Source organism: Ceratotherium simum, chromosome 17 (assembly GCF_057802395.1).
Source record: "Ceratotherium simum simum isolate JZ-2026a chromosome 17, ASM5780239v1, whole genome shotgun sequence".
NCBI classification, from domain to species: Eukaryota; Metazoa; Chordata; class Mammalia; order Perissodactyla; family Rhinocerotidae; genus Ceratotherium; species Ceratotherium simum.
In genome coordinates this window covers 29,261,160-29,381,831 of record NC_141916.1, presented here as the reverse complement: position 1 = coordinate 29,381,831, position 120,672 = coordinate 29,261,160, and the positions used below count along the sequence as shown (strand labels likewise).

The following is a 120,672-nucleotide window of genomic DNA, read 5'->3' as shown; positions in this document are numbered from 1 at the left end:
AAATAGAAAGGAGAGAGAGGAGAGGAAGAGAAAGAAAGAAAGAGAAAGAAATATTCTTTCAAAGCAAATACCCAGCATTTTCATCGTACTTTGGTGAGTAGCAAATTCTCCCATGGAAACCAATTGTTGGAAACTTAATGTTTAAGTAAAGATTAAGAAATTTTCTTTATGAAGAATAAGGCACTAAAGCAACAAGCAGATATCCTGGTGGAAACTGTATAAACAGTTGAGGAGCAGCAACTTGGGTGAAGAAAAATTAAATGTTGACTTGAACTGTACTAAAGGATGCCACAAATTTTTTACTGAGTAGAAACTGAAAGTTTCTACAATTTAATAAAAACTGTACTATTTAATATCATGATTTTTTCATAAATATTGGTGTATAGATTGATAACTTGGAAAAATGTATAAGCACGCAATTCTCCTGCCAGAGACTGGATTTGAACAAAAACCTTTTCGTTATTGTAAAGACCTAAGATGAAGAATCATTTTAAGACTTAACGGTGGTTCTCAAACTTTCACATGCATCAGAATCACCCAGAGGGCTTGTCAAAATACAGATAACTTGTCTTCTCCCCCAGCATTTTTGATTCAGTAGGTCTGGCGTGGGGGCTGAGAATTTTCATTTCTAACAAGTTCCTGGGCAATGCTGATGCAGCGGATCTGATGTGTGGTGTTGTGTCGCTGTATAGATTTGAGCTGGGGAACCACAGTTTTGACATGGTCACTGCGATCCTGAGCCACTTTCTCTTCTACTACATCAAGGAACAAAACATCATAGAAAAGGCACTCAACTTGACATCAAAAGACAAAAATCTGCGTCCTGGTTTGACTGTCTGCAGAATGCAAAACAAAATCCCTTAGTACTTTGAATTCATCTTTCCATATCTATATTAATTGGAGTAATAACATCTACTGTATTTATCTTTTAGGGTTGTTATAAAGATAAACTAAGAAAATATACATTAAAAGGGCTTTATAATCAGTTAATTGCTTTGGAAATATAAATTTGTATCATATGCCTCAATTTCAATGATTATAAAATGATGGAATTGAACCACATTAAGTTCCTAACCTTAGGTCAAACTCCCATTATGGTTCTTGAGAGTCTAGAGAAGGCTGAGGAAAGATGATCAGATAAAAGCCATGCTTTACAACTTCTTGGCTAAATAAGACTGAAGATGTGGGTATGAGCAGGAGTAGAGGTGGAGTGGTCCTTTGCTAAAGACGAGATATGAGACGTGAGACCAGCTTCTCAATGAGCATAGCGTCATCCATGACGGTGGTACCTTCTGTGCATTCCTCTCAGCAGCAGTAATTCCAGACACTAGGCTCTGGAAACAGTCCTTTTAGAATTCACGTATGCCATGAAAATTTATCTGCATCTAAATTGAGTGGTATATATCTTAACTTTTGAACACTATAGCTTGCCCTACTTGCATCTAATAAATCTTGCTCTATTAATCTGGCATTCCACCCTGGTCGTATCCTGACTTTAATTTTACTGCAAAGACTGGGTTCTGGTGCTCCTGGCATCGAACTCCAGCTCACACTGCTGATTTGGGTTTTATTATATGGCCCAGAACTAATCACGGGCAGTGACTTCTGTCACTGCATGTCACGGTATGGCTAAAAAGGACCAACACCAAACTGGTACTATCTTATTTTCCACTGCAAAAGGCAGCTGCAATATCTCCAATATTATATTCTGACTGCATTCTCAGAGAGCTCAGGGTAATAAGGAAAAATGAAAACTAAAATTGAATATATAGCCTGAGATACAACAATAAAATAATGTAAATATAGAATAATCATTTTCTAGGTCATTGGTGGGGTATTAGATGTTGGTAAATACTGTGTTACTCTCACAAAGATCTCCATGATTTATTGGTATCTTATGATAAACTATCTTAATGGTTCTAATGTGTTTGAAGCTATGATGGTCATGTTTCCATAGCGATATCCTGAAAACTGAGCGGTTTTCTAAAATCCCTGTATGTTGGCTTGAGAATTCTGCTTCTATCATCACCAGCAGTCCCCTCATTGTCTCCCATCACCTTCTCTGTCACCATGATCATGGTAAATTTTTGAGTCTCCAGCTTAACTAAAATTCCTTGTAAGAATTAGATTTCCATTCATATATGTAATAATGCAATACTGATAATCTTTATTTTTTCCTCCCTCCCTTCCAAGTGTTAGGTGAGCATCAGCTTCCCAAATGTCCACCCACCCTTGAAAGGCAGGGAGCTTTTCACACTTTTCACTGTCTGCTACAACATCCCTGTCCAGACAGTTCTACTGTTGTCAGGGGGACCTCTAATAGAAATGAATACTAGAGATTCTTGGGCATAGCCTTAGGGTCAGGCACCAAATCCCATCAATGATGGTGTCTTTAAGCAGTGGGACAGTTCAGTTTTTATTCTCTCCTTCAAATTTACTGCGCGATTCAAAGAATATATCTTATTGCCTCCAAATTTAAACCAAAATTATTGGACCTCTTGACTGCCTACTTTACTAGCAGAAAATCATTATTCAGTTTCAGGAGGTACTCATACAAACAGCAGTGTTACAGATCAGCATTAACCTAAAGCTCTCATCAATGTTAACTTAATGTAATAAAAACATTTTCAGATTCCTGTGATTTGAATTAGAGAAGAAAGTATTAAGCCTCTAATTGCTTTAGACACTTTCTTCTGGGTCTTGAGGCGTGGATTCCCCTTAGATCAGAAGGATTTTTCACGCACGCTAGGTATGCAGATTGAGGGGTTGCACTGAGCAGCACTCACTTCCCTTCTGGTTTGTCAATGCCTGAAATGAGGAATTAGATTTGTATTAGCAGAATGGTGGGACAGCTGAGTATAGGTTTGCAACTTGACGAGCATCAGTTCAGATGCATCAGACTAAAATTTATAAGATATTTGTTATGTGGCAAGTTGCTTGATTTCGTTGAGCTTCCATTTCCATTTCTTCGTCTGTAAAAGATGGATCATAACACCTGACGACAAAATGAGGCAGATTATGGAAAGGGCTCAGCAAAGTGACTTGCATGTATTAAGCATTCAATGAGTGCTAGCTACTTTTAAGAACTCCTAATTCTTATTTGTGTGTTCAGGACTCACCTCCCCTTCCCTGGCACACAAGGAAAGATAGGAAAGCACACAGAGTCCCAGACACAAACCAGGATACTCCATAGTGAAAGCCAAGATAAGCGAAACATCAATAATGTCTTTGGGTTATACCAACAACCTGTCACACTGAGAAAGTGTCTCGAAACAAAAAAATAATAATGATATTTGATTTCAAAAAGTTCATGGGTCAAGAGATTTTTATAAGAAATCTCTTATCTATAAAATGGCGTTATCTAAATGACAACATTTGTGAAATAGCTTTTAGTTTCTGCCTCTGCAACTGCAATCTTGCTTTGGTTTATTTACATTTTTATTAATATATGCTTTAGTACATTTACATGGCCCCAAACCATGAGCAATAAATGAATTTTTAATCATGTGGTTGCTGCACTCTTATAACTAAATGGATTCAAACAGTATTTTACTTTTGTTTCTAACTCAGATGCTCTGGTTTGCACAAATCCTGGGTCTTGTGGGCCATGATTTCCAAAACCACATCTTCATTCCTTGCCAACTACTTTAACATCTCTAACACTTAGGAGATGCCCTTATTATAAATAGTATTTTGTGAGTTGTTAAAAAGAAACAAACGCACAAACAAAATCTTCTAATAGAATCCAAATAGTATAAGGGAACTAAACACATAGTGCCTGTACAACGTGCTCTTTAACTCTATCATTTAGATCGCCAACAAAATATTCATTTATCAGGGCACAGAACTAGGTACAGCAAACATACCGAGGCATGATGTTGGCCATGCATTCAAGGAAAATGTGTGACTTAGAAGACTGATTACTCAAAGACCCATTTCTCTCTATTCACCCACCCCCAGAAAACTAGTTCAACTATAAGACTTAAGAAAAGATGGGTATACCTGACAAGCAAGACTATGCCACAGAGAATACAATTTGGCTGTAAACTCCCCACAGGTGATTAAATACATCCTAAGCTGAAAAGATGAAAGGTAAAGGTATTTAATTGCTTAGATCCTCTTCCTTTGATTAATCAAGTTAACTAACATTTTGAATATTTAGTAGGTTATTTAATAACAATTTCAGCTCACCTCATGCCTAAAGTCCTCAGAAATGTCAACAAATTTGATGCATAAACATTGTGGGTGCAGATGTAAAACAAACTTATGTAAATTTAGATGGTGTTAATACTTAACATCCTTTAAAAATTAATGTGCATATTCATGAGCAATACATGAGGTTAATATATTTCTTTCTAATAAGGTTTCCTCACTGCACAGCTGGCTAGAGTCTATAACATTTTTTTAAGTTATATTCTGGTATGTGAAAGTTTTGCACCCAGCAGAGTATTGTTTTCTAGAATCCATATTTAAAAAATATTATCAGAGTACTTATAAATGGTTTTGGAGGAAAATGAGACATGAAAAAGAATAATTATAATTATTGATGATAAACAATATGCTTCCCTGCTAATTCAATGAGAAAAGAATCAGACAACCAGATTTTTCAGCCCCTTTTAAAACCTTTTGTAATCCTGCGGTTAGCTTAGGCTTGTGTATTTTTACAAGCACAGACAATTTGGAGAAACAGTGTTTTATTATTTCATCCATGACCTTAACTCTCTGATGATGCAGAAGGAGACCAGGTTCCTTGAACTCTCTCGAGGAAGACCCTCCAGTTTCCACAGGATTCACAAGAACTAACACAACCTCCACTGACAAAGTGGAGAGGCTCTTGGCCAAGCCTGTACTGGAGTGGAGGAGGCTGTTCAACCCATCCGTAGGCATTCTCTCAAGATTATGATCATGACCCCAGATCATGACCCCAGAGGACAGGCTGTTCCTCTCTATTATAACACCTCAAGTAGCCACAGAAAATTACGTGTTGTAGCTACAAGTGTACCTACAATAATTTATATCTCACTGAGTGTTTGTGGTGACAGATGGGGCAGTGTTTTATAAAAGAAAGTGATGTTGAGTTTGTTTCCTCTTATAAAACAGGAGAAAGAACTATTAAATCCTGACCAGGACGAAAAAAAATAGAGAAGCACTATTCCTTTTAAAATAAACTTTCTTTTGATCTTTCAAATTCTATTCTGTTTTTCTCTAGGTGTATCTTTATTAAACTTTCACTATCACTAAAAAAATGCCTTCCTGGAACCTACCTGTTGAGAAGTAATTACGGTTGTCCTTTATTTCTCGCCATGGCAAGTAGCAGTGAAAGGAGGTGACAATGGGCCCTGGCTGGTCCGAATATTGCCTGACACCAGGGCTCCGCCATCCTAACAAGGCCAGCTGGGTTACAGTGACTGCATGGACTCCCTGGGGATATACCACAGGTAAGGAAGTTATTTACAAGGAACAAACGTCTTATTACAAAGAGAAAACAGAAGCAAGAAAAATGAAGTGAATTTCTCAATCAGAAACTCTCAGCCGCTTTCTAAAAGCCTCTTATCAAGTTTATAAATGTACTTGTTAAACGTCTGGTAAGAGTGGTGAACAAAATGCCAATGACCAGGATCAAAGAATACTTTCTGAAAAAAAAAAAAAAACAATAGAATCATTTTTAGGTGCCAAGCCAAGGGGGTGAAAACAAGTTATTTCTCCCTTGGGAATCCATTTTAGTAAGTTTTCCTCCTACAGCCATAATTAGCTAACAATATTAAAAACAGTGATGTGTGCCTTTGTTACATGGGAAGGTGTGTTAGTATGCGCGAACACCAGTGAATTTTAATTTACTTGTTGTGAGAAGTTGGAATCCATTTGTTGTGTGGAGGTTGGCTACAACTCCAATTCCAGGTGAGCGCATTTATTCATACTGATTTTTACCCATGATGCCCTATTTCAGGATAATACTAAAATTAAATGAACAATTCTAATTTATAACTAATTACTTTCAGCTTCCTTTACAATTAATTGTTGTTCTAGAACTCACAACCTAACCTTTGGAAGTTAGTTGCACAACTCTTCCTGAAGGTCTGACTTTTACACTACTAGAATAATTTACATTTTTACTAGCTAATAAGGAAAACAATTCTTGTTTTAACTAAAGAATGTCAGACAGGCTGTGTGCTGGATATCCATATATTAGTAACAACCCAGATTGCAGGCATTATCCACTGTATCTTTCCCTCCCACAGGCATCATGGAGGGGGAGAATCTAATAGGGGACTAGTAGATGTATCAATGAGACTGGACTCATATCTATGTTTTAAATTTCTATTTTAATGAAAGTGTTACACTATTCACTCTTGCAAACAAAAAGCTAATTTCTATTTTCATCATACTTCAGGTGTGTTCACCACATTTCATGTAGTCCCTTTCTCTTTCCCTTAGAGATATTGGGGCACATTATTGTGATGATGTGAAAAATCATATGTTCCCTTCAGTTTCTCCAAATTATGGTACTGCTTTGACTTATTTTCCAGGTCAGGCAACATGTTCTGTTACTCTTTTACAATGTTTTCATGCTCACAAAACATAGTGCTTGACTATGCATAGCACAGTGACCGATGGATTCTCAGAGAGGGGGAAAGAGTTTAACACAGTTTTCTTTTCCTAAGGGCTGGGAAAAAAAAAAGCAGATGCTAATATATTATGTGAGGGCATAAACACTACCCTTTTTTCAGGGAAACAAGAACATTATTAATGAGAACAGTTAACATTTCAGAACTGACTTGAGGCCCTTAACCATATAGACAAAATTTCTATTGCAATTCAGAATTCATTTATTTTTAGTAATTGTAACAGGTAAATTTGTCATCTAGATTTTTATTGCTAATTATTTGCAAATACTCTAGAGAAGTAGGATTTTAATGTTACTTTATGGTTCCATGTTGTGGATTTTTTAAATTAAGTTAGAGGCACAAGTGAGCAGAAAATGTGTTTTATATTGGCGAGGAAAAGTATTAAGAATATAAAAATACTTTCTCTCCTTCATGACTTAAGTAAACCTGATCAGAAAATAAAATATTCCTTCCTTAAAACCTCAGCTCCCATGTATAATATGATTAAAATTGTAAATTTGTAAATTGTCAATAGGATGGGCCCTAATCCAATATGACTGATATCTTTATTAAAAAGGGAAATTTGGACATAGAAACACGCATGGAAGGAAGACTATGTGAAGAGATGTATGGAGAAGACGGCCATCTATAAGCCAAGAAGAGAGACATGGAATTGATCCTTCCCTCACAGTCCTTAGAAGGAACCAAGCCTGCAAACACCTTGATTTTGAACTTCTAGCCTCCAGAACTGTGAGATAATATATTTCTGTTGTTTAAGCCAACCAATTTGTGATACTTTGTTATGGCAGTCTTGGTAAACTAATACATTGCCTAAAAACCTTTCTGGTTGGCAGAATAATGGCCCCAAAAAATGCCACATCCTAATCCTCAGAATCTGTGAATTTGTAAGATTGTGTGCCAAATTACAACAAGAATTAAAGTTGCGGATGGAATTGTTTGCTAATCAGACGACCTTACAATAGGGGGGTTATCATGGATTATCCAAATGGTCACAATGTAAACACGAAGTCCTTACATGTGGAAGGAGGGTGATGTAAAAGTAATGGACAGTCATGCATCACTTAACGACGGGGATACATTCTGAGAAATGCATCTTTAGGCAATTTCATAGTTGTGCAAACATCACAGTGCACTTACACTAACCTAGATGATATAGCCTACTACACACCTAGGCTATGTAGTATAGCCTATTGCTCCTAGACTATAAACCTGTACAGCATGTTACTGTACTGAATACTGTAGGCAATTATGACACAATGATAAGTATTTATGTATCTAAATATAGAAAGTTACAGTAAAAATACAGTATAAAAGATTTAAAAAATGGTACACCTGTATAGGGCACTTAGCATGGATGGAGATCGCAGGACTAGAAATTACTTTGGGTGAGTCAGTGAGTGAGTGGTGAGTGAATGCGGAGGTCTAGGACGTTACTGTACACGACGGTGGACTTTATAAACATTGTACACTTAGGCCAATTTATAAAAAATATTTTTCTTTCTTCAATAGTAAATTAACCTCAGCTTACTGTAAATTTTTTTTCTTTATAAACTTTTTACTTTTTTTAACTTTTTGACTCTTTTCTAATAACACTTAGCTTAAAACATAAATACATTATACAGCTATACAAATATATTTTCTTTCTTTATATCTTTACTCTATAAGCTTTTTTCTATTTTAAAAATTTTTTATTTTGTCTTTACTTTTTGAACTTGTTTGTTAAAAACTAAAACACAAACACACACATCAGCCGAGGCCTACACAGGGTCAGGGCCATCAAAATCACTGTCTTTCACCTCCACATCTTGTCCCATTGGAAGGTCTTCAGGGGCAATAACATGCATGGAGCTGTCATCTCCTGTGATAACAACGCTTTCTTCTGGAACACCTCCTGAAGGACCTGCCCGAGGCTCTTCTTGAGAAAGTGTTCCCCAGGACACATTCATTCAGAAACACGTCCATGGTGGTTTGCTTGGTTTGTTTCTTTTATTATCATAGATTTGCTTATAAGCAGATAATGCAACATAAACATTTATCTCTATTAATGAAAACCTTCTGGTGTTGGAGTCCTTGTTTTCCAAATTTTTAAGGGGCTTGTTGAGGTCTGCAAAAGTTTCTGTTAAACCCTTCACTGTGAATTTTCTTGGGGGTTCTTCTTTTTCTTCTCCTGCAGTTTCCTTTTCTCTTGGCTCTTCTTCAGCTATGCGTTCCTGCTCCAGTTCCAACAATGCCTCATTAGTCAATTCCTCAGCAACCACCTTTAGGAGCTCCTCAATGTCATCCCCATCCACACCCAGGTTAAAGTTGTTTGCCTTCTCAACCACCGCCTTGTTGAATTTTGCAACCTCCTAATCCTTGGCAAATCCTTTGAAGTCATGGATGAACCTCTTGAATGTCTTCTTCCAAATGCCATTCATACACTCCGTGGTGATATCACCCCAAGCCCAAGCAAGGTTCTTGATGCAGTCATAGATGCTGTAATCTTTCCAGAATTGCTTCAGTGTCTTCTCAGTGTCTTCCTCAGTTGAAGCAATAGCCTGGGCAAAGGTCCTCCTCAGGTAGTAGGACTTCAAAGCTGCTATAACTCCTTGACCCATTGGTTGTATCAAAGAAAAGATGTTTGGAGGGAGAAACACTGCTTTGATCTTGGGATAAGATCACCAGTGAAAGGCGGATGTCTGGGAGCATTATCAACAATAAGCAAAATCTGAAAGGTATATTATTATCCAAACAGTACTTCTCCATTTCATTGGCATAGCAATTCAGAAGGGCATCTTGGAAGAGGAGCTGGGCCACCCATGACTTCTTATTGCTCCTGTAATTCACTGGCAATGTGTGCTTATTCATATGCTTGAAGGCCCTGGGCTTGTCACAGTGCCAAATCACAAAGGGTTTCAATTGTAGCCTGCAACATTGCACCCAAAGAAGACTGTTACCCCATCCTTAAAAGCCTTGAAACTTGGCATTGACTTGGCCTCCTGATGAATGAAAGTCCTTTCAGGCATTTGTTTAGGGAATAGGGAGGTTGGATTCATATTGAATATTTGCTCTGGCAAGTGATTTTCCTCCACAATCAGCTTATCTAGACTTTCCAAAATTTCTTCAGCTGCCTTCATAGCAGCACGAGCAGACTCACCATTCACTTTCATATTATGTAGTGAATAAAGATTTTTGAATCACTTAAACCACTCAGAGCTAGCAGCAAATTCAACATCATATTTGGGTCCAGACTTTTCTTTCAACATTGCAAGCAATGTTTTTGCTTTAGCCGTGACCAACATGGTACTGAAAAGGATACACTTTTGTGTCTGGTCTTTAATCCAGGTCATTAGACGTTTCTCCACGTCTGACATAGTCCCTTCTCGAATTTTAGTGAGTCTTATTGCCTTCAGTGAGGCAGACCCTTTCACAGCTTCCATCACTTTGTTCTCGTTCTTCGAGATTGTAGCTATGGTGAAATGGGACGTGCCTAACTGGCGAGGAATATCCATCACTGATTTTCCACCTTCGTAGTCCTTAGTCACTTTTAATTTTGTTTCCAGGTCAATCATTCCATGTGACCTCTTACTGGCAACATTAGCAGTAGACTTTGTATGCTTAGGGGCCATGCTGAACAAAACAACATGAGATTACATCAAGCACAAGGGAAAAGGATGCCATCAAGAGATGCAGTAAACACGAGTTCTATGAGGCTGTTGCCAGCATAACACAGCATACTGTTTTACAGTAAACCTTCTTCTATAAGTAGAAAGAATACATTCTAAAATGATGATAAAAAGTATAGCATAGTAAATACATAAACCAGTAACATAGTCTTTTATTATCATTATCAAGTATTATGTACTGTAAATAACTATATGTGCTATACTTTTATATGACTGGCAGTACAGGTTTGTTTACACCAGCACCACCACAACCATGTGAGTCATGCATTGCACTATGATGTTATGATAGCTGGGACATCACTAGGCAATAGGAATTTTTCGGCTTCATTATAATCTTATGGGATCACTGTTGTATACGCAGTCCATTGTTGATCAAAATGTTGTTATGTGGTGCATGACTGTAGTGTGATAAAGGCTTGATTCGCTGTTTCTGACTTTGAAGATGGAGGAAGGAGGCCAAGAGCCAAGGAATGTGAGCGGTCTCTAGAAGTGAATTCTCCTCTAGAACCTCCAGAGGGAGCACAGCCCTGTTGACACCTTGACTTTAGCCCAGTGAAACTGATTTCCAACCCCTGACCTCCAGAACTGCAAGAGAATAAATGTGGGTTGTTTTAAGCCACCAAGTTTGTGGTAATTTGTTAAAGAAGCAACAGGAAGCTAATACAAACTTTATCTTTCCCAGGTTGATCTCATGCCAGAAATTCAACTTCGTGGTCTACCACCCTAGTCATATCATTGTTTAGATGGTTCATTTGCTAGAAAATTTTATGGTAGACTGACTGAAAAAGAGCCTCAGAACTAAAATGTTCATATTGAGTTTGCAAAGCTTTTTTCCAAATTATCTGGAGACATTCCTAGGGATCTGTAAAAATCCAACTTCTGGACCAATTTCCATGTGACTACATCAAGCCAAAATTAAATTTATCCTCAAGTAATTTTCCCCCAGGCCATGATTAAGACCATGAAACAATTAGCAGCCACTTTCTTTACAATCAAATATAAGCAGGTTTGGTAACTTAACATTTTCCTTGTTTTCAAGTCTTACCTATACCTGTTTTTAAGGAAATAATAACAATAACTTTGGTCTTCCAAAAAATAATAAATAAACAGAATAAGCAAAATCACATCATTAGTGATAAAGTATATGTTCTTTAAATCAAGTTCTATTCCTGGAGAAGTTCAGTAATGGCTTGGACCTCATTAGAGTACATTTAAACATTGGATGGGTGATTGGACTTGACCCTTATGGTCCCTTTCCAACAGGTGGTTCTAAAACCCTGTGATTCTCTGTTGATGTAGATTAAAGCAGTAGCACAGAATCCATCTGGTTTTTTATAATAAAATTTCTGACAAAAAATCGTAAAGGAAAGCTTTCTTTATTGCATTTGAAGATTTGAAGTTAGGCTCAATAGCACCTCATTTACCTGGCATGCTTGCAAACTTATTTTAAGGATAAAATGAGGAAACGTTTTTCAGAGTCGGGCATAATAACTAACACAAAGAAGCCCTTAAGCTTTTTAAAATACCTAGTTACTCCTTTAATTGCAAAATCTTTTTATCTCAAACATAATTTACAACAAAATTCCTCAGAATAGGAATTTGGTAAATATGAATTAATAATTCCTTCATGATTCAGAGATAGTATTGTGACCACTTGCTCATAAAAACAGTACTGCTTGACTCTCCATGGTGTTGTAACAAGGATGCCTTTTGGAAGATAAATTATTTAACCAAAGGATGAAGGTCATTAATTGAAGTTGTTTCTTGCCCTCAATAAAATCATTTTTTTTCTTCTCAGCAATGTCTATTGACTTTTTTAAAAACACTCAATATGCACTCTTTTTTTTTTTTTTTTTGTGAGGAAGATCAGCCCTGAGCTAACATCCATGCCAATCCTCCTCTTTTTACTGAGGAAGACCGGCCCTGAGCTAACATCAATTCCAATCCTCCTCCTTTTTTCCCCAAGCCCCAGTAGATAGTTGTATTTTATAGTTGCACATCCTTCTAGTTGCTGTATGTGGGATGCGGCCTCAGCATGGCCAGACAAGCAGTACGCCACTGTGCGCCTGGGGTCCGAACCCGGGCCGCCAGTAGCAGAGTGCGCGCACTTAACTGCTAAGCCACCGGGCCGGCCCCAAATATGCACTCTTTATTCACGTCAACAACCATTTACAACCATAAAGTAGTGTTTTACATACTGATCCACAAAGTTTTAGGAGTCTCAGGCTCTTTTGTGAGATTGGTTTAATGGGGGCAGGGGCATATGAGTGACACAGGGGGCATTCTTGTGCCCACCGTTTTAATCAGACAGTTAAGCTTTTTCCAGTTCATGCATTGGCTTTCATATTTAGTTGGAAAAAAGATGTGGGTATCACCGTCTTAGTGAACTTCACCCCAATAAAATTTACATTCACATAGAATATATTAATAAAAACATTTCAACTATGTCATAGACCGATGGCTGTTCCCAGGCACATGGCTAACCAGAATAAAGACTTCATTTCCCGGCCTCCTTTGCAAATAGATGTGGTCACATGACTAAGCTGTCACCAAAAGAAGGTAAATGTAAGTGGTATGTAACATTAATGGTCCATATCCCTACCAGGAGGGGGCGTGCCCCCGGACACTCAAGTTTTATCCTGCTGTTTAGAACAGGGATGTGATTCCAGGAATTCTCTCTACTTTGAACCTTTAGGACGAAGGCCACAGCACCGAGAGAATCTGGAAGTAGTCTGGGTACCCAATCCCTCTTAGACCACCATAACAGCCTTGAATTATCTAAATTCAGACTTTTATGAGAGACAGAAATAAACTTTCATCATGTCTGAGCCACTGTCTTTTTGGGTTTCTGTTACTTGCATCCAAACCTAAATGAAATACCATCTTATGGGCTTTTATGATATTACTACTAAAGACTATTAAACCTAATTGAATTTTCATAACTAGATACATAATTCATATCTTGTATCTTTTGCCATTTATTCATTTATGGGTTTAGCAAAGACAGCAATTGTGTAAAAAAACCTAGACATCTGCGGTTCCAATAATTATTTTCCTACCAATGCAAATAGATTGTGAGAATGTTGTGGCTTTCAAAATTTGTTATATTTGGTAAAATTGAGAGCTATCATCTCAGCTTACCAAAAAAGAGTGTATGCTCTGTAATACTATTTCCAATTTAACCGCAGTCATGAGAATACTCAGAGGTAAAACAAAATCAACTACCTTAAAGAAAAATATCTGAAGAATAAGCATATTTACAGCCCAAGGTTACAGCCAGTCTTTTAAGTAACAGTAAACAAATGTTTCTAAAAGCTTTTGAAGTGAATAGCATTTTATTCGAGTCAAAAAACACCATTACCCTGAAGAACCAGTTGGAATTCATACACAATAATAAAGTGAATTGTTTTGCTAGATCAGTCCAAGAATAGGAATGTTCATGATTCACTACTCAAAGGGAAACTAAAACCAAAATAATTTTAAAAGAAATGGGGCTTTGAGGAGTCAGAAGAATGGAATGTTAGTGCTGTCATTTAAGAAGGAATATTGAAGAAATTCGAAGATTAAATATAACAATATAATAGATATCTGTACTGAGGGCTGAAAATTGATAAGACATGCTAGAGAACGAAAGGAGAGGGGGACTCTAAACAAGTCAACAAAGATAGGGTTTTGTTAGAGATGAATCTAAGGAAACTATGAACAAAGACCCTCAGGGAATAGTAATATAAGAGATCTGGACAAGCTGCCTACACACGTGGAGATAGGGCACATAGTGACCAAAAGTCCAGGGAGTTGGAAATCAGCATAGGTGGCTGGATAACCATTATCAGAGTTATAGCAGCAGGAGTAGGTGGGCAGGGATGGAGAATGAGGCTATTTGAGGTGAAGGCTACTAGGAAGATATAAGATAGCAGGCAGAAAATGTTGTTAACGGGAGCAAGAAGAATGAGGCAAACTCTAGGTCATTATGAATTTGGGATACAGGAAAAGACCCAAGTTTACCAAGACAGTCTCTGGGATACCAAAATCAAAGATAGGTGAGCTACAAGTGGAGCGCTCAGTGCTTAGCCATGACCTACTATTTGTAAATATCTCTTAGCCTAGGACTAGTTGACCTTGGGGAAAGAGGGAAGCAGGCTCAGCCTAAAGAGATTTAGGTGGGAAACTGTTGAGAGCACACAAAATGGAAGCACTCATGCTAAGGACTGGGCACTAGAAAATGGAGTTATGGGTGTAACTGACAACGCCTTAAAGAAACACCCATGGAGCGGTCAAAACCACAAAACCCACAGACACACCCAGAGATAACCAGACAGCACGACAGCAGACTTGGATAAGACGTGGAAGCAGCATAAAAGGGAGAGACCAAAGGAACACCGAGGCCAGCGAGCCATTCCAGAGAGAGGACGACAGGCTGCTGGTCGCCTTGCTGATTTCCAGGCCTCTCGCAGCGCCCTCGGGCTGGACCGATTTCCCGATCCGACTCGTTGGATTGTGCCAAGGACTTTGTGGACTTTAGTTCGTAACCCCTTGCATATTGAATGCTGTGTTTGGTGTTATTTAATATGTTCTTATGATACTCATGTGATTTAACTTATGATGTTTGATTGAGCCTCTATAAAGGGACGCTACTCCCTACCGCCATTCCCTACCACCATTCCCGGACCTCAGTGGCTTGCAACCAGATCCCTTGAATTTACCCTAATAAATTCTGGTACTGTGGAAAGACACAAAAGTGAGTGGACAATCCGTTGTTAACCTTTATTACAGAAACCAAACAATAATTGTTTTCTTCTAAATTCCTATAGTGCCGTAGAAAGTAATATGGCCTTATAAGATGCAGAAAGAAGTGTAGGTCAGGGTGTAACCAAGAGTAACTAGAGAGCACAGGTGAGGTGACAATGGGATTCAAATAAATCTAAACAAGAAGAGGAGAATAAGGATGGAGTGATGGTGATGGCGGTGGCTAGGTGTCATACTGGGTTGTGGACAAAATAAATCAAGGGAAGCAGAACAGATCTGGAATCAAGAAAGCATGTCTTAAAAAGAACACTAGAGTTTGAAGCACCTAAGGAGACAAAATGCAAAAATGCAAGATGGTGACATGGAAACAATCAAATTCAGCATATACATTTTTAAAATTTTTAATATTTTTTCAATATTTAAATGTAAAAGAAAAATTTTTGTTTAAAATCAAGTTGTTATTGGTTAAGACCATAACTCACATCAGCAGGGAAATAAATCTCTAGTCCTCAGTTCGGTTTCCAGAAAAAGATTGAGGAGAAAAGGCAAGATCTAGAGAAGATGGTCTATTGTTTAGGCTTTCGGCATGCAAACGAGGATGCTGAGACAAGTTTTGAGGTAAAAGGTAGAGAAAATTGGGGTACACTGCTAATTAAAAGAGGAACAATATGTATGTATTTACCATCATCATCATCATTACTTCAGTATCTGGGAGTCCACAATAGAGAGAAGACATAGTTCCGCCGGCCTCCTTGCTTTTGAACATACCAGGAACACTCCAGCTTCTAGGTATTTGCTCTTGCTGTCTCCTTTATGAGGAATGCTCAGGCAAACCTATCAACCCACACAGTCTATTTTTTATCCCCTTCAGTTCTTTAAACAAATATTACCTTCTTATTGAGGCCTCTGTAACTCTATTTAAAATTGATCCCTCCATATACACACCCTTTTGCCCCCCTGTAATGGGTTAAATGGTAGCCCCTCAAAAGATATGCCTACCTGGAACCTGTGAATGTGACCTTCTTTGGGAAGAGGGACTTTGCAAATGTAATTAAGTTAAGGATGTTGAGATGAGATCATTCTGGATCTAAGGTGGGCCCTAAATCCAGTGCTAGTTGTCCTCATAAGAGAAAGGCAGAAGGAGATTTGAGACATAGAATAGTGGAGGAGGCCATGTGAAGAGGGAGGCTGAGATAGGGGTTATGCTGCCACAAACAGAGGAACACCCGGAGTCAGAAGAAGCTGGAAGAAGCCGGAAGGATTCTCTCCTAGAGCCTTCTGAGGCAGCATTGATTTCGAACTTCTGGCCTCCAGAACCGTAGAGAATAAATTTCTGTTGTCTTAAGCCACAAAGTTTGTGGTAATTTGTTATGACAGCCCTAAAAACTGAGACATAGTCCTTATCAGCATCTGATACAATATGTTTTACTTATTGTCTGTTATACTGTCTGTCTTTCCCCACTAGAATGTAAGCTACAATTGAGGTGGTTTTTTTGTCTGTTTTGCTAATGGCCAGATCCCTAGCACCTAGAACCACTGTTACCACATGTTAGGCACTCAATAAATATGGGCTGGATAAGTAAATGAGTGATTGAATATTTAAATAGATGAAAAACGGGACGAGTTCCACATTTGGATCTTTGTGGAACAGAGAAGACAGAACATCCTAGAAGTGAATCATGAGTGAGATTGAGAAGCTCAGGCAGGTGGGAACTTAGATTTAGAAATGACCAAGAGAGTATAAACCTCCTGCACCTCCATATCCTAAAGAAGTTATGGGTGTGAGCATCATGAGCTGAATTCTGAATTGCACAAACTTTGCCCACACAAATTGTTGTGAAGTGTTTAACAGCACATTCTCTAGATTGTGGCATCTGGTGTTAACAGAATCCTTGCTCTACCCAGAGGATAATATTTTAAATAAGCTTCACTCTTGCCAGCCAAAAAGACAGAAGCTTATAAAACTCTCCGCACTGCAGTGCAAGAGAAGAATGCCATGGCTGTGATCAGAATACTTAGATTAAGAACTTTCACATATTCAAAAAGAGGCAGTTATAGGTGCTAATGAAAAATAGTAGCAGGCATTGTTTTTAAACTACAGCTGACAATAGAGTAATGCCTGCGAAAAGTCTTAAAATATGTTTTCGTTTTCATCCAGCAAATCCATTTCTCGAAAATCATTAAGTATGTGCCCAAATATTTAATTGCAAAGATAATTACCACAGTGTTGTTTATAATAGGCAACAAATGGAAGCAAATTAAATGTCCAAACATAGTGGTTATTTAAATACCCATTCAAGATGTCATAGAAATATGTTTATTGAAAATGAGAGAGATTCATGATACAATAAGTAGAAAACAGAATATACAGGGGCTTTGGGGTGTTTTTGTACATAAAGATGCATTAAAAATCTGAAAGGATATATACAGTGTAGTAGACTAATGGATGATTATTATCTTCTCTTTGTTTTTCTAAATTTTAATAATGAAAATGTGCTACTTTCAAACTGAGGGAAAAACTAGTTATTTTAAAAATAAATCCACTTTATGAAATTCTGTGTTAAAATTTTACATTTAAACATCTGAGCAAGTTCTGATGAATAGACTGATAACTTTTTAACTGATAGTATTAAAGAAGTGACCATCCCTAATATCACCAGCAAATGATTAAGGTAAATCACATATAAAACAAAAAGCAGAACTTGAATGTTTAAAAAAAAAAGAAAAAGGAAAATTAAAGTAGATCAGAGTAGAAACACTTTCTTTAGTTAGTCCTTGGCAAAGAAGTTTCACAATTTCTAATGAAGAGAAATTACCATTAATACCAGACCCCCACATAATAATTATGGAGTTTGTTGTATATAATTATGTTCCAGTTAACTGTACAATAATGTAGATTTAGTCACCCTTAAGTTTGTTCTCTACTGTCTTCATAAAGTCCTTAATTATAAAACCCTTTCTTGTTTGGTTTCAGCTAGATGACTAAATCAAATAAACTCTAACCAGCTTTGTAATCAAGATTCTGTGGTCCAGAGAGGAAAATCAAGGTAAACAGTTTTCCATACAGAATAGGAACCTGTTAAATTAGTCATAACCCAGGCTGGGATGGAGGCTTAATATAAGAACAAGCACTAAGTGAGACAACTGCAGGAACATTTCCAAGTTGGTTATTAACCAGAAAAAAAATTTCAAATTTCAGGAAGATTTTTCCCAAACCCAACAGCCTACAATTTCCACTCTCTTTATTAAATGGCAATAGTAACCAAAGGACAGGAAAGCCTACTTGTAAAGAAATTGAATGTTGACTTGTAAAGAAATTGAATGTTGATTAATTAATTATTAATAATGTGCACAGGAGAAAATGCAATCCTTTCATTGAGAAAGTTCCCTGACAGCTAAAGAAAATGCCTATAAAAATAGGAGCACCCTTGTTTTGCCCTGTGAAGCACTGTAAATCCATAACGTTATCATCCTCCCTATGTCCTCCATGCAGCAGTCCAAGTTCAAGATGTTTGTAGCCCCATTAAAAACTACCTTCTTGGGTAAGATGCTTTCTTTTATTTAAGATGCTATTCTTTTATTTTAAGATGCTGTTCTTTGATAAACTGAGATAGCTGATCAACCAGTCCACACCAAGTTATAAAAGTTCTAGGGGCCAGCCCGGTGGCACAAGCGGTTGGGTGCACGCGCTCCCCTGCGGAGGCCCGGGGTTCGCCGGTTCGGATCCCGGGTGCGCACAGACGCACGGTTTGTCAGGCCATGCTGTGGCAGTGTCCCATATGAAGTGGAGGAGGATGGGCGCAGATGTTGGCGCAGGGCTGGTCTTCCTCAGCAACAAGAGGAGAATTGGCGGATGTTAGCTCAGGGCTGATCTTCCTCACAAAAAAAAAAAAAAAGTTCTAATGGGCTGCCTCTCAGGTTATAGTGTTGCCTTCTAAGGCTCAAAATTCCTTGATGGTAAGAAACTAAATTATTGATGAGTGACCCAGGCACTGATAGATCAGAATTATTACCATTTCTATGGGGAGAAAACTTTTGTTCGACCTCAAAATACTCCATGAACCCATGAATTTACGCCACTTCACCTAGGGTTGGCCGTGTTTATGGGTCAGTCATTGTCCTCATGAGAGATCCTCTTACTTCAGGTTTTCTCTAAAGCAAAACCATTCAGGTTTTGCTTTAGAGAAAACACGTGTAAACAGGCTTTCTTGTAATAGGTAAGTATAAACCCTGTTTACCTTCCCCGTAAATTAATTGGGGGAAATGAAAAATATATATGTTTTTCAGATATATTTCTAAGTTCTGATTTTTTTCAATAAATGTTCAGTCTTACCAATACAACTTGAAAAGATTAGGAAAGAGAAAAAGAGCATATATACTTGGAAAGCTTCAAATCATGGGGATAAAATCGCTAAACAGCTCTAAGGACATTTGAGGTAGAAAAGGCATTCAATCAGTTCTCATCATGCCACCAAAAGTGACTTTGCATTTAAGCAGTGACTTTTTACGCTCACCCTTTTAAACTTAGATCTAGATTTTTTGAGAGGAAGGCTTTGGTTTATTTCTCAATAGAAGGCTGTGATGCATGATGTGCTTGGTTTTTTTTTTTCAAAGTCTTCTGTAGCTACTGCTAAAAAAATGACACTTTATATTTTTATTTACAAGATTAAATGTTAAACTAGTTAACAGCAAATGAGTCTGTCTTTCTTCCACGAAAGCTAATTCTTTTCACTCTCTTACTATACTTGTTACAGTTTATCTTGTGAATTAGGTTTACTGCCAAACTAGAATACAAAGCTGGAAATAATGGGGTTATTGACTGGTCCAGTGATCAGAACCCAGCTTAGCTAATTAAGAGCCAATTAGCTGACTTCTGGTTCTATTATTAACTTTCTAATGGAAGCCATTGCTCTCGCCCCCTTTGACCTGTGTGAACTGCAACGTTTCTAACATATGGAGTATGTTGACACGTTCCCTACCTCTGAGAATGAGGATAACAGGGATATCGATCCCTTAGGATCATTTTGAGGATTAAATAAGAATAAATATAAAAAGCATGTGGCCCAAGTAAAATCTCCTTAAATGTTAGTTATTATTATCGTTATTATGTAAAAGTAAATGTGGAAGAAGGGATGAGCTATTGATTGATGAATATGACATAATATTAACAGGCTACAGAAAAAAGACACAGTCCCAAATGCATCTTCTGTAACAGTTAGGATAGGTTTAGAATTGGAAAGAGAAAAAAAGCAGTGGGAAAAAGCAATATCAGTTCATTACAGAAAATAATATAATAAGAAGGACTAGACAGTTTTAATGTGTTCAAGTATCCCAGTTCTGGTTAATTTTATGACAGATTGGAAAAAGAACCTGTACGTACCATCCAGGAACATTTATATTCAAAGCAATCACATACGTTGGGAAAAGAACTGCAGATTGGTGACTGGAAAAGTTTCCAATTTCCAAAAGCAAGGAACAAATAATTCCTGGAAATGACAGACTAGATGATGATTTTTAGTAAAATTAGAGAGTCCATTATTAAATAAATGGTTTATTAGTATGAGAAAAATGAAGTGACCTTCAAGAGGCATCATTGCTTATTCAAAGCAAATCATAGTAAAATAATTTTTTGGACAGTATTACCTTATTCACTGTTTAGAGAAAGGTCAGAGAGAAATATATCATTACTGCAACAAAATAGTAATTAAAAATTTCATAGAAGTCTTTGATTTAAAATGGTACCAAACACCAAAGTTGTTTATTAATGGCTATATGCCAAACTTAACGAGATATTCAGTGACCTGTTTATAAGATTTGCTGCTATCTTTGACCAGCTAGCTATATAACAGTTTTATCAATGCCCTGATGAAATTGTTAAATGCACCCAAACATTCAATTAATTTAGTTAAAGTATTTATCCAATATATATAAGTGTCAGGCATTGTCAGAAGTGCTGAGCAGTAGATCAGTGAAGAAAATAAAGACTCTGTTCTCGTGGAGCACACATTCTGTTTGAGAGAGACAGACAATAAGCAAATAAGCAAATTGCATATAGAATTTATCATGCACATAGAACGCCAAAGGGTAATTTTTAAGGTAATAGAGTGTGATGGTGGGAGGGTGCAAGTTTATAAAGCATGATCAAAGATGGAATCTCTGATAAAAAAGATACTAAGCAGAGACCTATATGCCATAAAGCCAAAAGGATACCTAATAGATAACAGATCCTAGATTCTAAATTATCCTGGCATGCAGGGATGGTTCAACATTCGCAAATCAACGTAATACACCACATTAATAAAATGAAGAATCAAAATCACATGATCATCTCAATAGATGCACAGAAAGCATTTGACAAGATACAGCATTCATTTATGATAAAAACTCTGAATAAAATGGGGATAGAAGGAAAGTACCTCAACATAATAAAGGCCATATATGAGAAACCCACAGCTAATATCATCCTCAATGGTGAAAAACTGAAAGCTATCCCTCTAAGAACAGGAACCAGACAAGGATGCCCACTCTCACCACTCCTATTTAACATAGTACTGGAAGTCCTAGCCAGAGCAATCAGGCAAGAAAAAGAAATAAAAGGGATCCAAATTGGAAAGGAAAAAGTGAAACTGTCACTATATGCAGATGACATGATTTTATATATAGAAAACCCTAAAGAATCCACCAAAAAACTTTTAGAAGTAATAAATGAATATGGTAAAGTTGCAGGATACAAAATCAACATACAAAAATCAGTTGCATTTCTACACACTAACAAAGAAGTAGCAAAAAGAGAAATTAAGAATACAATCCCATTTACAATTGCAACAAAAAGAATAAAATACCTAATAATAAACAACCAAAGAGGTGAAAGAGCTGTACGCTGAAAACTGTAAAACAGGGGCCAGCCCGGTGGTGTAGCAGTTCAGCTCACATGCTCCATTGCAGTGGCCCGGGGTTTGGATCCCGGGCGCACATCAACGCACCGTTTGTCAAGCCATGCTGTGGCAGCGTCCCATATAAAGTGGAGGAAGATGGGCACAGATGTTAGCCCAGGGCCAGTCTTCCTCAGCAAAAAAGAGGAGGATTGGCGACAGATGTTAGCTCAGGGCTAATTTTCCTCACAAAACGAAAGAAAAAACATTGCTGAAAGAAATTGAAGAAGACACAAAGAAATGGAAAGATATTCTGTGCTCTTGGATTGGAAGAATTAACATAGTTAAGATGTCCGTACTTCCTAAAGCAATCTATAGATTCAATGCAATCCCTATCAAAGTTCCAAAAACGTTTTTCACAGAAATGGAACAAAGAATCCTAAAATTTATATGGAACAACAAAAGATGCTGAATAGCCAAAGGAATCCTGAGAAAAAAGAACAAAGCTGGAGGTATCACACTCCCTGATTTCAAAATATACTACAAAGCTACAGTAACCAAAACTGCATGGTACTGGCACAAAAAGAGACACACAGATCAATGGAATAGAATTGAAAGCCCAGAAATAAGCCCACACATCTAAAGACAGCTAATTTTCGACAAAGGAGCCAAGAAAATACAGTTGAGAAAGGAAAGTCTCTTCAACAGATTGTTTTGGGAAAACTGGACACCCACATGCAAAAAAATGATAGTAGACCATTATCTTACACCATACGCAAAAATTAACTCAAAATGAATTAAAGACTTGAATGTGAGACCTGAAATCATGAAATTTCTCGAAGAAAACCTAAGCAGTACGTTCTTTGACATTGGTCTTAGCAACATATTTTCAAGCACCATGTCTGATTGGGCAAGAGAAACAATAGAAAAAATAAACAAATGGGTCTACATCAAGCTAAAAATCTTCTGCACAGCAATGGAAACTATCAACAAAACAAAAAGACAACCTAACAATTGGGAGAAGATATTTGCAAACCATACATCTGATAAGGGCTTAATCTCCAAAATATATAAAGAACTCATGCATCTCAACACAAAAAAATCTAACAACCCAATTAAAAAATGGGCAAAAGACCTGAACAGACATTTCTCCAAAGAAGATATACAGATGGCCAACAGACACATGAAAAGATGTTCAACCTCATTAACTATCAGGGAAATGCAAATCAAAACTACAATGAGATATCACCTCACACCCGTCAGAATGGCTATAATTAAGAAGACAGGAAACAACATGTGTTGGAGAGGATATGGAGAGAAGGGAACTCTCATACACTGCTGGTGGGAGTGCAAACTGGTGCAGCCACTATGGAAAACAGTATGGAGATTCCTCAAAAAATTAAGGATAGAACTACCATACCATCCAGCTATTCCACCTTTGAGTATTTATCCAAAGAACATGAAAACATGAATTTGTAAAGATACATATACCCCTGTGTTCATTGCAGCATTATTCACAATAGCCAAGACTTGGAAACAACCTGAGTGCCCACCAAGGAATGAATGGATGAAGAAGATATGGTATATATACACAATGGAATACTACTCAGCCATAAGAAACGATGAAATCCAGGCATTTGTGACAACATGGATGGACATTGAGGGTATTATGCAAAGTGAAATAAGTCAGAGTGAGAAGGTCAAATATCATATGATCTCACTCATAAGTAGTAGATAAAAACAACAACAAACAAACACATAGAGACGGAGATTGGATTGGCCGTTACCAGAGGGGAAGAAGGGAAGGAGGAGGGCAAAAGGGATGATTAGGCACATGTGTGTGGTGATGGGTTGTAATTAGTCTTTGGGTGGTGAACATGATGTAGTCTATGGAGAAATAGAAGTATAATGATGTACATCTGAAATTTATACCATGTTATAGACCAATGTAACTGCAATAAAAAAATTAAAATTAAAATAAAAAAAATTATCCTGGCAGAGTTAAAAACTGCTAAATATCACTACAATAAATATATAATACTAGATTTTGGTTTTTAAAAAATTCATTTTCTTAAGTAAATGATGACGAAAATTATGCTCATTAGCAGCTCACATGATAAAGACATACAAGCATTAGTTAACCACAGACATAATGCAAGTCAATAGCAGAATATAGGTATATATAAAGCTAGCACGTGCATTAGTTTCCAACAATATAAGAATGATGTTTTTATCATGGGAATATGTATCCCACTGTACTCCACTCTAAAAGCCAAATCAGCTTACAGACTTCTCTTCTTGTTAATATATTTTTTAAAAGAACATTAATAAAAACATGGTACTTGCCAGGAGGACGTTTAGACTTGTTATGGAAAGGAAAGAACGTAATATATAAATGAACTGGGAGTGTTTAGATAAACAAAGGGAAAAATAAAGGAAAATGGTAAGAACCATCCTTAAATATTTGAAATACTGTCATTTAGGAGTGGATTTATTATCTGTTGCTTCTAAAGGCAAAACTACGAAGAATGAATAGAGGTATGGATAAGTAGATCTCATCTCAACATTAGAAAGAACAATGAGTTCTTGTGAGGTAGTGGATTACATATTATTAAAGGAATTCATTCATAGGGACACAGAATAAAAACTTATTGCACTGCTGAGGAAGGAAAAGCATCTTCTCTTTATCTTCCAACCTCAAAGGATGATGGTAGGTCACAGAGGTTGAAAGATTCTAGAGCCAGACTGTCTGGATTCAATTTCTAGCCTTCTAGTATGATTTTGGAGAAGCTACTTAATAACTCTATACCTCCATTTCTTCATCTGAAAAATGTGGGTCACCAATCCCTTATGCACAATTATAAAACCCCAAATTTTTCAAAACTAAAAACTAAGTTTGGAGCAAATTCATCTGGCAACAAGAACAAATCTGAGCTACTATGGGTTGTTCATAGCCATATTTTCTCAGGTAATGGGAGCATTTATAAATATTTCTATTGAAATGTTAATGTGTTTGATTATTAAGTGTTGCCTCAGACCCTTCTGAGGGTGTTATGTAATCTACAATATATGCAGTGTATTATCTTTGTGAAACTTGAAAATATCTAATTTTCAAAACACATCTGGCCCCGAGGATTTCAGATAAGGACTGTGCACCTATAGTACCTATTACTCCATAGGGTTAAATGAATTTATGAATGAAGTACATAGAACAATGCTTGGCACATAGTAAGTACAAAACATATGTTAGCTACTATCACTACAAAGATTCTTTGGTTCTGAGTCTCTTATATTCAGAGCAAAGTAGTGAAAAAAAGTTATTATTCCTTTAGCACAAAAAATGTGATACCTTACACATTGGCACGTTTAAACTGTTTTATAATCAAGAGTTTTCAGTAGTGTTCTTATAAAAAAATCCAACTTATTAAAGATACTATAATTCTTAATTTATAATAGTTGAGAGGTATTAAAAAATTATTTTCATACAGAAAGTCTAAGCCATCTTCTGTGTATGGACAGAATCAAATATTAAGAGTATAGATTTAAAATGGGTAAATTTTGAAGTACAATTTCATCCAAGATAAGCAGTAAAATAAATGACAAAATCTAGGGCATTTCTGTGAAATATGTTGTTGTGTTCTTTGCAATTCTAAGAATTATAGTTCCTAGAGAACATGATTTTTTTGTGTGTAAGGAGGTCATATTAATTTTAGTTTTCAGTCTACAACAAGAACCTGGCATTTAAAGTAGGACTGATGCTTGCAAATCTTCTCCTCCTTGTATAGGTCTATATATCATCCATCTATTTTACAAGTTTCAAAGAAATGTATGCATTCTAAACATACTTTAGAGCATTCCTGCATATTATAAACTATTTGATATGAAAAGGTTATTATTGGTCAGATGGAGAAATGGAATTCTAAAAAATAGCCAGCCAGGAATGAGACTGTAGGATTTATTAGAGGCACAAGCATCAGATATCACAATGCAAATTCATGACTAGCCTCAACATCAAATGATGGATGAAAGCCACACTGTTCAACTAGCATCGTGAAATAGTAGAGGATCAGTTATAAAAGGGATATTGGTGCCAAGAAGAATGTACATTTTTCCCTTTCTACTTTTAATACTCCTTGGAAGATATGTAGGAAAAATAGGAATTTCATATTTCTGTCTCTTCTTCATTCTCAGTTGCATAATTAGAAGGTGATTGTGTTCACTGAGTCAGTGAAACCAGGATGAGAAACAAGCTGAGGTGAGATGGTAAATGGAAAGCTGTGGTTTTGTCTGTTGAATTTGAAGTTCCTTTAGAACATCCAATTGGGGACTGCTGGTGGAAACCTAATTTTCCTTTGTGTTTTCCTGAGAGAGAGATTAGTATCAGAACAATATCGTTCTGTTTCCTCCCTTCTGCTTCCTCAAACATCCCTCTCTGTGTATGAGGAAACAACTTATCTGTCTGCCACATTAGAGAGGGTTTGACATCCAATAGGTCAAATTAACAGAGTGGGGCAAATTTAGTGAAGATTCATCTTTTTTCTCTCTGCTTCTCTGCATCATTCAGTATGAGAAAAGTCATGGTTTTCCATTCCAGCCTAAAGACAGGAAGTTTGTGTGTGTGTGTGTGTGTGTGTGTGTGTGTAAGAGGTAAGGTTGGCAGGAGATTGAAAAAAGAAATGGGAGCTTTGCCACATTCTCCAGTTTAGAAATTACCAGAAAGCTCTAATCTAACACCAGTGTTTCATTTTCATCTCCACATGGATCCTTAAGCTTTTCCCTCCTCCCCCCATCCACTTCCAGGAGAAAGAATAAAAGGAGAAAAGACAATTATTAAATTACTCCAACCTCAAAGAAATATATCCAATAGGGAGCTGGAGACATAAGTGTGAAACCTATATGTAATATATGTTTGGGACTAGCAAATAAATGGTCATTGAAGCCACAGGAATAAGTAGATCACCTAGGGAGTGTAGGTTAAGGAAGAGAAGACTTCTGAGGATAGAACCTTGGAAACCACAGATGACAAAGGAAAGAACAAAGACTGGGCAATCTGTTCATGTTGATGAAATGAAACAGATACCCAAGAGGAAAGCCGAAAAGATGTGTTTATTCTAGAAATCAGAGTCAAAGTGCTTCAAGAAAGAGAGAGTTGTCAAAGGCATCAAATGTTGCACAGCCCAGGTGAGCACTCACGCTGTGATTGTCAGTGACAAAGGCAGAATAATTCCATTTCATTCACACTGACTTGGTCATGAATATTTTATTTATATACAGCACAGGTTCCAGCTTCAGAAGAAAACAGAATCCATACCTTCTTGGATTTGGCCAACAACTTTTTAGAAATCTTTTTAAAATAGGAAACAAAGAGTTTCCTGTAGAAAGAAAGAACCAGGCAGGGAAAGCTTGACCCAGTAAAAAAAAATGGCCTTGAGTTTGGGGGGAGGGATAGTTAAAAATGGCACCAAGCAGGAACTTCTAGGTAATTGATCTAACATTAAAACACCTAGAGAGCAACGACAAATACTTCACAGGAGTATGAGGACAGGAGCCAATTAAACAAGCATTGCTGCTACTCGCATGATCCTGTTATGTCTGTAAGTGTTTAGGCCTGGGAAAATTGGGGGATAGTGTGTAAAGTAGTTTTGTTTTTCTCATTTACAACTGCTTGAATATTGAATATGTTCAACATGTTTATAGTAAATAAAAGCTGTTTGTAGTCTTCAATAATGGACTTGTATAGGAAAAAAGATCTCTTTTGCATTTAGTATTATCCTCAAGCATTTAGTATTATCCTTGCAAATGAGAGACTGAATATACAAATGGACAATGGCCAAACCACATATAAAAATAGAACTCCGACTCACAATCTGTGGTAACCAGCCCAGGAAATCAACCTACTATCTGCATGTCAGACTTGTAGGAAGTCAGACCACTGTCTCTAGCAAACAGTCCAAGAAACCACACAATAGTCCCTGTAACAACTGGTGCAAAGAACCAGGACTTGGTTAATAACTAATAGCTTCCCCAATTTTTGCCCCTGCTTCCAATTAAGGGCCAACCAGAAAAGGTCAAATATGTTCACTAAACCAATCACATAGGATGCTTTGCTTCTAGAGACGCCGCCATAAACAGGGTCCCATGCCAACATCTTCCCCACACCAACACTCTCAAGTCAGAGCACACCGGAAGCCTTCCTTTTTTCCCACTGCAAAGCTTCCCCTCTCCTCTGTCTGCCTTTGAGTCTCTGCCAAACACAAGCATTGGTGGTTGACTCCCTTGCTACAGCAAGCTCAGAATAAATAGCCTTTGTTTGTTCTCATTTGGGTGGTCTGCATTCATTTCCACAGATAAGGCTAAAATACAAATCTTTGACCTGATAATTCACTGAATATCATTTATTAGTAAACTTTTCCTGTAAAAGGGGCTGTATAAAAGACACCATGTTCTAGGCAAAGAGGAAAACAAAGTGATACAACTTTTAGCTTCCTAACTACATATTTATTATTTCCTTTTATTCTCTACTGTACTTTTATTCCCCTCTCCCATTCCAGAAGCAATCATTTTAATGTATCTTTTTACTTGAATGTCTTCTTGTAAAATACGTTGCAAAAAACAACAAAATGTTGTTGTTTCATTGCAAGCTTTTAAAATTTATACTAATTATATTTTTCACCATACTTCTTATTCATTCCTTCTATAGATTCTAAATAACCACAAAATTTTGTTGAATCCCACTTTACACTTCCATGTATACATCTTACTATTTTCCTACTTTCACAATTTCACTCGTGTTTTTCTCAGGGCTAGAAATGCCTTCCTCTTAAATTCTCTACCTGGCAAAATCTACCTATCTTTCCAAGTACAGGTCAAATGCTGCCCCCTTCACGAAAACCTTTCAATCACTCATATCAAAAAATGATCTCTAGTTCCCATGAACTCCTATAATGCTTGTTTCTCTCTTCAAATATTTCCTTGTGTCTAAATTGGTATTGTTCTTGGTTTTCCTCCATTATATAGAGCTCCTTGAGAGCTATACCACTATTAAGTGACGGAAATAAAAAGATAAATTAGACAACCCACTAGTCTTTGAGGAGTTCACACTGTAATGAGAATATTTATGTGTGTGCTGTATAATTAACAATATTATCATCTGATAAGCTCTCACAGGATCACAAAGGGGAGTAATGAGTCCTACCTGGCAGGAGTCTGAATATGCTTTAAAGAGAAGACTAACGCAGGCTTGCCACCCTACATACATCCACCCCATCCTTGTATCATTTCCTTCACGTCAAGAGGCGGGCCCCTGAAGACATGTTTGAGTAAAGAGCCCTGACTTTCCTAGCCAAGGGTGGTCCTGGAGGTTCAAGCCTGGCCCAAGCTAGAGTAATTGGTCTGTCTTTCCCAGAAACTCGTAATTTGGAAATAGAAATTCTAACCCATTCTGCTATCAATTAAACTGAAAGGATGTGTAGCCTGTGGTAGCTATTTTCCACCATGTACGTGAAAATCACAGAGCCCAATCGCTGAGACAGACAAGAATGAAGCAGACGTTGAAGGGAAAAGAGGAAAAGACTTTTAGCTTCACAGACAGAGGCAGAGAGGAAAAGAGTTTTGATTCCAGGCCATTTCCAATTTCTGACTCCAGTCCTTCTGAGGCGTGCCTGCACGTCTTGCCCTTAGGTTCTGCTTGATAGCCTCGGTGTCCTCCCATTAAATTCACAGTTTCCATACAAATCTCACTTAAGGGAGTCTCTATTACTGCATCCAAACAATCTCTGACTAAGACAGCTATGTCTTAAAGGATAAATAACAATTTGCCAGATATATAAAGGGACAGGGCAGAACACTTCAAGAAAGGGAAACAACAACCGCAGATAGGAAGATGTGAAGTCTGTGTGTGAGAATCATCAAGTAGACCAGACTAGTTAAAGCATATGATGAGTGAATGGGATTGTTGAAACCTCATTAAAAATAAACCCAAACATCTTATTAGGGAATTTGAACTTTATCCCAACTGCAGTGGAAAAGAGGACATAGAAACATTTCAACCCAGATGTTATTAAGAGAGGCTCCAATTGAAAGAGGTTGGGCTCCCTGCCAGTCACACTGTGACATTAGATGACTTTCCTCTTCTTCTAGTATATAATAATAATGATAACAACGCTAGTAGCTGACATTTATATAGTATTTATTCTGTGCCAGACAATATGCTAATTATTTTACATATACTACCTGATTTAATTTTCACAGGATCCCTGAGCTTGGAACTATTATTATCTTCATTGCATAGAGAAGAACACTGGCACAGAGAGGTTGAAGCATTCACCCTATGCCACATAGAAAGTAATGAGGAGAAGTAGGATTCAAACCCAGACAGTCTAATACCAGAGTCTACACATAAAACTACCCCTAATATTGCTTTCCATCTCAGAGTTTCCATTTCCTAACAGTCAGAGTTTGTACAAAGATTTAAAATCATTTGTTGAAGCCCCCATCACATAAATGGTGTTGCTCAACAAACAGTAGCTCATATTGATCATCACTCCAATGTGCTTCTGGAAATGGGATCTACAGCACTCAATCAATGTGCCTACATCCCACCTTCAATCTAGCAGCCATGATTTTTATTTAGTTACTGAATAGATGCAGATATATTTTAAAGGTATATTTTATAAATACTTTCAAGCATTTAAACTTAAAACAGACCTGAACAGACATTTCTCCAAAGAAGATATACAGATGGCCAACAGACACATGAAAAGATGTTCAAAATCACTAACTATCAGGGAAATGCAAATCAAAACTACAGTGAGATATCACCTCACACCCATCAGAATGGCTATAATTAACAAGACAGGAAACAACATGTGTTGGAGAGGATGTGGAGAGAAGGGAACTCTCATACACTGCTGGTGGGAGTGCAAACTGGTGCAGCCACTATGGAAAACAGTATGGAGATTCCTCAAAAAATCAAGGATAGAACTACCATATGATCCAGCTATTCCACTGTTGGGTATTTATCCAAAGAACTTGAAAACACCAATTTGTAAAGGTACGTGCAGCCCTGTGTTCATTGCAGCGTTATTCACAATAGCCAAGACTTGGAAGCAACCTAAGTGCCCATCAAGGGACGAATGGATAAAGCAGATGTGGTATATATACACAATGGAATACTACTCAGCCATAAGAAACGATGAAATCCAGGCATTTGTGACAACATGGATGGACATTGAGGGTATAATGCAAAGTGAAATAAGTCAGAGGGAGAAGGTCAAATACCGTATGATTTCCTTCATTAAGTAGTAGATAATGACAACAATAAACAAACACATAGAGACAGAGATTGGATTTGTGGTCACCAGAGGGGAATGGGGGAGGGAGGAGGGTGAAAGGGATAATTCGGTACATGTGTGTGGTGATGGGTTGTAATTAGTATTTGGGTGGAGAACATGATGTAATCTATGCAGAAATAGAAGTATAATGATGTACACCTGAAATTTTTACAATGTTATAAACCAATGTTCCTGCAATTAAAAAAAAAAAAGAAGAAAAAATAAATAAATAAAATAAACTTAAAACAAGGCTGTTCTCTGTACAGATACACATTCAAAGAGAACAGAACACAACTGGCATCCTGGGGGCCTTTGTTGGTCACACGTTCTTCACCCCAGAGTTCATATTCTCTTCTCTCTGATTACCATGTTCCACTTATCTTTTCTTCTCAACTGCATGATCCATTTCATCTCCCTCACACATGCTCCAGCAGACTGTCCTCTTCCATTTGTGCTTCCCATAAACTTATTTACTCACACACATTGTCTACAATTTACCTTTCTATAGCTGACTCTGGTTAAGTTTCAGGCTTTGGTCATGTTATAGCCCTATTTCTCTCTTTTTATTGGTTTATTTTAATTTTATTTCTTGTTAGTCACTGTTATTATCAAAACCAGAAATGGGGAGCCGTTCAATGGGTATAAATTTTTGGTTATACAAGATGGATAAGTTCTAGAGTTCTGCTGTACAACATAGTGCCTGTAGTTAACTACACTGTATGGTACACTTAAAAAATTTGTTAAGAGGGTAGATCTCTTGTTAACTGCCCTTAACACACACACACAAACAACAAAGGGGCATAAAGAAACTTTTGGAGGTGATAAATATATTTATTATTTTGTGTGTGTATGTGTGTGTGTGAGGAAGATCAGCCTTGAGCTAACATCCATGCCACTCCTCCTCTTTTTGCTGAGGAGGACCAGCCCTGAGCTGACATCTATTGCCAATCCTCCTCCTTTTTTCCCCTTTTTCTCTCCAAAGCCTCAGTAGATAGTTGTATGTCATAGTTGCACAGCCTTTTAGTTGCTGTATGTGGGACACCGCCTCAGCATGGCAGGACAAGCGGTGCGTCGGTGCGTGCCTGGGATCCGAACCCAGGCCACCAGTAGTGGAGCGTGTGCACTTAACCGCTAAGCCACAGGGCCAGCCCCAGATATATTTATTATCTTGATTGTCACGATAGTTTCACAGGTGTATGCATATGTCCACATCATCAAATTATAAACATTAAATATGTGCAGTTTTTAAAATATCAATTATATCTCAATAAAGCTATTTTAAAAAGTGTCAATCTGCTGATTCCACAACCTGGGGATCATGTTGATAGGAGTTTTCCTGTTCATCTTGAAACCAGACATGATTGCAACAGTTATTTACAAAGTAGCTACCCCCAAATGGGCATCCAAACAGTTATGTCCACTTGCCAGACCACAACATAAGTGACTGGCAACAACTCTGGTGTTTGTGTATACCAGGCAAACAGCATCTGCGTGATCCTGATTAGTCATGGCTAAGCAAACAACATATAATTTTGTCTCCTGTGATGACCATCCTTGCCTTCTTTCACTTCTTTAGTGGTTGTGGTCAGCCACAGTACAATACTGTTATGGGTTGAATGTTTGTGTCCCCCCAAAATTCATATATTGAAATCCTAACCCCAAATATGATGGTATTAGCAGGTGGGGTCTTTGGGAGGTGATTAGGTCATGAGGGTGGAGCCCTCATGAATGGAATTAATGATATTATAGAAAAGACCTCAGAGATCTCTCTTGCTTCTTCTGTCGTATGAGAACACAGCAAGAAGATGGTCATCTATGAATCAGGAAGCGGGCCCTTATCAGATGCCAGATCACCTGGTGACTTGATCTTGGACTTCTCAGCCCCCCGAACTATGAGAAATAAATTTCTGCTGTTTATAAGCCACCCAACCTATAGATAAGCATCTTCTCATTGGCAGTTACCTAAATATCTGGCACTGCTATTAGTATTTCAAGCTCTATATACTTGTTCTTTAACAGGATCCTCAGTTGTAAACCAATGTTATCGCAATAAAAAAAAAAAAAAACTAAGATCCTCAAAGAGTGGGGCTGTAGACAAACCAATCATAAAATGGACATAAGACTTAAAAAGTATGTCTAAATAGGTGAAAACATATGAAAGATGATCTACTTCATTAGTCACCAGGGAAATGCTATATGGCAATCTCATTACACATTCACTGGAAAGGCTAAAACAAGAAAGGCTGATAGTACCAAGTATTGGTGAGATGTAGACAATTAAAATATTCACATATTGCTAGTAGGAGTATAAGTTGGTAGAATCACTTTGAAAAACTATCTGGCAGAACCTACTATAGCTAGCCATATGTATCACCTACGACCCAGCAATTCCATGTCTAGTATATCCAACAGAAATCTGTGCATATGTGTGGAAGTGTGTATTTTCATTTATACATAAAAAACTTGATTAGCATAATTGTATGTAATAGCCAAAAACACAATGTGAATGTCTATCAACTCTAAAATTGATAAACTAGTTGTAGTATTTTCATGTAATAAATATTATAAAGCGTTGAGAATGAATAAACTACAACTATATGCAACAGTATCAATCAATCTCATAGAGTTAATGTTGAGTGAAAGGAGCCAAAGACAAAAGAGTTTACACTGTTTTTTTTTTAATTTAGATAAAGTCAAATTACAGGTAAAAATTAATCTATGGTTAGAAGTCAGGATAGTAGCTACGCTCAGGACTGGTATGGGGGATAAAGGAGTCTTCTAGAGTACTAGTAATATAGTTTCTTGATCTCAGTGCTGTGACTTTGTGTTAACTTCATAAAAACTTGCTGAGCTGCACATTATGATGTGTGTACTTTCCTGCATGCACTTCAATTAAAAATCTCAAAAAATATATGTAAGAAAAAGATGGAGACTTTGTACTTTAGTTGAGAGAAGTTCACCAGAAGACACTGAGACTAGCTACACTGCAGGCTCTACTGCTACATGTTCATGTCCCTGATACATTTTGTCTGTGCCTCAGCCTTTGGCGTATTCTTGAGTATACAACTTTTATTGAATGAGAAAGTAAACTCTGCTAAGCAACTCTTCTTTGCACGAGTGTTGCTCTGATGTAACACAGGACACAAATGGAATTTCTAGGTACACAGTAATCAAATGTCTTTCTGTAGTTAGGGGTGGGTGGTATCAACAGAAACCCAATAATATGACAAGCATTGTTGTTCAAACGGAAGTGTACTACCCAGAATGTATGTACAATGCTGCACCATTCCCATGGCATCTGCCATCATCTCCAGTAAGGGTGTAGACAGTAAGGATGTAACAGCAAGGGTGTAACAGTAGATAATTCCCTGATCATGGGATCCTGTGGGTCATTCAGGGTATAGTCAAGTTAGTGGGGATGACTTGTTACTCAGACCTCCACACAAAGTCAGCCTTCTTCAAGGTAAGTTGGTAGGTAATATGAATATTTCCGCTTTGCCTCTCCAGTCAGGATCTGACAAAAGAATATACTTTGGTGTCTCACTTGATACTCTAGTAGTAGGAGCCATGGCCACTCACTAAACACTTCTGTACTAGTTACACATTTAATCTGGGGAGACAAAATCACCTCACCTTTGTGGAAGGCTCCATACCATGCAACACTGGGACGGTTTCCTGCCTTATCTGAGAAAAGACCTATGGTGTCTCCCAGGTAGAGAAGGTCAGGGGACCATGACCCCACTCTCAGTCTGCTTTAGGATTAAACTCTGCAAGCTTTTATGTCGGGTTCTCAGATTTCTGGACAGTTTTGCATCTAAGTCCACATCCTCTACCCTGCACTGTATCTCTTTCTCTCCAGAATTTGGAAAGAATAACTTCACGTTACCCATAAAGAATGTCAGTGAAGGGCTGTCTAGGAACAAACTTAACTCAAGAGCCAGTACAGCCATAACCTCAAGGGAAGATTTAAAAGTAAAATTTAAATATAATTAGATAGAAATTCCTTCTCAAGATATCATGCCTTGGAAAGAAGACTTTAATAATCATTGTTTTAGACATGTTGTCACTCTCCTATTTTATTTCAATTAGTTCCAGACCAGCAAGATGGTCTATTTTAGATAAAATGACTTCTGAAACACAAAATATTACACCAATGTAAGTTTTATATATCAATTAAGTACTTTTAATTTTCACTTGGAATTCATGTTTTCTAATAGAAAGAATAGAAAATTGTTTCTGAAACTCTCTCCTCTAAGAATCATTGGAAAAAAATCTCGATTAGATTACATTACATTTTCACAAATCACAGAGCTCTAAGACATAGTTCTTTTCAGAATGTTGAATTTCTTGTCATTAAGAGTAAATGTTTTAACTTCACATAATGAAAGTTATTCACAGTTAATATTAATGATCTGAACATTTCAGTTTAATTATTACCTTTGTCATCCTTCTTCCTTTAAAAAGCCATTTCTTCAGTGTGGTCAGCAGAATACTGACACACGAAAGATGGTCATGCATTAATCTGCAGGAACTGTGAATATGTTACCTTACATGGCAAATGGGACTTTGCAGATGTGATTGAATTAACTGGACCTTGAGACCTTATGCTTGATTATCCTGGTGGGCTCAATCTAATCTCATGAGTCCTTCAAAGTGGAGAGCCTTTCCTGCCTGGGTCAGAAAGATGAGACAGAAAAAGCAAGAAAGATCAAAAATGGAAGAGAGACTTGACCCACCATTTCTGGCTTTGAAGATTGAGACAGGGGGCCATGAGCCAAGGAATGCAGTAGCCTCTAGAAGGCGGTCCAGCCCTTACCTGAAAGCCAGCAACAGTTATATAAGCTCCTAATTTCCTGTATTAAAACCCTTCATAATCAGAATAGATAGAGTGATTTCTGTTTTTGTCTGAAACCTGACTGATACACATAGACAAGCCTCAATATTTTGACTATCAGAAATTAGTCCCACGCAAAATTTGGCTCAGTTATTTCTGGGAATACCTAAAGCTGAATCTTAAAATCATTTATTGGATATATTCACTGCAATGCATTATGTATGACACCCATAATACCATTTCTATACTGTGTAAAAAGTTTAACCTCATTGCCCATAACGAAAAAGAGTATTCCCCATCCTAAGAGAGATTTTCACGTATGTTCCCAACACATGTCATTTCCACCCAGAGGCAGGTAGAATAGCCTCCTCACTAAGTCTGGGCCATGGCTGGCTACGTGGACTCATATTGTCCAACTCTCTGGACACTCTCATGAACTCATCCTCTAGACATCATCCCTTGCCTCTTGGCAAGAGAGATTCTTATTTCACCAATTTGCTCATAAGAAAGCTATTTCCTGCAACCATATGACCTCAATTCCAGTACTAGATTGGGGAGATTCCATAATATCTGCATAATCTTCCTCCATCCCATTTTACCTTCTTCCCACCAGCAAAATGAATTCCTCTCATCCAGTAACCAACAAGCCTTCTTCCATATTAGTACATGCAAACCTAACAGAATGCTAAAATGGTGCTCTTCTTGTCCCATTTCAGGCAAGGCATAAAGACAACATATGCATTTTCCAAAATTATACTTCTATACTGAGGTTTTAAAGTACATAAAAGCAAAAAAGTAAAATAACTCTTAAATCCATGATTTATATTAAGGATGTAAATTGGGGGTGGGATTTTATGAGAACATTTATGAAGATGATTTTTGGAAATGGCTATTGGTGTCTGAGAAGTCCCAATCTGCCCCTTGCCTAGGTGAAGCAGAAGGATGGGGTTTCATTCTTCATCCCAGCCTACCGTGGAAGCCACAAGGATGAATATTGCAAACCTCTAATTTCACGAAGCAAAGCTAACTATGGGCCCTAACTTCTGCATGCTGAAATCCATCGTGTTACCCCCAGGCAATGGCTGAGATGGCAGGGATACTACGGACACTCCATTCCTGGTAAATATGGGACTCCTCTGATGGTCATCTTTGACCTAGGAATCCCCCAAGAGTCTTGCTGAAACTTGCTCAGACAGTACTGCAGTCTAGAACCCTTCCAACTTCCCTTCCTTCCTCTCTTCCTCGGGAGGGGTCAGGCTTCCATTGCAGTTTCAAAGCTCTCCCAGGCTTCTCTGATGACTCCTTCCCCACGTTGTCTCACAGACACCTCTCCTAATCAACTCCTTGTATGTCAACCTGTCTTGGCATCTGCTTCTTGGAGGACCCAGACGAACTTAATGTTAGTAGTATGGTAACAGATGGTGGAATTGACTTACCTACTGCCCGGCAGGTGAAGTGAATTTTGTCCTGGTGGGACATGGATAGTCCCTGGCACAAGGTGGTGGTTCAATTGCTAAAGCTTTAGCAACCAGTGATAACCTAGGAAAGTGTCCCATTGGAGGAGAATGCTGTGGGAAGTATAATGATGCAACACTTGAAAAATGTTGAGGGAACAACGCCCACAGAAACAGTGAGGTTGGCTGGTTACTGCTAAGTTGTATTGACTCACTGCAAAAGAAGAATGACTGAAGGCTTTTAGCAAGCACTTTTGTCGCTAAATATGAAAGCCAGAGAGTGTCTCCTGCAGTGGAAGAACAGAGACACTTGATCAGCAGGCTGAAGGCCTAATTGTTATAGTTCTAGAGCTTCTGAGATGTTTGAATGCTCACCAAGTCAGGTCTGTTACGCAAAGTTCAGATCCCTGTTCAGCAAAGACTGGGATACTGAAACATGGGACAGGTATATCTGGATGAATGTCTCAAGAATGTTGATTCTTCAAATTCCCTGGGCCCTCTGGGCTTGAAGAAATATCTCACTTTTCCCTAGTAATAGCTAGCACTTCCACTATGCTGGAAGATGCTGCAGAATCCTCTTTCCCACAAGGTAACAGGTATGCCCCCCTCAGGAGCTGCTCCCACATCCTATTCTGGCTGCCAGGCTAATAACTAACATTAAATCCCAGCACAACCTGGCTAGAGATGTGCTAAGCCCGATAAGGGAGGAAAGAGAATACCCACCTAAAGAATTGCAAGAATTAGCTTGCATTTACCAAGAAGTGAGAAGGGAACACTCTTGGTATTGGACTTTGAAAGTTCTTTATCAAAGAGGGCCAGAATGTAAGACTGGATACACAAGAATTCATTGATTTGGGGGCACTCTCTCAGGACAAGGGACTTATCCTAGCAAGAACCCAGGAAATAGGATAAACTCACTGCTGAGGTAAATATTAGAAGAATGAAAAAAATATTAACATCTAGGGGATGATGGCTCTCTAAATAACAGAAGCCAGGAGGCTGCAACTACCATAATGAGCAGTAAACCTTCTATGCATCCCCTGCATTTGGGGGCTGAGTAAATTGAAGTCTTATTCTTCATGAAAAATCTGAAGGTGAGAGAATGGCTGACTAGCATCTGGTGGATGAGCTGAAGGAGAGGTGACTTAACTGGACAGGCTGCACAACTAGAGCTTGTCACAACAATAAAATGTGAGTGTTATCTGTGAATTATCTGAGGACCACGGTAAGACATATATATCTCACACAGTGAGATAGTCTTAGGCCCTGACCAACAGGGCCTCCTAGAGAGCACAGAGACCTCAGCAGAGAGAAGCTGAAATGTTTTTCCACTTGCCTTAGGGATGAGGAAGAAAGAAGTGACACTTCAGAAAAGAAATGCATTCACCCAGGTGAAGGGAACTGCAGAAGAAAGGCTCCCAAGGATGAAGGAAAGTCTGTACAACACACACACACTATCTTTCAGAATTCTCACCTCCAGGTGACCTGAGCTGGAAAAAAGAAAAAGCCTCAAGTGTTAGACAATCACAAGATAGCATATTCTAATTATTAAATTGGGATGGTATTTTGTGACCCATAAAGCCAGGAAGACATGATGCTTGCCTAAACTTTTATCTAGAAGCAAGGAAATTACTAGCTCAAATGAGTAAAGTGGGAAACAAAACAAATATGCTTTGAGATTGCATCACATAAAATATAATTGATTAATTTAATACTTAAACTGAGAAAAGTGTTGATGGAGGTCTTAGTCTCTGCTAAGGTGACCGGCTCCCCAAACAGCTGAGTAAAAATACAATGTTACATAAGTAAGGTATGTAACTGAGTTTAGACTTAGGCCTCTAATGATTAAGATTGCAATGTGAGAATGATATTTAATGATTGACTCTAGTTTAAACTTTTTATAACATTTTTCATTCATTTTATTATCTTCATATTTATTTTCTTACCCAGAATTCTTTTTTGGCAACTAAATGCTATTATCTGCCCCTTTTGTCCCCAATATACCAAAGTTTTACATCTTGATAATTTCACTCTGTAGCTCTATTTCCTTTTTCAGTTCTGATATCTCAATATTTTCTCATTCAGATATCTCACTTTTTTTTTCAGTAAGTAGCATATGTATCCAAAACAATAGGAGCTTAAGAAATCAAATTGTTGTACAATTATTATCTTTGCTTAATTCCTTTAACTTGTCCCACGACCTCTTAAATTGCCTTTTCTTGACCTCAGAAATGGCGGAACTTGAGTGATATGGCTTATGTTTTCTATATCTTCAAAATATCATATTCTTATACATCCTCTCCAAGCCCATCTATAAATCAACTTGCCTGCTAATTTTTAACACTCAATGTAAAAGTGATTGACATGCGATTAGTGCTGGTGGTTCTTCACAGAGTGAGTGGGTTGGCAGTTTCAAAGAGGTGATAAAAGCATTTTGTTTATATAAATTTAACCATTTTAAAATATAAAATAAATTTCATTTTCACTAAAGGACATTGCTTTCTTAAAAAAATGATCACAATTTTAAAAATGTGCATGCACTACAAGGATTGTGTCAGGCTGTTGATCTTGGCTACATAGATTCCACAGCATGTGGTCCATCTTACCTAATATTTCCACAATGTTTTAATGTAATTTTCTAGTTTTGTTATATTTGATTTTTAGTCATTTTTATTGAGACATGTTATATCCTCATATATAGATTATGAATTAAGAAAACAAGTAGAACATACGTTTTTTTAAAAATGAAATTAATTTTATGTGATACATATTCTGTATATGAAATTTCACAATTTACACACATATAAAGCTTAAAAGCGAAGATTGTATAAAATACTACAAGTCAAACAACATCACACATGTAAAAGATCAATACACTTTTACCATGACTATAATATACTGATCTGAATCTGGATGTCCAAAGACAAATGAATTTATAAATTTGATCATTTTGTATAAACAGCTAAAATGAAATGATAAAGAGGAAGTACCATTATAAATACCTAAAATTTGAACGTTACTGAATTTATGACATATTTACCCCTAGTTCCCTGTCTATTGTTTGTAGCTGAATAATAGCATGAAGACTTCGAAGCTTCATGTCATTTTCAAACACCGTACAGCGACCTCTCTAATAAGCTGATTTTTTTTCACAATAAGCACAAAATAGTTCTTTTCATTATAACGTTTACAAAATGTGTCACTAAATACAGAAAAAGCCTAACTACAGGGGATCCTTCAAGGTTGCAAAACAAAAAACTCCTCACAGCAAAACTTAGTACTAATGCGGAGAAGCATGTCAAATTAGCCAAAATCGTTAAAGGCAAATGCGATCAGAGAAATAGCAAAATTCCTTTAATGAAAGATATTTTTTGCTGTGGCAGAATATCTTAGACATGCAATGTGGAAAAAACACCTACGTCCATGTCTATGCACTAGCTTCATAATTTAATAAATTTGTTGAATTGGGAGTATGAATCAGTTCTTGGTGTATATATCAAAGGAGCTGTCAAACACTTTGTTTTGTTGTTTGTTGATAAAAACCTATGCTGATGTCAAAATGGAAGACATTTTCTTCTCAGTCTATGGACTGAATTGTAGCCCCCACAAAATTCACATGTTGAAGCCCTATCCCGCAATGTGACTCCATATGGAGATAGGCTCTTTAGGAGGTAATTAAAATTAAATGGGATCATAAGTGTAGGTCCCTAATTCAATAAGCCTGTGGTCTTATAAGAAGAGGAAGAGAGAGAGACAGATCTCTCTCTCTACCGTGTGAGGACACAGTGAGAAGGCAGCCATCTGCAAGACAGGAAAGGAGCTGACACCAGAACCCAGAGATGTTGGCACCTTGATCTCAGACTTCCAGCCTCTACAACTGTGAGAAAATAAATGTCTATTGTTTAAGCCACCAGGTCTACGGTATTTTGTTGTGGCAGCCCAAGCTGACTAAGACAATTAACAATCACTTTGAGATTTATGATGTAGCTTGGAAGAGCTGGTATATGGAGCATTGGCTCTATGAACACGGACATCAGTGAATGTTTTGTTGAGAGAGTAAGAAAAGTTGTATCTGAAAGCCAATACAATAACAGTTTTAGTTACAGAGAATTTTTAGTAGTAAATAATATGCCCCTTGATCTTGATTCAAGATTGAATGGAGTACAAATTGGAAGGATTGAAAGCATGCAAATTGTGACTTTAAAAATCACAGTCATTAAATATAGATTGTTTCAAGCTGGTGTGCCAAGAAATGGATAGTAAGCGTAAGATTTTGTGTTTCCATACCAAAATACACTGACAATGAGGGGTTCAAAAAGTTCAAAAAAATCATTTTGAAATTTAAAAATGAGATTTACAATGAAGATATCTTCATGAAAATATCAGTAAAGCCAATTCTATAATTCCAAGTGAATTTCCTCAATGACATTTTCCAGCAATGTAGTCAATATTTCTACTGGTGCAAATTTATCACTTTAGGGTCAAAATATCACAAATCTTCAAGAAAATAAGAAAATAAGCCACAGACTTGCAGAAAATATTTGCAAAAGATATATCTGATAAAAGCACTGATATCCAAAACATACAAAGAACTCTTAAAACTCAATAATAAGAAAACAAACAACCAGATTAAAAAATGGACCAAAGACCTGAACTGACACCTCACCAAAGAAGAGATACATATGGCAAATAATCATATAAAAATACACTCAACATTATATGTCATTAGGGAATTGAAAATTAAAACAATAAAGAGATACTACTATACACCTATTAGAATGGTGAAAATTCAAAATATTGACAAAACCAAATGCTGGCAAGGATGTGGAGCAATGGGGACTCTCATTCAATACTGGTAGAAATGCAAAATGGTACAGCCACTTTGGAAGAGTTTGGCAGTTTCTTACAAAACAAAACATACTCTTATCATGCTCCTTGGTATTTACACAGAGGAGTTGAAAATGTATGCCCACACAAAAACTTGCACACCGATGTTTATAGCAGCTTTATTCATAATTATCAAAACTTAAAAGCAATCAAGATGTCCTCTAGTAGGTGAATGGATAGATAAACTGTGGTATATCCAGATGTGGAATATTATTCAGCACTGAAAACAAATGAGCTATCAAGCCGTGAAAAGACATGAAGGAACCTTAATTCATATTACAAAGTGAGAGACGCCAATCTTAAAAGGCTGTATACTGTATGATTCCAACTATATAACATTCTGTTAAAGGCAAAACTATGGAGACAGTAAAAAGATAGTTGTTGTCAAAGGTTGGGGGAAGAGAGAGATGAAGATGCAGAGCAGGGAGGATTTCCAGGGCAGTGATGGTGGATACATGTGTTCTACTTGACAAAATCCACTTTTAGAATCAATTTCCTATTTTTGTGTGCGTGTGTAAGTCATTATTTTTTCAATGTGTTTATTATTGCCTTCTAACGGGAATAGAGGTAAAAATGTCTCATGTGAAAGTGACTAGAAGGTGAAAATGGATATTGATGGAACACTACCTGACAAGCTCAGTGGTTGGGTTGACAGGTGACTCTTATTTTAGCAAATATCTAAACAAAGAAGATTAAAATAAGATTCTGAAATAGACTCTGGCCAAACAATATCTTTGCTTGAAACTAATGTAGACTCTATTGCGATGAGACATTTTATTAAGGAAAGTGACTGACAGTGTCACTTGGTGGCCTGGCACTGGGGGATTGAACATAGAACAAATCAAAATAAACTTGGACTGGGCTTGCCCATTTAATAAATCAACTTCTTAGCCAGGAACATTGCTTCTTATTGCAAATCATCCATTTTTAATATAAGATAATGATGTTTGAATACTATAAATTTTCATGGATTATCTGTCATAGAAGTGCTTGTTTATAATTTAATGCTGTCTTACTAGGGATAACATTTTCTCCTTTCTATCAAAAGTAAAATCATTACTTCAACCCTGAACACATAAATTTCATTTTTAAAATGTCATTACAAACAATGTCACAGTAACCTTATGAGTCCACACTGAATCAAAATTGGTATTTTTTAAACAAAAAGTCTTTAAATAGAACAATGATTGGATTGCTTCTTGCATTTCCCATTTAAGGTTACAACATATAGTCATCCAGATAGAAGTCACTATGACTCAATGGATCTACCTTTATGACACCTCTTCCTGAATGCACTGTACATATTGAGACTATATCAGAATAGAAAGTTGCTAAATAACAAGGATTTTTTTGAGTTGAATATTCAATAATTAGCGTTTACTTTTACAACTTTAATCTTAACATTAACATCTCAAATAATTCCAGAGTTGACCTTTAAATAAATCCTAAGGATTGTAAAAGTCCCATTAACTTTATACCAAACATTATAAGGTACAGACTTCTTTAACTACATACATGTTACTGCTTGAATTAAATCAATTTCATAGAAATAGAGAACATTCCTGAAATATCATTCTCCTTTGCCACTGTGTTCATTCTATTCAGTGCAATGAAACAAATCTCATTTTCAAAGGCCTTGAATGGAAACCTTGGACAAACTCTTCTCTATTCAATTATAATCTTTATCCCTCACTTTAAGAAACATTTGATTTATTTTGGCAGGCAATTCCAGTCATGCAGATAGGTAGAATAGTAGAACATTGACATGGGCTAATTGGAGAAGTGATGAGGCAAGACATCCCTTTCAAAAATATCTTCCCCTCCTGAAAGACTTACTACCGATAATTTCACTGATAATATGGCACTGCACCCTTGGCTGTATTAGAATCAGAGAATCAGAAAATATTTCATCTGAAGGAAAAGATTTTATTATTTTAACTCAATTCCTTTATTCAACAGGTGGAGAAACTAAGTCTCAGAGATATTTAATTACTTGGCTGACTTTAGTCACCCAGCCACACAAATAATAATATATACAGGACTAACAGCTGTCTTGTGGTTCCCCATCAGTATACTTTTGCTTCATTAAGCTGTTTTAAGCACAGTCATCAAAAAATACTTGGCTGGCCCTGGTGATTTTGGCTTCCTCTTTCAGTTTCTTGTCCATCTAACTCGATGCGTATACCCAGGTACAGCAGAATGTATTAACAATTTGCACAAACATCACCTTTGCCCGTAAGGTAAAAATCTATGGCAAATTCTATTATCTGCACAACTCTGATCCTTAAGTTAGAGCTGCCCTGAATGCCTTCAGGCTGAGGCAGGGTCATTGTTTCTTCTGCAAAAACCGTGGACAAATTTCTTACAACCTTTCTAATGGAGTAACGCCCACTGTAGGTAAACTCCCGCAGAGTACATGTCTGAGCATTATGTACATACACTACCAGGTGTTCTCCTTAATGCTTCTGGAAGCCAAGATGTAAATCATGGGGTTTTCACAAGGGAGGTAAATTAATGTTTGCCTCTCACATACACAACTAAAGAAGCACAGTCCAGAGGGCACACATGGAACTGTTGGATATAAAGAGTTTACAATTGTTAGGGATCCCCAAGTGGCACACACGTTAGTCTGGGATTGCCCGCCTTGCCCTCCTTCATGTCGCCTCCCTCTGGGCCTCCCAGTTTAGTCCCAGTAATTCAAGTTCAATTCTGTCCTTGTTGTCAAAGAGATTGCCTGAAGGCTGTCAATTTTGAGCAGTCTTGCTTGCTGATGCTAATTCATCCACCCCACAAGGTGTGGACAACATCTGGAAATGTCCTTTGTGGAAAGAGCAGGAGCTGGACCATCCCATGTTCTCTCATCATGAAAGGCTTCAGGAGAGGGATGGTTTGCTTGAATTCAAAGTGCTTACAGCAGCTCAGAAAAGCAACATGAGGCAGTCGGTCAGGAGAGCTGCACAGGTGGCTTCCTCCTGGGAGGAGGGCTCCAGGAGCCATTTCTGAAAGCCAGGTGTCATTAATGCCCCTGCCTTTACTGCCCCCGGAGGCTAAAGTGTTCCCTCCCCAAGTGTCATGGGTTTTGCTTGCCCTCCAATGTTACAAAATGTTTATATCCCCTTTCAGTTAACTATAACTTGACATTTTTTCAGTCATCCTTACTGGACCTTTCATCCAAAAAGTTGGGGTGCAAAAGAAACAAAGGCTTTTCACAGGAACTTTTTTGCACAATTTCAACCCACTTAATCCAATCTCCTGAACCCCCTTTCAGCCAAGCTGATCAGGGGTTACCTTTAGGAGAAAGGAAGGCACATCATCATGCCCAGGGGAATGGTCAACATGAAATCCTGAAGTGTATAAAGATTTTCAAATTAATCTATAGCATCCCCACCCCCTTTGTTCTGATCATAACATAATGAATAGATTAGTGAGATTAGCCCTATTATGTGTCACTGCTTTTTATAATTTATCTTTAATCTTTTAAATAACCCTACACTGTTACACCTGCTTTATGAATGAGGACATTGAAGTTTAGAAAGGTTTAGTGACTTTGGAAAGGCTGCCCATACCAAGTAGTGATGAGAATGTGGAGGAACTAAAATTTTCATCCACTGCTGGTTGGAATGTAAAATAGTGCAACCACGTTGGAAAACAATTTGGTAGTTTCTTAAAATGTTAAATATATACTGACCATATGATCTAAATATTCTACTCCCAGGTATTTACCACCTCTTCCCCCAAAATGAAAACATGTGTACACACAAAGACTTGTACACAAAAGTTCATAGCAACTTTATTAAAAACTTCAAAAACCCAATTGTCCATCAAGAGGTGAATTAATAAATTGTGGTACATCAACTCAATGGGCTACTATTCAACAGTAAAAAGGAATGGATTATTGATACACACACAAAAAGATAAATCTCAAAATAATTACGCTGAGTAAAAGAAGCTGCATAAGAAAGAGTACCTACTGTTTGATTCTATTTACATAAAATTCAAGAAAATGCAAACCAATCTATAGTGACAGAAAGCAGAATAACAGTTGCCTGTAGATGTGAGGGAAGGGCAGGGAGGGGAGAGAGGGAGAGATTTTTAAGGGGCACCAGGAAACATACAGAGGGTGATGGATATGTTCATTATCTTGACTGTGATGATTGTTTCATGAAACATATGACATATGTCAAAACTTATCAAATTGTACTCTTCATATATGTGTAGCTTATAATATGTCAATTATATCCCATAAAGTTGTTTTAAAAAAAAATAGAAACAAAGAGACGCTAACCTTAGATATGTCCTGGTGAAATTAGATTGCAATTACAATTTGAAAATGAAGCACAGAAAAAACTCAATAGCTATTTTGTCATTGTTATTTCAATGTAGCTTCACTGATTTTAATATATTCTGATTATAGAAAATGCCTCCATTAAACTTCTTTCTGTAAAAGACTTTTTTGAAAATAATTCTTCTTGTTTATATCTAGAAAGGTCAAAATAAATTGAATTGAAACCAAAGGTCTCCATGTCTATCTTCAAACTCAGAAAAATCAACCAGGTTATAGATGACCCCAGCCATTGTATTTCAGAGAAGTCATTTAGACCTCCCTCTGAAGCCTAAGATGCAAATTAACCTGCTATTTCCAAGAGTGCTGATTATACTGGTTTGTCAATTTCAGGTGCTTTATTAACAATTTCTTGGGCTGACCCTTCTCAGACTCCCAGAATCTAAGAGGAAAAAAAATGTAGAAATAGCAAAAGGATTTTAAATTTCTCATATCTCAGCATCAATTAAGGAAAATGCAATAGTACTTAACTCTGGACCTTTTAGGAAGTCTTGAATAGATTTAGTATCAAAACAAATTATTAATTTGAGATTAAAGAAATTTATGGGTATAAAACCATTGACAATTGTACTATGCTGTTTCCACACTACTCTTGTGTTTCATCCCCTATTCTTCCAGCTGGCCTTTTTTACACTATCCTTACAACCCTATCCTGTTACACGATTCTCTGCTGTGGTCACAATCATAGTACAAAACAATATGAACTCCACTATCCTCCAAGGCATAGAGTGTCTTATCCTGCTGAAGAAGAAATTCTGGAAAAGATAGGTCAAACTGTTAAATAAAAGATTCAGGAAAGGAAGGCTTTTGTAATATTTGCAAAGATCTAGATAAAACATAATATTTATATTATATAAAGTGCTAACATTTGCAAGCAAATAGAAGATAGAGTATAATAATCTGTTCATGCATTGCTCAGACAAATCATTCACTTTCAATAGACAAAGTCCTTTGCCTATATGAAAAGCAGATTGACAGAAAAATCAATGCTGGTAATTCAGAATGTTTGTCCATGGGATTTTTATCTCATATTTTGTCTAATATTTTAAATCATTGTTTTTTCTGTAAATGGAGACTTAATACATGTGGTGTGTCTCAATATTCACAGTTCTCTCTCACTGTACTGAAAGATGTTTGTCTAGCTATCTGAGGTGCCTGTCCCTCAGGTTGAATTCACTATGTCAGACCATTAGAAGCATACCATCTAAGCCTGATGAAAAATTTTCCAGATAGTTTCAAACATTTTAGTATTCAACAGAAAAAGAGACAAAAAACTTATTTTAATAAACATATTAGGCTGATAGAAAAATCGGAGGAATGTAAGAATGATGTACCAACTGGTCTCATGGATGACTTCCCGTACAACACTATGATGGGTAGGCAAGAAAAATAAAGCACCATATGAATATGATTGACACCCCAGGAGATCCTAAGGGTACAGGTGTGTATTCTAGAAAAGAGCATTCTTAGAGAGAACAGAAGGGAGTGAAAGAATTCCAACCTTCCAACTTGTGCTTTACCCATTGGCTGAGCTTCCTTGACTCAGTTATTCTGTGTGTGAAGAGATTCAGTAGCCATTTGTATTCATTTGCTAGGGCTGCTGTAACAAAGTGCCATAGACTGGGTGGCTTAAACCAGCAGAATTGATTTCTCATGGCTTTGTAGGCTAGAAGTCTGAGATCAAGGTGTCAGCAGGGTTGATTTCTTCTGAGGCCTCCCTCCTTGGTGTAGATGGCTGCCTTCTCTCTGCATCTTCACATCATCTTTCCTCTGTACCTGTCTGTGTCCTAATCTCCTCTTCTTCTAAGGACACCGGTCATATTGGGTTAGGGCCCACTCTAATGACCTCATTTTACCTTAATTATCTCTTTAAAGGCCCTAGCTACAAATAGTCACATTCTGAGGTACTGGGGGTCAGAACTTCAACATATGAATGTTGGGGGCAGGAGTTATCACTCAACCCATAACACCACTCAACATGATACCCCATCACACAAACACATACATACACACACACACACACACACACACACACTCCAACTTCGGCAATCTGAGTCTTGGTGTAAGAAAGAGAAGAAGTCCAATGAAATGTTGATGTTAAGTATTGGGCTCCAGATAGGCTAATAATTTTCATTCTTGAACAATTTCTTAATGTTGAGCTACCCACAAGCTTCTGAAAAGAGAACATCAACGACATTATCAGGATGTGATTGATAGGGAGGAACTGATAATGTCGTTCTACAAGTTCTATATTTGTCGGTAACAAGCTCTGTTAAAATTCCATCCCAGATACACACACTTCTCCAGGGAGGAGAGTGTTAGAGAATCTGTTTATGGAGAACATTTTATTAAGGTAGTACTGGGTGCTCAAGGTTTCTTAAACTATAGGACTATATGCAAGTTTTGAATATATCTTTATTTCTGTACCACCTGGAACATGTTTCAATTTTCCACATTTATGACAAATAGTATATAGCAAATATTGACTGAAAGAATCACTCAATAAATCTGGTGCACTGAATAATCTGATTTCTTTCAGTAAGTATTTATTATTGTTATTTATGTTTGTGAATTTCTCCCTCATTGGACTGTTACAACTCAGAGAATTTATCAACTCATAGAAGAAGGCAAGAGCAAGTGTAGACTTTGAGAACATTGGACAATGGAACCTCTGTATTTATAATAATGGTCTCAACCTCAGCCACGTTGAGCTCACTCCTAAAGGTAAATTAAATCTATTAAAAGTATAGTATATAAGGCTATAAACTAGATTAAAAGTATAGGCCAAAACAAAACTACTGATTTCTTCTACCTCTAAAATCTTACCCCACCTCTGTCTTCTCTTTAGAAAACAGATCTACCACCTTTTTTTTTTTTTGTGAGGAAGATCAGCTCTGAGCTAACATCCATGCCAATCCTCCTCTTTTTGCTGAGGAAGACTGGTCCTGAGCTAACGTCTATTGCCAATCCTCCTCCTTTTTTTCCCTTTTTCTCTCCAAAGCCCCAGTAGATAGTTATATGTCATAGTTGCACATCCTTCTAGTTGCTGTATGTGGGATGCCGCCTCAGCATGGCCGGACAAGAGGTGCATTGGTGCGTGACCGGGATCCGAACCCGGGCCACCAGTAGAGGAGCACGCACACTTAACTGCTAAGCCACGGGGCCACCCCCCATCTACCACTTTTATTAAACCAAAAATCTAAGAGCTGTCCTAGAATTTTCTCATTTTCAAAGCACCCACACTCATTTTATCTGCAAGTTTTGACAACTTTATGTCCACAATGTAACCCCAATCAATTCATTTTACTCCATTCTATTTCTGCCACTCTTATCCAGGCCATCATCATCTACCTCATGGATTACTCTAGCAGCTCTTCCCCAACCCAAATACATTCTTCACCCAGGAGCCAAAGTAATCTGGCTAAATGTAAATCAGGTTATATCACGCCCCTCTCTAAAGCTCTCTAGTATCTTAGAATAAAATCCAATTTCTTGTTCTCACTTAAAAAGAAAGTCATAATCTGGTCTTTGTTTACCTCCTAGGACTTCCATTTCTATCATATGCTCCAATCATACTGTTGTCTCTATCATCTACCATATAAAGTTTGCTCTCTCCTTAGGGTCTTAATTTTTAATCATAGAGAACAGGTCTACTAGCTGTTCTCTCTGATCAGTAACTTTTTCTGCCTAATCTTTATATGTCAGAGTCTGAATGTCATTCATATCTTAGCTTAAATATCACCTCCTCCAAGAGGCCTTTGCTATCCTAGTCTCAAATAGCCTCCAAACCACTGTCTATCACCAAATTTCAATTCTCTACACAGCACTTACAGTTATCTAATATTTTTCTTGTTTATTTGTCTTTATTTTCTCTTTCTTCTATTTGACTATAAATTCCATGAGAATTTTAACCTTGACTTTCTCGATGAATGCCATAAGCCCAGAATATAGAACAGAGCATGGTATAGAGTGGTACTCACTAAATATTTATTGAATAAATTGAATAAATGAGTGGCCAGCTGTTCTTCAGAATGATAATGCAGGATGCTCGAACTTATAAGATGATCATGCCAAACACCCTACAACTGTGTCTGTAGCTGCTTTGAAGGTTCCCCAGATCACTCAAAGGAATGGACAAAGCCGACTGTGTATAAATCTTTATTTCTTTTTACTCATGAGTCAGTGCTTTGCAACATACAAGAAGACTATGTTTGATATTTGACCCTCAGGAGCATCTGATTAGAATCCACTATTATCTGATTCACTGACTTAGTCACTAATGGCTTTGGCAACACAGGCAAGAGTCCTAAAAAAATCAGGAAATTATCCCCATCACATTTGAATATTCATGAGCTTCTTATGAAAGTAACTGTTAGCGGCTGAACACCATGAAAAGAACTTTCTATACAAAAACACGGGCAAGAAGAGTAACAATTCCAAAATGGAATGAAAAGATTTGACTATTCTGACTTCCTCCAGCTATTTCTCCCAGAACTTTTTGACTGTGGTACTATATTAATAAGCCTGAGGTAAATAAGGAAACAAAATCCCAAAACCTTCCAGTTACATTGAATTCTGCATAGTTGCATAGACTTACTCCTTTAGAAAACTATAAGGAATCAACAGATTTTTTTTCCTAGGGATAAAATATGACAAACTACAACAATGCAAAAGACAATAGTCACACTACCCTCTCTGATAATTACTGAGCTCTTCTCGGGGTATGCAGACTATAAAGAGAACTTTGAAGACCAGGGAAGAATTAACCATTAATGTTTTTGAACAACAAACTCTAAGGTCGTTCAAATTAGCAGAATATATCTTGTGAGGAACAGCTGGTGACTTTTAACTGGTGCTTAGTTTAGCACAGAGTTGAATATACCTTAGTTTTATTGGTCCTTTTCTGATTGATAAATCATTTCCCATCTCTGGTCACTCAGTTTTGCTTTGTCTTGACAAAGGGCATCGTGGTGTATTTTACTCCCAACTGAGCCACCAATCTCAAGTAATAAAAGATTCTAAGATCTTTATTTGTTCTTAGGCCCCAATTATGATCTTCAAGACTTTACTTTCTAAGCCAGTCAGTCATTATTCATTATCCTGCTGATGTTTTTGGAAATGAGTCACTATCCACTTTTGGCTTTCCCGTTTTATTCTTAGTCACTCTCCCCCTCTACTTAAAGAGCGACGTATTTTTCTAATTCTCCAGTCCCCTCACCCATGGGTGCAGATCTTCTTTTGCCAGAAAATTTATGTACTGAGTAGCATTCTTTGTTTATCATATAACTGCCAAGAGAAGAATGGATATTTATTGGCAAGAAAGAACTTTAAACTGTCAATTTCTTGGAGGTTCTTGGATTATAAAGCTTAAGATAACGTGTAAGAAAAAAATAATTTGTTGTAAATTATAGTTATTAATTTAACTTCCTTAATCAAAGCAAGCAGCATAAAATTTATGAATGACATTGAGTTCTTTTGACTAATTATCCAGTTAGAAATTTGTTCCCCAAAGAAGACTCTTCATGTTGCAAATAATAATTGGCTTTCAGCGAGTAACAGTGAGCACGCACAGTTACATGTTTCAGGAAAGAAGTGAGGCAGCTGGACTCCCTGCTACTTAACAATGGCCAGGCCCTGTGTCTCTCATTTAAAAGCACTACTTGACAGGAAAGACCTTATTGTCACAACTGCTCATGGTTGGTGGTGTTTTTCTAACAAAGTCAGCTTTTCACCTGAGGGCATCTTATTTCACACGAAGAGCAATGACTCACGGGAACTGGGAAGAAAAGGAAAACTGACGAATTTCCTGAATGCCTCTGCCTACTGCTCATATAATTAGCATTCTACTTTATACATCATTTTATTTTCAGATGACATTGTAGTGACCAGTATTATACAATGTTGGGTGGCCAAAAGGAGGTGGCCCTTAATCATGCTAAGAGTACAAGAGAATGAAATGCAAAGGCTTCAGTCAAACAGTGTGATTTGAAACCCAGCTCTGACATATATCAACTATAGGACATTTGGAAAATTACATAATCTCTGAGTTTTAGTTTCTTCATTAGTAAAACATGGATAATAGTAAGGGTGCCAACTCTATTGAATTCTTAAGAGGACAAAATGAAATAATACAAATAATCCATGTATGGCACTTTTCAGAGTTTTTTCGTATATTATTATATCACAAAAGTTTTTATATCATTATTATCATCTCCAAGAATGTTTACTAATAGTTCAGCAAGCAACTTCATGAGTCCTAGAGGATTAAATAATTTGCCCAGATCACACCTAGTGAGTAACAGTCAAGACCAGAACCCACATTTCTCAATTCCAGAGCTGTGTTCTTTTCATATCTACGACTCCTCCCTTCTGTCATTTCTCCAACAAAAACAATCATCAATTATTGACTACTTCATTCTGAGGAAGAAAGAATGTGTTTACGTATTGGAATGAGGAAACATGGATAATACATTTTGATGGTTAGAAGAACAGTTGTTCTAGAAAATCAAGATGATTTTAATGGGTCCTATTCCTTTTTTGTTGTTGCTGTTTGTAAGGGAAGATTTGGAGATGGTTGCTATGTGTAGCTGCAAGGATCAGGTTAGTAGATACTACTGACTTTATTGGAGACTAAGAGTAAGAAGGAGTTTTGGTAGGAAGAAAGAGTCCAGCTAGCTGGCACTGTAGCTAGCAATAATGTAATGTACATTTAGTGATAATACACACACAACTGAAATGGCTATATTGATGTTCCTGCAATGGTGTTCAAGCAAGTCAACAAAAAACTTTAGTGGGTTTTACCCTGAGTCAGTTGATGTAAATGAGGTATCTTGAAGTGAAAAAAAGTAGAAGCAGCTCATAGACAAGGATATTGTTTATTGTCTTGTAGAGGGAGATCTTTTAAGTTAATCTTTTCCCTTACCTCTCCTCACCTCTCCCTCCAAAAAATGGAGTTTTTCTGAAGGAAAGGAAAATCACCTAGAGTAGTATAGAGAACTAGTTCAAGTGTAACAGGCCAATGGGAAAAATAACTGAGGAAACAACAGAGAAAGTAACTATCAGAAAGCTGTTGCAAGCAGCACAAAGAGAAAGACTTTGAATTTAGTGGTAGATGAAAAAAAAAATCGGGGTAGAGAGCAAGGAAGACAAGCCAAAGAGGCATGACAGTATAGCGAAGAAGAGAAAGTAAGGACTGTGGAGAAAAAGCAGATCAAAGATAATTCTAGAGAGAAAGAAGACAGTAGAAGGAAGCAGCAAAACACCCAGATCAGGAGTCCATCTGTGAGTTCATTTTAGCGTGTCTTAACTCTTTGGTTATAGTAACCCTCCTCCTCATATGCAACTTCTCTGCAAACACCTGAAATACAATGTAGCTATCACCTGCCTAACCCTCTTGTTATGGAGTTACCAAAATAGATATTTTATTTGTAAGAAAAATTACAATATTAAGTCAATAAATATCATGTAGATGCTGAAATTCTTAATATCACCCAAATCTCATTATTTGGACATAGTGAAAAAAGTAGAGAAGGAGACTGTTTCCATATGGTCAGCTAAGCTCTTCAGATTAACCATGTCACTTTACAGAAACACATAGATAGATCCCAAAAAAATTAACTAGAAAAAAACAACTTCCTAAAAGCATTGAGAAGTGACAAGGCAGTCAGGAAGATCCAAGCCAAAAGGGAAGGGAAAACAAGGACCCAGACTGGTAAGCAAGCGTTAAAGCACTTTTGCCCTGAGAGTACTTGCTGATATTTTAAAATTAGATTCTTAATTTCTCCATTTGATGAGATGATAGAGGCATAATTTAGAGTTCAGAACCAGCATAAGGTGAGGAGTTTGTAACAGAGGGTCATCTCTACACTAAGCTGGGTCTCCCAAAGGGCGGCACCCTCAAGGTTAAGGGAACCAGAAGTGAGAGAATTGTGACACTGAATTTGAGCTCAGTTTTGACTTTCTTGGATCAAGGAATATCAAAACTTAAACTTGATTTAAGCAGTTGCAGACTGGTAATGCCCTCTGGTACCTGACGAAAGCAAAGGATATATTCTATGGAGGAAGCCAGCTTCATAATATACCTCAAATCATTCTTGCATTCTTTCGCATGCAATATTTAATGTATATTCAAAAATAATAGAGAAGACAGGAAACTTGAGTCCATAAGCTAAAACCAGAAGAAAACTGAAAGAGAAGCAGAACCAAAAAGACTTCAGATACTGGAAGTATTAAATGCAGATGACAAGATAATCACGCATTAAGAAATGAATGTATTTGTTTAACGGTCTCTAAATTCTAATTAATTCATAACTATTATGAGAGCTCTTTGGTTTACCAAATTTAGGATAAAAGGAAGAAGAAACTGATAAATCAAAAAGGGAATTTCATCTTTCCTATGATAATCATATACAAGTAGGACATGTTAATATAAATGTGTTCAATGATTAAAATAATACTCTTGTTTCTGAACAAATATTGAGTTAAGAATGTTGTAACTCGACAAATTAATTAGAAAAAAGCTTTGTGTGATCAATAGGTTTCATTTATGGTATTTGTAGGGAGGAGGGGCTTTGACAGTATATTTGTATAATTGAGTATATATAGCAGTGAGATTGGAAGAGCTATCTCTATTTCTATTAGGAAAAATTAATGATTGGTCAGATCTACATTGCTTAAGGCCAGAATGCTAGCAATGCCCTTCCCAGCCTACCTCAGTGAGTTTTCCAAGGGTCATCTTTAAAAAGTGCTTAAGTAGAAACTATAGGCAGGTATAGGGATCATGTTAGAATAAATACGGCACAGCTGTAAGCATTTGGAGTGCCTCTTATCAAACAATGGGTCTGACTATGGATATACAATGATGGCTTTCTCTGGGTCCATGCTTCTTATACTTTAATGCACATATGAATCACCCGGTATCTTGTTAAACCATAGATTCTGATTCATCATGTCTGGGGTGGGCCTGAGATTCTACATCTCTAACAAACTCCCAGTGATGCTCATGCTGGTGGTTTTGAATAGGAGGATCGAACGCAATAGTTCTTAAACTTAGGTATGCATTAAAGGAGGGCTTCTTAAAACACAGATTCCTGGACTCCACACCCAGAGTTTCTGATTCAGTAGTTCTAAGTTGGATGTCTGAGAATTTTCCTTACTAAAAAATTCCCTCGTAATGCTGCTATTGCTGGTCCAGATGCTAGACTTTGAGATTCACCAATCTAGTATATAGGATTTGGAATAGGCAATAGAAAATGCCAAAGAACACAGCAGGAAAGAGCTCCATTATCCAAGGCTCAAACCAATCAAGCTTCCCTGACAAAGCACGACAAACAGCCTGGGCAAGTAGGCTTTTTTGGGTAACTCAACCACTAATTAGCTCTTTTGATTGCAAACATTCCATTGATATGGTGGGACTCAATAGTTTCTTGAACCTAGTTAGCAAAAGGATTCATCATATGGATATTGTTTGAAGTTTATCATTTTGCTATTACACACTAGGAACTGAACGTGATTTTATTCATATTATTTCAGATGAACAAAGAACTTAGGGTCATCTAGCAGCCATTTTTCAGAAAACAAATTGAGAGCCAAGGAGGTTGCTTGAAATGACACAGTTAGGGGTACAATTGAAATCAGAAAAGACCTCTGACTCCAATGGTGTAAAGTGAAATGTCATTTTCTAGTACATTATGATTTCACCCAAATGATTCCTCTTTGAAGAAGATGTTCTTTAATATGTAGGGATACACTATGTGTTTCGGGGATAAGAATCCACTCAATGCTCTTTTGAAAGTAATCAAGCAACAGATCGGGAATTATTTTCTGCCAGGGTATTTAACTCACCTCCACTAACAGCAGAAAAAAAAAAAAAAGATGAGGGAGGAAACTGGCTTTTACTGAGCACCTATTATTTTCAGACACTGTGCTACATACTCTCTCCCACATATTTATATTTGATCCTCATAACACCATTTAAGGCTGAAGTCCATGGACCTCAAAATTGAAATCATTATTCCAAACTCAAATACCTCAGAAATGGTGAAGTTATTTATTCTATCTCTAAAGGCCAAGCTTTACCCACTGTGACATGCTCTTGGCAAGCAGAATATTGGAGGAGGTAATGAAATGATGCCAGAATAGAGAAGTAGTCCAATAATTTAGAGGAAAGACTAAAGATTGATTTAGTTCACTTACTCTATAGGACATATCATATAATGGTCTGTATCTTTATATTGCACCTGGACCCATGTATTCAATTACCCACTAGATTGTGCTATATGGATGTGTCATAGGAATGCTGAACCCAAAATGTGCGAGCAAAAATTATCTTTCCTTCAAACTTTGTTCCTTCTCTCTTAAGCCTTATCATCGTAAATGGCAACATCCTTTTATGCAAGGCTGAAACCTGGGAGTCATCTTGATGCTTCCTTCTCCCACACCACTATACCCCCATCTGACACTAATACTTTACAATTTACCCTTCTCACTATGTCTTAAAACATCTATTCCTGCCCATCTTACTTCTTTCACCAGAGTTCAGAAGTAATTATCTACCTTTCACCGTGAATTCTAGAATACTTTGCTATCTGACCTCTGGTTTCTAGTCTCACCCCCCTGTAATCCTCTACAGTAATATCAGAATAGTTTCCCAGAAGTCACGTGATCCTCTGCACCCCCACCCCTACCCCTGCCCAAGGATCATCTGAACAAATTTCAAACACTGTACACAGCATATTCATCCTTTCTTGGTCTTATCTCTGCTTTTTTTCTCAGCCTTGATTGTCTCCTCTCCACCAAGCTTACTGAACCACACAAGTGTCCTAAACACAACAAGCTACTTCATGCTTTTGTGCCCTGCCCAGGCTACCTGAAAAAAACATGAAGTGTAATTTATAAATCCTGGGTAAATGGTCTGTTACCATCTGGAATAAATGGACACTAATCAGATGCAACATCAGAATCACTTGAAAGATTTCTTAAGAAAACTTTGTCTCTGATTGCCACAAACTCTAGTCATGAATCCAAGCAGAGGTTCCCTAAGTGTTAGTTCCTTTATTTTTTTTTCTTTTTCCTTTTTTTTCTAATTAGAAAGGTATCTGCTGCTGTGTCCTCAGACCTGGAACTGGTACTAGGATTTTGGTAGCTTAGAAGGTCCTCAAAATCTGTCAGGATAGAAAATAAACACATATCAAGTGCCTATTATGGGCTAGGTACTCTAAATGCACAAAATCTAAAGGAGTACTTTGCGAATTTTTATATGCATATGAATCACCTTCAGTCAGTTTGTGGTGGGCCTCAGATTAGGCTTTTCTATGACCTCCCAGATGATGTTATTAGTGCTGGTCCACAGAGTACAATTCAAGTAGCAAGATTTGGTCTATTACAACACATTTCCTGTTGATGTGGCATTGTGTTTGAAATTCCCACAATTATTATCCCTCTGCAAACACTCTGTGCAAGAGCTGATCTGCAGCTGATAGCATATTATGCATGTTTAGAAGTGAATCACTTACCAATTCAGGCACCGCATAGGGACTAGGGCAGCCATTAAGGGGGTTTGCACACTTTGATTGGAGGTGATTGGATGACAAAGTTGGCCCTTGGGGACAGGAAGAGGCTACAGATGCCTCACTGTGGGAGTCTGCAGAATACAAGGAAAAAGGGCCAGCAGCACCAAAAACTAACATTTTCATGGTCTTCATAACTATATTTCGTGAACATTTGTTACGTCCCTACATATGCACTTTGCATGCAGTTAATAATGCACGTGAGGTTTTAGAAAATAACTACATTGTCTATTTTGTAATAAGTCCAAGACAGGCTTTGACTAAAACATATATGAATTGTTTCCCTTTTCTCCTTCTATTTGGCACAGAAAACATTTATGATGCTATGCGATATTTATATATAAAACAAACAAAACTATTCCCTGTCTACTAAGACTGAGCCACTGACACAGAGCATCTTTTTGCTTCAGGAATGCCTTTCATCCACTGACCTGAGTCTAAGCCTGCTATGCCTCTTCTCCAACTTGTTGGATGGGATCGGGCTTCCCTAGAGCAGACAGGTTGGCTATTTTTGCCCAAGGGCTAACACACTCTTATCCCAAGGAAACACCTTGTGCTTGGATGCCCTTTCATTTGTACTCAGTGGCCCCGAGGCTGAGCTCTTTCTTCAGATGGCACTCTGCCCTCCTCATTTTCAGTGAAACAGATCGGCTGTGACGTGCGTGCCCCAATCTAACAAAGATCACTGTAGAGATGAATACATTCTAAGCCCTGCTATTTTTCAAAAGCATCTGTAGACATGTCCAATACCTTTTTAAGAGTTTCCGGAAAGCTTCCTGGAAAATCAAAGACCACTGGCAGGTACAGAGCCCTGGAGAAAAGCAATAAGCTAATCTAGTGGCAGTGTGTCTTCTAAAAGCATTTCCTGTCATTTCTGCTTCTCAACAAATATTTACCCAAGTCTAAGGCTGTGTAAGATACTAAATCTGTATTTGCATATTCATTTACATATATATATCTCTAAAATCACAAAGTCTATATTTGCAACAAGGCATGCTCCTCTGTGTAGCGTGTTTTGTATTGAAAGGCATAACAATACCCATTAAAACTGAATTATTTGAAAACTACAAGACGAAACCAGCATTTTTAGTCTGTGTTATAAGACTAGTGACTGTCTCTTCGCAATCTGACTCTGGCTTACTTGTCAGCACTCATTTTGTGACATGCATACTAACGTTGCAGCAATATTGAACGATCTGTTGTTCCTTGAGCATTTCAGGCAATTTTATACCTCTTTCCTTTTTGTGCAATGCATTCCTTCTGCCTGGAAGGTCTTTATACATCATTTTCTCCTACTGAACTCCTATTCATCCTTCAAAGTCCAGTTCATATATCACTTCCTCCCGGTACCAGCTTCTCCTCCAGAATTAATCACTTCACATTTGATCATAATGTTACACTTTGTATGAGTTTTCCTTATAACATTTATCATACATTACAATATGCTTATTGGTCCACATGTCTGTGAGCAACCGTGGGTAGCTTCTTTCTTTCATCTTTTTAACTTTCGTACCTAATAGAGTACTCAACAAATGCTTGTAAAATTGAAATTGAATTGAAGGACTTAGGGGAAACTTCAGTAGAATCTATTTCACTGTTGGCAAAACACTTTTTAGAATGGAAAAAGATTTTAGCAATCTTGTAGTTTAGCAGTGTAATTATACAGATAAGGAAACCAAGGTCTGGGGAGGTTTGGTGACTTGCTAACACTTACAGTTGGTTAGTGGCATAGTCAGAGTTAAAATTTACTTCTAGGCTATCCCACTGTGGCCACAAGTATTTTTTGAGAATGTAAACAAATGCAGGACTATCTATCTGTGAATCTGCCTTATGAAGTGCCTCATTTTCATGGATTTGGTGGTGTAATTAGTATCTTGCCTTATGTAAGCAATGATGTCCAATGTTTTCCCCATGTAACAAGAAGGTGGTAACACTGAGTTTAGTTTTCTCTTGAATAAATAGTGCCAGAAGGATATTCTATCATACACAAATGCACCCTCCCACCCCGATTTAAAGTGGCAAAACTCATAAACCCATGCATATATTCATTATGGGCAATATTTTCCCTCTCTTTTTCAGTGCTGTGTAATTTGCCAATTCCATTTATCATAGAGTGACAAAAATTGCCCACATTCTAATTCCTAAACTGTAGTGGTTTACAACAATGTTTCACTCATAGTCACTGACTCAGGCAGAGCATGACGAGATGTTAAAGGGCCAGAGTTAGCGAAGTTTTCCTTTTCCCTAAAGAACGAGGCACACACAAGAGGGTCAAATGAAAGGAAAGAAGCTGGCAGCACACTTCCATTTGTTCTACACCCTCCTGAGCAGAGGCAATGTGGAACAATGATAAGCTATAACAGGCTGATAATCTATAGAAATCAGAACACTAGTGTCCAGATCTAGAATCTCTAGTCATGTAAATAAGGCAGCTCCCTGATTTTCAATTTTTCTCAAGTATAAAATAGGAAAGTTGGACAATAATAATTCTAAAAGGCAGTGGAGTGCGTAAGAAGCATTTTGCTGGGTGCTTTATGCGTATTATTTCATTTAAAATATAACAACCTCCAGGAGTTCATATTTTTGTCCCCATTTTACACGTGTATGCTGAAGAAGTGCTAGAGATAGGATCCAAGCCTAGGTTTGTCTGAATCCAAAACCTACATTCTTAACTATTATCCTATTTTAGCTCCAAACTGTATGATTTAATGGAACTTTGCAATCAGCCTGAATGTATATTGTGAGTGACTTAACAAAGATAGTTGACAGCATTCTTCTGGGGAGGTAGTCACCTTCCACTCAGTACACTAGGTTTATACAAATGACACCACTCAAACATGTTAAGGACAATGCAGGAATATATACAGCACACAGCTGCATTCAACAGCATCTGGCTACTTCTGAAACAAAGAAATGAGCTCTCAATCTCTAGTAGAAAGTCATTTACTGTGCAGGTGCAGTCTTCAAATATCCACTTTACCTTCTGTAAATCCCAATTTCATTTCAGAAATCAAGACAATCTACATTGTTCTACTCCATTAAAAAGAGGAAAGGATAAACACAAACATGCATAATCGCATGCCATCCCCATATATAAGATGTAATATTTAAATGAAGAAGTATAAAGCAAAAGGGATATTAGCATTCATTGAGCCTAAGATTTAGAGAAAAAGGGTACAATCTGAGATTGGCTTGAGTTTTAAATATCTATATGTTTATCCAAGAAGTTTCTGCTTCTTTTCTAGAAATCTCCTTTATCCAATTTATACATGTTGCCCAGTTATGTCATAGGTAGAAAGGAAGGTGTTAAAAAAAGAAAAAAAAAAAGAAAACTCTGAATTGAGAGATGAGAGTTCTTTTCTCTATTTTTGCCTAGATTTCTGGCTTCTGTGTAGCCTTGGTTAAACCATGTCCCCCATTTTCATCTATAAAATGAGGAGGTTAGACTGGACTATTTCTAAAGCCTTTTCGATTGTGCTAAAAGTAGATGCTCCATTCACATGTTAAACAAATGTACTGCTAAGTTTGTGATACTCAAGGCTGCCCACATACAGTGATTTATTGACTCATTCATTCAACAAATACTTATTGAGAGCCTACAAAATGCCAGAAAATGTTCTATATGATCAGAATACATCAGAGAACAAACCAGACAACTTATGCTTCACTTTATGTGACTGTGACCTTTACCTTCAAGTGATGCACAGAAATAAGAATCCATGTATGTTACTTTGGTGAATCAAAATGTATCAAGTAAATGAGATGCCTCCCAAAGTATCTGGAACATTCTATCTCAGAAAACTCGTTTCAGGTATACTGCTCCTCAATCTCCTATCAGTGCCATGCTGATAGTCATGCTGCAATGTGTACCATCCTCAGGAACAAAACTCTCTTTTCCAATTCCCCTATGTCAGTAGTGCTTGAGTCAGTCTAACCAGGACCCACTGTCTTGTTTGTAGTGACTTCCTTGCTCACTGGCTGGCTCTGGGTTCATCTCTACCAGGGCCACTTTAGGTCCTTTCTTTGTCCACTGTTATGGCTTTGATCAAAGGTTTCCCTGGCACTTCAACAGTTCTCCTTTAAAACATTCTGTTACTATTATCACTTCTGATCACATGCAGAGTGATCATTCACTTCAATTACTAGCTATGGAGTAGGAAGGGGAACTTTATAGAAAAGAACTGATACATGCCCTGTCCAAGGGATCTTCTTTTACTTGATCTGCAGGGATCTGCCATCAAGAAGGAGCATCAGTAACTCACTTCAAATTTAGTGGTAGGCCATATGATGGTGGAACAACTGGCTGCAAGATGGCCACTTCCTCACTGTGTAAACTTGGGCAGAGCATTCAATCTGAGTCTTGGACTCTAGTGGAAAAATAATATGCAACTCAGAGTGTCGTTATGAAGATTAAATCAGATAAAATGCAAATGCATAGCACCTATCACCAAGCATTGCATAGACAATACATCCTCACCAATAGCCAGGAAGGATAAAAAACATGCAAATGAATAACTAGTTACAAGTTATACAAGAATGTTCAATACAAGAAAATTTCTAATGATGGGGATAAAACCTAAGAATGAACTGATCAATTCGCTAACTTAACGTGTATATCCATGGCCTCTAAGTTCCAGCACAACAAATGCTAATTTCTTTCCCTAACCTCCCCTAATATCCTACCCAAGTTCTATAATGAAGTCAGCTGTTTCTCCAGATGGACAATTCTAATTTCCTAGGTGTTAGGAGCACTTACCCATTTACCGACTCACTCACCAATGAATCAAAAATCAATCTGGGTGAAGAAAATGCCAAGAACTGGGTTCAAGTCATCGATTTACCACTTTACCATCTGCCTGACTTTAGGCATGTTGACCTTTCTAGACCCCAATTTTTTAAGCTGTCAAATGGCAATCCATAGCTGCTTTACCAATCTTTGCAGGTTTTATGTAAAGATCAAAAACTCCTACTCTTCAGCTTTGTAAATTTGGGACTTTTATAGCTATAAGTGATATTATTATTCCCTGTGAATAACATATTTGAATATATTCAAATAAAGTAAAAATAGTTTTTGATTATATATATATATATATATTTACAATGAATAAGTCCATATTTCTTTTCTGCTCTTAAAAACTACACCGTAGAGGACAGTCACAGACCAACAATGGACTCCTACACAGCAAAAAGGAAGATCGGAAAGATCCACATTGCCAAACATCTGAGAATGGATGTGCTGGGACCTCCCCAGAGGAAGTTTGGAGAGGTAAGGAGAAATCCTTTCCCTCCCCATCAGATCAGCCATCCAGGTCCGCACGGCTCCCAGAGAAGGGGGAGGGGCGGACCTCTGCAGGGAAACTGTAGCTCTTCTGGCTGTCTCAGCCAGTGGGAAACTCCCACACAGAGAACTCAGAAATGCTGCAGGGGTGCCATCAACATCTGAGCACCCCAGAAGAGCGGATAACAAGGGGTGAGCCAGAAGCCCCCTACTCCAGGAACCCAGTGGACAAAAGAGATAGCCCCCCTCCTCCCCTCATGCCTGACACTGCAGCTCAGCCGACCAGACCAGCAGAGCAGCCCGGCTGATCTCAGGGAGCAGCCAGGGCACAGTGCAGAGGGCTCAGATTACACAGCCCTTAACCCCCACACAGTGGCAACAGGTGGAAACTGCAACCAGATATTTCCAGGATGCGGAAAAACAAAGCAAATACAGGAACCACAATGCAAAGATACACGAAATCACCAGACCAGAAGGAAAATGACAAGCACCCAGAAACCAACCCTGAAGACACAGAAATCCATAACCTAAATGACAGAGATTTCAAAATAGCTGTCATAAAAAAAACTCAATGAAATACAAGATAACACAGACAAACAATTCAATGAGATAAGGAGTTTCTTCACAAAAGAGATTGAAATCATAAAGAAAAACCAATCAGTACTGATAGAGATGAAGAACACAATGGAAGAGATAAAGGAGAACCTGGAATAAGAGAAAAAGGAGAACAGAGCTGACAATATGGAGGAAAGAATTAACATTATAGAGGATGGGAATACAGATATGCTCCAGATGGAGGAGGAGAGAGAACTAAGAATAAAAAGAAATGAAGAAAGTTTCCGAGAAATATCTGACTCTATTAGGAAATGTAACAGAAGAATTATAGGTATTCCTGAGGGAGAAGAGAGGGAAAGAGGAACAGAAAGCCTATTCAAGGAAATAATATCTGAGAACTTCCCAAATCTGGAGAAGGAGCAGGAAATACCAGTAAATGAAGCCAATAGGTCGCCTAAATACGTCAACAGGTAAAGGCCCACTCCACGGCATATAGTGGTAAGGCTGGCTAAAGTCAATGACAAAGAAACCATATTAAGGGCAGCTAGACAAAAACAAAAAATAATGTACAAAGGACCTCCCACCAGGCTCTCAGCGGATTTCTCAACAGAAACTTTACAGGCTAGGAGAAACTGGAATGATATATTCAAAATGCTGAAAGACAAAAACTTTCAGTCAAGAATACTCTATCCAGCAAAAATATCCTTCAAATATGATGGAGAAATAGTAACTTTCCCAGATAAACAAAAGCTAAGGGAGTTCATGGCCACGAGAATGCTGATACAAGAAATACTCAAGAAGGCCCTCAGGTCTGAAAAAAAAGAAGAGAAAGGGAATACGAAGCTTGGAGCAGGGAGAAAAATAGGTAGACAAAATCAGATTAATACTAGATCTTTACCGGAATAGGTTAGCAACCACTTAAATACCAAAATCAAAGATCAAAGGAAGGAAATCACCAAAAATAAATTTAATCTCATCACTTTAAACACACACCCACAACACAAGATAGAATAAGTTGTAATAAGAATGACTTAGAAGGGGAAGAGGAAAGAGATTGAATTGACTTAGTATAAGGAAATAAGAGGCCATCAGATAATGGACTATCTCATACACAAGATTTTTTATACAAACCTCAAGGTAACCACTAAACAAATAATAAAAACAAAATCACATATGATAAACAAAGAGAAAACTAGAAGAGTCATAAGACAGAACAACCAAACTGAATTGGCAGTCCAAAACAAATGGGACAAGAAACAGAGGAAATTGCAAAAGAACCAGAAAATAAGTGACAAAGTAGCAACATTAAGCCCTCATATAGCAATAATTACCCTAAATGTAAATGGATTGAACTCTCCAATCAAAAGATACAGAGTGGCAGATGGATTAAAAAGCAAGACCCAACAATATGCTGCCTCCAGGAAACACATCTCAGCTCTAAAGACAAGCACAGGCTCAGAGTGAAAGGATGGAAGACAATACTCCAAGCTAATGGCAAACAAAAGAAAGCAGATGTTGCCATACTCATATCAGACAAAGTAGATTTCAAGGTAAAACAGGTTAAGAGAGACAAAGAAGGGAAATATATGATGATAAAAGGGACACTCCACGAAGAAGACATATCAATTATAAATATGCATGCACCCAACATAGGAGCACCAAAGTACATAAAGCAACTATTAACAAACCTAAAAGGAGATATTAACAACAACACAATAATAGTAGGGAATCTTAAATACCCCACTTACACCAATGGATATATTGTCCAGACAAAAAGTCAATAAAGAAACAGTGGACTTAAATGAAAAACGGGACGAGATGGACCTAGTAGACATATACAGAGCACTCCATCCAAAAACAGCTGATTACACATTCTTCTCATGCGTTCATGGAACATTCCCAAGGATAGACCATATGTTGGGAAACAAAGCAAGCCTCAATAAATTTAAGAAGATTGAAATCATAACAAGCATCTTTTCAGACCATAATGCTATGAAACTGGAAATCAAGAAAAAAACCTCGAAAAGTGACAAAGATGTGGAGATTAAACAACATGGTACTGAACAACCAATGGATCATTGATGAAATTACAGGAGAAATCAAAAAATATCTGGAAACAAACGAAAATGAAAATATGCCATACCAAATCATATGGGTTGCAGCAAAAGTGGTTCTGAGAGGGAAACTCATAGCGATACAAGCCCACCTTAACAAACAAGAAAAAGCCCAAATAAGCAACCTTAAATTACACCTAACGGAACTAGAAAAAGAAGAACAAACAAAGCCCAAAGTCAGCAGAAGGAGAGAAATAATAAAAATCACAGCAGAAATCAATGAAATTGAGACCAAAAAAAAAAAAAAACAGTAGAAAGGATTAATGAAGCAAAGAGTTGGTTCTTTGAGAAGATAAACAAAATCAACAAACTCTTAGCCAGACTTACTAAGAAAAAAAGAGAAAAGGCTAAAATAAATAAAATTAGAAATGAAAGAGGAGAAATTACAACAGATACCACGGAAATACAAAGGATTATAAAAGAATACCATGAGAAATTATATGCCAACAAATTGGACAATCTAGAAGAAATGGATAAATTCTTAGACTCATACAACCTCCCAAAACCAAACCAAGAATAAATGGAGAATCTGAATAGACCAATCACAAGTAAAGAGATTGAAATAGTAATCAAAAACCTCCCAAAAAATAAAAGTCCAGGACAAGATGGCTTCTCTCGTGAATTTTACCAAACATTCAAAGAAGATTTAATACCCATCCTTCTCAAACTATTCCAAAAAATAGAGGAAGATGGAACACTTCCTAACTCATTCTACGAGGCCAACATCATCCTGATACCAAAGCCAGACAAAGACAATACAAAGAAGGAAAATTACAGGCCAATATTGCTGATGAACATAGATGCAAAAATCCTGAACAAAATATTGACAAATCTAATACAGCAATACATTAAAAAGATCATACACCATGATCAAGTGGGACTTATACCAGGGATGCAGGGATGGTTCAACATCTGCAAATCAATCAACGTGATACACCATATCAACAAAACAGAGAATAAAAACCACGTGGTCATCTCAATAGATGCAGATAAGGCATTTGACAAGATCCAACATCCATTTATGATAAAAACTCTCAACAAAATGGGTATAGAAGGAAAGTACCTCAACATAATAAAGGCTATTTATGACAAATCCACAGCCAACATCATACTCAACAGGGAAAGGCTGAAAGCCATTCCTCTGAGAATAGGAATGAGGCAGGGCTGCCCACTCTCACCACTCTTATTCAACATAGTACTGGAGGTTTTGGCCAGAGCAATTAGGCAAGAAAAAGGAATAAAAGGAATCCAAATAGGCAACGAAGAAGTGAAACTCTCACTATTTGCAGATGACATGATTTTATATATAGAAAACCCTAAGGAATCTGTTGGAAAACTGTTAGAAATGATCAGCAGCTACAGCAAAGTCACAGGGTACAAAATAAATCTACAAAAATCAGTTGCATTTCTGTATGCTAATAAAGAACTAACAGAAAGAGAGCTCAAAAAGATAATACCATTTACAATTGCATCAAAAAGAATAAAATATCTAGGAATAAATCTTACCAAGGAAGTGAAAGACCTATACAATGAAAACTACAAGACGTTATTGAAAGAAATCGATGATGACATAAAGAAATGGAAAGACATCCCATGCATGTGGATTGGAAGAATAAACATAGTTAAAATGTCTATATTACCTAAGGCAATCTACAGATTCAACACAATCCCAATCAGAATCCCAATGACATTCTTCATGGAAATAGAAAAAGGAATACTAAAATTCATATCGGGCAACAAAAGACCCCAAATAGCTAAAGCAATCCTAAGGAAAAAGAACAAAGCTGGAGGCATCACAAACCCTGACTTCAAAACATACTACAAAGCAATAGTAATCAAAACAGCGTGGTACTGATACAAAAACAGACACACAGATCAATGGAACAGAATTGAAAGCCCAGAAATAAAACCACACGTATACGGACAGCTAATTTTTGACAAAGGAGCTAAGAACATACAATGGAGAAAGGAATGTCTCTTCAATAAATGGTGTTGGGAAAACAGGACAGCCACATGCAAAAGAATGAAAGTGGACCATCTGCTATCGCCATTCACAAAAATTAACTCAAAATGGATCAAAGACCTGAAGGTGAGACCTGAAACTATAAAACTCCTGGAGGAAAATATAGGCAACACACTATTTGACATTGGTCATAAAGGAATCTTTTCAGATGCCATGCCTACTCAGACCAGGGAAACTAAAGAAAAAAATAAGCAAGTGGGACTTTATCAGATTAAAGAGCTTCTACAAGACAAATGAAACCAGAATCAAAATGAACAGACAACCCACCAGCTGGGAGAAAATATTTGCAATCCCATTTCTGACAAGGGATTAATCCCCATAATATATAAAGAACTCACACAATTGAACAACAGAAAAACAAACAACTTGGTCAAAAAATGGGCAGAGGAAACGAACAGACACTTCTCCAAAGAAGATACACAGATGACATATGAAAAGATGTTCAACAACACTAATCATCAGACAAATGCAAATCAAAACAACACTAAGATATCACCTCATGCCCGTTAGAATGGCTATAATCACCACGACAAAAAACAACAAGTGTTGGAGAGGATGTGGAGAAACAGGAACCCTCATCACAGCTGGGGGGAATGCAAACTGGTGCAGCCTCTATGGAAAACAGTATGGAGAGTCCTCAAAAAATTAAAAATAGAAATACCCTATGATCCAGCTATCCCACTACTGGGAAGCTATCCAATGAACCTGAAATCAACAATCCAAAGAGGCTTATGCACCCCTATGTTCATCTCAGCATTATTCACTACAGCCAAGACATGGAAGTAACCCAAGTGTCCCTCGATTGATGATTGGGTCAAGAAAATGTGGTATATATATATACAATGGAATACTACTCAGCCATAAAAAAAGACAAAATCATCACATTTTCAACAACATGGATGGACCTAGAGGGTATTATGTTAAAAGTGAAATAAGCCAGAAAGAGAAAGACAAACACCATATGATCTCACTCATATGTGGAATATAAACAAACACATGCACAGAGAAAACTGTATTGTGGTTACCAGGGGCAATGGGGGTGGGGGGTGGGCAGAAGGGGTGAAGGGAGACATGTATATGGTGATGGACAAACAAAAATGTACAACCCCAAATTTCACAATGTTATAAACTATTAAAACATCAATAAAAAAAATTTAAAAAACTACACCTCAGAGAACATTTAAAACTTGGAACCTGTGAAAAGGCAATCACCAATCTTTTTCTCTTCTGGTCCTGAAAAAAACAGGGAATAACACCATCATGAGACAAGCAGGGTGATTATATCATTTGTCGAACTAAATATATGTGATGGAAGGAAGATGCCACTTCCCCACCCCCCAATGAAACATGAATTAGTAAGTTTGATGCACAGAGCATTATTAATTTTTTGGTATTAAATGTTATTTTATTTTATTGTTTCAACCATTTCATATATATAATTGAGTCATTATCTATGGTACTTATATCAATATTAAAATTCTCCAGCAACCTACAACAGGTACAAATAATTTTTATTGCATATATTTAGGGTATACAATGTGATATTTTGATACACATATACACTGTGAAATGATTATCACAATAAAGCTAATTAGCATATCCTCACCTCACATAATTACAATTGTTTGTGTGTGGAAAGAACATTTTAAGATCAACTTTCTTAGCAAATTTCAAGGATAAAATATAGTATTATTAACTGTAGTCACCATTCTATACATTAGATCTCCAGAACTTATTCATCCTGCATAACCGAACCTTTGAACACTTTGACCAACATCTCCCCATTTCCCCTACCCTCCCAGCCCCTGGCACCAATATTCTACTCTATACTTTTATGAATTCATCTTTTTCTGATTCCACATATAAGTGACACCATGCACTATTTGTCTTTCTGTGTTTGGCTTATTTCATTCAGCATAATGTCCTTAAGGTTTATTCATGTTGTCACATATGGCAAGATTTCCTTCTTTTTTAAGGCTGCATAATATTCCATCGTATATGTATGTATGTGTGTATATATATACCACATCTTCTTTACCCATTCATCTGTCAACAGACACTTTGGTGGTTTCCATATCTTGGTATTGTGAATAATGCTGCAATAAACATGGGGGTGCAGATATCTCCTTGAAATGTTGATTTTATTTCCTTTGGAAATATACCTAGAAGTGGGATTGCTGGATCATATGATAATTCTACTTTTAATTTTTTGAGGAATCTCCACAGTTTTCCACAGCAGCTGCACAATTTTACATTCCCACCAACAGTGTATAAGGGTTTCCTTTTCTCCACATCCTCACTAATACTTGCTACCTTTCTCTTTTTGATAATAACCATTCTAACAGGTGTGAGATGATATCTCATTGTGGCTTTGATTTTCTTTTCCATGATGATTAGTGATGTTGAGCACCTTTTCATATACCTGTTGGCCACTTGTATATCTTCTTTGAGAAATATCTATTCAGATTTTTGGCCCATTTTTTAATAGAGTTACTTGTTTTTCTGCTATTACATTGTTAGAGTTCCTTGTATATTTGGATATTAACCTCTAAATTAGATAAATGGTGTGCAAATATTTTCTCGCATTCTGTAGGTTGCCTTTTCACTCCATTGATTATTTCCTTTGCCTTGCAGAAGCTTTTTAGTTTGACACTATCCCGCTTGTCTACTTTTGCTTTTGTCACCTGTACTTTTGAGGTCATATTAAAAAAATCATTGCCTGGACCAATATCAAGATGTTTTTCCCTATGTTTTCTTCTAGTAGTTTTACAGTTTCTGGTATTACATTTACATCTTTAACCTATTTTTAGTTTCTTTTTGTGAATGGTAAAAGATAAGGGTCCAATTTCATTCTCTTGCTTGTGGATATCCAGCTTTTCTTACACTATTCATTAAAGAGACTATCCTTTCTTTATTGTGTCTTCTTGGTAGCCTTATCAAAGATCAGTCGACCATACATGTGTGGATTTATTTCTGGGCTCTCAATTCTGTTCCATTGGTCTAGATGTCTGTTTTTGTGCCAGCATCATACCGTATTCGCCTGTAGGCAGCATATTGTTGAGTCTTGTTTTTTTATTTTTTTTAATCCATTCAGCCACTCTGTGTCTTCTGACTGGAGAATTTAATCTATTTACATTTAAAGTAAGTATTGATAGGTAAGGACTTACTATTGCCATTTTGTTAATTGTTGTCGGTTTTGTGGTTTCTTTGTTTCTTTCTTCCTCTCATGCTATCTTCCCTTGTGATTTGATGATTTTTTGTAGTGGTATGCTTTAACTCCTTTCTCTTTACCTTTCTATAGCTATGAGAGGTTGTTTCTTGTGGCCACCATATGATTTAAATAAAACATGTACAGCTATAACAGTCTGTGTTAAGCTGATAATAACTCCAATAGCATACAAAAACTCTACAATTTTACTTTCCCCGCACATTTATGTTATTGATGTCATAATTTACAACATTTTATATTGTATATCCATTGACAAGTTATCGTATCTATAGTTATTTTTAATACTTAATAACTAAAGTATTAATAGCTTTTAATACTTAAAAACTATTTTATAGTTATTTTTAATACTTTGTCTTTTAACTTTTATACTAGAGTTATCAGTTATCTGCACACTACCACTATAGTATTAGAGTATTCTGAGTTTGACTATATTTTTACCTTTACCAGTGAGTTTATACTTTCATATGTTTTCACGTTATTAATTAGTGTCCTTTCATTGCCACTTGAAGAACTCTCTTTAGCATTTGTGGTAAGACAGGTCTAGTGTTGATGAACTCCCTCTGTTCTTGATTGTCTGAAAAAGTCTTTATCTCTCCTTCCATTTCTGAAGGACAGCTTTGCCGGATAGGATATAGTATCTTTGATTGGCAGGGATTTTTCTTTTAGCACTTTCATAGAGCATAACTTTTAAAATACACTAATCCACTTCTTGTTAGCTTCTTCCTCTTTCTGCCCTAGCACTTTGTAATTTCGGTTTTGCAATGTAGAGTTGATTTGATTGTGAAAAATGACAAGAATTTCCAGCGTTAGCATAAGAAAGAGACAAATATTGTCAGTGGATAATTCTGAGAGCACTTCTCTTCACAACTTCCTAGGTGCTCCAGCTCCTTTTTCAGGCCAAAAATGTCTATTTTATTTTTTTCTGATAAAAACTTAAGTGGATGTTGAGCCAGATTATGGGGTGGCTAAGCTAAATGCTTTCAAGGGTATATTCAATCTATTAATTGAATATTAATTAATGGCCTATTAATTAATTGGACATCAAACATCAATGTAAATGTAATGAGTGGGAGAAGAATACATTTATCAGAAATTCTCTGAGCATATCCTAAGTGTGGTTGAATGGAATTCTTTTTTATTGCCACTTAAGCTGGAAGGAAGTGGTTGGGCTGCTGGGCATGAAAATGGACCCTAAACTACTTTGTAAGGATGCTATTATCTACAGGCATCATTTGAATGAGCTGGTTGTATTGGTTTCCTAATGCTACTACAACAGATTGCCACAAAGTTAATGGTTTAAAACTACATAAATGTATTATACTACAGTTTTGAAGATCGAAAGTCTAAAATGGATTTCACTGGGCTAAAATCAAGGTGTCAGCAGGATTTTATTCCTTCTGGGGACTTTAGGAAATAATTTGTTTCCTTGGCCTTTCCAGTTTCCAGAGTCCACCTGCATTACTTGGTTTGTTGTCCCTTTCTCACATCGCTCTGACCTCAGCTTCCATCATCACATTTCCACCTCTCACTCTGACCTTCCTCCCTCCATCTTACAAGGACATTTGTGATTGCATCAGGCCTACCGTATAATCCAAGATAATCTTCCCATTTTAAAATCCCTAACTAAATCACATCTGCAAAATACCTTTACCCACGTAAGGTAACAAAGCAACAGTTTCAGGGATTAGGAAGTGGATATCCTTGGGAAAGTCATTATTCTGCCTATCACATTAGGTATGTTATTCTGGAGAGAAAGGTATATGGATTTATATGTTGAATCCACCATTTGTTAACTATAGAATTTCAAGTAGGTTTCTAAAGTTGTAAGCTTCTGCTTCCAAAGCTATAAAATTGTGTTATAGTTGTATTTACCTCATAGAGTGTTTGTGGGACTGAAACAGGCAACATACATAAAGCTAGTTGGACAATGCTCGACACACTGACTACACACAATTTGCTAGACTAGTGTTTCTAAAATTTGAGTGATGAATGATGCTTTTTCAAGGAAAAAAAAGGTCTCTTCAGTATTGGTAAAATGTTTAAATTACACTGTTATTTAAATAAGTGCATCATAAAACTAGGTAAACTCCTTTTGCTTATAGCTCTTCTACAAATATACAAAGCAAATTTAGAAATTGAATAATCAATATAAAAAGTACATATAATTCAATTTATTGATACTAATTTAATTTGGGAGCTAATGCTATTTTAATAGAAATAAGTCACTGCTTGTAACCTGAATTGCATACTTGCTACTATGCACTGGACCTTTTTGGTAAGGCATTCTTCTTTACTATAGATTTGTGATGCCTGAAAACTTCCACCATCTTTCAATATTTAAACAATTTGGAAACCTTCATTAATAGGGTAGGAGGCTATGTTATCATTTAGGCTTCACATGGTCAAGCCTGATTATAAACATAAAAACAAACATAAGTATTTAGTTCAAATGGCACTGTTCAACTCCGAGAGCATCTAGAACTACATTTTTCCAGTACAGTAGCCATTAGTCACATGTGAATATTTAAATTGTGATTTAAATTACTTTAAATAAAATAAAATAAAAAAATCTCAGTTCATCAGCCACGTTAGTCCCATTTCGATACTCAATAGCAACACATGGCTAGGGGCTACCATATTGGACAGCATAAAATGGAACATTTTCATTATCATAGAAAGTTCTGTTGGACAGCACTGGTTTAGAATATATTTATATTTATCTTCTTAGATTATCATTAAAATAAAAACCCCAAAATTTTAAATTTTTATAGAGGATTCTGTACCCTTAGAAGACATCCACGAACCCTCAGGGGTTGAAAGATCTTATGGTAGATGGTAGGAGACACTATGGTAGATGGTAGACCATGAGTAAAAGAATTATGCGTATCTTGTTAACCACTTTTCCCCTAGTCTTAGCGCTTAATAAATACTTGTAGAAAGATTGAATCACCAATTTAAAAAGAAAGCTGTGTATGTAAGTTACATTTTTTGTGTGTGTGAGGAAGATTAGCCTTGAGCTAACACCTGTTGCCAATCCTCTTTTTTGCTGAGGAAGATTGGCCCTGGGCTAACAGCCATTCCCATCTTTCTCTACTTTATGTGGGACACCGCCACAGCATGGCTTGATGAGTGGTGCATAGGTGCGCGCCAGGGACACAAACCTGAGAACCCCAGGCCGCCAGAAGCGAAGCACGCAAACTTAACCACTATGCCACCAGGCCGGCCCCTCTAAGTTACATTTTGAAACAAAGAAGTTTTGTGATGGAGTAAACATACTAGGGATAGGAGATTGGATATATGTATATCTTTTGCTTATCAAGCATTACATTAACAGATTTAAAATAAATACTTTTCACACAGCTCATTATTCCACACTATGTTTATTATAAACAATGCTAAACTTGAAGTTAGAAAATCTGCCATCTTGTGTAATTGAGTTAACTTCACACTCCACTCTTATTCGTGACATTGTACCTCACGTTATTGTTAAAAGGAACTATACAAGAAATCACTATGTAAATTTGAAAGCAAATAAAATTTTAGTCATTGGTATGCTATGAATAATGACCATCAATTATTAAGTTAAGATTATTTTAATTTATTACCCTTACTGAATGGGCACTGAACAAGAACAAACTTCATGGAATCTAGGACAGTACCAAGAGTTCCAAACACGTTTGTTATTAACACTGATGTCTTTACATAACTACTATCCTCACGGAATCAATATGTTTCTGCTAAGTTATGTACAAATTGAAATTTTAAAAATTAAATTTTTAAAAATTAAACTAGGGTATTTGCTACATAAAGGAACCCTAACTCTCTTTTATTGTTATAGTTGTTTTGTTTTCATACAGTGAAATAATTATGTAATTTGAAAAATTATCCCAATGTTGTTTGTGTTGTAAATTCATTAAAAGAAAAGAAAAAACTTTTGTCCCTAAGACTATATGGACAACAGTCTAAATATTTCACCTCTTTATCTTATTGGATGAGCTTCACATGTTGGCATTTAAAAATCCTCCCATAATAGAAACAACTCTGATAGACTATTGATGTCCTTGCCAGAAAAATGAAATAAGCTTATCAATGATGAAACAGATGCATGTATCCTTCTTTATGGAAAATAAGGTATTTTCTTGCTTGGTTGTTTGATTTACAAAAATTACAGATTTTATTGGAAGTCTCATGAATGTGTCTGGTGAAATATAATGGAATACTTATATTTCTCTTGAGAATCCTCTAATATAATATATTTGTATTTCTCCAAATTTGAAGGCAACAGCCTAAAACTGTGTGCTATCGAAATGCAAATGTAACATCATATTGCCAGGAACCTACCCTCTCCAGCAGGAAATATAGAGTACAATAATTTAATTTATGCCAGAAAAGGATGCTTTCCATTAACACAGATTTACTTTCAAAAACAGAATAAAATGTTGACTTAGAAGTAATATCAGTCCTCATCTTTTAAAAGATTCAACTTTTCTTATTTAAGATGCAAGTACTTCTAAAAAGTATACAAGAAATAGCTATATTTCTCTTAACCATATCAATTTTGGCCAGACACAGTTTGATGTGAATTACCTTGAAAGATCAGTAAAGTGGGCATGACTGTGGGCCAATAAAACACAGAATATATAAATACTTTTGAGAACCAATGACTCTTAAAGAGCTGGTATGCCTCTCACTCATCTTGGAACCTTGAGTAATGTTGATGTCCTTGAACAAAGTGATATATTAAAGCAGATGACTGGCTGCCTTGGGGATTTAAATCGCCTATGATAAACATAGACGTATGCTTATATTTATATGTCTCTACTCTATAGTTTTCTTCTGAAAATAGAATTTGAATGAACTTTTTCAAACCTTTCACATTTTCATACATCCTTACTTTCTCACGTACTGTTATCTCTAAATGGAATGCTTTTGACATCTATATAAATTACATTGTTCTGTTTTTTAAGCCTGAGCATCCTTGGGAAGCTTTCTCCAACACTAGGAATAAATGAATCTGGTTTATGAGTATTTTTTCAGGAGCATCAGTTTTCTTAAAAATGTGTCAGGCAAATGTTTTTACTTTCTATAGTTAATATTATCAATCACCTATTTTATGGGATGACTACATAGCAAACACTCTCATAGATTCATATGCAGCTGTTTTTCTTCCTTAACCAAATGCGACAAGTGGACTTTCTACAGCAATAAAGTAAACGGTTCAAGTTTGGACTCTGTGTTTTATACTATTCATTGATTTAGTAAGCAAATATGGTGATGTTTTAGAATTTTCTTTATTAGCAGGTCAATCAAAAACCTAGAAGAACATTTAAAAAAGGACAAAATGCAGTTATAAGTTCTCCTTAAAATAATAGTAATTGGTCCAGTTTAGACTAACAAGTCATTTTATGCTTGGGACCACTATGGCATCTAGGAAAGACCGTCTGAGACATAAATAAAAGATGTCATGCTACATTTTACTGTTCTTCCAAAATTTCATGTGTGAAATAATTGACATATTACCTTCCTGTAGTACTGGATATAGAAGATTCAGCATATACACACAGTGTTTAAAGTTGCTAAAAGAGAAAGGCAGTTATTTGGACTAAGCTATTCGTGCTCCCATTTTCAGTGTGCTTTCAGATTTATCCTTACACATTAATAATATTAGTATCTCCCAAAGCAGAGATTTAATTATACTTTCCAAACACAGCAATAAATTTGTGAGCATACTTTAAACTATCATAAATAATTAAAACTAAAATTTATTCTTCAAAATAAATGAATGAAGTAAATTTGTGTTGCTGCAGTCTTGATTTAGTAACATGGAATTTTTTAATCACTCATTTGCTAATCAAAGAAATATTATAATCTTTTATGGGGTATCTCTGGGTTCGAGTTTATTTCTTTATTTTAATAAGAGGATACATTTTTCATGAAATGTTATTTAAAATGGCATTGCAATAAACAGATACTTATTAAATATTTACTGGGAGACTGTCAAGCACAAGACTCACTACTCAAGCTTCACCAAACTATCCGTTTTCTAGATTGAATTAGTAATAGATTCTTGGGCAAATGTCATTGCACAGAGTTGGGCAAATGACTTCATGATGTTTCCTAGGACCCAGTCTATTCCCATCTCCTCAAGTAGTCCCTGATGATTTTATTTATTTATTTTTTTGCCTGGGTACGGTGTACTTTATTGATGGTATGTGATAAAGTAGGGCCCCTTAAGTCCCTCCACTTCTTCAGAGAGTCTGGGATGGAAACTGTGTCGTGGATGGGAAATTCTCAGTGTGGTGGGGGATCGAGTTAAGGCAAAGACTCCTCAACAGCTGAGGGCCTCTCTCTTTCTCCCTTGCTCTCACTGGGGCTGATGGTCCAGGGGGCTCTTACCCCTTGGAGGCCACGTGGACCATAAGGTCTACCACCCTGTTGCTATAGCCAAATTCATTGTCATTCCAGGAAATAAGCTTGACAAAGTGGTCATCGAGGGCAGTGTCAGCCCCAGCATCGAAGATGGAAGACTGGGTGTCACTGTTAAAGTCAAAGGAGACAATTTGGTCCTCAATATAGCCTAGGATGCCCTTCAGATGGTCCTCCAATGCCTGCTTCACCACCTTCTTGATGTTATCATATTTGGCACCTTTCCACCTTTCTCCAAACTGCAGACCAGATCCATGATTGATACATTGGAGGTGGGGAAACAGGAGGCCATACCAGTGAGCTTCCCATTTAGCTCAGGGATGACCTTGCCCACAGCCTTGGCAGTGCCAGTAGAAGCAGGGATGATATTCTGGGCAGCCCCATGGCCATCACACCCAGCTTCCAAGAGGGACCATTCATGGTCTTCTGGGTGGCAGTGATGGTCATGAACCCCTCCATCACGTCAAAGTTGTCATGGATGACCTTGGCCAAGGAGGACAAGCAGTTGGTAGTAGAGAAGGCATTGCTGGCAATCTTGAGGGAATTATCACGCTTCTCATGGTTCATGCCCATCACAAACATGGGGGCATCAGCAGAAGAGGCAGAGATGAAGACCCTTTTGCCTCCCCTTCAAGTGAGCCCCAGCTTTCTCCAAGCTAGTGAAGAAACCAGTGGACTCAACAATACATTCAGCACCAACACCACCCCACTTCATGTTGGCAGGTTCTCTCTCCTGGAAGATGGATATGGGCTTTCCATTGATGACAAGCTTCCAGTTCTCAACCTTGACTGTGCCATTGAACTTGCCATGAGTGGAAACATACTAGAACATGCAAACCATGTAGTTGAGGTCAATGAAGGAGCCACAGATGGCAACAATATCCACTTTGCCAGAGTTAAAAACAGCCCTGGTTACCAGGTGCCCCAAACATCCAAATCCATTTACTCTAACCTTTACCATGTGTCTCAGGGATGTGGCTTGCACTGTACAAGAAGATGCAGCTGCCTATTGAACAGGGAGGAGCAGAGAGCCCCAATGACTTTAACTACTTTTCTCCTTCCCAAGCAAACATAAGTGATATTATAGCCTATGATATCTCCCAGCTTTCTTTTATTTATTCATTGATTAAATAATTATTGAGAGCTACTGTGTGTTTGACACTATGTAAGACATAGAACATGTGACCTGCTGTCAAGTGTTTACATGATAATAATTTTTCACTGATAAATAATTTTAGCAACATGATAAATGCACTATAGTAGGTAGCTTTCCAGCAGTAACAACCTCAGACAACATTTATTTCTCATTCAAATGACACGTAGACAGCTCTGGGTTGGCTGCTGTGACTCTAGTCTATGTGTATCCCATTCCAGAACCCAGGCTTAAGAAACAGTCCCTATTTAGGACCTGACATTCTCACGGCAGAGGTAAAAGAGCAGGAGCTAATTGGGAGTGGCTTTGAATGCTTCTGCTTAAATGTGATATACAGTTCATTTCCATTATTCACAGTGGTTATGTTCCACAAAGTCACCACGAACACTAAATTAGCAAATACTGAACTATTGCTACAAGGGGAGCTGCAAGCCTTTGGTCACAGCACTTTTGTCAACCAACATGCCGTTGGAGTTATATAAGTTTGCTTGCCAAAGTCCTTGTAAAATAAGCCAGGCTCATCATCATTGAAAACCTGCTCTTCCTTATAACCTTCTTGTGCATAACACTTAGCAGGTATTTAAAAAATTTTCTTACACATCCTCCTGATCTGCGGAACTTGCCTCACCTGTGAGTTTGGTTTTCATGCTGTATCACCTCTTGAAACGTATGAGCCAGACAGCACCAGCTGAGAAGGGTTTAACATTTTCCTGACCCTGGTTAAAACATGCCCTTTAACGAAGGAGTCCCCAATAGGAGAAGTATTCCTACGGTTAACTGAGCCAGAAGGTGTCCAAAATCCTTATTTCTTAGAGGTAACAACCCTCTCTTTCTCAACGGAAAATATCCAGAGATTCAATGACCTAGAGAAGCTTCTTCTCTAATGCACAAGTGTAGTTGAAGATTTAATGAACTGATGAATTATTGGTGCCCTTAAACTATCTCCCAGTAGATTCACTGTCCTAAGGCAGCACAGTTAGAGAGGTCTGGCTGGGGTGGAGGGAAGAATATACGTGTTTATGTTATCCCAGGTTATAAATAGTAGCTAATTTCAGTTGAAATAATACTGTTGGTATTCACGGAGTACATAGGCTTTTGAATCTGCCCTGGTAATCCATTTATTGTCAATATCTCTGTTATAAATTTTTTTTTGACATCTTAATACAAGCCAATAGTAAGTTGGAAAGTATTTGATTTATTGATGTTGCTTATACCAGGGGTTGGCAAACTATAATCCGTGAGGCAAATCTTGCCACTTGTTTTTGTAAATACATTTTTATTGGAATACAGCCATGCTTTTTTGTTTATGTATTGTCCATGGCTGCTTTCACACGAACAGCAGAGTTGAGAAGCTGCAACAGAGACCATATGGCCCCTAACGCTGAAAATAGTTACTATCTGGATCTTTACAGAAACTGTCTGTCAACCTCAGCCTTATACTTATGGAAGACATGTAAAAAAGGACAACAGTGAATTCAGGAACAACCAGGTTGGAAAACTAATATCCTTCCACAGAAATTCTCATAGTTCCAGAGCTTGCCTAGGTCAGTGGCACTGAATTGCTGTGCAAGCAACTGGTACAAATGCATTTGTGATAATTGAACAGTCTACTTTAAGGAAAGCATGTAATATTTTAGTAAAGCTGTTGTATTTTATATGAAATTGAGAAATAATATGTTTATGAATAGGTTAACTTGAATCAAAATATTTTGATCAAACATTTATCATATTAATTACCTTTGATTCAACTATTTGTCTGGCTAATCAGCACATGAAAAGAGCAGCAGGAAACTTACATTTCTGCTCCTGGAGGATTATGCATAGAACTGTACACCCAAAAGAAGTGAATTGTATTGTGTGCATAAATTATATCTCAACAAAACTAATTTATTTTCAAAAAGAGATCCTACATCTCCATAGACATTTTAAAGTATAGTAATTAACACAGTTTTATAAAACAGTGTTTTGATTGTCAGTAACATTGCTGTTTAAGTGATAACAGGGCCCCACCATATTAGAGGTCCAGAAGTAAAGATTCAGTTTCTCTTCACTTTGAAAAAAAATAAATCCTGCCTAAATTGCTGATTACAAGATTTGTCAGTTATACTGTAAGAAAATCACCACAGCTGCTTGGGAATGAGACGTGCAGGAAAGTGCCCGCCACGATACCTACCAAACAGCAGAGAGAAGGAATTCTTTCAACCTACAAATAGGTTTTATGGCTGCTGCTGCCTCATTTGAGCTGATAGGTATCTATTTGCCGAGGAATCTGGTAAGGTTTTGTTTTGACTGCAACGAACCATCCAATAATGAGTTTGCAGAAGTGGAGAACTAGAACTCTCACCAGCCTCTTTCTACAATTGCAGAGTACCCATATTCCTGAGACGAAAAAATTCTGCAACTCACCAAAAAGCCAAATTAATTTAAACCAGCTTGGTAAATAATCTTTCACTCACAGAGCACTGAATTCTCAAAAATAAAAGGGCAAATTTTAGAATGAGTGTTGAACATGATATTAAATGACATTGGCCAAATGGAAACACGTGCTTAGATATTTATTACATTAAATTTCTTAAGTTTCCAGGTTAAGAACAAGTCACCTTGTGCATCTTCTGGACATAGTACAAAGGTTTTTTTCTTTAATTTTATTTTTTGAGTTAAATTTTCGTTGAATACAAGATAATAGAGTGTTTTTCAAACTACATATGGCAAAGAATCAGTTCTTTTTTTAAAAAATTCCAACCCATTATGGATTGATAATTCTATAAAATACAAATAAAAACGAATTACTAGAAAAGTGAAATGAAAGAAAAAACAAAGACACATAAAATATAAGCCCATTTTTTTAGTACTAAATTCTACAGACATAAAATTACTCTATCATACTGCTATAAAAATTTCTAAAAGCTTATCTTAATTTCCGTACTTATCTGGTCATAAACCAGTCATATGGGGTTCTGGACAAGCGCCAGTCAATAGACCACTTTTTTCAGTTCATACATGTACAAAGTGTTTTTCAAAATAAACTCAAAAGCTTATAATTTTTTCTTAAAAATGGGCACTATCCTTACCAATCTTTGATTCCTGTTCTCCAGATTTAACCATCTTCAACTCTCTAAACTGTTCCTTCCGACATTTACATTTATAAATTGAAATAATATGCTTATACTACTATTTCTTGATTTTTTAATATTAGACTCTCTCAATTGACTTCATACTATGAAATCTGAAGCTATAGTTTATTTGCATCCCCCAATTATATATAACATTCTTCCCACATTCTCTAAGTAGAAATCTATCAGAATTTTTGTTTAAATTTACAAAGTTGTTTAAATACAAGACCCTGACTCATACACTGAAAAGAAAAGAGGAATGACAACCAATGTCAGAAACTAAAAGGGTAACTGTAATACTTTATACGGTAAAATATCAATTCTCTCCCCAAATAATTGTAAAGATTCAATACAATACTGATTAAAATATCAACTGGCTTTTTTCTGTGAGAATTATTAAAATGTAAATGGATATGCAATATCCAAGAATATCCAATATACCCTCAAAGAGGAAGAACCTAGTAGAAAGACATGCTCTACCAGTTATCAAGATTTATCTTAAAGATACAATAAAACAGTGTGATATTATAACGATGACAGACAAATACAGCAATGGAATAGAATAAGTGTTTAGGAACAGACCCATGCAAATATGGACCCTTGATTTCTTGATTTGACATAAGTGGCACTGCAGAGCGGTGGAAATAAAATGGTCTTCAAAAAACGTTGCTAGGACAATTGTTTATTTTTATGGAAAACAATTAACTAGATCCATTCCTTGGATTATGCACTAGAATTCATTAGAGGTGGATTGTTGATCTGAATTTGAAAGGCAAACAATAGAAATTCTATAAAACCCTATAGAAGAGTATCTTCCTGACCTCAGGGTGTGTGGAAACTTCATAGATGGAACTTACCACAAAGGAAAAGACTGATAAATCTGAATACATAAATTTAGTAGTTTTCACAATTTTTTTTAAAAGTAAAAAAAGCCACTGAGAGTTGGAGAAGACATTTTTAAAACATCCATACAAAAAAGGGTTCATATCAGGAATATAATAATAACGTCTATAAATCCAGAAGTGAGGCAGACAACTTAATAGAAAAATGGACAATTGACTTCATAAACGAGACTATTCAAATGACCAATAAACATATGAAAACATGCTCACCTTCATTAATCATTAGGGAAACGCAAATTAAAACTATAACGAGATGCCATGACATATGCACCAGAATGGATAAAATAAACAACTGGCAATATCAAGTATTGACAAGGAGATGAAACAAGGAAAGCTCTCATACACTGTTTAAAGAAGTGTCAATTGGTACAACCACTTTGGAAACCTCTTCTCAATATTTAAACTAGAAAATACACAGACTTATGAGCCAGCAATTACAATCCCATCATACACTCTACAGAAATGCGTGCTTAGGTTATATAACCAAGACACACACATGCACATACACGACGGTGTACCGTGAACCTCCAACTTCAATAGAGGCCTGCTTTTACCTGGCGCTAAGTGTTGGGCCATGGGTGCCAAATGTTTTCTCTCAGTGTTCCTGCTCCACCCTCAATGCTCAGCAGTCCTTGTAAGCCTGTACCTCAGAGGCTTCTCTCTCCATGCTGTTGCCCCATCACAGCAGTAGACTGCTGGTCACTCAATGCTAGGCTCACAGTGGGAGGTGAGAAGGTAGGTTCGGTGCTCCTGGTCCACCTGTGTGAGGCAGGCCTTGCATGTCTGGGCCTGAAGGGCAGGTTTTCACATTGTTCCTGTTCCTCCCTGCTATGGTAGTCACACTCTGTCTTGCATCTGGGGCAGCTCTAGACAGAGGGAGAATTTTCTGCCTCTCTCCTAGATGCAGCAGACCTCTGCTTTGAATTGGTGCAGGATACCAGGCCCAAAGGCCTTCTTGCCCCTCCATTGGGGCAGAAGGTTTATTACTTTCCTCCCTCCCCCAGAATCAATGGGCCTTTGTCTGGGGCCTGGGGTGGAAACATCTCATCATCCCCAGAGGACTAAGGCTTTCACTTCACTTGATCGAAAGGTCCAGGACAGTGTGCAATGAGTTTTGTTTGTTCTCCCAGGGCAGCCAATCCCCCTCTGCACACCTGCATCCCTGTCAGGCTCTCTCCAGTCTCTCACCTGCCCCAATGGGTCTTGCATGATGACATGACTGTTGTAAGACATCTTCAATACAAAAAATAATAGTAATGGACTTTAAAACTAGTAATGGACTTTAAAAACTACAAACAGGCCATCCTGAGTGGCAGTCTTGTTAGGCCAATATTTGAGTGTTGATCAATAAACAGAGCTAAAACATTACTGGAATCAGTACAGGAAAAGGTAACAAAATGGTCCAGATTCTGTTGAAGTCGTCAGCACCTTCTAGTGGAAATAACTTTTGAAAAACAACTTCCTTCATGATACAGATGCATCTCAGAAATTTTTGCACAGATGCATTATCAGTCATCAAACCTTGGCAGTTACAGAAACTAAAATTTTGAGACTGTAATAAACAATTAGTATTCCATTTTATTATATCAAATAATTGTAAATTGTTTAATAGAGTTTGTTGTCCCGTTCATAAAAGCAATACAAAACAAAACAAAACAAGCCAAAAGGACATTTGAAAAGGCAGCAGGGACCACAGAACAGGAACTACCCCTACAATGCCTCCCCTCCATCTGGTGGAAATGCAATCTAAATGAGGGTTTCTGTATTTAAATTATATTAATGAAAATTCAGGTTATCTCTATTCTCACTAAATTAATATTATACAAATAATTAAAGAATAATATTTTGAATGTATGCCAAACTTTCAACTGACGCAGAGCACCAAATGATCAGCCTGAGGGGGCCCCCAGGTCTTCCTCTGCCTCTGCCTCTAAAACCCAAAGGGAAACAAGCAAACTGAAACTCTCTTCAATATTTCACATTAATTTAGCTAAGCATCTCTTTCCACTAATAACAACTGTATCATAAGTCTCAGTCCAAAGTCCGAAATTTTAAAATTAGTGAGATCATATTGCTGTTTATTAACAAGGTAAGATTGTAAATTAAAATTAAATCAATGTCTTCCTTTCTAACTATTCACGTTGGTTGATTTAATGGTACTGCAATTTCATCAATATAACAGCCCAATTCATAGAATAATCAATTTACGATTCTCTTAAATTTTATGTAGTTTAAAGGCAATGGCCTTTGTGAAGTTTTTTCCCCTGGAATGTTTCTCATTTAACTGGTGGCAATAGCTGTAGGACTATTGATCCAGTTACTCATTTTTTCAAAAAGCACAGTTCCTCTTTGCACACAAAGTTTTTAAAAGAAAAATTAGATGTGTCTGAACTCCTCTCCACCTGCTGAGGCGGAAGGAGCCTCTACGTGGCTTGGTGATGAACTTTGTGTTTCTCAGTAGGGTACAGCCTGGAGAGGAAAAATTGCAGAAGCTAAATTCCTTTCCATAAGAAAAAAAAAATGAAAAAATACAAAGAAAAGATCTTAGAAAGGGGAAAAAGCAGCATGGGTGGCCAGTAAAGCAAGGGCAATGTAGAGGACCACAGTGTTCTCAAACTTGAGCGTGGATCAGGTTCTCCTGGAAAGAATCATAAATTGATTATTAAACGAATCTTAAAACACAGATTGCTTGCCGCCACTGCCAGAGTTTCTGTTTCAGTAAGGCTAAGACATTGCTTAATAATTTGTGTTTCTAACAGGTTCCCAGGTGATGCTAATGCTGCTGGTCCAGAGACTTCCCAGCTGAGCAACCATCCCTGTCTGCCTGGGACTAATGGATTTCTCAGAACTTTTAAGGCTAAAACTGGAAAGTCTCCAGAAAACCAGGAAGATTGGTCACCCTGTATCATATCTCCAAGATATTTTCAGTAAAGGGCTAAAATACTGGCTAATTCTTTTGTACCAAATTTTGTGTGTTTTCTTTTTAATTAATTGATTAATTAATTCATTGGTTAATTTTAAACTTTGGTTTTTTTCTTTTTCATTGATGTATCGAGATTGACCTTGAGGCTAGAGTTGCATTTTGAAGGTTATTGTCTATGATTTTGGCCTAAAGTGCAGTATCCTGCTATAGCTAGAACTGTCACCTAGAGCTGAGTAAACCATCACTATGACTAGCATCTGCCTTGTATCTGTGGCAGCTCTAGAGAGAGGCAGGAAAGATCCTGGAGAGGAGAAGAAGCAGCATGGGTGGCCAGAAAAGCGAGGGCACTGTAGAGGACTGCAGGGTTCTCAAACTTTGTTTTGGTTCAGAGGCAAGTGAAAAAGGGCTCAAGAAGAGGAAGGATGGTACTCGGACTATCACTTCAAAGTGAGAGGGTACTTATGCAAATTTCTCAGTTATTAGAATTACAACCTTTAGGGAAACTCACTGTTTGGGAATGAGTGTTTCACAAGAGTTAAATATAGACAGTGTTATGTGAGTTCATCAAATTAGGAATGTCAGAATTAATCTGGATGGGCTAAGTTTTATGGCATTCATAAATGCAAAATCTTAGTGGCTTAAACCAACAAATATTTATTTCTTGTGCACACTACCTATCCTTAGAACTCCAACAGAAATTGCCCATATTTTGCCATAATTCCTTATATCATAGTTCAAGTAGACAGCACAAAATAAAGATGTTAATTGCTGTTCAGTGATGACGGAATTGCCCATCCTAGTGATGACTCTTTTTCACAAAATAAATGTCTATGGAAAATTGGGGTTGAAATTCTTAACAGAGAATATAAGGTGAATATTAATGATGACCCAGTTTTAAAAGATAGGCCTAATAAAATATAACTTACTTCATTAAAATCCCTAGAGGTTTATTTTATTTTATTGCGAGGTCTTGATTTTATGGCAGACCTTGGAAAAGCACTTATAGGTTATTGGAGATGTGGTAATCCCAAAATGGACAAATGACAACAACTTTATGAATTCGTGGATAGTAAAAGTAATTCCCCAACAAACTAGTGGAGTATTCTGTGAAGACCTCTATTGGGCTGATAGAGTTTCTTAGCATTCTTAGGTAGTATGTTTCACACTGATGGTTTCCAAATATGAAGATTACTATTCAGTGGTTTGAAATGGAACCCTGGAATCTAGTTTTTTACAAAGCTCCCCAGCAGATTTTGATATAATTAGTCTGCAATGTGGACATTTAAAAAAAAGTGAAACCTATATTTTCAATTTGGTGGATGGAAACATGAAGGGGTAGAATGTAAACATAAAGTTATTGGGACTAATGAACATTCAGTTCAGTATAAATTGAAGATTATTTTAAACCATAAGGCTATGGGTTTATTTTATTACTCTTGGACTGATGCTCTAATTTCTACCCACAGCTCTGTCACTAATTTCCTATGTGATTTCAGGTAAATCACTTACTTTAACTTCAGCTTCTTCTGAGAAATGAAATCAGGTAGATTATTAAGGAAGATCCCTAGCAGTTCTAAAACCCCATGTTTCCAATTACCTTAAAGGGGTGTGTGGGATATATATATAGGGGCCAGATGTTTAATGTAAGCTCTTTGTGGCAATTACTATGGAGAGAAGGGTGTAGCATAAACGTCTGGCCTGGTTCTACCACCTTCAAAAAATGCCGACTATTTCTAGGGAAGGTCAGTAGGCTGCAGGCTATTGATGGGGTGGGGGTAGGGGTGTGTTCAGGACATGCTAGCCCAAAATACGGCACTTTGGCATATTGAATATTTCAAGCTGAATGAATTTGAGCAATGGCATGTGCAGGAAGGATTTTCTGATCTTCCAACTAAGCAGGTCATAAAACCTTCATGTGAGAGGTGCCTTTTCCCCCAGAGGAAAGAAGCATCCTTATTTCTGAGGTCGAAGGGACAAAGAGGAATCTGAGTGAACAGGCCTTGCTAAGTTTCCTCCAGTTTACTACACTCACCTCATACCCTTTGTCCTATCATATCCTTCCACTACTTTCCACTCTTCATCAAACCTAGCATAAAAACACTCAGGCTGAACCATTTCTTCAGGTCTTCACTTCTTTATGAAGGCTCCTGTGTCATGTAAGACTTATATTAAATAAATGTGTATACTTTTTCTTGTTAATCTATCTTTAGTTATAGAGGTCCTAGTTGAGAACTTAGAAGGGTAGAGGAAAAAGATATTTTTCCTCCCCTACAGTTATGTATATCACAATTGAGCAAGTCATGGGGTCCAAGAGATCATATCAACCACTTGAAGACTGACTTATCTGGACATGACCTCAAATAGAAAAGTATAGCATGGACTCAATAATAAATTGGGAGATAACAGGGAAAACAAAGCTAAGCATCACATCAAAGTAGGATCCTGCAGGGCATGATTTTATTCTAGTGGTTTAAATACGTTCCCATCCCATCTCTTATTTACCTCGTGCCCCTCTTATTAATGAGGAAATAGCAGAGACTGAATAGGGAGGCATCAGTTTAATTTGACAAACTTGCCTAAATTGAGAGAGTCTGAATTAGCTTTGACCCAGAGAAAGAGCTGAACTGAGAACCCTGAGGTTTGCAACTCTAAACAAATCCTGACTCCTTTCTGATGTATTTCTGCCAAAGACAACCTGACTGAGGTTACGTAGAGATCATTTTTCTACAAAACATGGCCAACTAGGCTCAAGGCAAAATTTCAAGACATAATTTATCTTCGGCCTTCTTCAAATACTTTCTCTCTCCCCCTGCCCCTAACCCTCAATACAGGAAATGTGCAAAGTCTACACAGCCTGTAAAAGTCTACCAATTTAAGGGCTTATAATATGTGAAAGGCATTTTTGATACACATACATAGTGCCACCCATTAAGATGCTCATGTTTATGATTTAGTAGGAAAAATAGAATGCTGCAATGGAGATATTAACAAGAACAATCAAATTCACAGGCACAGAGAAGCCTTCCTTACCGCCAAATTCTAAAATAATTGCTTTCCCCAACTCCCATAGAGTACTGTGATCTGGCTATCACAATGCACTATGAATGTCGATTTAACTAAATCCTCTTTGAGTATCAATATTTTGAAGGAGTTCTCTTTTAACCTAAAAAATCTTCTAATTAGTGAAATTCATTCAGCAGTGAAAGGTCTCTCCGGACCTTCAAGTTTTAATCTGCAAGTCTCAATCTTAGCTTTCGCCACCAACGCCCCCCTTCATCCCTTCAAAGTTGATGGAATCAAATGCCTTGAATTGAAGGTTTTGGTAATTCAGATCCCTTGAGCAAAAAACCAGAAATAACAGGGTGGGAGGTGGCGGGGTCAGAAAGGGTGTGCAAATTTTTCGAGCTTGGGGATTGCAAACGTGGAGAAATGACGCCACCTCCTGGTAAGGCATGGGAACAGGCAGAGTAAAAGCCGACTGCGACTTGCAGGCTAATCAGCTGCTTTCATTTCAAAGCATCAAGCCGCGCCTCTCCGGCGCCCGCAGACCCCCCGAGACCCGCCCCCGTCGGCGGCTCTAACCACTCAGTGCTCCCCGCGCCACGTGATTGACAGGGCAACAGCCCGGTCCGTTACCTAAACTCGTCACTTCGGAAACAGTGACCCGATCCTTCCGGAAGCTCAGGGTCCGCGCTCTCCCAGCATCCCTTGCCTTCCGGCTATGCTCAGTCCCGTCCGGCCAGTCCCGCCTTGCGCGCCCATTTCGAGCCCGAGTTTCGAGCTCGACTTTTCGGGCTCGAGAACTCGGCCCAGATTTCCCGGGACTGGGTTCTTGGGCAGTGGCGATGGGGGCAGGAATGGCGCAGCTGGAGGGTTACTACTTCTCGGCTGCCCTGAGCTGCACCTTTTTAGTGTCCTGCCTCCTCTTCTCCGCCTTCAGCCGGGCGCTGCGAGAGCCCTACATGGACGAGATCTTCCACCTGCCGCAGGCGCAGCGCTACTGTGAGGGCCGTTTCTCCCTTTCCCAGGTGGGGTCCCCACCCTGTCCCCACCCTAGGGCCGGCCAGACCCCGCCCCAGCGCTGTTCTCCCACCCTTCTCCTTCGCTTCCTCTGCGCCACTCTCTCAGCCTCGAAACGTGAAAGGGACTGGCTCATCTTTTGTTCCTGTGTCTCAGATCTGTGAAATATTTGTTAAATGAATGAGTTAACAGCAGCTCTGTCTCCTAGCAAGAGATTAACTGATGCTCTGGGAGATTAACTAATGGGGAACTGAGTTCCTGCCCCTCTTCTTGGCAACTGATGAGAGCTGTCTGAGTTTTTCTTCCCCAATCCTGGGATTAGAGGCATTGGGCCGCTCCGAGGAAATGTCAGAATACTTCACTTTAGCTCACCTGTCAGGCACCGAACTGTGTATTTTGTGGGTGGGACAGATGGGGAGAGAGGGATCTTCAGCCTCCAGAAGTGACAAGTTACATTAATTCCATCTCTGGTGTTTTTAGGAGCCTTCTATTAACTGAGTAAACTGGTAGCCAGTGAAGTGGCTTGTATGTTTGAATATGTAATTGACTACATAAGTACATAGATACTAAAATAGATATATTATTCTTCCTCTTCTCGTGAAGCAATATAGAGTAGTGGGTAGAAATACAAAGTCTGTAGTTAGAGAAAGACCTAATTTTAAGCCTTGGCGCTGTTATTTACTAGTTATGTGACCTTGGAAATTTTCTGACTTACAGGTTACTCATCTGAAAATGACAGTAATAATGGTGTCTACGGTAGGGCGTGTTGCAGGATTAAATACAGAGGGTTTAGCACAATTTCTGGCTCGCTACATGATAGCTGTCATTACGCAGCCTGTGGTTTAATCTCTTTAAACACTTCTTTCTCTCCAGACCCATCAGAGGTCCAGCCGATGTTTCCATGCTTTTTAAAACTGGAGCATTTGCAATTTAATCACCAAAATACAGGCTCACCAACGAGTGGGGCTTGGAAAATAGAAACTGATTTTAAGTTGTTGTCGTCTGCTGGTTGCTGATACCTTAACAATCACAAAGCTGGTGCAGGGGTAAAATATAAGCAAAACTTTCCTCTAGAGGAGGCATCTGCTCTGCCTAGGACTTATGTAATTGTGTTCTGGGATAACTTCTCAAAATGCCTGATTATTGGTAAAGATGTTTTTGAGCTTGACATCTTTGTGTCAGTCCTGTCGGTATTACCTCTTTTGCTTCCTTGTCGGCCTTTGATTTTTAAGTGGGATCCCATGATTACTACATTACCTGGCTTATACCTGCTGTCGGTTGGAGTCGTCAAACCTGCCAGCTGGATCTTTGGATGGTCGGAACATGTTGTCTGCTCCATTGGGATGCTCAGATTTGTTAATCTTCTCTTCAGTGTGGGCAACTTCTATTTACTATATTTGCTTTTCCGCAAGGTACAACCCAGACAGAAGGTACGTTTTCAGAATAATTTATTATAAGCTTATGTGCAGTTAGGTCTACAATTCTGATGACTTGGTTTTATGAGATTTGGTGAAAAATGTCTTTAACGCTTAGTATTTTTGTATATTTTGTAAAGATAAAGCAATTCCCCCACGCCCATTTTAGAAGAAATTTCTAAATACTTGAATAACTTATTTATTTGTAAAGTCTAAAGTAAATATTTGTGAATCAAATGAGTTCAGTAAATATTTCTTGAGTTTATTCCGTGTGCTAGGCACTGAGACTACAGAGGTAAATAAGGCGTTCTTTTTCTGGAACATTTATCTTCCTTAGGGAAAACAGACTTTACGTGAGAAATTTTGATGTGATTTAAGAACGCAGGCCTTGGAAGTGGATTGCCTGGGTTTGAAGACTATCCGTTTACTAGTGTTACTTTGGGCAGGTTACCCTTTAGAGACTCCATGTCTTCATCTGTTAAATGGCAATAATATAGAATCTGTGTCACAGGACTATTATGAAGAGTAAAGGAGCTTAATGAATGGAAGGTGCTTAGAATCGTGCCTGATATAATAGTAAAGACTCAATAAATATTAGTTATAATAATTATTTTTAAATTATTTCAATAGTGTAAATTGTGAGAGGGAGATAGGTCCGAGATGCTATGAAGAAACAGAGGAGGCGTAGAGGAGCATTTGTTTTAGCCTGACTGGGAGGGAGGCATTGGGTAAGGCTTCTTTGAGAAGATGGTACCTGAGCTGAATCTTGATGAACAGATAGTGCTTTTGGGTAGGGAATGAATCCTGGCAGGAGAAAAAGCATAAGCAAAGGTAGAAAGTCATTGAATAACAAGATAGAGGGAATTGCTATTTGGAATCACAAGATTATAAAGTACGGGGATGTGAGACTGGAGAAGTAGGTAGGGGTGAAGTCCTGAACATTCTTAATGTCATGGAAAGCATTTTGAGCTTTATCTAGTAGGTGATAGACAGCTCTTAATTTAATCAAGGGGATGACATGGGCTGGTTTGGTGATTTAGATTAAGTGGAGTATGCAATTCAAGGAAATAAGAAAACTTTCCGATTCTGGAAGTCAGAAGGCCAAAAGAAGATATTTAACTTTAGATGGGGCCAATATTTTCAGGAAAATGCCTGTAATTTCTTCATGTAATAGTAAGATCATTGGATATGGTAGTATAAATGCTAGATACGTATTTACATTCTCCCCAGTGTAGAGTTCTAAAGAGAAATCTTTAAAAGAAGTTGGTGATGATGGCTAAATGAATGCTTATTGAAGGCACTAGGACTTAAGCACAGAGAAATGGAACCACCTGTCCTGTGTCCCATTCATTTCCATCTTCCCCATAGAATTTAGTTCAGTGTCCTGCACACAATAACTTTTAACTATTTGTTGAATGATTCAAAGTATTTTAGGCCATAGAGGCTTTGGCACACATGTATTGTCTTTTTTTTTCATGTATTGTCTTAATGGCTTCCAAACTGATAGGTGTAACTAAAAAAGCACCAGAAAATATCTTCATAAATGTATATAGTCATGCATCACTTAACGACGGGGATGCATTCTGAGAAATGCATTGTTAAGCGATTTCATCATTGTGCGAACATCATAGAGTATACTTACACAAACCTAGATGGTATAGCCTCCTACACACCTAGGCTCTATGGTACCAGTCTTATGGGATCACCATGGTATATGCTATCCATCAATGACCGAAACATCATTAGGCAGCGCATGACTGTATTATGTTTTGTAAAGCCAGAAATAAGATTAATATTGAATAATTTTATTTAAATAAAATTCAGGTAGTTTTTTATTTTTTAATAAATCTCTTAATTAGCTCAGAAATAGCATATTTGTTTTATCATGAAAATAACTTTAACTGTGTTTTTTCTTCCTCCTAGGCTGCCTCAAGTATCCAGAGAATCTTGTCAACGTTAACATTAGCAGTATTTCCCACACTCTATTTTTTTAACTTCCTTTATTATACAGAAGCAGGATCCATGTTTTTTACTCTTTTTGCCTATTTGATGTGTCTTTATGGAAATCATAAGACTTCAGCCTTGCTTGGATTTTGTGGCTTCATGTTTCGCCAAACGAATATCATCTGGGCTGTCTTTTGCGCAGGGAACATCGTTGCACAGAAGTTAACTGAAGCTTGGAAAACTGAGCTACAAAAGAAGAAGGAAGAGAGGCTTCCTCCTATTAAAGGACCATTTTCAGAATTCAGGAAAATTCTTCAGTTTCTTTTGGCTTATTCTATGTCCTTTAAGAACTTGAGTATGCTTTTTCTTTTGACTTGGCCCTACATCCTCCTAGTGTTTATGTTTTGTGTTTTTGTAGTAGTTAATGGTGGAATTGTTATTGGCGATCGGAGTAGTCATGAAGCCTGTCTACATTTTCCTCAGCTATTCTACTTTTTCTCTTTTACTGTCTTTTTTTCTTTTCCTCACTTACTGTCTCCTAGCAAACTTAAGGCTTTTCTTCGCTTAGTTTGGAAACGTAGAATTCAGTTCTTTGTGATTACCTTAGTTTCTGTATTTTTAGTTTGGAAATTCACTTATGTTCATAAATACCTACTAGCAGATAATAGACATTACACATTTTATGTGTGGAAAAGAGTTTTTCAAAGATATGAAATTGTGAGATATTTGTTAGTTCCAGTCTATATATTTGCTGGTTGGAGTATAGCTGACTCATTGAAATCAAAGTCAATTTTCTGGAATTTAATGTTTTTCATATGCTTGTTTACTGTTACAGTACCTCAGAAATTGCTGGAATTCCGTTACTTCATTTTACCTTATGTTATTTATAGGCTTAACATACCTCTGCCACCCACATCCAGACTTCTTTGTGAGCTGGGTTGCTATGTAATTGTTAATTTCCTGACTTTTTATATTTTTCTGAACAAGACTTTTCAGTGGCCAAATAGTCAGGACATTCAAAGGTTTATGTGGTAATATCAGGGATATCTTGAACTCTAAATATAGACTTATTATTTAGACTGTTTCCACAATGAAGAACGGAACAGGTAAAAATTAACAGACTTTCTTTTAGGTGCAATGGTGATCCCCAGATCACATCATATTTTTTTGTGTTTTACACATCAGATATAAGTGCTTTAAACATATATAACAAATCCAAGGAAGTTAGGTGGTAAAGAACTGAGAAAAGTTTAAGAGTTGCTCCATAAGCCTAAATAATAATGGGAAAATAAAATTGTTTACAGCTATCTCATATCTCTCTTGATACTGCTGGCCACTCAAAAACTTGGAAACTTTTTATAGATACAAGTTTAAAAAATTGGGCATGCTTTATTTTAGTGGAACTTTTTTATTCTCTTCAGAAAGCAATAGTAGACACATTATTTGAAAAATATTTACAAATGATCAGATAATATTCTCGATTGAAAATTTGCTTAACATTTCAGTAAATATAATTTTAATCATAAGGCAAAATAGACTCACATAGTAAATGCTATAAATTAGAGGCTTATCTGCATTTATCTAGGAATCAAGTTGTTGATTTTTGTTAAAAATCTAGAAATGATGCTCTTTCACTAATTCCTAATATGAAATATATGATGGCCAAAGATTAATTGTGTTGATGATAATACCTTATAAAAGGAATTTTGTTTCTAAAATACATTACTATATTAGTTTCTATTGCTGCCATAACAAATACCACAAACTTGGTGGTAAAAAAATATTCTCTCACAGTTCTGGAGGCCAGAAATCTAAAATTAAGGTGTCGGCAGGGTTCATTACTTCTGGAGGCTCTGAGGGAGAATCTGTTGCATGCCTCTCTCCTACCTTTTGGTGGTTGTCTGCAATCCTTAGTGTTCCTTGGTTTATAGATGAGTCATTCCAATCTCTGCCTCTGTCTTCACATGGCCTTCCCCTCTGTCTTGTCTTCTTTCTCTTATAAGGACAATGTCATTGGATTTAGGGCCCACCCTAAATCCTAATCCAGGATGGACTCATGTTGAGATCCTTAACTATATCTACAAAGACCCTTTTTCCAAATCAGTTCACATTTACAGGTTTCAGGTAAATATATCTTTTTGTGGGACACTTTTCAACCCACTGAAAGTTACCAAAGGAGATTTTAGGATAAACTTCATAAAACTTGTAGGAAATAATTTCTTTGCTGATATATTTTAAATAAAATTAATCTTCACTGAGAGGATAAAAACAAGTGACTTCCAAGCTCACATAATTATAAAACTAAAGGTAACTGGTATTTGATTTCATTATCCAAAAAAAGTTAGAATTGAAAGGAAATTTAGAAATCATTTGATCTAGTCTTGTTTTGTAGGTTAGGAAACAACTGCTTGGGTAGGATTATTTTTGTGTTGGTTTGTGGATTCTGTGTCTACTATTTTGAGTACATTCATTGGGTTATCATTCCATTACAGAAAAATATTATTTGGCCATGTTAACTTTGACATGTAAACTTAGAACTGTGAATAGAATTCGTCTTTTAATCTAATTTTATGTTTGTAAACTTTTTAAAATAACTGAACAAAATTACTTTGTCTTCAGTGTTGGATTGTGGGTTCTCTGGCTTTTAAATAATGAGTGGATTTGAAAAGTATTCTGCATTTGCAAATAGAAAATTGTGTACAGGTGAAAATTACAAGTGTAGTTTTGAGTAAGAGAGAGCAGTCTTTTGTTGTACTCTATTCAGTACTTAGAAAATATATTGACTCTTTAGTTATAACAGTAATTGTAGGACAACATTTTTACCCGAACTTTTTTTTTCAATTAGATAAGAAAGCACATGCAAGGAAATTATTATTTTGTAATGGAAATCTGAGTTCCAGTAAGTCAAAATTGAAAAAAATTTGTAATTTAGGAAAAACAACTTCCTTGTCTGATACTATCAATGCAAGACTTTTGTGTTTAGGAATAGTTCTGAGACAAAAAAAACTTTTTTCTCTAATCTAGTCTGGCAACATGACAACACAATTCCACCCTATAGATTGGGGGAATCACTGTTCCAAATCATCTTTAAGTGTTGAGTCCCTGCTGTTTTAAGAGGTGTTTTGGAGAAAATCTGCATTCACAGGTTCATCTTCTGTGTTATCCATAGAGTACGTAACGTACAGCACTTAACATTTTAGAAAAGAATGCTGTGAATTAAAAGGTGCTATAGAGCGTTGCTTTTAGAAACATCCTAATTTATATTTGTGTTTTTAATATTTTTCAAGAGTTATCAAATAGATATTTTTGACATGAATTTTTAAAAATTAGACATAGTTGAATTTCTGGATTAAGAAAAAATGTATTGATCACTTAGAGAACCTGTGGAGCCTTGCAATTATTGGTATTAAAGTCTGTAAGTAGGATTATTTTAAAGAACATTATTAAAAGATTTAGCCCGTAAAGTTTTTAGGCCCAGTAATAAGTCTTTTTGAACTTTTTCTACTGTAAATATAGAGTATTATCTAGTTTGAACGTAACTGCCACTGGACCTGACTTGTTTTTTTCTTTATAATTGTCTGAAGACAAGAGAGGAGAAGAAAAGAGATCCTCAATTTTTATTTATACCCTCTAAATAGTAGACGATTATTTTAGACTGACTTGTAAGTAAAATATTCGTATAAAAAAGTAAATTCATGTTCATTAGGTTAGAGAGCATTTATTATCTTTGAAGCAATTAGAATTTCATTAAAAAGTAAAACAAGAAAGAAGTATCATACAAACAATATGAAAAAGTTTTTTCTAGTGAAAATTTGATATGACTTAGGAACTGTGAGCTTGTAGAAAAAGCATTTAACATGAGAGTTAGGATTTCTACATGTGATTATGGCTCTGGAATCAATAAAAGCAAGTGGTTTAATCTTTGGTCTTCATTTCAAATGAGAATAGTATTTGTCCTGACTCTAGTCAGTGCCTGGCACGTGTCTAGCTTATTTCAAAAGGAATTCAGGCCCTGCCGTTTATCCATCAAGTTCATAAATATATCGTATAATAAATATTGAGTAAGTGTATACTAAATGAAGTTTTTAATGTAGAATTAAGTGCATATACTAGAAAAAATGTAGTAAATAATCATAAGCTAATTTTAGGAAATAAATCACATGCTTCAGAATGAGATCCCTTCTAACCCTTTTTCTGCCTAAATTTTCTGACCTAGTTTTTAAAATTTTCATTTACTATAGTGTTTAATACTTACACATATATTTACTTGTAAATATGTTATATGTGGTTTTATAATGGGATGTGATTTCAAAATTATTGCAGTTTATTTAAAATAAGAAAAATAACCTTTAACCATTAAATTCTAATAGCAGTAGAACTCGTGATGGTTATTAGATTTTTAAGGGAAAAGAGATTTCAACCAATTACAAATATTTTGTGTTATTTTAGTTAGGCTGCATTTTACTACTTTAGGGATAACTGTTAATTATCTTTTGTTTAGGATACTTTTTTATGTATTTAAATGTTGACAACAAGACAAATATTTCCCATATACTAAAACTTGTGTAGCTGAGAAAATTATATTAAAAATTGATAGATTGAGGATATATTTTTTAACACATCTATGAATCCAACTCTAAATTCTTTAACATTGGGAAATTACTTCTAGGGTAAGAAATTTTGTCACAGTGAAGTAATCCAATAATATCTTTATATTGTGCTTTTTAAAAAATGAGCATTTGATGAATTCAGTGTTAATTTAATTTGAGCTCAGTGTATTGCCGTCCGACCAAAAGACATGGTATTTTTCTGACAATAAAAATATTAAACATCGTATCGATTTTTCACACTGACTGAAACTTAAGTCAATGCAGTTCAGGTAAACCAGGTATGTGTGTGTGTGGCACATACAAAATGAGGTAGAGAGGGCAGAGAAGTAATAGTAACAATAATGATTGCTATCATTTATTGAGCACCTATGGTGTTCTAGGCATTATATTGGCTGATTTACAGATATTGTCTCATTTGATCCTGTTCATATTCCCATGAGGCACTTGTTATTTCTGTTTGACTGCTGGAGAAACTAGAGGTCAAGAAGCTCAGGTAACTTGCCCGAAGTCACCAGTCACTTAAGGACATAGAGTGGTCTGACTCCCTGTGAGTTTTTGACTGCTACTGGCCTCACAGTGCAAGTCTTTCATTAAGAGAAGTAGAATATGGAGAGAGGTGAAAATCTGTCTTTACTCTACAGTAGCCAGACCATTCATGGCATATTATTTTTTGTATTGGGTATAGTCATTTTTAGAAATGCTAGAAGCTGTTTAAAGGAGCAGGAATAGATGATGAGTGTTTATAATTGTGTAGCAAGAGAAATGGCTAAAAGAATAGGATGTTTCACTTGGAGAAGCAGAGATTCTGTAAGTTGATAAGCTCTCATAATTGAAGAATAATTATTTGGAAGAAGAATTGGGTTATTCTATAGTCCCTGAAGTATAAATCCAGGGCCAACAGATTTCAATTTATGAAAAACACATTTTCAAATTGTTTAGTGTCTGCAAGGAAAAAAAGTAAGCTTGCCTGCTCACTGGAGGCAAGATTTCTATTAGCGATGCTTCAGAAGCGATTCAGATAGCAAGTAGATAGAGTAAAATGGCTTTTTAAGGTGCCTTATAACCCTAGGGTTTGAAATTCTTAGGTTTGTTACACCTCATATTTTTTGTGTTAATTGATAAGTCATAGTGAAGTATTTCTGGCACCTTGCATGCTGTCTTCGATATATTCTAAATTTCTGAACAAAAACTGTACTTTAGCTCTGTTACCTTGTTTTAGAAACAAATTTGAGATACACAACTTAGTAGGAGGTATTTTTAGCTATAGTGTTTGAGAGTACTGCTAGTATAGTATTTGTTTTCTATTTTCTTAATCCCTTTTACCTTAGTAAAGAGAATGTGCTTCTATTTGAAAAGGTTCTTTCCCTTAAAGATAAATAGCATAAGCACTATCTATAGAATTTTTTTAAATGCAATATCCACTAGGTGGTGATATTGTGCTACAATTCCAAGTGTTCTTGTGATTAAACTTAGTCTGAGTTAACTTAAGTTTTAAGTTTTGAACCACAAGGTAATTTATAGCATCTATGTCTATGTATTATAATGTTATTCAAAATGTTTCCTGAATTGTATGAAGCTAAGGTAAATTAAAAAATCATGTTTGTGTTTTGGAATCAAATATTAGGTGATTTAACTTAATATATCTTCCCATATGACATTCTTTACTTCATATGGCATAGTCAAGATCTTTTCCCACAAACAGTGGGTAATGATGACAAATACGGGAACTTATATAGCATTCTACTAGCCACTGTTTTAAGTGCTTTACTCACGTTATTTATGCTCTTAACAACTTTAGGATCAGTACTATTGTTAATATCTCCACTCTACTGAGTAAGGAAACTCAACATAGGTTAAGCATTTTGCCCAAGATTACAAAATAACTGGCTGAGCTGGGATTCAAACCTAGGCAGGCTGACACCAGAATCCATGTTAACTATGATCAACTGGTGGGGAGAAGAGGTAAGGTCACAAAGTCTACCTTCAAATTCCTAACATTTTAGAAAGAAAAATAATCATAGAGGAGGCAGTTAATATTCCCTATTTTTGTAGGTTAGGAAGACGAGGCCCACGCTAATTTTGGCTCTTCCAGAGGCAGATAATCTTCCATCTGCCATTGAGACTTCCATTTCTGTTTTTGTGATGGTACCTTAAAGTGAGATGTGTGTGTACATATGAAAATAAGGGAGAAAAAAACAAAACAACTCTAGGTGTGGAGTTTTTAGCCATATTAATTTACAGTGAAATGAAGACCTTTGTTTTAAATAGAATGATTCCAGCTATCAAGTGGAGGGGCATAGTTGTTTGAAAATTAATACTTAGTTTCTCCAAAAAGACTCCAGTTTGGAAGCAAAATATCAGTTAAACATGACATACTTTGGAATTTTTTTTTTAATTTTGACTGGAAAAGCTTAATCTTTTAAAAAATCTATAAATATGTGTTCTAAATGCTTTTAAGTTTTATATTTTGTTTAATACTGTTCTGTAAAAAGAAGTTTGACTTCTAAAATTATGAGTTCATGTCATTTAAAACTGATTTTTAAGTAAACCTATTCTTTATAAGAATAAAAAATAGACATTTTTCCTTTTTAAAAAATTTGTTCAAATGTCATGGTTTCTTTTTTTGTAAATAAATTCATGTTTTATAATATTTTGTAATTTATCGTGTCTATTGAACACATTCTCTTGGTGCTAGTGGCTTTTTCTTTCACTCACTCTGCACTAGTAGCCATTATTCCCTGTCTGCCACCCACCCAATCCTACGCTTTATTAGTCTTCTTGATATAATGGAACTGAGTAATATTTTAAAATATCTGTAATGAGTGCCCCATCACTAGCTTGGATGGCTGTCTTCATTTTATCCTTCTAATCGTGGAAGGCAGTTAAATTACTGACTGATCACCTTGAACTTGTGTGGAGGCTTGGGTTTCTTTGTTAGTTCAGGTCTGTAGAAAGCCCAAACTGTTGTCCACACGCCTTTAACTTGGCAGGACTCAAACCCCCATTTTGACCCCATGTGGTATGAAGAAGAGATCCTTGCTCTGTGTTTTCAGATTTCCAGCTCTTGCTTCCACTAGGCTTCTTGAAGTTTCCTCTGCTTATATGCAGCTCAGAGGTCAGCCACGGACTTACACACAGATTTGGGGGTTCTCCTCAGTGACTCCCTCCTTCCTGGGATTTCCCTTCTTGATTTATAGCCACTCTGGAAGCCTGGACTCCATCCTTTCACACCTCAAGCCAATGATACTGCAGCTTTCTGACTGGGTTGTGTCCTCAGGGGAGAAGTCATATAAACATGGGTCTCACCTGGCGAGGATTGCAATAATGAAATCCTGTTCAGTTCCTGCCTGCTTTTGTTTGTTCTTCAGCGCCTTCAAATAGTTTTTTTTTCCTTTTTAAGTTAGTCAATCTACGGAAGAGTTAATATGATAAAAGTTCCTCTGCTATTACCTGCCCAGGAACCTTGTCTCGATTGTAGTTGTCATGTATTACGTGTAGTCATTCTGTTTACATAGTAAGAAGTTGGGATTGTTAATTTTGCTTTGAAGAACTAAAGAGGAGAGTTCCTAAAAATATTTTAGGCAGGGACAGTAAGTTTTTGGAATATTGACTTCTAATATGGTCCCCTAATATAGTAAATCATAATAATATTTGTAATTAAATCCATTGACCGTTTGAGGGTTCTTTATGTGAAAATGTCATTAAGAAATACAAAAGTGACTGTGACCTTCAGGCAAGAGAAACTCATCTAATCGGGGGCTAACCTGATGCAAAGTATAATATAATGACCACTAAGGAGGAGTATGAGAGCTAGAGTCTTTACATGGAAATAGAAATTATATCTGAGTGAAGGGACAAAAGAAATATTTCATGGGAAAATTGGCATCTGCGATTTTACTTGATGGAGATCCGCAATGACATTGTGAAAAATATTCCAGGCAGAATAAAGGGGCGTGAACAGAAAGTGCACAGTAAAACCATCATACACTTCAGCAGTAGATGACAATAACAGTGCCAACATTTATGGAGTGCTTGCTATATTCTAGGCACTAATCTAAGTCTTAAATGTGGATTAATTTCTTTAAGCCTCATAATGACTCGATCAGGCAACTATTATTATTATTCCCATTGTATTGCTGAGGAAAGGGAGGCACAGGGAATTGAAACCATTTGCAAACTTAGGAAGTGTGGCTCCAGGACCTGCTCTCTTAAGCAGGGCCCTATACTGACTCTCTAAATTTGTATACTCTGACAGCCTATGCTTCAAAGGAGCTAAGATTATTTTTAGGTAAAAAATAGGTAGAACAATGTTCTGCTGCATGCAGTGAGGAACAAGAACACACCTCCCACACACAGACCATATGGTAAGTGGGGTTGGAGAAAAATAACTATTATTTGAGAAAAGATAACCAGGTTTCTGTTGAAACAAAAAGATGAAGGCAATTGTTCTATGCCCACCCCTCCACCTGTTTTAGGTGGTGCAGGGACCAGGGAGAAGGGCATTCCTAATAAGGAACATTGAGGGTTTAGGGGCCATCCTAAAACATTTGACCTTGCACGGGAGGAAGACAATTCCTCTACCTTCCGGATCCTGGCTGGGCTACAAATCAAATTGACATGAGAGAATAACAGGGGAAAATCAAACAAAGCTTTATAACATTTACGCGTTATAAAGGAAAACTGAGCAACTTGCCAGAACGGCTGAGGTTGCCACCTTAAATACCATCTTCAGCTAAAGGCAAAGGAGGATGTTGGGGGTGGGGGGAGTCAGCTATGGGAGATTACCAGCAAAAGCACAGTAAACTGAGTAAGGTTATGATGCAGATTTAAGTCCGTGCCTTCCACATTAAGAGTTTCTAGAGATAAGGTCATGGCCTCTTCCTGGTACAGAGAGGGAGACAGCTTTACAAATGGAGATTTCGCTTACAGATGTAAATGTCTTACAAAGGGTAACTTCTACTTGGTTTTTAGAACTTTTCCCATGTCTGCAGTTTTTTTAAAAAAATAACCAGCCAAAAATAATCCTCATGTCAAAGAGACACATCTTGAGGTGGCAAATTCTGATCCCCCACAGCGTGAAAGGTTTTGAAGCCAGGAGGAGAGCTATAGTCTTCTCAGGTGAAACATTTCTTGAGAGGAAGCAGGTATCATGTCAAACTTGCTCAGTAGGTACTGTTATATGTAATTTTAGTGGTTTCTGTTACAATCTGTCAGTCTCTAAAAATTCAGTGAAAGAACCAAATTTAGATGAAGAAACCTGGCCTGACTTGGGATGTTAACTCTAAGCGTTGCCTCTCTGTGTGTTTGGTCTTGTGCCTGGGTGACCGAATATATTGCAGTTTCAGAAGTGTAAGGAGGCCAGTCTTACGGAGATCCACAGGAAGAGGAGACCTCTCTGATCTAAGGTAGTAATTATTCGTTAACCTCACCTAGAAATCTATATCTTGGTCATAGGATTTTGTTCCTTTTTGAAATGCAGGAGAAAGTAACTCATTAAGGCAAATCAGGCGTTAACATTTTAGTATCATATGAGAATATCTATGTGTGTTCCCTCCAACCACCACCACCTGCCCTGACCCACCTCCCTACCCCTGCACCCCCTCAACCCCACCTGCCTACGTAGGTGCTAGTGCTTCTGGGGATGATGAGCATGAGAACTTTAGGAACATTGCCAGGAAAAGAAGGAAGAGAGTGCGGCAGCAAGACTGAAGACAGAGAAAGGGCCAACAAGAAGGCGTAGCTTGGAGAGGAAACATTTCTTCACACATTGATGACTCTCAGAAGCACTTTCTTCATTAAAATATTTCATTCAGGAGGCTCATTTCTTATGGAACGCGTACAGAATGCTGATATGAAAAGAAAGAAGGATATAAAGGATGTGAGGTGAAAGACCACGCTGAGACTCTGCTTGCTCAATATAAATTCAGAGTGATGTTAATTCTTTAGTGAGGATGACTGTGCTGGGCAACGTTTAATCCCTTTTGCTACTCTTGTTTTCAAAATGCATTATCCTAAATTTCACTCAAGGTGGCAATCTTGGATATCTTTTCCAGTTGTTAGTCTAACAGGAACTTTATACCGTTTTACTGACCTTCATGTCACAAATATTAGTGATTTTTTCATTTATTTTGGAAGACATTCTTTGAACATGTTTAGCTTTAAGCAAATAGATTGGCTTATTTTTGTCACAGAGCATTTTGAAAACATGCGACCAGTGGAAACTTCAATCAGATAATTACAGCTGCATTCCATTACCCGTTATTAAGAATATGTGAAAACCTATCAATTTTCTACTTTTTTTTCCCAGTTGGAATACCGGTCAAATCTGGAATTTACAAATGCAGTTTTAATTCCAGTGGAATTTATTATGTATGTATAATGACAAAATGTTTCCAAAAAGCTTCTGTTGATGGTAAACTCTTGTTTCCTTTCTATCAGGACATTAGACGAGAAGTTAGCCATTCTCTGACAGCTGTGCTATAGAGCAGGTTACCTGATAAGGAAAGAAAGCGAAGTAATTTTATTTGTAACACTAAGTGAGTGACATAGGACTTGATTTTTTAAAATAGTCATTCATTTTAGGAGCCGGCCCAGTGGCATAGCAGTTAAGTTCACGCATTCCGCTTCAGAGGCCTGGGGTTCACCAGTTTGGATCCTGTGCGCAGACCTACTCACTGCTCATCAAGCCATGTTGAGGCAGCATCCCACACAGAAGAACTAGAAAGACCTACAACTAGGATATACAACTGTGTTCTGGGGTTTTGGGGAGAAAAAAGAAAAAAAAAAGAGGAAGGTTGGCAACAGATGTTAGCCCAGGGCCAATCTTCCTTAAAAAAAAAACTACTATTAAATAAATAAATAAATAAATAAATAAATAAATAAATAAATAAATAAATAAATAAATAAATAAAATAGTCATTCATTTTAGCTAAAATAATGCAATTTGGAAGTTTCTGCAAGTGTTCAAATGGTTTTCGGTTGTATAATAAGACTTACCATAGAGCTTTTGCTGTGTTTGAATTCTGTGTAGCTAGAAAGTTATTTATGGGTCTTTTGTATTTTATAATGTTTGATATTATAGTGGATCTTTACTTATGTTAATTTTTCCTTTTTTATATATATGTGAAAAATTCTACGGACTATTGATCATCCAGTGATGTTTCCTCAGTCTCAAGAGATAAATAATTCAGCTTGGAAGATCATAAATGTATTAGTATGTAATCTACAAATCTCTAGATGTACTCTGTTATTTTCTTCACAAATTCCTAGTTAAATGTTTATCATTAAAATGTAAGGGGATTTGTATAATTTTACTTTCTTCCTAATCCAGTTCCTGTATCAGGAGCAAATTCTTATCAAATTGAAATAATGGTAGTTTCTGGAAGAAAAGTAGTTCATTATGAGAAATAATTGGCGAGCATCTAAGAAGAAAATTCTGATCAAATTTCGCCTTCATATTTCTTTCTTTCTTTTTTTTTTTTTTTTTGGTGAGGAGGATTGGCCCTGAGCTAACATCTGTTGCCAATCTTTCTCTTTTTTGCTGAGGAAGAGTGGCTCTGAGCTAACCTCTGTGCCCATCTTCCTCTATTTTGTACATGGGACGCTGCCACAGCATGGCTTGATGAGTGGTGCGTTGGTCCGTGCCCAGGATTCGAACCTGTGAACCCCTGGCCACCAAAGTGGAATGCGTGGACTTAAACACTATGCCACCAGGCTGGCCTAGGCCTTCATATTTCTTAATGGTTTGGTAATTTGGGCTTAATATTTGGTAAGGGTAAATTAACCATGATCAAGATTAGACTTTAAAATGTTCTAGTTTATAACTCTGTTTTGTAATTATTGAAATAACATCCCTCTAACACATAAGGGAGAAAGCGATTGAATAAAATAAAAATAAACCAAGTTCCTATTTACCATACACTAAATTCTGATAGATTGTTTTTCATCTAAAATAAGTCAGCTGTAAAATATAGAACAATCGAGCTGGCATCAGAAGACCTGGATTCAGGTCCTGGCTCTGCCATTAACATGCTGTGTGACCCTGGAACCTGCCAAGAGCAAATGAGAAAAGAAAATACACATGAAAATTATCTGATAGCTGTAATCACACACCAGGTAAGGAATATGTATTGTTTATTAAATGACTCAGGCTGTGCTCCAAATAGTTTGGTTAACTTTTATCATAACTTTTATGTTAAATAGCATTAGATAATTGAATCACTATTTACCATCTACAGGAGTGTTGTGAAATGGTTTCTGACATTATTTGAAATGAAATTTATTTCTTCAACTTGAAAAGACATGGATTTGGGTAACTTTTGTGAATTTTTTTGTATAGTTGCTAATTATTACAGTTTATGAGCTTGTCTTTTATAGAGGTGTTTCAATTAGATGTTTTGAAAAAAATGCCACATATTGTACATTATTTAGAATTACATTAGTTGGGCTTTTTAATGATGCAAGGAAGAGAAAAGGGGAGTCATTGATAGTAGACAAGGAAACGTGAGTTAGGAGAGGGTATTGTCTCCCCATCTATATCATCTATCACCATGGGTCCCAGTGCTTATAGGACTGGAATGTATAACAAGCCTCATGTGAGACAACAGCTCAGTGTCACTGGAAAGAAAACCTGAGTTCAAAATATCCACCTTCTCGTTGGTCTTCCATCTCCTTCCCCACACCAAAATCCACAGAGGTTCTAATCAGATTGGTTCACTTCCACTCTCACTCCCACCAGATACAATAGGCAGGCTTTTACTCTGAGCCATATGAGAACTCACTCAATATAATCTGTAAATATTCTCCTTTGACTCAGATACCAATCGTTGGTCCAATCAGTTTTGGCCAACACAGCAGAGTTGGTGAGATTAAGAACAGAAGTCACTTGCTGCACCAACTTTATACAGAAACAATCCTCCTAGAGCTGCTCTCATAAGAACATCCATAGATTCATCTAACATAGGAATATACCACTCTTTATAACAAACAGAAACATTTTTAACGTAATAGATTTAGGTATGTGTGTGTGATTTTATTTTTCAAATTTTCTTCTTAGAGCTTCCATAAAAATATATAATTACTGGATCAATCGTTATTTGCTAAGTGCCCAAAGTGCTTCATTTGCTTATAAGAGTATGTATAATTTAACATCAAATGAGAAGATAAGATATAAGGGGGTATATTCAGGAAGACTTCCATGACATTGCTCTCCTCATAACTGGGTATTTTTCTGCACTCATAGCCATCATCACACCATGGAATTGCCGACTTCCTTGTGTGTATTCCTTCCTAGGCTATCAGCTTCAGGTAGTCAAGGACTGTGGTTGTTATATTCACAAACGTCAGGCAAATAAACAGCAAATATGCAATTAATAGTTTTTGACTGACTGTTTGAACGAATGACTATGAACAACTAAATGCCCAAGGATGCCAAACTGGAACAACTTTATATTCTTTAAATATAGAACTCTAGTCAAATTTAAATCCCGCCACAGTCTATGGAATTTTCATTTCTTGTTCTTTTATCTGAGATTCAACTACCTTAATGCTCAGAAGCCAATATATTTTTCTAGTAGAATGCTTTCCTAGTTTAAAATGAAAATAAGATATGATTTCCTCTATAACAATATTTATATTATTAATACCTAGAATATTCCTTTTATATAAATGTGTTAAAATATTCATTTATAAATATATATATCTATATATGCATTGTTTAGAAACATTTAACATTTATTTACAAATAAGTAACATTCTAAATAAACATTTACTTAGAAATAGGTGTTTGTGTATGTGTGTATAGTAGCTATGAAAAGAAAATCCTCTACTTTATATTTTTGATAATTAGAATTAGTTTGGCAATTCACGGTGATATAAACATTTGACACATATCACCAGTGAATGTCTGTCCAATACTATTTAAAATTAAAATATTCTTGCATGTAAATGTAGATAGGAAAATCAAGACACTGGTTTATGGAAAGGAAATTGAGGCTAAAGATAAAAAGGCATTGCTTTTTGCAACATCAGCAGTTGTATTTGCAGCTCATTTCTCTTTTGCTGTTTACCCCAATTTAAAACAATATCCTTTGTCTTGCAATTACATTGATAAATTCTCCAGGTAACCAATTCCACAGCTGTTCTCTGGAGATGTGTTAGAGCTCTGAGGCACTGAGCTTTAGTTTGAATATTACACATTTGATGTCACAGTGATACTTTTTGAAATAGTGGACCATCACACTTAAGTTTTTCTCTTTCCCAGTCCAGGCATGTCAAATAATGATAAAAATGTAGCATTAATTTTGTTCTCATTTGTTTGCATAAGTATCTTATATTGGTCATATATGAATGTGATTTTTTGCTGTTATTTTTACCAGTGTTGAGGGAAGGGTGCTTTTTATCCACATAAATACATAGGGCTGTTTTTGGATGCCGTCTTCCAACTGTGGTGTCCTGACCGAAAAAAAAAATACAGTCAACTCACTTAACTATACAGTTAAAAGTCAAAATAGTTAAAACAGCAACTATTTATTTAGCTCTTGATTCTGGTATGTTAGCAGCATGAGCTGGGCTCAACTGGGTGATTTTCTGCTGGTCTCTGTTAGACTCACAAGTTCCGCTAGGCCATTTTGACAAGGAAGGTAGCTAGCGGTTGACTGGAGTGGTCAGGATGACTGGGCCATATGTCTCCAGTGGGCTAGCCTGGGCTACTTCACATGGTGGCATTGTCAGGGCTCTCAAGAGCAGCAAGAGAGGGCAAGCAAGCCACAATCCAGAGCAATTTTCAAGTCTCTTCTCGTTTTATGTTTGCTACTGTTTCATTGGACAAAGTAAATCACAAAGCAGAGACACCATGGAAGGGTACTATCAAACAGCTTTGGTGAAGAGAGGGGAAGAATTTGTGGTCACTTTTTAAATCAATCACAGGTAGATTTTTGGAAAAACTGATTTATATACTCCTGTGTTGCTGTCTTTTTAAAAGTATTAATTTATTTGTAATTACAATTGATATTAAACACCAAGTTGTTGGTGGGTTAGCCAGCAAATGTGTCTGCTCTCTTATGCTGCCAAATCTGGTGATTATGCTCACCTCCATGATGTTAAATATTTTATTTTTATAATACATGAACTTGTGTATTATAAACTTTTCATTATCAGTTTATGTACTATTTTTTGGTTCATAGCTTGAGAACTCTTTAGAGGTTTCATACATTTGGCTTAGATAGTGCTATATAACATTGAATTATGAGATTCTAAATTCCTCACATATAAAAAGAATAATAATATCAGCAGTAAGTCTTGAACTTTATTCTAAATGAGTAGATTGCAACTGTCACAAGACCCACAAATTTTCCTTTTGGGATATTTTAAATGATTCATTACATTGACCTTCTTCATAAACAACTGATGTTATATATATCTAAGTAAATATCCAAAATAGTCCCCTTGTGGGTCTACTTTTATTGAAATGATTAATCTGTGTTCTAAATATTTTGGACTCTGCTCATTTGGAATTATTTTCAGAATCCTGCAGTCATACATTAAAAAAAAAAAAAAAAGCTATTTCTTTATCATAGGGCCATAGACTACCTATGTTTTATTTTTCTGTAGTTCCTTCTCTTCCTTCTTCACTGTCCTGAGCTCATTCAATGCTGTCCTTCTGTCCCTGAAGCCCATGTCAAAGGATCCTCAGCAAAAGGCCTGGTGGAAATGGACTCTGGAGTTAGACTGAAGCCCAAGAGCCTGACAAGCCTTAAATGAGTGTGTGATCTTTCTGCCCTCTTCTTCCGGCATCATTAACTTAGTCCCATGATCCAGTGAGGGTCTATTAGTTGTAAGAAACAGAAGAACAACCCAAACTTAAGCAAAAAGAAAAAGGAATTTATTGGAAGATGAAAGAAAGAGTTACAAGAAACTGAACCCTTCCTAGAACCTCAGAGCTAGAACTGGCCCTCAGAATTTTTTTCCCCCATCTTTATCTCTTGCCTCTATTTCTCTTTGCCTCTTGACTTATTCTCTCCTCTGTAGCCAGATTTCTCCACTCAGCCAGGAAGAATGACCAGGAACCCTGTGATCATATCATACCAGCTTAGCAATTGTAGAGGAAGGAAGTATTTGGACTGAGAATTTTCCATCCATCACCTTTGATTACTTTGGCTCCAGAGCTGGAGAAGCTTATTATCATCATTAAATACAAATTACTGAGTTTTACTGCATGCCAGGTACTGTTCTATGAGCTCTCCCTGATTAACTAATTCAACCCCCACAGGAATTATTGGAGACAAGTATATGAAGTAGATATAATTCAATATTATGTGCATTTTACAGATGAAGAAATTGAGGAACAAAAAGGTTCAGTAACTTTTTCAAAGTCGCATAGCTAGTATGTGGCAGAGCCACGATTCAGTATCAAGAAGGCTGCTCCTTAGCTGATGCTCAAGTCTATCTGCCATAGTTTGGATGTTTGGGGCAAATAACGGTCAAATGTTTCCCAAATTTCTACATAGACCCCTCCCAGGAAATAGCAATTTATGTCCTAAAATAGTTCTATATAGACAACAACGAATCCTCTTTTAAAAGACTGAATTTGAGACTACACATAGAGATTTTTTTTTTTTTTGGCAATATGCAATTCAGGACTCTTAGAGTTGGAAAACAATTACCTCAGGTATATCTGGATAGCTGGGGAATTAAAGGACTAAATATAATTTTGACTGGAGAGTAAATGATCATGTAAAGCAAAGACCTGTCACAAAATCTTATGTTGGATTCATTCCACCTTCCTTGTGATTAGCCCTGTTTGAGCTTTGCATTATTTCTTGTTCTTTTTGTGGGCATTAGTTATCAACTTTATATAGAATATTTCTTTTACTATAATTTTATGAAGAAATAGCACAAGTACTTTGTACTACTGTATATAAATAAAACATTCATAAGCAGTGAAATGACATAGTAATTTATAAATTAAAGCTCCATATTGTAGGATAAATTCTTTAAATTATAGGGTAACAAGATTCTGTACCTTTTGAACTGTGGTGTTGTGGAGCAAGCTAAATTTCCGTAACCAAGCTAGTTTATTTTTATGTCAACTCTTTTTTTACCTTTGATTTTTTTGTCAACTGATATGTAGCTTCTTTATTTGAGCCGCGCAGAACATCACAAGCTCCTTATTCTGAAAACTCGTGTTCTTGGTGAAGAGGCTGGAAAGAGGTTGTGCAGGTTAACGACTGTCTCACTCACCTCTTGGGCTGTTTCATCAAGTCCAGGAGCAATTCTGTTTTTTCTTTTTTTTGACCATTGTCCTTAGCAAAAGGGAAAAGAAAAGCCCTTTAGAAACTAGTCATTGCTTTTAAGACACCATAAACAAAGGTAAAGAAGCAAACTCTGATTATTCTGAGGTGAATTTTTGGCTGAAGACATTACTTGTCTGTAACCTCCAGAGACATTATTATCCAACTATATATAGAGATGGCGTTAGGAATGCCAGATGGGTTCACACTCAGAAGAGAACATTTTTTTGTGAACTAAAATAGCCACACATATAGGATTGTGCAAGTCAAAGTTAATACAAGATACCAAAGGACATGTTTTTAGGATCGTGTCTAGAGGTTCTTACAGTACAAAAATTTCCCCTGTATTTCCCAAATTACTTATTGATCATGTGCTATATGCTCTGAACCATGTTAAATATTGGCCCTGCCATCAGGAAGAGGGAGAAGACGAACATTTCTTGAACTACATCTGTGGGCTAGAAACTGTCATTCATTCATTCAACACATTTACTTTTCAGGGCAGGGGACAGATCAATGAACTAGGTAGACAAGGTCCCTGGTTTCAAGGAGGTTACATTCTAATAGAAGAGGCAGATCATAATCAAAGAAATAATTTCGGATAACAGTGGTATGAAGAAAATTTTTAAAGGGTGATGTGACAGAGATAAGTAAGGAAGGGGACCCTTGAATTAGATAGAGGCATTTCTGAGAAGGAAATATTTGCATTGAATCCTAAAAATTAAGAAGGAAACAACTAAGGGAAGTGTTGGAGGAAGAGCATTTCAGTAAGAGACAACGGCCAATGCAAAAGTCCTGAGCTCATATTGCTTCCCTTAATCCTCACTCAGTTTCTGTGAGGCAAGTAGTATTAGCCTAATTTTACAGAGGGCAAAGAAACACAGAAGTAACTTATGTAAAGTCACTCACTCAGCTACTAGGCAGGATGCTATGACATGAGCTCAGGATTATATTGCTCTTTCTGGTACCCAGGCTGCTTCATTGGCTCTAAGGCACAAATTAAATACAAGTAAGAGTAAAGAATTCCGAAGAAAGAGAGTTTCCTGTTCTAAGCGTAAGAAAATATCCTAGATGTTCCTGATTCTTCATTTTTCTTTCTACTAAGAAATATAGAACAGGGTCTTATATTTATCCATTTATTGATTCAGTCATTCAATAGATATTTTGAGTGTCTACAGTATAACCACAGCATTTGTGTTAAGAATTTGGAATACAGTTGTGGTGAATGAACTACTTTCTTTCAAGGAGATTAAAGTATTTTTTTAGCACGTCATTTGGAAATTCTAGAAGTATAATCTGTTCTGCCAAAAGTTACATGGAAGGATATAAATCATTAGAATCTCAAAATCTTCTCATCAGTTGGCTGGAAATTATCTCTGGCATTTAATATCTGACCTAGTATTTTGAAACAAATGAAGCCAATCTTCTTTTTACCCCTCTTTTGGGTGTGATGAGAAAGGTATAGTTGGAATCTTTTCATTGATTTGTAGAACAAAACGGTACTTTATAAGGCTGAGATTTATATATAAGGCATTGAATTATTTCATTACTGAGACTGTCTCTGAACTCAGAAATTCCAAAGGAAAGACTCAAACTTCAATTCGGCCTTGTTTAGGTCTACTATTTTCAATTAATTTTTTTTCTTCTGTGGTTTCTGGCTTATTCTCTTATTGGCTAATGGCTAGATGGGAAAATGGTACAATAAAAATAATGCAAGTATGTATTCCTACCCGTTTCCCTTAAATATTTGAATGCCTTGTGAAAGGAAATCTATGGTTATTTAAGCCAATGCCTGTATTTAGTGTTTAATCATAACTGTTCTCATACCTGGAGTCTAAAGAAGTAGAAACAGTAATATCTGCCTGTACATACTAATATTTAATATTTCTCAGTGGAGACATGAATGCTACCACACATTACTCTGTTTAATTCTTTTATAGTCTTTGCTGTCTAACATTATATTATATTTTAACTTATTACTGTGTGATTTCTCTAAAAAGTAAGGAGCTAAATCATGTAGGCTTTGTGGTCTTGTAAGGACTTTGGCTTTTACTCAAAGGGGATGAGAAACTATTAGAGGGTTTTGAGCATGAGTGCCCTGATCTGACCTGTGTTTTTTTTTTTTTTTTTTTTTTTTTTTAAAGATTTTATTTATTTATTTTTCCCCCAAAGCCCCAGTACATAGTTGTCTGTCATAGCTGCACATCCTTCTAGTTGCTGTATGTGGGACGCGGCCTCAGCATGGCTGGAGGAGTGGTGCCTCGGTGCGCACCCGGGATCCGAACCCGGGCCGCCAGCAGCGGAGCGCACGCACTTAACCGCTAAGCCACGGGGCCGGCCCTGACCTGTGTTTTTAACAGAACAAGTCTGGCTGCTATTTTGAGTACAGGCTGAAGAGTGGATGAGTAGAAGTAAAGAGAAGAGATAGCAGCATAGCAATAATCTGGATGAGCGACAGTTGTGCCTGTGTTTGGGGTGATAGGATGTGCCAGGGACTAGAAGTCAAGCTGGTGTGAATTGGTTTTTTCATACCCCTAGAGCGTGGAATCATTTCTCAAGTATAGCAGGAACTCAGTACTTCTTGTTGAATGGATGGACGGATGGATGGATAGACAGAAAAACAGACATTCATTTTCACAGCTTCGTCTTCTCCACAACTGTTTATTATTTAGTTTTAAGATCTAAGCTACTTTCCTTATGCTCTCATTTAAAAAATTAAAATAAAAGAGAAACAAAAGCAAAGTAGCCAAGTTTCTTCTTAAATTTAATTGAATTCAGCAATTTTTTTTTAAAGTACTTTTATGTGATGACTTCTTTGGGATCTTAAGGACTTCAAATGCCAACAGAATGTTCCAAAACAGTGAGATGAGATTATTGCTTAGGGTCAGAGCTATGCCACAGCACCAGGATTTACTTTAAAATTAAAATTGCTACATAGATTTAATTTCCTCCTCAGAAGGTCAATAACCTTTCAGTGAATCAGACTTGGCTTTTCTGTTTACTATAAATGGCACCATGTGACTGTAACATTACAAAGTACCTAAAAGGCAGACTATATTAGAAAAGTTTGGGGACAAGGGGCACAGAGTGTATTTAATATGCAGCTTTTTGTGTAAGGAAGCGGAGAAATAGGAAGACGTACTTGCACAGATAAGTGTTTGGATATACGTAAGGAAACACAATAGATACAGAAGCAGCTAATGCCTGGTTGTCTATAGGGCGCAGGAGATAAACAGAACAGAGAGCAAACTTTTGGACGGATTTTTTATGTCATTTTGATCAGTCACCACGTGAATTATTACCTACTCAATGAATAATTAAGTAAATAAAAAGCACCTTTTAAAAAGCTGTAGGGAGAAAAGAAGAGCTTAGGGAAACAAAGTGAAACAGGAAATTGCCCTAAAAGTGGTCACTTTGTCACTGTCCCAACCCTCATAAACTGCATTTTGAGCTCAGAATTCTCAGGTGATGAAGTGTATCTGTGAAAACATTAGTAAATCATAGCTGATCGTGTTAGGTTCATCTTTTTTCCCTAAGGCGTGAAGAAGTCTAGTCTACAAGGCTGTTGATGCTTGAAGGACAAGAAAGGCCAGTTGAGGAAAGCCAGTCTGAGAGGATGCCCGGGAGTTCATTGGTCCTTTCAAAGGCCAAAAGAAGTAAAATGCTGCTATGGAAATTGTCTGCTTTCCGGAGGGGTTACAAGAATCTGAGGTTTGCCACATCCCTGTCCTCACCCTGTGTGCACTGCTGAAAAAGCCCTGGGCATCCAGGCCATAGCTGGTGCCTCCGTCTTAGCAGTAGTCGACTGTGAAGTTCCTCACGCCTGCAAGGCTCAGCCCGGAGCAGCATGTATACACGCTACAGCTGCATAGCGACTCTCCACACTTGTTGGTTAACAGCTGTGAAATCTGCTCCTGTCTCCTCTTTAGGTAAGAAATTTCACCAATCAAAATAACACCTGGCCCTTGTACAGAGTTCTGTGTTTTTCAAAATGTTTCCACTTATGTTATTTCATCTGACGGATTCATAGAAGCTGAAAGCTGGAAGAGATCTCAGATGCTATGACTGCCATGTAACAGACAGAGAAATTGAATCCAAGAGAAGTGACCACTTTGCCTAAAATCAAATAGCCATTTGGCAGCAGAGCTGAAACCAATATGCCGTTCTGCTGACTGCTAACCCAGGGACTTTTCTCTGACTATTACATAGCAACCTCAGGTGTTTCCCTGGGTCTCCTCTATCTTTTTATTCTTCCTATTTTATTCTTCTTCTTGACCTATCTTATATTATATATATTATTTTTCTTTTATGCATTAAGGTGACCCAGTTATATCAAAATTTAATAATTTCTTCTTGTTTTTGTTGATGCTTTCCAAAATTGCCTGAACACAGATTTTTTACCAGCAAGCACTTACATTTTCCTCTAGGATCCCTGTCTCATGTACTAAAAAATTAAGCATAAATAGAAATGTTAATCAAGTTGTTTTCCTTATCAGTGCTGTGATTTTTACTTGAGTTGTTTCCTATCGGATTTACCACAAGCTGGAATCTTCTAAGCAGCTACTCCCTTAAATATATTCTCTACCAGTGGGCAGAGACTAATGAAGGCTTCGTCAAAAATCTGGCAAGAAAATGTTTCTTAAAGTCATAGCTGATGCCAGGCACTAACTACATCAGGTTTTCAATTCCGTGGTGAGGGAAAAAAAATTTATGTCTAAATTCAATTTTAGTAAAAGGGAAAGAATTATATCCAGGTCAAGTTAGAATCCAGTGAGGTTTGAATCAATTGAGATATATTTTCAGAATTCAGTGCTTGGCATGCTTAACACTCAGAGACATGCTAAGTAGTTAAAACAGCATTGCACAGAATTGGAATGAAATCACCTTGCAAAGGCGCGCATTCTCAGAGGACACTGATTCAGTTCTGATGGCCTTCCTCGCTCAAAATTTGTAGGTGCCACAGTTACCAAAAGTTTGGAGACATGGGTAGAAGTCATCTTACAGAGGGCTTTGCACACCAATCAAAACCCTTTTACACTTTGTCACATGGGCAAAGAAGGGTGTAGAAGAGGTAAAACGTGAAAAGAGTTTTAGGACCATTAATGTGGTAATTGTGTGGAGGAAGAACACTGAAGTAGTCAACAGATGACTTTAGACTCCCATCTCTCTCGGTTGGAATCCTGGCTCTGTATGACCATCAGCAAGTTACTTAAACTTCTTAAGCTCCAGTTTCCTTATAAGATTTTATGAGAATCAAATAATATATTTATGTAATGCACTTGGCGCAGTGCTTGGCTCAATAACCAGAAACTAAAAAAAATGCTTTGCAAAGAAAGGATTCAAGTGGAGAAGAGGCCAAGATTTGAGACACCATTTGAAAGACCATTAAAATAGTTTCAGGACATGTCAATGAGAATAAAATTAAAGAATGAATGAAAGGGCCGGCTCCGTGGCTTGGCGGTTAAGTGCGCGCGCTCTGATGCTGGCGGCCCGGGTTCGGATCCCGGGCGTGCCCCAAGGCACCACTTCTCCGTCCAGCGCGAGGCCGAGTCCCACGTACAGCAACTAGAAGGATGTGAACCTATGACATACAACTATCTGCTGGGGCTTTGGGGGGAAAAAAAATGAATAAATAAAATCTTTAAAAAAAAAAAAAAAAAAAAAAGAATGAATGAAAGAAGTAATAAGAGTTAATGGCTAACTAAAATCATATAAAAACACTTGATGTAAAGGTGGCTTTAAAATGTCAAAGCTGAAGCTGCCTCTTTATTTGTCATATTACTCCAAATTTTAGGCCACTGTTATTAACCAGTTAGATTATACTGCTGTTTGTTTTGTCTTATAGTATGGAGTTGATATCTTCGGTAATATTGTTACCAAGCAAGGGCTCTCTCCACCTGTGAGCACAGAAGCCACCACTGTGTACACCAGTCTTTGAGGGAAGAAGGTTTATTACATGATCGATTGGCAAGGAGGCAGGAGGCCAGGCTCTCATATCTGTCTCCCCAAGCCAGGGTATGAGGTAAGGTTTAAGGGATCAGGGAGGGCAGGCTGGTATGCAGAAGCACTGGCAGGATGAGTTTCGACTGGCAGATCAAAATTTTCTCTTCTGTGCTTACTCCTGGCTGGCTCGTTGTCCCTGAAAAGTGGCTTTAACATTCTGTTGTTAGGATGATGTCAGCATAGTAAACAAGGGTAAAGTGGTTATGCAGATGTAAGTCATTGCCTTCTCTATTGATAAGAGTTTCTAGAGATTTAGTCATCTTCTCCTTCCTCGCACAGAGAGGGAGGCACACTCACAAATGGAGATTTCTCTTATAAATGTAAATTTCCCTTACAAATCGGTAACTTCTACTAGGTTTTCAGAGCTCTTCCCTGTGTCTGCTGTTTTGCATAATTCTTATGCCAAAGAGGCATATTTTGGGGTGAAAAATTCTGATCCTGATCTGTGATTACAATATTGAGTTAATATTTTTGACAAACTTTCTGTATGTATGAAATCTGGACTATTTAAAATGAACCACAGTTTAGGGCTGGTCCCGTGGCTTGGCGGTTAAGTGCTCGTGCTCCGCTACTGGCAGCCCGGGTTCGGATCCCGGGCGCACCCCGATGCACCGCTTCTCTGGCCGTGCTGAGGCCCCGTCCCACATACAGCAACTAGAAGGACGAGCAACTATGACATACAACTATCTACTGGGGCTTTGGGGGAAAAATAAATAAATAAAAATTAAAAAAAAAATTTTAAATGAACCACAGTTTAACTGGAAGACGATGAAGAGAAAGGAAAAGCTCATGTTTTCATGTAGTTGGCTCTTTTGAGACTGAAGGGAAAGAATAAGGCAGAATGGGGTGCAGTGACTAGAGAAAGAAAAGAAAGGAGAAGATGATACTAATAGCCAACATTTTTTGAGTGCTCACTCTGTATCACACCCTGTGATATCACATTATAGCCTTACCAGTATCTGGAGAGATCAACCCCATATGTGACTTGCCTAAGACCACACAGCTTACAAATGACAAAGCTGTGATTCAACTAAGCAAAATTTGAGTAAGTAGCAACTTCCTTTCAGAACAATGGTGGGCAACAGGAGATAGACATAGGAATTATCTTTCAAGTCCTGTAGTAGGTTAGTGCGCACAGCTGTGGGGATCAGAGTTGGCCACCCCAAAATGTGTCTCTCTGGCTTGATTATTTTTAAGAACAAAAGACTCTGAAAGGAACTTTGACTTTCCCCCTAACTGCCTAAAAGAATTAAAGTAGAAGCCCTGTTCCAGAAAGGAACTAATACCATAAGATAACTGTAGTGTAATGTAAAATGTGTCTCTCGGGTCACATTGGCTGTAGTTGGCCCATTTGCACTTCCATCCCCATGTAAACTGTCTCCCTTCCCTTTGAAGACCCAAACCACTACCCCCAACATCCTCCTTTGTCTTTAGCTGAAGATGGTTTTTAAGGTGATAGGCTTTGGCCATTCTGCAAGTTACTCAGTTTTCCTGGCTTTCTCTTATGTATACATGTTATTAAACATTGTTTGATTTTTCTCCTCTAGTCTGTCTCATGTCAATTTAATTCTTAGACCAGCTAGAAAGACCTAGAGGGTAGAGGAATTGTCTTCCTCCCATACACAGCCTACTGAGTCCTCTATCAAATTAGAAAATTTTAAAAAGTGAGAGAAAAAAGAAAAGAAAAAGCATAAGCCAAACATTAAAAAAAAACTCTCTGCGTTTCTATTTGCACAAGAACATAGGGCCTGCCACCCAGTAAGGAATTCTAAAATAGAATCTGAAGACATAATTTTAGTTTTCACTCTGCCAGTTTCTACCTATATATTTTCATGAACTTGAGGCAGATATTTTGCCTTTATGAGTCTAAGTTTTCTAATGTGTAAAACAGGGATGATATCTATCCTACATATTTTACCCAATTAAGGATGAATGATGTTATGAATGCACACTATTTTTGTAACCTACAAAAAGCAATTCATGTATACCTTATTATAATTATACATTTTGAGACTGTATAAGATGGTATTTTGGGGCAATGAAACTGAAAATGGAATGCATTTAAATTCCATAAAAGTAGCAAAAAAAGGCTAGGAATCGTGCTTCTGAATGTTAACAATTGCTTCAGCAATCAATCTTTTTGGAACATGCTCATCATTGTGAAACTCAAAATGACACTAGAACCATTTGATACCCAAGCTTGTCCTGGTGTCACATTCAGAGAACTACCAATACAGCATCAAAAAATAATTGAAAGGAATTTCATGTTTATATTGCTTTCTCTTAAAAAATCATAGTGGTTACATTCATAGCATACAACTAAACTTCTTGAATTTCTCTCTTGCACCTCTCTTCCCTTACTCTCTGTCTCCAATATCCCATAGGCAATTCATCAAAAGATAGAGATTCTTTCCTTCTCTACTTCAAGTTTCAAAAAATTGTCTCAATTTTGGTCCACAAATGTTCTTTATCTTCTCAACTCATCTTAGTTTTCCTTTTTCCATATAATTTCTGTCTTTCCTTCGTGAGCAGTTGTGGATCTCTTGCCAGGTGAATGCAGATAGACTCTATAGGGTCTTTTCTTTCTTTCACTATCTGCCTTGATGTGCATAACTAAAACCTAGTAGCCAACACAGGATCCTTCTTTTTTTGTTGTTGTTGAGGAAGATTTGCCCTGAGCCAACATCTGTTGCCAATCTTCCTCTTTTTGCCCGAGGAAGATTCACCGTGAGCTAACATCTGTGCCAATCTTCCTTTATTTTGTATGTGGGAGGCCACCACAGCATGGCCACCAATGAGTAGCGTAGGTCCGCGCCTAGGTGCCGAACTCGGGCTGCTGAAGTGGAGCCCTCCAAACTTAACCACTAGGCCACAGGGCCGGCCACAGGATCCTTCTTAATAAGCACAAAACAGCAAGAGGCCATGGATACTAATAGATTAATATCTTTCTCCTGAATGCAACTACTATGACCAAAGCACTGCCTATATATTGTAGGAAATTTTAATAAGACAAAAACCTAAAGACAATGACGACAATCAACTGTAAGACTTGGCTCCATTCTTAAGGAATATCTTCTAAGTAAACAGTAAAATTCCTCTGGATATATTGCCCAATAGAGCAGTCGAGTGTGGTCCTACTCTGTGTTTTCTTCATTATTTATTTATGCTTTCTACTACAATTTCATTTCACCAAACGATTTAGAGGCTAAAAAAAGGTGCTATATGTGATTGTTGCATAGGTTTTGACATGCAAAATTCAGACAGAAAGAGACTGGATGTGGATTGCTTTAACCACGAATAGGATCTGAAGTGGGATGAATATGGTCAGAATGTGAGAGAAGCTGTAAGTA

The 120,672-nt window shown here is 37.1% G+C and overlaps 1 protein-coding gene and 1 pseudogene across 1 annotated transcript; one reads left to right on the top strand and one right to left on the bottom strand.

Moving 5' to 3' along the window:
• Nucleotides 1-14,519: 14,519 nt before the first annotated feature.
• On the bottom strand, nucleotides 14,520-78,911 carry LOC101408084 (glyceraldehyde-3-phosphate dehydrogenase pseudogene; annotated as a pseudogene).
• Nucleotides 78,912-89,771: 10,860 nt separating this feature from the next.
• ALG10 (ALG10 alpha-1,2-glucosyltransferase) lies at nucleotides 89,772-98,256 on the top strand. The gene is made up of 3 exons (XM_004441154.2): nucleotides 89,772-90,069; nucleotides 91,294-91,491; nucleotides 93,400-98,256. Exons 1-3 carry the CDS (start codon nucleotides 89,887-89,889, stop codon nucleotides 94,453-94,455), a joined length of 1,437 nt encoding a protein of 478 aa, XP_004441211.1. The 5' UTR covers nucleotides 89,772-89,886; the 3' UTR covers nucleotides 94,456-98,256.
• The last annotated feature ends 22,416 nt before the right edge of the window (nucleotides 98,257-120,672 follow it).

Excerpts from the sequence above, each read along its gene's own strand:
- ALG10 (XM_004441154.2), top strand. The coding sequence starts at position 89,887 with ATGGGGGCAGGAATGGCGCAGCTGGAGGGTTACTACTTCTCGGCTGCC. Across the intron at positions 90,070-91,293 it reads GCCGTTTCTCCCTTTCCCAG|TGGGATCCCATGATTACTAC; the intron begins GTGGGGTCCCCA and ends TTGATTTTTAAG. Across the intron at positions 91,492-93,399 it reads AGGTACAACCCAGACAGAAG|GCTGCCTCAAGTATCCAGAG; the intron begins GTACGTTTTCAG and ends TCTTCCTCCTAG.